At 43.2% G+C, this 114,922-nt stretch overlaps 1 protein-coding gene across 2 annotated transcripts; it reads right to left on the minus strand.

The window, feature by feature from the left end:
* Positions 1–6,957: 6,957 nt before the first annotated feature.
* SH3GL3 (SH3 domain containing GRB2 like 3, endophilin A3) lies at positions 6,958–114,199 on the minus strand. 2 transcript variants are annotated; one of them, XM_056572147.1, is made up of 9 exons: positions 114,006–114,199; positions 45,800–45,868; positions 42,774–42,846; positions 42,545–42,688; positions 37,917–38,050; positions 34,764–34,922; positions 18,975–19,078; positions 17,514–17,638; positions 6,958–8,019 (listed from the first exon to the last, which is right to left on the minus strand). In XM_056572147.1, exons 1-9 carry the CDS (start codon positions 114,048–114,050, stop codon positions 7,814–7,816), a joined length of 1,059 nt encoding a protein of 352 aa, XP_056428122.1. In that variant the 5' UTR covers positions 114,051–114,199; the 3' UTR covers positions 6,958–7,813. The 2 variants fall into 2 exon arrangements, with proteins under 2 accessions (XP_056428122.1, XP_056428123.1); XM_056572148.1 differs by lacking the exon at positions 114,006–114,199 and adding an exon at positions 60,015–60,046.
* Positions 114,200–114,922: the final 723 nt, after the last annotated feature.

Here is a 114,922-nt window from a genome sequence, read left to right on the forward strand (position 1 = left end):
TGCTGGTTTCATCCCCGGTGATGCTCTTCAGGCCTCTACTGCAACCGTCTTCAGTCCCTGCTTGTTCTTGGAGCATTTTCCCGTCAGTTTTGTCTTCAGCAAGTGAAATGCATTCTCAAATCTGATTCAGGTCAGGTGATTGACTTGGCTATTGCATAACATTAAAAAACTCTTTGGTTGCTTTTGCAGTATGCTTTGGGTCATTGTCCATCTGCACTGTGAACGCCGTCCAATGAGTTCTGAAGCATTTCGCTGAATATGAGCAGATAATATTGCCCGAAACACTTCAGAATTCATCCTGCTGCTTTTGTCAGCAGTCACATCATCAATAAATACAAGAGAAGCAGTTCGATTGGCAGCCATACATGCCCACTATGCCACGACACTACCACCACCATGCTTCACTGATGAGGTGTATGCTTAGGATCATGTTCCTTTCCTTCTCCATACTCTTCTCTTCCCATCACTCTGGTACAAGTTGATCTTGGTCTCATCTGTTTATAGGATGTTGTTCCAGAACTGTGAAGGCTTTTTAGATGATGTTTGGCAAACTCTAATCTGGCCTTCCTGTTTTTGAGGCTCACCTATGGTTTCCATCTTGTGGTGAACCCTCTGTATTCACTCTGGTGAAGTCTTCTCTTGATTGTTGACTTTGACACACATACACCTACCTCCTGGAGAGTGTTCTTCATCTGGCCAACTGTTGTGAAGGGGATTTTCTTCACCAGGGAAAGAATTCTTCGCTCATCCACCACAGTTGTTTTCCTTGGTCTTACGGGTCTTTTGGTGTTGCTGAGATCACCGATGCGTTCCTTCTTTTTAAGAATGCTCCAAACAGTTGTTTTGGCCATGCCTAATGTTTTGGCTATCTCTCTGATGGGTTTCCTTTGTTTTTTCAGCCTAATGATGGCTTGCTTCACGGATAGTGACAGCTCTTTGGATCTCATCTTGAAAGTTGACAGCAACAGATTCCAAATGCAAATAGCACACTTGAAATTAACTCTGGACCTTTTATCTGCTCATTGTAATTAGGATAATGAGGGAATAACACACACCTGGACATGGATCAGCTGAGAAGCCAATTGTCCCTTTACTTTTGTTCCCTTAACAAGTGGGAGGCACATATGCAAACTGTTGTAATTCCTACATCGTTCACCTGATTTGGATGTAAATACCCTCAAATTAAAGCTGACAATCTGCAGTTAAAGTACATCTTGTTTCATTTCAAATCCATTGTGGTGGTGTATAGAGCCAAAAATGTTAGAATTGTGTCGATGTCCCAATATTTATGGACCGGGCTGTAGGCCTTGAGGACCATGATTTATTTCAAAGAAGAGTTGTTCATTGCAATGCTAACCTCCTACGGAATGGGCTGTAGAGCACAACTTTGCACATGCTGACCTAGTTTGCAATAACATTAGTTGTATGTTGTGGGCACTTTATATAAGAGGACTACTATTACTTTTTTTCCTGTATTGCTGGTCATAGCAGGCAGGGGAGAGAGGTATAGTATGTGCTAATGCTGCCTGTAGTTACCAGGCTTAATCTAGCGGGTCGACTCACTGGACATGTTCACTGTGTGACAACAGTCCAATAGTAGAATAAAGCTCAGTTTCACAATTTGAAAACACAAAAAAATAGATTTTTTTCCTAATGTTCTAGATGAAACAAGAGATTGCTTGTTAGTTTTGCACTGGAATTTATTGCACTGAAATTGTTGCTGAAAAGTTTTTTTTTTTTTTAGTTGTGTTTTTTTATTTCAAGTTTTGATAATTTTGCATAAAACTTTATATAGATGGCAATTTTAGAAGCCAGTTACAATGCGTTGAGTGGTCTTCATTTCACCTGATATGTTGTTACATCCATATAGTGTTCAGCTTGGTAAATGGAAGTGATCTGTAAACTGGAATACAGGAAACCTTTCCATGTAATACTGGATCTGTCTAGTGCAGTGTTTCCCAGCCAGTTGCAAAACTACAACTCCTAGCATGCCTGAACAGCCTTTGGCTGTCCAGGCATGCTGGGAATTGTAGTTTTGCAACAGCTGGAGGCACCCTAGCTGGGAAACACAGGTCTAGTGACTGCCTTCTTTAGTGCCTGTATTTATAGCTGCCAGTATACCATTGTGCTGCGTATGAGCCAGGACTATTAGGAAGATTCTTAAGTCAAGGAGCTGAAGGGTCTAATGGTCTTGGTTGATTTGTGACTTTTTACATGCAGCACAATGTGTATTAAAGGGAACCGGTCAGGTTTGTTGTGCTGCTCTCACTGAGGTCAGCATAACATAGTGACAGACATATGCTGTTTTCAGTGTTCTGTTGCCGAAGTATAGCGTAGTTTAGGAGAACTAACATTTCAGAAGTACGCAGCACGCACACTGCACTGTGGGAGAAGTCACAGATATGTATTGGGGTCTGTTACTATATGCTATGCTGCCCTCAGTGGAGAACAGCATAACCCAGAGCTCTTAGAAAAGATGTTGAACTGGTATGTCTGTTGTAGTAAATACATACATTTCCCAAAATCCTGAGTTTTCTGGTCCTCTCAAATGACTTCTTGGTTCCTTTCTTGTTCAGTCAAGAAGTTCTCGTTTATCCAAGCATTTTATTCCTATTTATCCCATCCCTCCAAGCAATAAAGTACAAGCAGGAATACTTTAAAGGTGTATTCCGGCTTTATACATCTTATCCTCTATGCAAAGGATAGGGAATAAGATGTATGATCACAGGGTTCCACCACTGGGGACCTCCGCAATTTCGGTGCAGCCCCGGGCATTCTGTGCTGGGTGCAGCCTCCGAGACGGGGGTGTGACGGCCACGCCCCCTAGTGACATCATGCCTTGTCTGTGATGTCACTAGGGGGCGTGTCCACATCATGTCCCCGTCTCGTAGGCAGTGCCCGGCCCAGCGGCGAGACCCCTGCGATCATACATTTTATCCCTTATCCTTCGGGGATAAGATTTATAAAGTTGGAATACCCTTAGTACACAAGTAGTTAATGTAATGGGATAGTTTCATATTTGCATTATATTGCTGGTGTCCATTCTTCTTGCATAAAACATGATGGCTACACCTTAACACAGAGGAAGGTCCATGTAATACCAGTTGCATTATTTATAATTTTTTTTCCTTTTAGCTCCAGTTAAAATACTTAAACTGCAGCTAGCACTTTAGTAGACATTTACGGCACTGCCAGGACAGCTAGGAGTCGTAGGAGTCTAAATCATACAATTCTATGTTTTCCGGAATGCCTCTCCTATACTATGGGGATTATTTTCTTGCTGTGATGTAAAAATTTTCAAGGAATCAGACGGTACTGTAAAATGGAGGCAATGCTGGTAGAAAATATTTTAAGATGTCCTTCACATTTATGTTATAGGGTTATATTTATTGTTAATTATATATATAACGTCTAGTTTTTCAGATAAAGTTAATAAAATATTTTGCCAGTTCATGTGTCCTTTTTTTTATTGTTCCTCTCTGGACTTTGTGCAAAGAGCAATAATATTGTGACACATAATGAAAATGTGTGATATAAGGCACCCTGGGCCATACACTTAGGAGGAAAACATGGCAAAGTAGCCAAATACAAGAGTTGAAATCTGGCCTTTTTACTCTGGGAATTTTAAAGACCCTTTACTCACTTTCAGCATTTAAAAAAAAAAAATGGCATATGTCAATCATTTTTTGGTAGCCTTTTTCCATTTTATACATAGTTTTTTTCAGCAGTTTTCGAAGTCCTAAAGAGTATCCAATGAAGAAAACGACACTCCACCGAGAAACCCAAAAATATGACAGCAAAAATGATGTTTGTGGCTTTACTGTATTTTGCAATAGTCTTTCAAGAAACCTCTTTTGACATGAAATAACTTTTTTGACTTCTTCATGTGGCTGGCTCCCTGGTGATAGAGGGTGGCTCTAATCTTGCTTTGGATCATGTCATGGATAAATCGAACCCAAACATGTCTAGACTCAGGACTCCCTCTGCTAGCCTCATTGCTTCCTTTAGTCACCTATGTGAAGATAATCCCTTGCTCCTGTCTGATCCTGACATTTTATGTGTGGGCCTCAGTGACTGGTGGACGAAACCAGAGGCATTTCCGATGGTGCTTTAATGACTCCCTCTTAACTGATTCCTCTCGAGTTGAGGCGTTCTCTACGGAGTATACATTTTTTGAAGCAAACTCTTCCTAGGATGTCTCCTTTTATTGTGTGGTCGCCTCATCAAGCCGCCATTCGAGGACTGTTGATCCAACTGGCTCCCCGGTTTAAACGTGCCTACTTGACAGCATTGTCTATTGAGCCAACCGGAGTGAACCGCAGCCTCCGGTCGGCTTCGTTTTCGGCCGTATGCGGTTTCCCGACCGTAGGTAAAAACGTGGTCGACCACGTTTTTGCCTGCGGTCGGGAAACCGCATACGGCCGAAAAGGAAGCCGACCGGAGGCTGCTGTTCACTCCGGTCGGCTCATAGACATGCATTAAATATGGTTCCCGAATACAGCTGAGTGCGGGCGCAGGGATTAAGCCCCGCCCCCCCTCCTCCTAGCCGTATACGGGAACCGTAGTTAACAAAACCCCTTCGCTTTTGAGGTCGTCACACACTCCTGCAGCCCTGATCTTTTGAAAGCCAGACTTTTCTTCAGGCATAGTGACTAAAAAGGAATTTCTTTGCATAGGTGATTTCATTGATATACTGGGTATTAAATCCCCAACTTCTTTTCATACCTTCCATGCCCTACCAACAAATTTCACATTTTCCGACTGCTTTTGAGAAAACTAATGTAGATATTACATGTTGTACTTGCATGAGTCATTATGCATCAATTCCTCAGAATGTAAAGGGTTTATTTCTTCTATCTATAGTGATTTTATTATGTTCTCTACTACATCTCTGTATATGTTGTCCTGAAAATCTGACTTGGGTTGGACTTTTGAACCAAAAGAATGGTCTCAAATGGCTAATACTACCTAAACTCTCTATAATGTTAATTTGCATGAAGCAGGCTGGAAGGTTTGTCTTAAATGGTAACTAGTCCCCACCAGAGTGGCTAGGATGTTCTTTTGTGCCTCTCCCTTATGCTTTCGTAGATGTCAGATCAGAGGCACCATGCTTTACGCATAGTGGGACTGTCCCCTTGTGTGACGCGTCTGGATCTATATCTATAACTTAATTTACTGTCACGAGTTAACCATTGAAATCTGCCCTAACAAGCACTATTAAACACTGTTTTGTATCATACCTGTGTATTGCCATAATGTTACCAGGTGTTGTATTCTACTCCTGTTACACCAGTGGGTGTAATATAGCTGCACTATAGGGACTTTCTCCCCTCTATTGAAAGAAACACAATCTAAGGTACCATAATGGTCTTAAGTTTAGTAGCACTAGGTGGAGTGGTACAGATGTTATGGCCATTGTATGTTTAGGTTCTAAAATTGACCTTAAAGGGGTTCTCCGGTGCTTAGACATGTTATCCCCTATCCAAAGGATAGGGGATAAGATGCCTGATCGCGGGGGTCCTGTGATCTTGCACGCGGCACCCCGTTTATAATCAGTCCCTGGAGTGTGTTTGCTTGGGGATAAGATGTCTAAGCACCGGGAACCCCTTTAGATTATCACTGTTGCCTCTTTATCCTGTTATCAGAATACTTTCAAAATCACCCAATCTATTCAAACAAATCCCAATCTATACAAACAAATTCTGCTGACCATGCAAAACTCACTGAAGGATCAGATTACATGCTACCTGTACAGGGAGGGGGGTGTTTATAGAGCCAGAGACTAAGAGCTTTACTGTATTAGATCTCACCCCAGCTCTTGAGTTACAGTTTAGACATCTCAGTACTGCTTTATAATGTCCCCCATGCTGCTGAGGGTGTGTACAAAGATATAGTGATCCCCTGACATACAATAATTTCAACATACGATGGCCTCTCAGAGGCCATTGCATGTTAAAGGCAGCATCAACATACAATGCTTTTGTATGTCGGGGCCATCGCATAAACGGCTATCCGGCAGTGCAGTCTGCTTCAGCTGCTGCTGGATAGCTGTTTAATCTGCCCTGTGTGCTCCGGTGAATGCCACTCACCTGTCCCTGCCACTCTGGACCGTCCTCTTCAGGCTCCGCTGCATAGCCGGCGCTCTCCCCCATCATCCAATAGGAGCTGTGTGTGCAGCAATGCGATGATCCAGGGCAGCAGTGATGGTCTGGAGGGGCGGGAACGCGATGGGGAGCGACGATCCGGGGCAGCGGTGACTGTGCAGAGCGGCGGGGACTCGTGCATATAACATTCTATATTACTATTGCACGGATCCTTCAACATACGATGGTTCATTTGGAACAAATTACCATTGTATGTTGAGGGATCACTGTATAGGGGAGCAGGATCCCCTTTTCTGCATGTCAGGAAGAAAAAAAAAAAGCCCTATATCTTATATAATGGCCAAAAAGGGTGCTCCTCCTAAAAAGTTACCTAAAACAGGTATGCTTTAAAAGGAGTACTGTAGTGGAAAAGAACTTTTCCCCTAAGTTCTAGAGCGATGAGGTCTGACTGTGGAACCCCCCGCGATCTCCTGCACAGGGCTGTGGCAGTCCACAGGAAGCGCCAAGCCGTCCCTAGCAGGAAGCTGTGGCAGACATCTCTATGGGATACATGGAGTGGGCGTGTCCACAGCCACGTCATGCGGGGATGGAACGCCCCCTTACTGCGGACTTCTGTGGTCTTGGACAGGAGAGTGCAGGGGGACCACCCGCAAACTAACTTATCCCCTATCAGAAGGATAAGTTATATTCCACTACAATATTCCTTTAAGTTTAAAATAACAAACAGACCCATAAGAAGTCTTAATTGGGGACCTGTATCATAAAGGATGGATCTGTTACTGATCCCGTAAAAAATGGAAGCCATTCTTCTTTTTTTGTAATTTCTCACACTGCAATCAAGTAGAAAGTAAAATGCTGTTTTGTGATATATTTATTATATTTGGTCATATAGACATAGTCATTTATATTAAGACAACATACCACAAATTTGACACAGGTTTATAATGCAAATTGTGCAACATTCACAGTTAAGAACTGGAGTTTTAAGTCTGACCTCTCCAGACTTGTTTGTGGGTTTTAAAATACTATTAGGCCAAAGCCAAAAGTGTATTGAAAAGGAATGGGAAATATAAAGGAAGGACTTGTACTTCTCCTTCCCCACAGATCCACTTCTGACCTTGGCTCAAAAACCTCAGTAGCAGTTTTCAAAAAAATGCCAGTAAAAAAACCTGTGTGGAAACTTGGCATTAAAAGGATTTAAATGGGTTATCAAGTAGTTAAAAAAAAAAAAAAAGCAAACAGCTAATTTTTCCCAAAAACAGCACCAGTCATGTTGTGTGTGATATTACAACTTGACTCTATTCACTTCAATGGAACGGAGCTGTAAAACCACACCCAGCCTGCAGACAAATGTAGTGCATTTTTTTTCTGAATTGTTTTTTTTTTTGAATGTTGGATACCCTTTAAGAAGAGGGGGAAAAAAATCTTAAAAATAGGCAACATTCATGCAACAGGTGCCACATTTGCAACATAATGAAACAATCTCCATACAATGACAAAATAGAATCTTTTTTTTTTGCACGTCCTTGTAACAGTGTCCATGTCTTCATAAAAATAAAAATCGATACAAAATAAATACATATAAAAGAGATGACACAATAAATTTAAGTCACTCGAGTAGCAAGGCGTTCACAGAATGCCACATTCAGAAGGTTTTAAGAGTCTATTTGTAAGATGGTGGAATTGTGTCAAAGATGTCTGTGCGATCTTCACTGTGGAAGGGGAACAACAATGTCAACATAGTTGATTGGAAAGAATCCCGATTCCCCGTTGACCATTCCCTCAAACCAGTTCTCATCTATTTGATTGGTCAATGTGATAATGTCTCCTTCTTTGAAGCCAAGTTCACCTTCATTCTCAGGGTCAAAGTCATACAGTGCCCTGCAGCAAGGCTGATCCAACTGAATGGCGGAACCTGGGGAACAAAAAACAGACGTTTTCATTACAGCTTTGAAAAGTGCAATAGCTATGAGCAAGAGGAAACAGTGTCCTACATGTATCACTTTTTGGCTTAATTTGGTGTCAATAAAGCTGTATACTCTAGAAGTGTGATATATTGAGTATTTGAAAGTTCACAGCAGGAACCCTTTAAAAATTAACTAGCTCAGTTCTTTATTTAAAAACATCAATATAATATCTCCCACAGTAAGAAATATCCTTGGCACTGCTAGCGTGTATGCAAACAGACAGACTCTGGGGCTCCTATAGAACATACAAACAACCTCTTCGGTGCTCACATAATAAAGGTAAGGCAATGTCCCAGCAAAGATAAATGAAATGGTCGGTAACTTCTTAAACTGTATTCTTTAGCTCATCTGTACAAAAAACGTGCAGTGGGGGGGGGGATGGTCCATATCGCGTGTACAGCTGACGAACAGTGTACACGCAATACGGACAGTCTCCCATACACTCCCCAACTGCCCCCCACCCCTTCAGTGCTCTTGTCCGCTCCCCTGCACGTTTTTTGTACAGATGAAAAAAAGAATACAGTTTAAGAAGTTACTGACCAGGTGAGTGCTCCATTTCGTTTCTTTGCTGGGACATCAATATAATATATAAAAACCCCAATGCACAAGTCTAAGATTACACCCCGGAAGAAGCTGATATAGCGAAACGTTGGGTGTCGGAGGTCCCGGTGTGTCCCTACTAGGTGATTACTGGTTTTGCCCTGGTGCATATGGCAGTGTTTAGACTTGTTTATGTTGGTCATTCCGTTACACTCTCATTCAGGGGAACTGCAGACACCTATTTTGCTCCTGGTGTTTAACAGCCCAGTATCTAGTAGTACTCATATTGTCAGGCTTATTTTCACACTTACTAGGGGACCTCCAATCCTGCACTTGGCAGACTTATCTCTGTTTGAACTTCTACATGATTATATTTGTATTTTTTACTGTTTGTCTACTATTTATTAAACAGTGATGTTTAATAAAATGATTTGGTTTGTACCTTGATCTGTATACGCTTTGTTTCCTTTGCCACAGTGTGAGAAAGATATGTTAGTAGTGGCTTTGTGAGGGTCACATAGGGTTAAAGTGGTGGGGTAGCCATTATCTGGTGGTTAGGCTAAGTTTACATCTGCGTCGGAGCAACAGATCCTGAGAGATCTCGCAGACTTCAATGAGGTCTGGATTTCTGTCTGGTGTCCATTTTTTTTGAAGGAAACAAAAATATAACTGCTTGGAGTACTTTTGTCTGCTCAGATTTTGCTAAATAAAGGGAATCTGTGGCAGGGCTCCCCAAATAGAGCTTGAATGCAGATGTGAACTTAGCTTTACTCTGCTTAGAGGGCTAGTAGGAAGGTGAAAAGAATAGGGTTAGCCATATGTATCCCTCCTTATTACCCCCTCCAGTATTCAGGAGGGACTCATTTCCTAACCATAAAGACTGGATACTACTGGGACAGACGTCCTACAACATCTGTCAACTGTGGATACCTCTGACACCAAGGACCTAAGACAATCTCATAATCTCATATGTGACTAGGTCTAGTAGGGTAAGAACATGCTTTTTCTTTATAATTTTATCTTAAAAATAAAAGTAAAGGTTTAAAGCGTTCTGTGAGCTTTTTGGTTTGTGTCTCTTAGATATAAGCTCAGAAAGGGATATTCCATATCTGCCTCACGTTACACATTAAACATTTTATGTTATTATGTTTCAGCCTTGTGCTAAAATAAAAAAATATATATTTCCCCATAAATCTACTCTCAATAATTCATAACGAGAATGTGAAAAAAGCATTTAAAAAATAAAAAGGAAAAACCTAAAATTTCCTATTCAAGTGATACATGAAATTCAGCTCTGGCTCCTCCCATTTCACTTGATCATCTCTGAGATGTTTCTACACCTTGGGTAGAGTCACCTGTGGTAAATTCAGCTGATTGGACAAGATTTGTAAAGACACAGCTCTGTCTGATATATATTGTCAGCTGTGACACGTTTTATAGAGTAAAAACCAAGCCATGAGGTAGAAAGAACTGCCTGTAGAGCTCAGAGCCAGGATTGTGTGGAGGCACAGATCAAAAGGTATAATATAAGTTCCACAGACTGAAAGTTCCCAAGAGCACAGTGACCGCTAATTTTTAAATGGATGAAATTTAGACCAACCAGTACTCTTCCTATCCATGAACTTTCCAGAGCAGCATATGTTTGCTATGGGGATTTCCTCCTGCTCTGGACAGTTCCTAAAACGGACAGAGGTGTCAGCAGAGAGCACTAGGGTCAGACTGGAAAGAAATTCAAAAAGAAAACTTCCTGTGGAGCATACAGCAGCTGATAAGTACTGGAAGGATTAAGATTTTTAAATAGAAGTAATTTACAAATCTGTTTAACATTCTGGCACCAGTAAATAAAAAAACAAAAAAAAAACAGTACTTCTTTAACCCTTTAAGGACCAGGCCCATTTTCACCTTAAAGGAGTACTCTGGAGCAGACCACTCCTGCTCCGCCCTAACCGGGCTGCAAAAAAATGAAAATAAACCATCCCTCACCTTCCTGGGTTCCCGCGGAGCACCACTACAGCTGATCGGTCCTCCGGTCCATCTTCTTCATACTTCCGTGTGAACGGAGCGTCACATGGCGCTCAGCCTATTATGGGCCGAGGCAGAACATCGCGGCGGCCGGCGATAGGCTGAGCGCCATGTGACGCTTCGTTCACATGGAAGTATGAAGATGGACTGGAGGACCGATCAGCTGTAGTGGCGCTCCGCGGGAACCCAGGAAGGTGAGGGATGGTTTATTTTAATTTTTTTTGCAGCCCGGGCAGGACGGAGCAGGAGTATTCTGCTCCAGAGTACTCCTTTAAGGACCCGGTCATTTTTTGCACATCTGACCACTGTCACTTTTAGCATTAATAACTCTGGGATGCTTTTACCTTTCATTCTGATTCTGAGATCGTTTTTTCGTGACATATTCTACTTAATGTTAGTGGTAAAATTTCATCGATACTTACATTTTTCCATCAAATTTTTGAATTTTTCACCAAGAAATGATGCAATTTTTTTTTTACTTTAAAGCCCTCTGCTTATAAGGAAAACAGATATTCCAAATAAATTATATATTGATTCACATATACAATATGTCTACTTTATGTCTGCATCATAAAGTTGACATGTTTTTACTTTTGGAAGACACCAGAGGGCTTCAAAGTTCAGCAGAAATTTTCTAATTTTTCACAAAGTTTTCAAAATCGAAATTTTTCAGGGATCAGTTCAGGTTTGAAGTGGATTTGAAGGGCCTTCTTATTAGAAATACCACATAAATTACCCCATTATAAAAACTGCACCCCTCAAAGTATTCAAAATGACATTGAAAAAGTTTGTTAACCCCTTAGGTGTTTCACAGGATTAGCAGAAAACTGAAGGAGAAAATTCTAAATCTTCATTTTTTTACACAGGTATGTTCTTGTAGACCCAGTTTTTGAATTTGTACAAGGGGTAAAAGGAGAGAAATCTTCCTAAAATTTGTAACCCAATTTCTCTCGAGTAAGGAAATACCTCATGTGTATGTCAAGTGCTCTGTGGGTGCACTAGAGGGCTCAGAAGGGAAGGAGCAACAATGGGATTTTGGAGAGTGAGTTTTTCTGAAAAGGGTTTTGGGGGGCATGTCACATTTAAGAAGCCCCTATGGTGCCAGAACAGCAACCCCCCCCCCCCCCCCCCACATGGCATACTATTTTGGAAACTACACCCTCAAGGAACATAACAAGGGGTAAAGTGAGCCTTAACAAACCACAGGTGTTTGAAGACTTTTGTTAAAGTTGGATGTGTAAATTATTCTTTTTTCTTTCACTAAAATGCTAGTTTTCCCCCAAATTTTAAAGTTTTACAAGGGGTAATAGGAGAAAATGCCCCCAATGTTTGTAACCCCATCTCTACTGAGTATGGAAATACCCCATGTGTGGACGTCAAGTCCTCTGCAGGCGCACTACATTGGTCAGAAGAGAAGAAGTCACATTTGGCTTTTGGAAAGCAAATTTTGCTGAAATGGTTTTGGGGGGCATGTCGCATTTTGGAAGGCCCTATGGTGCCAGAACAGCAAAAAAAAAAAAAAGCACATGGCATACTATTTTGGAAACTACACCCCTCAAGGAACGAAAGGGGTACAGTGAGCCTTAACACCCCATAGATGTTTGACAAATTTCCGCTAAAGTTGGACGTGAAAATGAAAAATTAGATTTTTTCACTAAAATGCTGGTGTTACCCTAAATTTTTCATTTTCACAAGGGGTAGTAGGAGAAAAAGCCTCCCAAAATGTATATCCCCTTATGTGGATGTAAAGTGTTCTGCGGGCGAACTGCAATGCTCAGAAGAGGAGGAGCGCCATTGAGCTTTTGCAGAGAATATATGACTGGAATAGAAGTCAGGGGCCATGTTCGTTTACAAAGCCCCCCGTGGTGCCAGAACAATGGACCCCCCCCCCCCCCACATGTGACCCCATTTTGGAAACTACACCCCTCACAGAATGTAATAAGGGGTGCAGAGAGCATTTACACCCCACTGGCGTTTGACAGATCTTTGGAAAAGTGGGCTGCGCAAATGAAAAATAAAATGTTTCATTTTTACGGACCACTGTTCCAAAAATCTGTCAGACACCTGTGGGGTGTAAAGGCTTACTGTACCCCTTATAAAATTTCTGTGAGGGGTGTAGTTTCCAAAATGGGGTCACATGTGGGGGGAGGGGAGAATGTTCTGGCACTATGGAGGCTTTGTAAACACACATGGCCTTCAATTTTGGACACATTCTCTCTCCAAAATCCCAATGGCGCTCCTTCTCTTCTGAGCATTGTAGTGCACCTGCAGAGCACTTTACATCCACATATGGGGTATGTTCTTACTCAGAAGAAATGGGGTTACAAATTTTGGGGGGCTTTTTTTCTATTCTCCCTTTTGAAAATGAAAAATTTTGGGTAACACCAGCATTTTAGTGAAATTTTTTTTTTTTTTTCGTTTTCACATTCAACTTTAACGGAAATTTGTCAAACACCTGTGGGGTGTTCAGGCTCATTATACCCCTTGTTACATTCCGTGATGGGTGTAGTTTCCAAAATGGGGTCACATGTGGGTATTTATTGTTTTGCGTTTAGGTCAGAACCGCTGTAAAATCAGCCACCCCTGTGCAAATCACCAATTTAAGCTTCAAATGTACATAGTGCGCTCTCACTCCTGAGCCTTGTTGTGCACCCACAGAGCATATTACGCCCACATATGGGGTATCTCCGTACTCAGGAGAAATTGCGTTACAAATTTTTTTTTTTTTTTTAACTGCTTGTGAAAATTTAAAGTATGGGGCAACACCAGCATGTCAGTGTAAAACATATAATTCTTTTACAATAACATGCTGGAGTAGCCTCCAACTTTTCCTTTTCATAAGGGGTAAAAGGAGAAAAAGCCCCCCAAAATTTGTAGTGCAATTTCTCCCGAGTACGGAAATACCCCATATGTGGCCCTAAACTATTTCCTTGAAATACGACAGAGCTCCAAAGCGAGAGAGCGCCATGCGCATTTGAGGCCTATTTTGGGGATTTGCATCCGCCAACAAAATACCCCATGGCAGTGTTTCCCAAACACTGTGTCTCCAGCTGTTGCAAAACTCCCAGCATGCCTGGACAGTCAGTGCCTGTCCTGCAATACTGGGAGTTGTTGTTTTTCAACAGCTGGAGGTTCCGTTTTGGAAACAGTGCCGTACAAGATGTGTTTTTTTGTTTTTTGTTTTTTTTATTTGGTAGGGGGTATAGGTATATGTAGTGTTTTACTTTTTATTTTGTGTAGTGTAGTGTTTTTATGGTACATTCACACTGTTGGGTTTACAGTAAGTTTCTCGCTGGGAGTTTGAGCTTTGGTGGAAAATTTGCCGCATCTCACACTTGCAGCAGAAAACTCGGTGTAAAACACCGCCCGTGTGAATGTACTCTGTACATTCCCAAGGGGGGCGCAAACCTCCAGCTGTTGCAAAACTACAACTCCCAGCATGCACTGACAGACCATACATGCTGGGAGTTGTAGTTGTGCAACCAATGTGCCTCCAGCTGTTGCATAACACAGAGTTTGTTACTTAACTCAGTGTTTTGCAACCAGTGTGCCTCCAGCTGTTGCAAAACTAGAACTCCCAGCATGTACAGTCTCTCAGTGCATGCTGGGAGTTGTATTTTTGACACAGCTGGAGACCCATTGATTGGCGAAACACCGAGTTAGGACACAAACTCTTTTCCACAACCAATGTGTCTTTAGCTGTTGCAAAACTGCAACACTCAGCAGGCATTGACGGTAGAAGGGCATGCTGAGAGTTGTAGTTTTGCAACAGCTGGAGGCACACTGCTACAACTCCCAGCATGCCCTTTGGTAGTCTGTGCATGCTAGGAGTTGTAGTTATGCAACAGCTGGATGTACACTTTTTCATAGAAAAAATGTCTCTCCAGCTGTTGCATAACTACAACCCCCAGCATGCACAGACTGTCAAAGGGCATAACTACAACCCCCAGCATACACAGACTACCAAAGGGCATGCTGGGAGTTGTAGTTTTGCAACAGCTGGAGTTCAAACTACAACTCCCAGCATGCCCTTTGGCTGTGCATGTTGAGTTGTTGCTAAGCAACAGCAGGAGGTGAACAGGCCTCACCTCCTGCTGTATCCTGCTGCCTACCCCACCAAGACCATCGCCGCTGCTGCTCCTGAGGGGACCCCGCCAGACCAGGGAAAGGTAGGAGACCCCCGCCGGCCCCGATTACCGCCCAGCAAGGCAGTGATTGATCTGTCGTTCCGACCGATCAATCATGTGATCGTGAGGTGGCCCCCGTGAATTGACATTGGGGGGTCTCAAGACCCCCCTGGGCATTTGCACTGGATGCCTGCTGATAGATATCAGCAGTCATCCTCACGGCGGGGACCGAAATTCCCACGGGCGTTCAGCTATGCCCTGGGTCCTTAAGGGGTTAAAGGAGTACTCTGATGCAGAGTACTCCTGCTCCGTCCTGCAAAAAAATGAAAATAAACCATTATTCACCTTCCTGGGTTCCCGCGGAGCGCCACTACAGCTGATCGGTCCTCCGGTCCATCTTCTTCATACTTCCGTGTGAATGAAGCGTCACATGGTGCTCAGCCTATTATGGGCCGAGGCAGAACATCACGGCGGCCGGTGATAGGCTGAGTGCCATGTGACGCTTCGTTCACACGGAAGTATGAAGAAGATGGACCGGAGGACCGATCAGCTGTAGTGACGCTCCGCGGGAACCCAGGTAGGTGAGTGATGGTTTATTTTCATATTTTTTGCAGCCCGGGAAGGACGGAGCAGGAGTACTCTGCACCAGAGTACTCCTTTAAGGTAGTGCTAGAAAATAATGGTGGCCACACAAAATAATGACACTTTAGGCCAAATTTGGACATTTCCACTTAGGTGTGCACTCACTTTTGTTACCAAGGTTTAGACATTATTTGCAGTGTGTTGAGTTATTTTGAGGGGACACAACATTATACACTGTTATACAGGCTGTGCATTTAGTACTTTATGATGGCTCAGAGGGTCATTTCTTCAGTGTTGTCACATTAAAAGAAGTAATAAAATATATACAAAAAAAGTGAGGGGTGGGCTCACTTATGTGAGGTACTGTATAATTTATAATGACAAGCACAGTATATTCTTGCGTGGTTAAGTTTTAGTTGGCCTTTAAAAATGTACACAGTACTGTGTGTCTAACAACTCAAACAATTCACAGAATAGGTAATCTCGACAAATCTATCTACTAGTCACAGAATCATAGACTAAAATTTAAATATAACTTTTTATTATGTGCCCATAAAACCAAACAACTCACCAAAACACACCGTGAAAGAGCATACTGCTCATAAATCCTCTGACATGACTGATCAAGCACATAACACAGTACGCATCACTCCAAAAAGATAAAAACCAATGCCACAGATAAATCAGGGCGTCTATACACAACAAATTATAGTATACGTAATGAAGTTGCTATCATGCCTTAACCCAAGTGGCTCAGGGATTGATACATGGAGGGACCACTGGGAAGGCCAGGAATGGGAGCCTATCACTCCCAATAACTGATCCTGCTCTACGCACTACGCCAAGGCGGAATAGTCGTCCTAATAAGGACGGTCCCGCACCAGAACCTACCTCACACTGGCTGTCCTTACCCTATGATACACTAACTCACTTACTATTGATATATACTACCTTACTAGCCGGGCCGATCCCTACGGCTATATGTAAGTATAAAAATACAAGTAGATGCTATTAATAGATAACAGATAGATACTATTAATGGTTAGTGCCGAGGGTCCTCAGCTGTTCCCCAAATGTCCACCAGGGGTATATACTGCTCAAACAATTACAGAACCTATGGGTGGTGTAATAAAGATAAAATAATGCAATCATATGCAACATAAATAGGTTATATCCCTATGATATATTTAAGTGGAGAGCCCCTCTCTTTTTCATGAAAAGTCGCCTTGTTTTTAACTCCCTGCGCCAAATTCATGAAACGTTGCACGCCCCTTGATGAATTTGGCTCTCAGGAACATTACTGAGGATTTACCTCACACTTCTCCTACATTTCCCACCTGTTCATGCACAGTGAGTAATTCTATAATCATCTGTCCTGTCTGGGGATTGAGCGCAGAAGCCTTATGGGATCAGCTAGTCAAAAAACAGTGCACCTACTGGTGTGTGAGCGTTTAGAGTACTTTTCAGGGCTGAAGTAAATTGGTGTCGGTTAGTGTGTAAATGACGGTAGTTGCGACTTTTAGAGAAAAGTCGCACATCATGAATCGATCACCACTGCATAAAACTAGACTAAAGCACTGCACATGGTAGTTCACTTTCAGATATGATCTATAGCAAAGGTCGCAGGAGAAGTGACAGACTTTTGATGCGACAATTTTTGATAGAAAAAAACGATCTAAAAAGCTTGATGAACTCCCCTTCACGTCACTGCAAAAGGGGAGAGCTGGCTATCAGCCACAGAGAAAAGGCAGGAATATGTTATTCTTATCCCTAACTTCCTGAACACTGTATACACAGGGCTAGGCGAGTGTTGTGTACACAACTCTGGAAGAACATAAACTTAAAGGGGTACTCTGCTGCTCAGCCTTTGGAACAAACTGTTCTGAACGCTGGAGCCTGTGTCGGGAGCTTGTGACGTCATACCCCTGCCCCCTCATTATGTCACGCCCCACCCCCACAATGCAAGTCTATGGGATGGGGCGTGAAAGCCATTATGCCCCCTCCCATAGACTTGCATTGGGGGGGGGGGGCGAGGCTATGACGTCACAAGCTCCCGGCGCCGGCTCCAGCGTTCGGAACAGTTTGTTCCAAACACTGAGCAGCGGAGTACCCCTTTAATGGGTAAAGCCAGCAAAGTGTTCAATGGCAAGAACAAAGATGGTCACCTGTACCTGATAACTTGATGGATGAACTGCTGGAGATTCCATTGTGCTGTAGCCTCTCATCTGAGTCTAAGACTGACATTATGGATCTTGAGTGATGCTCCCGCCTAGGGCGACTGGATGCAGAATTCATTCTAAAAACAAAAGACATATATTTACAGATAATATTCTTAAAGCACTCTAACGCATTAATTCCTGTAACTCTCACAGAGCATTATGAAGTAGCAGCGCACATGTTTCACTGCTGACGTATACAAACTTCTGATCTCCTGCATTTTTGTTTAGTTCTATACATGTGTACACTATATAACCATTAGACCTCATGCAGAGCATGGATATTGTGAACATAGAAATATATGGGCCTATACTGCTTCTCTGATTACCTCTGATTTTATACATGGGTTTTTTTCTTACACTATATAGTGGTATTCTCCCTTCGAATAATAGAAAAGGGTGACTTAAAGGGATATCAGTAAGGCTAAGTTTCCACTTGGTTTATTTCTGGCAGTTTTTGGATATCAGCCACTGCAGTTTTTGAGCCAAAGTCAGAAGTGGATCCATAAGGGAGGAGAAGTGTAAGTCCTTCCTTTATATGTCCTATTCCTTTTGAATACACTTCTGGCTTTGGCTCAAAAACTGCAGTGGCAGATATCCAAAAATGGCCAGAAAAAAACCAAGTGGAAACTTAGCCTTAAAAAGCACTCAATACACAGGACCATACAGACCAGACACTCTGTGTAGCACCATACCGGTACATGCACATGGTGGTACTATGTGCATTTTGCCCAAAGATTTGCACCAAGATTTGCCTTTCTTCCACTCAAGTCTCTGAATCTGGTATCACATTAGTACACACAAGAACGTACAGTTTTTGATGCAATATTTTTTAGCCAAAATTAATATTGGACACTAAAAGAGTATGGATGAAGATCACAGTGAAAAAAATCCAGCTCCTGGGGAGAAGAAGGAATCCATAAAACTTAATGTTTAATAGTGCACATTAAAAGAAGAAAATGATGCCACCACAGTGGCAAGTGACATGTCACTCTAAAATAGGGAGTGAAACGCTGACGCATTTCAAGCAGTTGCTCTTAGTCATGGTGATGACTGTTCGAAACGCGTCGGCGTTTCACTCCCTATTTTAGAGTGACATGTCACTTGCCACTGTGGTGGCATCCTTTTCTTCTTTTAATGTGCACTATTAAACATTAAGTTTTATGGATCCCTTCTTCTCAACGGGAGCTGGATTTTTCCATTGCTAACAGGGAGTAGCGGCTCCCTGCATCCGTGCTCCGGGACTTATTCTTCTGAGGCGCTCTGTTAATGAAGAGTTGGTGAGCTGATCTATCTTTGCATTAAAAGAGTACACATATTAATCACCACTTATGTCCTGGTATTGGAGTCTTTTATATTGCACCAGAAATCCCAAGAAAACTGGCACTCTACCCATGATATGAAGTATCGGCTCACCTGCTGTATAACCTGTTGTGGAGGTCTTCCAGGATCTGTGCACACTGTCTATGGTAGTCTAATGCCGCCTCCGTGAATACAGCCAGCTGGCTCACTTGTTCTATCTGTAATAAGAGTGAGGACAATGATCAGTAACAAGAACAATACGGGGGTTATTTATCAGTGTTCTATTGCTTTTTTTTTTGTCTACATTTGCAAATTTATATTTTTGCGCTAATGGCGTTTTTTTCTGCATTTTTTTTCAAAGTTCTAACATCCTTCATTTTGACCTTTTGGTGTTGCTAGACAATTTATTAAAGTGACAGATGCAGTAGTCACAAATTTATTATCTGCATGTTTTTGGCGCAAATTTTGCCACAACTGGCACATAAAAAAAGACAAAATCTAGACCACCTCCTGACTAGGTCTAAAATAATTACTACTCCTGTCTGTTTGCCAAAACTAAAAAATAGAGAGAGAGAGAGAGAGAGAGAGAGAGAATAAGAACGTTTAAAGCCATAAAAAGTAAAAAATAAAAATAAAAAAAACATGCAAAGGAAAAGTAAAGCAGTTGTTCATATGAAACAATCAGATATATTTTTTAGGGTGCGTTCCCACCTGGCATATACGCAATGTATTTCAAAATCTGCGGCAGCACAGGAAATACGCTGCATATTCCTCGCTCACTATTCACACAGGGCATTCCTGCGACAGCCCTATGCGTGTAGTGAGTTTTGGAGGCGGTGCCGTGTGCCGGCGTGATTGTGACGCGCGGCTCCGCCGACATAATATCATGGGCGGGGTCTGAAGAAGCTATGAGTAGTGCAACATGGCTATTACTACACTTACCTGAGTGTGTCCAGCGTCCTGCCTCTTAGGCTGAGTTCACACCACGTTTTTGCAATACAGTTCCCGTATAAGGTTTTTGATTAAAAAAAACTATTCCTCAAAACCTGACAAAGGCTGCATTCACATCTCGTTTTTTGCGATACAGTTCCCGTATCAGTTTTTTAATAAAAAAAAACGTATATGTCTCAAAACCGGACTGAACCATATACAACTGTATATACCTCTGTACAGTTTTAAACGGATGTCCGATTGCATACGGTTTAATAAGTTTTTTGGTTAAAAAAAACGATACAGTTTTATGTTTGTCCTTAATTAAATAAAGTTCTTCTGGTTCTACTTGTGGGAAGAACTTTCAGGCATGCACTGCGCATGTGCAAACTCCAAAACCGTATTGTGCAAACCGGATAAAACCGTACGCACATACGGTTCTGTACGGTTCCCATTGACCACCAATTAAAAAAAAAAAAAAGGTATACAGGTTGTATCTGTTTTTTCACCCGGACTTAAAACTGTAGTAGACTACGGTTTTGTATACGGAAAAAAAACGGATAAAACCGTAAATGGTGCAAAACGTACACAACCGGATGCTAAGTTTGGCATACGGTTTTCAATGACATGTCTATACATACGGTTTGCAATACGGTTCCATACGGTTTTTACACTAAAACTGGATACGGGAACCGTATTGCAAAAACGAGATGTGAATGCGGCCTAAACTGTATCAAAATGTGTGTACACATTTTAATCAGTATACGGTTTGAAAAATGATGTCCAGCTACATCCGTTTAAAAAAAAATAAAAGTATACGTTTTAACTTTTCACTCCATTATGAATAAAGTTTCCCTTGTTTGATTGAAATTTCAAGAAAAAAACTGTGCAAAGTCAAAAACCGGATGGAATCGTACGCACATACAGTTCTGTACGGTTCCCATTAACACCCATGTTAAAAAAAAAACTGATACGTTTCAATACGGTTTTACACCCAGACCAAAAACAGTGGTAGGCTACGGTTTTGGGAACAGGGGAAAAAACTGACAAAACCGTACGGGATGCAAAACGGACACAACCGGATGCATCGTTTGGCATACGGTTTTCAATGGAGAGTCAATGCGTGCGGTTTTCAATATGGTTCCGTACGCTTTTCAAATTGAAAACATATACGGGAACTGTATTGCAAAAACATGGTGTGAACCCAGCCTTACTGAAGTAATGCATTGTGAATAGAGAAATCCGGCACCTGATCTACAGTAACGTGAGTGCCTCCGTTTTTCTATCTCCTGTCTACACTTGTGTTGACAACATCCTATCGTCATGGTGAATGTATCACCCAGCCACTTGTCACAGAGAGATTCTAAGAAAAGATACTCTAGAATTGTTTTTAATATTTGAATAAAAGTATCTACAGACCGGTCAGGAGAGTGAACATAACCACTTTAAAGTGTCCATTCGATGTTACTCTCCTGCCCGACCTTTCGTTTAGGCATGGAGAGATACCACCCCACACTGGGTGGTCAGGTTGTCAAGAACTGTGTCCACCCAAAAAGTCCCATAAATGAGTATATAGAAATAAGACTGAATAAATCTATACCAGATAATCCAGTTTTCTGTCATACGGTTAATGTGACATATAAAGTCCTGTTCACTACAACTGCACATCTGGTCACTATAAAAAATGTATACTGAAGCTAGAATGGTAAAAATAATAGGCATCTAAAATATCCACAAGATGCCATAGCTGTAAAAAAATGCCAAATCATATGACATAATCTTACATATATTTTATGCATTCTACAAACTACCATTAGAGGGCAGCATATGACCATAATACAATCATTTCCACATGAGACGACTGGTCTACTTATCTGACTAACTTCTCATGTAATACTGTCCATCCTCCAGGGTTCCCTACGGGCACGCACACCCCATATTAGAGTTGTTTGCATGTGTTGTATATTTAGAGCCATTGCTCTGGGAAAGTCTTTGGGATCTAAATGGATAAGATCACACCCGATGCTTGGATCTAGATGTATGGCTCCTGCAGGGTATTGCAATAAGGCCGTGTCAAAGATATCACACGTTTCACCCTGTAAAATGTTCCTGAACACGACCACATATACAGTGAAAGGTCTAGTGCTCTGCATATACATGTAGGCTTCTATTTATATCCCATGGAATTTTCTAAAAATGAATATTAATGTGTCTGCCGATTCTGGGAGATGCTTTTAATATTAATTGCAGAGAGCATTGTAAGTACTGAATTACTGATGTACTGAATTATGCATACTGATGAAATGGATCATACAGGACACAGTTCAGCGTAAAACATAACAGGCTTCTCGGAAACAGAATCAATCATATTAGCCTCATAGATTTGGGATACATGTACCTCACATTGATGTTAGGCTGCTTTCACACTAAAAAATTCATTGGTTAAAAGCCTTAATAACGGATGTTAAACATCCATTACAAAATCCCATTCAAGTCTATGGGATTTTTTGATGATCCATTATGACCTGTTATATCCCGTCATGAATAACGGACGTTAATTGTGATGGAAGAAAAAACGGAACATGCACTAATTTTTCTTCAGTCACAAGAAACAGGTAAATGAACGGACGTTATTTTTAACATTGAAGTCTATGGCTGACGGATGAGCCTTTCTGTCATCCCTTTGCACCTGGTTTATAATATCCGTTATTACTTGTGAGCATGATCAGAAGAGGTGACATCAGCAGACTCCTGCAGTGCTGAGGGACTACTACTACTCCCATCATGGAACAGACTTGTTGAACTATTCAGGGCTCCCAGAGGGGTTTTCAAATAGAAGCGCTGTGGCGGGGAAAAATATATAGAATCGCTGGGGGGTATATATCTGTCCCCCACAGCCCTTCTATATATCTTGCCCCCCCCAGCGCATTTATATATGTTCCCCCCGTAGCGCATTTATATATGTCCCCCCGCAGCGCATTTATATATGTTCCCCCCGCAGTGCATTTATATATGTTCCCCCCGCAGCGCATTTATATATGTTCCCCCTGCAGCGCATTTATATATGTTCCCCCCGCAGCGCACTTATATAAATGCGCTGCAGGGGGGACATATATAAGTGCGCTGCAGGGGGGACATATATATGTCCCCCCGCAGCGCATTTATATACATTCCCCCCCACAGCGCATTTATATATGTCCCCTCCGTAGCACATTTATATATGTTCCCCCCACAGCGCATTTATATATGTTCCCCCCGCAGCGCATTTATATATGTCCCCCCGCAGCGCATTTATATATGTTCCCCCTGCAGTGCATTTATATATGTTCCCCCCGCAGCGCATTTATATATGTTCCCCCTGCAGCGCATTTATATATGTCCCCCCCGCAGCGCATTTATATACATCCCCCCACAGCGCATTTATATATGTCCCCTCCGCAGCGCATTTATATATGTTCCCCCCCACGGCGCATTTATATGTTCCCTCCCCCGCAGCGCATTTATATATGTTCCCCCCACAGCGCTTTTATATATGTCCCCCCCACAGCGCATTTATATATGTCCCCCCCACAGCGCATTTATATATGTCCCCCCCCCCGCAGTGCATTTATATATGTTCCCCCCGCAGCGCATATATATATATATATGTTCCCCCCGCAGTGCATTTATATATGTTCCCCCCGCAGCGCATATATATATGTTCCCCCCGCATCGCTATCATAAGCCCCAGGCAGCGCAATGAATGAAAAGTATTCTACAGCAGCGCATCTGGCTGGCGCAATGTGCTGCTGAAAGAATACCTGTCATTCATAGCACTGCAGCGGCATCTGTATATAGATGCGCTGCAGGGGTCAGACATATATCCATATGTCTGGCCCCGACAGCGCTTCTATAATCAAATGCCTTGGCAGCGCTATGAATGAAAAGTATTCTACAGCAACGCATCTGGCCAGTGGGGAATTTAAAAATGAAAGTAAATACATCATACATCGCAGGGGAGCGCAGCATGCCACCCACTCCCCTGTTTAACCCCTTAAGGACACATGACGTACTGGAACGTCATGTGTCCACTCCCGATCTATAACAACGGCCGGGACCCGTGGCTAATAGCGTGCGGCATTGATTGCTGTGCCGCGCGCTATTAACCCTTTAGACGCGGCGTTCAAAGTTGAACGCCGCGTCTAAAGTGAAACCGAAAGCATGCCGGCTAGCTCAGTGGGCTGTTCGGGATAGCCGCGGTGAAATCGCGGCATCCCGAACAGCTGACAGGACAGCGGGAGGGCCCCTACCTGCCTCCTCGCTGTCCGATCGCCGAATGACTGCTCAGTGCCTGAGATCCAGGCATGAGCAGTCATGCGGCAGAATCATCGATCACTGGTTTCTTATGAGAAACCATATATCAATGTAAAAGATCAGTGTGTGCAGTGTTATAGGTCCCTATGGGACCTATAACACTGCAAAAAAAAAGTGCAAAAAAAAAGTGAATAAACATCATTTAACCCCTTCCCTATTAAAAGTTTGAATCACCCCCCTTTTCCCATAAAAGAAAAAACACAGTGTAAATAAAAATAAACATAAATGGTATCGCCGCGTGCGGAAATGTCCGAATTATAAAAATATATTGTTAATTAAACCGCACGGTCAATGGCGTGCGCGCAAAAAAATTCCAAAGTCCAAAATAGTGCATTTTTGGTCACTTTTTATATCATGAAAAAATGAATAAAAAGCGATCAATAAGTCCTATCAATGCAAAAATGGTACCGTTAAAAACTTCAGATCACGGCGCAAAAAATGAGCCCTCATACCGCCCCATACACGGAAAAATAAAAAAGTTATAGGGGTCAGAAGATGACAATTTTAAACGTATACATTTTTCTGCATGAAGTTATGATTTTTTCCAGAAGTGCGACAAATTCAAACCTGTATAAGTAGGGTATCATTTTAATCATATGGACCTACAGAATAAAGGTAAGGTGTCCTTTTTACCGAAAAATGTACTACGTAGAAACGGAAGCCCCCAAAAGTTACAAAATGGCGTTTTTTTTTTTCAATTTTGTCTCACAATGATTTTTTTTCCCGTTTCACCGTAGATTTTTGGGCACAATGACTGACGTCATTACAAAGTAGAATTGGTGGTGCAAAAAATAAGCCATCATATGGATTTTTAGGTGCAAAATTGAAAGAGTTATGATTTTTTAAAGGCAAGGAGCAAAAAACGAAAATGCAAAAACGGAAAAAACCCCGGTCCTTAAGGGGTTAATAACTTCTGATCGCATGGGGTGTCAGAAATGAGACCCAGTGCGATCAATTCCTCAGCCCCTGTACTACTACCCCCATAATGGAACAGACTCTGTTCCATGATGGGGGGTAGTAGTACAAACACTAATGTAGCCTCCCCAGCCACCGGCAGACTCCCGCAGCCAGGGAACTACTACACCCATCATGGAAAGAAGTCTGTCCCGGCTGTGGGAGTCTGTAGGCAGAGGTGTTACGGCCATACGTGAGGGATATTATAATGGGTCTTAACGGATGAATATTTATTCAGCTGTTAGCACCTGTTATTTTATCCGTTATTATACATCCGTTTTTACACATAGTGTGAAAGGAGCCTTACAATGTTGCTTAAAGGAGTACTCAACAGGATACAAGTCTGATCACGGGGGGGGGGGATGGGACCGACCGCTGGGGTCTCCTGTATGCACACGGCCTACTTACCCGTCCTCAGTGAGCTCCCACACCTACCTCACTGGATGAGGGCAAGTAACAGCCCATTCAGCCAATCACCTGCTGCGGCAGGATGTCACTGTGTCAAGTAATTGGCTGAACGGACCACTGGGATCCCTTGTGATCAGACATTTATCCTGTGGATAGGTAATAGGTGTCTGATAAATTTAGTTCCCCAGACTACCTTTAAAGGGGTTATCCCACAATCAAAAGGTATCCCCTATCCGTAGAATAGGGACACAACGACAGGGGTGAAATGTCCTCCAGTATTAATGGCGTGCACTGTGCATGTGCTGCCAGCACTCCATTTGTTATCTATGGGGAGTCTGATCATTGCAGATTAAGCACCAAAAATGTGCTAAAATTACAGCTTAGTCTTTTTGAGAAAAATATGCTAACTAGTAGTTGGTCTAAACCAGTGTTTCCCAACCAAGGTGCCTCCAGCATTTGCAAAACTACAACTCCCAGCATGCCAATCCCAGGCTGGTGTGCTATAAAGCTTACCAATGTGTAAGGTGTACCAAGTGTTTTCAGGCTAAACCAAGCATCACTGGGTACGGTAAGTCAAAAAAATATAGAATCAGCTCTAAAGCAACATCTAGTCATCCACAGCTACATTCTATAGAAAACTAGGATAAGGAACACCTCATACACGGGCAAGTTAAAGCTGCATTAGTATCATCTGTATTACTCCTGCAAGTCCCAACCTGACCTCATCTGATGATCTGCAGTCAGGCTAGGACAGTGATTCCCAACCAATGTGCCTCCAGCTGTTGCAAAACTACAACTCCCAGCATGCCCGGACAGCCGTTGGCTGTCCGGGCATGCTGGGACTTGTAGTTTTGCAACTGCTGGGGGCACATTGGTTGGGAAACACTTGGCTGTAGTAGTAATATGGACAGAAAACTGCAGATTCTTCTTTTGAAAGTTCTATGTAATGATGACTGAGAAGGCATAAGGAAATGAAGACAAAAAGTGGTTAACCCATCTTGTCACTCTTTGACATGTGTCCCCTTGTGATGTCTATCCAGCTTAATATCTATGGACGTGAACACAATAACACATGAATAGCCTTGTGTAGTATGGCTCATTCATGTAATGGCGTGTTACACCCGATGATGAATTGTGTTTTGTGCTCTGCTCATAAGGACGAGATTGTTATCACATCTGAGGAAGGAGGCAATTGTTTCCTCAACACCCACGATAGCTGTCACCTAATTCCTCTCTTCCCACCAACAGGATTTTTGCAGGATGTCATTATGTGACTGTACCAATAATGGACGGCCATGATTTATTCATTGAGCTGTTCAACCAGATGCTGCCTCTGTGTGTATATATATATATATATATATATATATATATATATATATATATATATATAAGTGCAGCAAGAACGCATGGGAACTGAGTTCCTGCACTTTTTTCACAGCAGGTACACTGTTCCCATTAGCAGCACCAGCCCTTGAGTGGAAATCTTGGATGAGTTCCCTCACCTTTTTTTTTCCAGGACTTGACTCCTATATATATATATATTATATATATATACGCATACACACACATACATACACACATACATACATACACAGATAAGTAGAAAATTGCCAAATAATTAATACAGTGGTTCCTTATTTCTTTCAGGATGACCCCAGCTTTATGGAACTGCTACTAATAACTGGTTCTAATGCCAAAATGTCAATAAAAAAAAAAAAAACATATCATTAAATAAAATGAATAGTATCAGATAAGTAAGCAAGATCGTTCTGATAAAAATCAGAAAGAGCTTCTGTGTGGTTCCCATGAATCTACTTATAATGAGCAACACTAACTTGGTGTCCAAAGGAGCAGGTCATCTTGAAATAGGTATAGCAAACAGTGCAGTATATATAGAACAGGTAAAGAGCAGTGCATGTAGTACAGGTAGAGAGCAATACATGTAGTACAGGTAGGCAGCAGTGCATGTAGTACAGGTAGAGAGCAATACATGTAGTACAGGTAGGCAGCAGTGCATGTAGTACAGGTAGGCAGCAGTGCATGTAGTATAGATAGAGAGCAATACATGAAGTACAGGTAGGCAGCAGTACATGTATTACAGATAGAGAGCAATACATGTAGTACAGGTAGGCAGCAGTACATGTATTACAGGTAGAGAGCAGTGCATGTAGTACAGGTAGGCAGCAGTGCATATAGTACAGGTAGAGAGCAATGCATGTAGTACAGGTAGAGAGCAGCACATGTAGTACAGGTAAAGAGCAGTGCATATAGTACAGGTAGAGAGCAATAAATGTAGTACAGGTAGGCAGCAGTACATGTATTACAGGTAGAGAGCAGTGCATGCAGTACAGATAAAGAGCAGTACATGTAGTACAGGTAGGCAGCAGTACATGTATTACAGGTAGAGAGCAGTGCATGCAGTACAGATAAAGAGCAGTGCATGTAGTACAGGTAGAGAGCAGTGCATTTAGTACAGGTAGGCAACAGTACATGTCGTACAGGTAGAGAGCAGGGCATGCAGTACAGATAATGAGCAGTGCATGTAGTACAGGTAGAGAGCAATGCATGTAGTACAGGTACAGAGCAGTGCATGTAGTACAGGTAGAGAGCAATACATGTAGTACAGGTAGGCAGCAGTGCATGTAGTAAAGGTAGGCAGCAGTGCATGTAGTATAGATAGAGAGCAATACATGTAGTACAGGTAGGCAGCAGTACATGTATTACAGATAGAGAGCAATACATGTAGTACAGGTAGGCAGCAGTACATGTATTACAGGTAGAGAGCAGTGCATGTAGTACAGGTAGAGAGCAATGCATGTAGTACAGGTAGAGAGCAGTGCATGTAGTACAGGTAGAGAGCAGCGCATGTAGTACAGGTAGAGAGCAGCACATGTAGTACAGGTAAAGAGCAGTGCATATAGTACAGGTAGAGAGCAATAAATGTAGTACAGGTAGGCAGCAGTACATGTATTACAGGTAGAGAGCAGTGCATGCAGTACAGATAAAGAGCAGTACATGTAGTACAGGTAGGCAGCAGTACATGTATTACAGGTAGAGAGCAGTGCATGCAGTACAGATAAAGAGCAGTGCATGTAGTACAGGTAGAGAGCAGTGCATTTAGTACAGGTAGGCAACAGTACATGTCGTACAGGTAGAGAGCAGGGCATGCAGTACAGATAATGAGCAGTGCATGTAGTACAGGTAGAGAGCAATGTATGTAGTACAGGTACAGAGCAGTGCATGTAGTACAGGTAGAGAGCAGTGCATGTAGTACAGGTAGAGAGGAGTGCATGTAGTACAGGTAGAGAGCAGTACATATAGTACAGGTAAAGAGCAGTACATATAGTACAGGTAAAGAGCAGTGCATGCAGAACAGGTAGAAAGCAGTACATGTAGTACAGGTAGAGAGCAGTGCATGTAGTACAGGTAGAGAGCAGTACATATAGTACAGGTAAAGAGCAGTGCATGCATTACAGGTAGAAAGCTGTACATGTGGTACAGGTAGAGAGCAGTGTATGTAGTACAGGTATAGAGCAGTACATGTAGTTCAGGTAGAGAGCAGTACAGGTAGTACAGGTAGGCAGCAGTACAGGTAGAAAGCAGTGCATGCAGTACAGGTAGAGAGCAGTGCATGTAGTACAGGTAGAGAGCAGTGCATGTAGTACAGGTAGAGAGCAGTACATGTAGTTCAGGTAGAGAGCAGTACAGGTAGAGAGCAGTACAGGTAGGCAGCAGTACAGGTAGAGAGCAGTGCATGTAGTACAGGTAGAGAGCAGTGCATGTAGTACAGGTAGAGAGCAGTGCATGCAGTACAGGTAGAGAGCAGTGCATGTAGAGAGCAGTGCATGTAGTACAGGTAGAGAGCAGTGCATGCAGTACAGGTAGAGAGCAGTGCATGTAGTACAGGTAGAGAGCAGTGCATGTAGTACAGGTAGAGAGCAGTGCATGCAGTACAGGTAGAGAGCAGTGCATGTAGAGAGCAGTGCATGTAGTACAGGTAGAGAGCAGTGCATGTAGTACAGGTAGAGAGCAGTACATATAGTACAGGTAAAGAGCAGTGCATGCGTTACAGGTAGAAAGCTGTACATGTGGTACAGGTAGAGAGCAGTGTATGTAGTACAGGTAGAGAGCAGTACATGTAGTACAGGTAGAGAGCAGTGCATGTAGTACAGGTAGAGAGCAGTGCATGCAGTACAGGTAGAGAGCAGTACAGGTAGAACAGGTAGAGAGCAGTACAGGTAGAGAGCAGTACAGGTAGAGAGCAGTACATATAGTACAGGTAAAGAGCAGTGCATGCAGTACAGGTAGAAAGCTGTGCATGTAGTACAGGTAGAGAGCAGTGCATGTAGTACAGGTAGAGAGCAGTACAGGTAGGCAGCACTACGGGTAGAGAGCAGTGCATGTAGTACAGGTAGAGAGCAGTGTATGCAGTACAGGTAGAAAGCAGTACATGTAGTACAGGTAGAGAGCAGTGCATGTAGTACAGGTAGAGAGCAGTACATATAGTACAGGTAAAGAGCAGTGCATGCGGTACAGGTAGAAAGCTGCACATGTGGTACAGGTAGAGAGTAGTGTATGTAGTACAGGTAGAAAGCAGTGCATGTAGTACAGGTAGAGAGCAGTGTATGCAGTACAGGTAGAAAGCAGTACATGTAGTACAGGTAGAGAGCAGTGCATGTAGTACAGGTAGAGAGCAGTACATATAGTACAGGTAAAGAGCAGTGCATGCGGTACAGGTAGAAAGCTGCACATGTGGTACAGGTAGAGAGCAGTGTATGTAGTACAGGTATAGAGCAGTACATGTAGTTCAGGTAGAGAGCAGTGCATGTAGTACAGGTAGAGAGCAGTACATATAGTACAGGTAAAGAGCAGTGCATGCGGTACAGGTAGAAAGCTGCACATGTGGTACAGGTAGAGAGCAGTGTATGTAGTACAGGTAGAAAGCAGTACATGTAGTACAGGTAGAGAGCAGTGCATGTAGTACAGGTAGAGAGCAGTGTATGCAGTACAGGTAGGCAGCAGTACATGTATTACAGGTAGAGAGCAGTGCATGTAGTACAGGTAGGCAGCAGTGCATATAGTACAGGTAGAGAGCAATGCATGTAGTACAGGTAGAGAGCAGCACATGTAGTACAGGTAAAGAGCAGTGCATATAGTACAGGTAGAGAGCAGTACATGTATTACAGGTAGAGAGCAGTGCATGCAGTACAGATAAAGAGCAGTACATGTAGTACAGGTAGGCAGCAGTACATGTATTACAGGTAGAGAGCAGTGCATGCAGTACAGATAAAGAGCAGTGCATGTAGTACAGGTAGAGAGCAGTGCATTTAGTACAGGTAGGCAACAGTACATGTCGTACAGGTAGAGAGCAGGGCATGCAGTACAGATAATGAGCAGTGCATGTAGTACAGGTAGAGAGCAATGCATGTAGTACAGGTACAGAGCAGTGCATGTAGTACAGGTAGAGAGCAATACATGTAGTACAGGTAGGCAGCAGTGCATGTAGTACAGGTAGGCAGCAGTGCATGTAGTATAGATAGAGAGCAATACATGTAGTACAGGTAGGCAGCAGTACATGTATTACAGATAGAGAGCAATACATATAGTACAGGTAGGCAGCAGTACATGTATTACAGGTAGAGAGCAGTGCATGTAGTACAGGTAGGCAGCAGTGCATATAGTACAGGTAGAGAGCAATGCATGTAGTACAGGTAGAGAGCAGTGCATGTAGTACAGGTAGAGAGCAGCGCATGTAGTACAGGTAGAGAGCAGCGCATGTAGTACAGGTAGAGAGCAGCGCATGTAGTACAGGTAGAGAGCAATAAATGTAGTACAGGTAGGCAGCAGTACATGTATTACAGGTAGAGAGCAGTGCATGCAGTACAGATAAAGAGCAGTACATGTAGTACAGGTAGGCAGCAGTACATGTATTACAGGTAGAGAGCAGTGCATGCAGTACAGATAAAGAGCAGTGCATGTAGTACAGGTAGAGAGCAGTGCATTTAGTACAGGTAAGCAACAGTACATGTCGTACAGGTAGAGAGCAGGGCATGCAGTACAGATAATGAGCAGTGCATGTAGTACAGGTAGAGAGCAATGCATGTAGTACAGGTACAGAGCAGTGCATGTAGTACAGGTAGAGAGCAGTGCATGTAGTACAGGTAGAGAGGAGTGCATGTAGTACAGGTAGAGAGCAGTACATATAGTACAGGTAAAGAGCAGTGCATGCAGTACAGGTAGAAAGCAGTACATGTAGTACAGGTAGAGAGCAGTGCATGTAGTACAGGTAGAGAGCAGTACATATAGTACAGGTAAAGAGCAGTGCATGCATTACAGGTAGAAAGCTGTACATGTGGTACAGGTAGAGAGCAGTGTATGTAGTACAGGTATAGAGCAGTACAGGTAGTACAGGTAGGCAGCAGTACAGGTAGAAAGCAGTGCATGCAGTACAGGTAGAGAGCAGTGCATGTAGTACAGGTAGAGAGCAGTACATGTAGTTCAGGTAGAGAGCAGTACAGGTAGAGAGCAGTACAGGTAGGCAGCAGTACAGGTAGAGAGCAGTGCATGTAGTACAGGTAGAGAGCAGTACATGTAGTACAGGTAGAGAGCAGTGCATGCAGTACAGGTAGAGAGCAGTGCATGTAGAGAGCAGTGCATGTAGTACAGGTAGAGAGCAGTGCATGTAGTACAGGTAGAGAGCAGTACATATAGTACAGGTAAAGAGCAGTGCATGCGTTACAGGTAGAAAGCTGTACATGTGGTACAGGTAGAGAGCAGTGTATGTAGTACAGGTAGAGAGCAGTACATGTAGTACAGGTAGAGAGCAGTGCATGTAGTACAGGTAGAGAGCAGTGCATGCAGTACAGGTAGAGAGCAGTACAGGTAGAACAGGTAGAGAGCAGTACAGGTAGTACAGGTAGAGAGCAGTACAGGTAGAGAGCAGTACATATAGTACAGGTAAAGAGCAGTGCATGCAGTACAGGTAGAAAGCTGTGCATGTAGTACAGGTAGAGAGCAGTGCATGTAGTACAGGTAGAGAGCAGTGCATGTAGTACAGGTAGAGAGCAGTACAGGTAGTACAGGTAGGCAGCACTACAGGTAGAGAGCAGTGCATGCAGTACAGGTAGAGAGCAGTGTATGCAGTACAGGTAGAAAGCAGTACATGTAGTACAGGTAGAGAGCAGTGCATGTAGTACAGGTAGAGAGCAGTACATATAGTACAGGTAAAGAGCAGTGCATGCGGTACAGGTAGAAAGCTGCACATGTGGTACAGGTAGAGAGCAGTGTATGTAGTACAGGTAGAAAGCAGTACATGTAGTACAGGTAGAGAGCAGTGCATGTAGTACAGGTAGAGAGCAGTGTATGCAGTACAGGTAGAAAGCAGTACATGTAGTACAGGTAGAGAGCAGTGCATGTAGTACAGGTAGAGAGCAGTACATATAGTACAGGTAAAGAGCAGTGCATGCGGTACAGGTAGAAAGCTGCACATGTGGTACAGGTAGAGAGCAGTGTATGTAGTACAGGTATAGAGCAGTACATGTAGTTCAGGTAGAGAGCAGTACAGGTAGTACAGGTAGAGAGCAGTACAGGTAGTACAGGTAGGCAGCAGTACAGGTAGAGAGCAGTGCATGTAGTACAGGTAGAGAGCAGTGCATGTAGTACAGGTAGAGAGCAGTGCATGTAGTACAGGTAGAGAGCAGTACAGGTAGTACAGGTAGGCAGCAGTACAGGTAGAGAGCAGTGCATGTAGTACAGGTAGAGAGCAGTGCATGTAGTACAGGTAGAGAGCAGTGCATGTAGTACAGGTAGAGAGCAGTACAGGTAGTACAGGTAGGCAGCAGTACAGGTAGAGAGCAGTGCATGTAGTACAGGTAGAGAGCAGTGCATGTAGTACAGGTAGAGAGCAGTACAGGTAGTACAGGTAGGCAGCAGTACTGGTAGAGAGCAGTGCATGCAGTACAGGTAGAGAGCAGTGCATGTAGTACAGGTAGAGAGCAGTGCATGTAGTACAGGTAGAGAGCAGTACAGGTAGTACAGGTAGGCAGCAGTACAGGTAGAGCAGTGCATGCAGTACAGGTAGAGAGCAGTGCATGTAGTACAGGTAGAGAGCAGTACATGTAGTACAGGTAGAGAGCAGTGCATGTAGTACAGGTAGAGAGCAGTACAGGTAGTACAGGTAGGCAGCAGTACAGGTAGAGAGCAGTGCATGTAGTACAGGTAGAGAGCAGTGCATGTAGTACAGGTAGAGAGCAGTGCATGTAGTACAGGTAGAGAGCAGTACAGGTAGTACAGGTAGGCAGCAGTACAGGTAGAGAGCAGTGCATGTAGTACAGGTAGAGAGCAGTACAGGTAGTACAGGTAGGCAGCAGTACAGGTAGAGAGCAGTGCATGCAGTACAGGTAGAGAGCAGTGCATGTAGTACAGGTAGAGAGCAGTGCATGTAGTACAGGTAGAGAGCAGTGCATGTAGTACAGGTAGAGAGCAGTACAGGTAGTACAGGTAGGCAGCAGTACAGGTAGAGAGCAGTGCATGCAGTACAGGTAGAGAGCAGTGCATGTAGTACAGGTAGAGAGCAGTACATGTAGTACAGGTAGAGAGCAGTACAGGTAGAGAGCAGTACAGGTAGTACAGGTAGAGCAGTGCATGCAGTACAGGTAGAGAGCAGTGCATGCAGTACAGACAGAGAGCAGTGCATGCAGTACAGGTAGAGAGCAGTGCATGTAGTACAGGTAAAGTGCAGGACATGTTGCACAGGTAAACGGTAATACACGTAATATAGGTATAGAGCAGTATATGTAGTACAGGTTAGTAGCAGGACATGTACAGATAAAGGGCAGTAATCTTAGTACAAGTAAAGGACAAAAGGTGTAGTACAGGTTAGGAGCAGGATATGCAGCACAGGTAGAGTGCAGTACATGTAGTACCAGTAAAGGGCAATACCTCTTGGTCAGTTTAGAAGTAGTGCATGTAGCCAGTTAAAGAGCAGTACATGTAATACAGGTAAATGGCACTACTAGGCAGCCCATCAGCACTTTAATAACGCAGCAACCAAAGACTGACTCTATTTGCCCCCAATATGCCCTTTTATACTATTTACCAGCGAAATGCCCATGTATAATGGTTGTATTCTCCAGTTTCAAGTAACCAGGTGCCATTATAACTAGAATGATCTTTAGCTACTGATATGTGAGGAACCTAATGCTGTATGTTGCTTTAAGAACATGTGTGTGCATCTTCCATATCACAGCTCATACTTACATCATTTTCTAGAAAATTAAACATGCTTCGTTCCGCCACTTCTTTAGATTCTTCAAATTTTTCCACTGCTTGTCGAATTTCTTCATCTGGAACCTTTCCTTGTCGTTTCTTCTTATAGTCATAATCTAAGCGGCGGCCTTCCAGCTTTTTCAAATGATACTGGAGGTCAGAAGCAAGAAAGAAATCAGAAATTCAATTCATTTAGACCATCGGTCTCCAAACTGTGGCCCTCCAGATTAGGGTACGACAGATTGTCGGTTTGGCCGATATTATCGGCTGATATTCACGATTTTGGACATTATCGTATCGGCAATTACCTTGCCGATATGCTGATAATGCCCCGCCGGCCAGAGACGACGCTGCCCCATTGCCTCCCCCATCCCCGGTTTTATAATTACCTGTTCCCGGGGTCCACGCTACTTCTGGCTCCTGCGGCGTCCTGCGCTGTTGCTGTGCGCTGCGCAATGACGAGTGACGTCCTCAACGCGACGTCACTGCGCACAGTGACAGCGCAGGATGCCACCGGAGCCAGAAGTAGTGCGGACCCCGGGAACAGGTAATTATAAAACCGGGGATGGGGGAGGCAATGGGGTGACGGTGGTCTCTGGGCAGGGTGGGGCAGCGGGGACAGGCCGGGGGAGAGAAGCGGGTGGCGGCAGCGGTCTCTGGCCAGAGGATAGGCAGGGGGGGGGGGGGGCAGCGGCGGTGGTTGGACTAGGGAGGACCACAGGACAGGCAGGGGGAGAGAAGCGGGTGGTGGCGGCGGTCGTCTCTGGCCCCGCAAAAGCCACTGCAGTTCATTGATTTAAAGCGCTCGCTTTAAATGATTGATCTGCAGCAGCTTCTGGGGGGCCGGAGGGGGGAGGGGGGGGGGAATAGCCGATAACCTATACCGGAATATCGGTATAAATTATCGGCCTGAAAGGTCACAGATTATCGGTATCGGCCCTAAAAAATCATTATCAGTCGATCCCTACTCCAGATGTTGCAAAACTACAACTCCCAGCATGCCCCGACAGCCTTTGGCTGTCCAGGCATACTGGGAGTTGTAGTTTTGCAACATCTGGAGGGCCAGAGTTTGGAGACTACTGATTTAAACTGTGCAAGATTCATGATGCCTTCATACAATAATTATATAATTATCTTTTCCCAAGATACATGTAATAGTGATTTAAACTGTGGACTAAAACATAGAAAAAACTGAAAAAGTTTTCATTTGCTGAACATTGTGTCAATTTACCAAAATTGTCTAATTTTAGACAGATGATGTATCAGTGTATTTTTGGTTTGACACATCTGGCACATCTAAAAGACATTCTAGTCTACCTTTAGACCAGCTTTTAGTCTGCACCCTTTAAACTGGAATTGTTTGAGACGTTTAGACCCCATTCCTTCAACCAAAAGTCACTACCTATTTTTCAAGTCAAACCAAATTTTTGAAGACACAACAGAAAAGTGTTTAAAACTCATAATAAGAGCAGTGCAAGTCATTTAAAGCTATGTTCACATATAGTATTTTGGTCAAGGTTATGCTCAGTATTTTTAACCACAACAAGGAGTGGAAACAACACAGGAAAATACTATGTGTTAATTCCACTAAATTTCTAAAAAGCAACTGGTGCCAGAAAGTTAAACCGATTTGTAAATTACTTCTATTAAAAAATCTTAATCCTCCCAGTACTTATTAGCTGCTGAATACTACAGAGGAAATTATTTTCTTTTTGGAACACAGAGCTCTCTTCTGACATCACGAGCACAGTGCTCTCTGCTGACATCTCTGTCCATTTTAAGAACTGTCCAGAGCAGGAGAAAATCCCCATAGCAAACATGTGCTGCTCTGGACAGTTCTTAAAATGGACAGAGATGTCAGCAGAGAGCACTGTGCTTGTGATGTCAGCAGAGAGCTCACATGTTCCAAAAAGAAAATAATTTCCTCTGTAGTATTCAACAGCTAATAAGTACTGAAAGGTTTTTTAATAGAAGTAATTTACAAATCGGTTTAACTTTCTGGCACCAGTTGATTTAAAAAAATAAATAAAAATAAAAATATTCCACCGGAGTACCCCTTTAAATATACTAAGCAAAATTCTGACCAAAACAATGGCCCTCATTTAGGGTAAACAAACAACAAAAAACGTGGTCTCAAATGGCTGGAGGTGCTCAACCCCAAATGCGGTTGTGCATATATACTGGGGGAGCAGATCCTGTCCTTGCAGTCCGTTGCTGGGGGCGATCCCCAGCATAAAAATGCATACAATGGAGGATGCCTGCAGTGGACTACAAGTGCCACAATAGAATCCTACACCAGATAAACGGTGTGGATGTGTATCAATTAGAATAATACAATACAGGAATATAGGTGCACTACTGTGGTAGATGTATACAATGACATTGGCTATCCCTCAACACTGATGTTAAAATTGAGACATTCGCCAGTGTATCCTTATATGAAGGACACACCAGAGCCCGCACACCAACGCCAAGGTTTCTCATTTAGGGTGCATGCACACCACGTTTTTACTAGTCTGGCCATAGTGCTCTCTGCTGACATCTCTGCTTGTCTCGGGAACTGCACAGGGTAGAATAGGTTTGCTATGGGGATTTGCTTCTACTTTGGACAGTTCCCGAGACACGTACCATCAGAGACCACTTTGACAGAAAAGAGCAACTCAACTTCAGCAGCTAAAAAGGACTGAAAGGATTAAGATTTTTTAATAGGAGTCATTTACAAATCTGTTTAACTTTCTGGAGCCAGTTGATATATAAATAAAAAAAGTTTTTTCCTGGATAACCTCTTTAAAGTCAATGGGGGCTTGAATTTCGGCAGAATATTGTGTTCTGAGAACACATAAATTCCGTCACAATTCCGGCAGAATCCCACAATTAGGTTGGAATCACATATAAAGCTTTGGTGCAGTTTTTGGTGCAGCAACTGATACAAAAAGTAGACAGAGACAGATAAGTCTTTCTCTAACTATTTCTTTCCATTTGGGGCTTTTATTAAATGATATGCCAAAACCTTTATGTGTAATTCCAGCCCGTTTCTAGTAGGAATACCCATTAAACTCACTGGAAATTATACTGTATACATGGTTTTAGATGCTGCTTTCCCATAGGAAACATAATAACACCTGGTAAATGATAAATACTTACCAAAATCTCTTTTAAGTCTTTGTCTTGCAAGGACTGCAGAGGATCGAGAAAGTTCTGCTTGACATTAATATCAAGAGAGTCCTTTACTTCTGACATTTGTTTCATACTTTCTCCCACATCCAGCAAGGCGCTGCCTGGTAAATGGAAAGTTATTGATGAACTGCAGATCGCTGACAGCTTTGTGAGATCAAGAGTAATGTCCTTACCAAGTACTGCAAATGTGTACTGTATATACTCGAGTATATGACGAAGGCTGCAGTGGTTTTCAACCTGCGGACCTCCAAATGTTGCAAAACTACAACTCCCAGCATGCCCGGACAGCCTTCAGCTGTCCGGGCATGCTGGGTGTTGTAGTTTTGAAACCTCTGGGAGGTCCGCAGGTTGAAAACCACTGCAGCCTTCGTCATCATCCAGCCCCAACCCCCCTTTGTTTTGTACTCACCCCCCCTCGGCAGGAAGCTAGGATGAGCTGGTCCGGGCCATCTATGCTGCAGGGACCGTCCGGTGGGGAGGGCTAGTCGTTGCGGGGGGGCTCTTCTCCGCGCTACGGGCCCGGCCCAGACTAGTGATGTTGCCTTGACGAGGACGTACAGGGACGTTCATGTGCAACGTCCCTGTGCGTCGTCATCAAGGCAACGTCACTAGTCCAGGGCCGGGCCCGTAGCGGAGAAGAGGCCCCCCGGTGAAAATGGACAGCCCACAACGACTAACCATCCCCACCGGACGGTCCCTGCAGCATAGATGGCCCAGACCAGCTCACCCTAACTTCCCGCCGAGGGAACAAAACTAAAGGGGGGGGGGGCTGGATGATGACGAAGGCCGCAGTGGTCTTTGACCTGCGGACCTCCAGAGGTTTCAAAACTACAACTGCCAGCATGCCTGGACAGCCGGGCACGCTGAGAGTTGTAGTTTTGCAACATCTAGAGGTCCGCAGGTTAAAGACCACTGATGAAGGGATTGACAGGCGGTGATGATGAGGAGGGTGTTAATGACGGGGGTCTGGATGATGACAGGGTGATGATGATGGGGGTGATTATGACGGGGGTCTGGATGATGACAGGGGGGGGATGATGACAGGGGGGGGGGATGTATTTCCCACCCTAGGCTTATAGTCGAGTCAATAATTTTTCCTGGGTTTTTGGGGTAAAATTAGGGGCCTCGGCTTATATTCGGGTCGGCTTATACTCGAGTCTATACGGTATATGAAATAGATAGAGAAGGGGACTGCAAGCCATAGTGGTAATAGAGACGATTGTGACTGAACAGATTCTCTATACAACACTGCCACATATTCTGGTGATATATACATAATAGATAACAAGTATTCTAGTGTACGGCTTTTAGCTAATACATTGAGAAATGCTGACATGTATTGGAAATATTTCATCACATCAAAACTGCCAGAGAATGCACAATGCAGGTGAAGCCTTATAGAATAATGTTACATAACAAGAATTAACACTGAATTCCACTGCAGCAGCTTGATGACAATTTTTACAATGACAGATACATTTTTTTTAAATTAGAAACCTAACATGCTGTAAAAATGTCAGCACTTTACACTCACGGGATAAGACGCAGGGGGGTATTAGACATGTAACTGCTTATTTTTTCACTCTTTTCATGGAAAAATGCCTGATATGTATCAGAGCAAAAATCTCCTCTGACAAGTCACCTGGCTCTCTAACCTTACCGGGGACTTTATACAACTTTAGCATTATTGTTTGACTTTTTTTTTTATTAACTTTTATATAAAAATATGAAAACAAGTCTGTCCCTGGCAGAGCCTAAAATGTATAACACCTCTCTAAAAAAGAAAAAGTATGCCTCTGTTAACATGCGGGTTTCAGATGCCACAAAAAATTTAAGTCACAGATTAGATAAATTGTCTGAAATGAGGCGCTGGTCATGATTAGATTTAGCAGCAAAAAAAGACCCTTTATATGGGACAATTAGAGGACAGATAGATTCCCAGATTAGTAACGGGGGCTACAACATGAACAAACTACTTTTTTTTGTGCTTCAACTCCAAAGTAGTGCTACACCAAGAATAGTTAACCATTAGGTTTGCCCTGGTATCACTTGTCGGCTAAGATCCTAGGTTTTAATATAGCATAAAATTCTAGCTCTTATATTTCAGCTATGGCAATCATGTAAGGTATTAACATATTACACATGTCCTTGGCAGTGAAAGGGTTGAAGTTACTCCAAATGAAACGCTCTTTATTCATTCAGATAGAATGGATTTTGGTAAATTGAATACACATTTCTAAACTAAAAGCGACAATCTTGAATGCGTGGCCATCATTTCTTGTGCAGCATCGTCTGCTATATGGATACAGACCGGTATATAGAGGAAAAGCTGAGAGATGCACTTAATACAAAATAAATAATAATAATAAATATATACAGTCATGGCCATAAATGTTGGCACCCCTGAAATTTTTCAAGAAAATGAAGTATTTCTCACAGAAAAGGATTGCAGTAACAAATATTTTGCTATACACATGTTTATTCCCTTTGTGTGTATAGGAATTAAACCAAAAAAGGGAGGAAAAAAAGCAAATTGGAAATAATGTCACACCAAACTCCAAAAATGGTCTGGACAAAATTATTGGCACCCTTAATTTAATATTTGGTTGCACACCCTTTGGAAAAAATAACTGAAATCAATAGCTTCCTATAACCATCAATAAGCTTCTTACACCTCTCAGCCGGAATGTTGGACAACTCTTCCTTTGCAAACTGCTCCAGGTCTCACTTATTGGAAGGGTGCCTTTTCCCAACAGCAATTTTTCAGGGGTACTCCGGTGGAAAACTTTTATTTTTTTTTTTTTTAAATCAACTGGTGCCAGAAAGTTAAACAGATTTGTAAATTACTTCTATTAAAAAATCTTAATCTTTCTACTACTTATTAGCTGCTGAATACTCCAGAGGAAATTATTTTCTTTTTGAACACAGAGATTTCTGCTGACATCATGACCACAGTGCTCTCTGCTGACATCTGTGTCCATTTTAGGAGCTGTCCAGAGCAGCATATGTTTGCTATGGGGATTTTCTTCTACTCTGGACAGTTCATAAAATGGACAGAGATGTCAGCAGAGAGCACTGTGGTCATGATGTCAGCAGAGAGCACTGTGTTCCAAAAAGAAAATAATTTCCTCTGTAGTATTCAGCAGCTAATAAGTACTAGAAGGATTAAGATTTTTTTTATAGAAGTAATTTAAAATTTGTTTTACTTTCTGGCACCAGTTGATTTAAAAAAAAAAAAAAAAAAAAAGGTTTTCCACCGGAGTACCCTTTAAGATCTCTCCACAGGTGTTCAACGAGAATTAGATCTGGACTCACTGCTGGCCACTTCAGAATTCTCCAGCGCTTTGTTGCCATCCATTTCTGGGTGCTTTTTGACATATGTTTGGGGTCATTGTCCTGCTGGAAGACCCAAGATCTCAGATGCAAACCCAGCTTTCTGACACTGGGCTGTACAGTGCAACCCAAAATCCGTTGGTAATCCTCAGATTTCATGATGCCTTGCACACATTCAAGGCACCCAGTGCCAGAGGCAGCAAAACAACCGCAAAATATCATTGAACCTCCACCATATTTCACTGTAGGTACTGTGTTATTTTCTTTGTAGGCATCATTCCGTTTTCAGTAAACAGTAGAATGATGTGCTTTACCAAAAAGCTCTATCTTGGTCTCATCTGTCCACAAGACGTTTTCCCAGAAGGATTTTGGCTTACAAAGTTCATTTTTAAATGTAGTCTTGCTTTTTTATGTCTCTGTGTCAGCAGTGGGGTCCCCCTGGGTCTCCTGCCATAGCGTTTCATTTAATTTAAATGTTGACGGATAGTTCACGCTGACACTGTTGCTCCCTGAGCCTGCCGGACAGCTTGAATATCTTTGTAACTTGTTTGGGGCTGCTTATCCACCATTCGGACTATCCTGCGTTGACAATTTTCATAAATTGTTCTCTTCTGTCCATGCCCAGGGAGATTAGCTACAGTGCCATGAGTTGCAGACTTCTTGATAATGTTGCGCACTGTGGACAAAGGCAAATCTAGATCTCTGGAGATGGACTTGTAACCTTCAGATTGTTGATATTTTTCCACAATTTTGGTTCTCAAGTCCTCAGACAGTTCTATTCTCTTTCTGTTGTCCATGCTTAGTGTGGCACACACAGACACACAATGCAAAGACTAAGTGAACTTCTCTCCTTTTTATCTGCTTTCAGGTGTGATTTTTATATTGCCCACACCTCTTACTTGCCCCAGGTGAGTTTAAAGGAGCATCACATGCTTGAAACAATCTTATTTTTCCACAATTTTGAAAGGGTGCCAATAATTTTGTCCAGCCCATTTTTGGAGTTTGGTGTGACATTATGTCCAATTAGCTTTTTTCCTCCCTTTTTTGGTTTAGTTCCAATACACACAAACAGAACAAACATGTTTATAGCAAAACATGTGTTACTTAATTTTCTTGAAAAATTTCAGGGGTGCCAACATTTACGGCCATGACTGTATAGATATACAACTGTGTGCATGGATGTTCCCGGTCACTGCCAGTCATGCCATGTGTTGCTAAATAAGTCTTATATTGTATTAATTAAGTACAACATGCCCACTCACCAAATTCCGATTCCTCCCCCAGTTCTCTGCCATAGCGCAGCATTGAATCCCCTAGTAATCCTTCTGTCTGAGGGTAACCTGTAGTTTTCACTTGTCCTCTGATTTTTGACATGGTGTTTATCATTCCTAGCCTGGCTCGATAAGCTGAAATAAGGAGAAATGGAACAATTATAATAATGTCTAGACTCCAAAGTGAGCAGAAAACACAGAGAAAATGACTGAATATTACCTGGATTCGGCTGTAAATATTCTGTGGTTTTGGAGAGCAGTTCGGCTACAACCTTATTGGTGATGTCAATTTTCTAAAAAAAAAAAAAAACACAAATGCAAAATAACAGTGTGTTTATGCTTTTCGAGCTTGCAAAAATATAAACCCTCTTAATATGCCATTAAGTTAGATGCATATGTGACATTTATGATATTTAGCCAATGCCAATACAAAAGGAATGTAAAGTATTCCTTTTCTTTTGGATTCTGCATTAAAAACTGCACATGTGAAACCTGTACAGATGAGGGTCCAGAACCCGGTAACAGCTGGGTAACTTAGTTATTATTCCTCAGTCATTTTTTTAAAGCTCTTTAAAGGGGTATTCCAGGCAAAAACTTTTTTTTATATATATATCAAGTGGCTCCGGAAAGTTAAACAGATTTGTAAATTACTTCTATTAAAAAATCTTAATCCTTCCAATAGTTATTAGCTTCTGAAGTTTTCTGTCTAACTGCTCAATGATGATGTCACGTCCCAGGAGCTGTGCATGATGGGAAAATATCCCCATAGGAGCTTCACAGCTCCCGGGACCTGAGTCATCAGAGAGCAGTTAGACAGAAAACAGCAACTCAACTTCAGAAGCTAATAACTATTGGAAGGATTAAGATTTTTTAATAGAAGTAATTTACAAATCTGTTTAACTTTCCGGAGCCAGTTGATATATAAAAACACGTTTTTGCCTGGAATACCCCTTTAAGGGGTCAGGCAATGACTTGCAGGGAAGATACCAACAATAAGTATCACCAGACAGTAGACTCTCTTCCTTCTGGAGGAGGACTACTTTGCATATATTTCCCAGTGGAGTACCTCTGGTCTATACAAGCCTTTTGGCTTTCTCCTTAAAAGTGTACTCCGCTGTCTTAGCTTTCTGAACATTTTGTTCCTAACGCTTAGAGCAGGTGGCGGGGGTCGTGACGTAACGCCACCCCCCCTTGTGACGTCACGCCCGCCCCCTCAATACAAGTCTATCTGAGGTGGTGGCCTGGTGAACGCCGGGTGTTGCACAGAAATTGCGGGGGTCCCAGCGGCGGGACCCCCGCAATCAGATATCTTATCCCCATACTTTAGATAGGGGATAAGGTGTCTAGATGTGGAGTAGCCCTTTAAGGAGAAACTTTACTCTTTCAGTCCTAAACCAGCCTACGTATCAGTAAAAAATTATTTAGTCCATTCAAATACTAACAGAATCATACACTATATTGTACTTGCAGTAAGCTGAGAGTGTTCTATCAAGTAAAGTAGGTGTATTCATGTCCATCATTCTTTTTAACTCTTACCATATAATATTCCTTACACAATATGTCATATTAGATTCCCCCAGCTAGAATTGTAGCATACTCTTCTGCATACTGCATTAAAACAGTGACATTGCTTCCATGGGATGATACAATGCACCAAGTGGTACACAAAGAGAGTGCCAGTATGGCCCCATTCACATAATGTTTTCACGCTACATCTGAAGCATATATCGGGATACCGGAATAAAGGTATTCTGAAAAGGTAGTCCAAAAATGTGTGCCACCATACAGGTTTCATTCTCCTACACATTACACAAGACTGAAATATGAATGAATCCCAAACAAGCCAGATATAGAATTTGTATGTCTTATAGTGTACCTGTCGTTAACAAAAATGTTTTATATAATGTAGATAATATCATTATATGTATATTTGTAATATCCATTAGTTAAAAAAATGTGTATATTTTTGGCCCTGCAGCTATTGACTGTGTGTCTCTGTGAGGAGTCCAAATACAGGAAGTGAGGGTGGACAAGCAGGGCTCTGTGCACTGAGGACAAGCAGGGCTCTGTGCACTGAGGACAAGCAGGGCTCTGTGCACTGAGGACAAGCAGGGCTCTGTGCACTGAGGACAAGCAGGGCTCTGTGCACTGAGGACAAGCAGGGCTCTGTGCACTGAGGACAAGCAGGGCTCTGTGCACTGAGGACAAGCAGGGCTCTGTGCACTGAGGACAAGCAGGGCTCTGTGCACTGAGGACAAGCAGGGCTCTGTGCACTGAGGACAAGCAGGGCTCTGTGCACTGAGGACAAGCAGGGCTCTGTGCACTGAGGACAAGCAGGGCTCTGTGCACTGAGGACAAGCAGGGCTCTGTGCACTGAGGACAAGCAGGGCTCTGTGCACTGAGGACAAGCAGGGCTCTGTGCACTGAGGACAAGCAGAGCTCTGCGCACTGAGGACAAGCAGGGCTCTGCGCACTGAGGACAAGCAGGGCTCTGCGCACTGAGGACAAGCAGGGCTCTGCGCACTGAGGACAAGCAGGGCTCTGCGCACTGAGGACAAGCAGGGCTCTGCCCACTGAGGACAAGCAGGGCTTTGCACACTGAGAACAAGCAGGGCTCTGCACACTGAGGACAAGCAGGGCTCTGCGCACTGAGGACAAGCAGGGCTCTGCGCACTGAGGACAAGCAGGGCTCTGCGCACTGAGGACAAGCAGGGCTCTGCGCACTGAGGACAAGCAGGGCTCTGTGCAGTGAGGACAAGCAGGGCTCTGTGCACTGAGGAAAAGCAGGGCTCTGTACACTGAGGACAAGCAGGGCTCTGTGCACTGAGGACAAGCAGGGCTCTGTGCACTGAGGACAAGCAGGGCTCTGTGCAGTGAGGAAAAGCAGGGCTCTGTGCAGTGAGGAAAAGCAGGGCTCTGTGCAGTGAGGCTCTATGAGACACCCCCAGCTCACACAGCAGGATGATTGACAAGCCAGGTCCTGCTTGTCCCGCCCTCACTTCCTGTATTTGGACTCCTCACAGAGACACACAGGCAAAAGCTGCAGACAGAGCATTTTTTCACCCAAAAATACACACATTTGTTAACCAATGTATATTACAAATATACAAAAAATGTCATTATCTACATTATATAAAAAGTTTTCGTTAATGACAGGTACATTTTAACATATAGAAAACACGAAAAGATGGGAAATTATTAGGAACCTATGTATTCGAACAAAACAAATCAAAATATGAATCTTACTCTTTCCATTTCTTGAAAATCATGATCAAGTTTTGTTCCTTCCGCTCCACTTATTTTCTCACTAAAAAGCTGAAAGTAGAAATAAATATCACACAATTATCAGACATCATTACAGTGTTATACAGTGTTATATGCTTGAATGGTTAAATTACAGAAAGTTATTTCCTGGAGGCAGATATGAGGAATCCATTGTACTGGTGCATATCTACAGCTATGAGGCGGGTTTTACAAATGAGGAGCCCCCCAATTGTTGGTGAAGCAGTCTGGTCAGAAGTGATCATGTGCCGATCAGTCCCGCCGCATTAACTTCATCTGGCTGCAGTATCTGGTTTAGCCACAGAACAGAATTCTCATGTTTATACTGTTATATTGCGTTAAAGAGACAACAGACATCATAGGCTTCTGTCCCACAGGTATCACCAAGGTCTGGCAGACAAGGCCTGAGGAGAACAACTTAGAGAAGCCGTGCTGTAGAATGATATTCTGACTAATAAAGTGCACTAGATATCAATACAATATGACCCATCATGTGGCCAAAACCAACAAAAATATATGTCAGAATATTTTATATTCCATTCTACTGCACAATAATTGTTATTGGCTTGTGTGTGCTCTAGAGAGGCCTTCTTCATGGGCTGTGCCTGAAGCAACCCTCGTTTTTATTTCCTAAAGGCTACATTCACATTTGCGTCATATGTTCCAGATGGACTCCAATAACCTATAATAGGGTTAGTTGTGGTTTTATTGTATTTTCTTCAACAGATGTGAACAAAGCTTATACAATCCCTGCAATCTAACTATGCTGTACTTGTTGGCCAAATTCATGACAGATTAAAGGGGTTGTCTATTCATAAAAAAAAGGATGGCCTCTCCAAAGGTCATCACTATAAGACTGATGGGGTGCTAACAACGGATCCCCTGCCCATCAGCTGTATACCTGAGCTGCAACCCCGGTATGCACAGAGAACTATAGTTGGACATTGACAGCTCCATCCTCTGTGTAGTGGACATGCTAGGTTACTGCAGTTCAGCTGTAATTTACTTTAACCCCTTAAGGACTCAGCCCATTTTCACCTTAAAGGGGTACTCCGGCACTTAGACATCTTATCCCCTATCCAAAGTATAGGGGATAAGATGCCTGAGTGCGGGGGTCCCGCCGCTGGGGACCCCCGTGATCTTGCACGCAGCACCCCAGTTAAAATCAGTCCCCGAGGCATGTTCGCTCCGGGTCTGATTACCGGCGACCACGGGGCAAGCAGCGTGTGACGTCACACCTCCGTCCCCGTGTGACGTCATGCTCCGCACCTCAATGCAAGCCTATGGGAGGGGGCGTGAGCTGTCACGCCCCCCTCCCATAGGCTTGCATTGAGGGGCGGAGTGTGATGTCACACGGGGGCGTGACGTCACACGCCGCCGGCCCCGTGGTCTCCGGTAATCAGACCCGGAGTACCCCTTTAAGGACTCAGCCCTTTTTTGCTAATCTGACCACTGTCACTTTATGCATTAATAACTCTGGGATGCTTCAACTTTTCATTCCGATTCTGAGATTATTCTTTCATGACATATTCCACTTTAACATATTCCACTTTGGTGAAAAATCCCCAAATTTGATGAAAATTTTGAAAATTTAGCATTTTTCTAACTTTGAAATTCTCTGCTTGTAAGGAAAATGGACATTCCGAATATATTATATATTGATTCACAAATACAATATGTCTACTTTATGTTGGCATCATAACATTGACATGTTTTTACTTTTGAGGACATTAGAGGGCTTCAAAGTATAGCAGCAATTTAAAAAATTTGCACGAAAAGTTCTAAATCTGAATTTTTTAGGGACCAGTCAAGTTTGAAGTGGATTCAAAATGACATTCAGAATGTTTGTTAACCCTTTAGGTATTTTACAAGAATAGCAGCAAAGTGTTGGAGAAAAATCAAAATCTGCATTTTTTACACTATCATGTTCTCGTAGCCCCATCCATTTCATTTTTAAAAGTGGTATAAGTAGAAAAAGCCCCCCAAAATTTGTAGCCCAATTTCTCTTGAGTATGGAAATACCTCATATGTTGAAATAAAGTGCTCTGCGGGCTCACAACATGGCTCAAGAAGGAAAGAGCAACTGTGGGATTTTGGAGAGCAAATTTTGCTGTCATGGTTTTTTGGGGGCCATGTTGCATTTAGGAAGCCCCCATGGTGCCAGAACAGAAAAAAAAAACACATGACACACTATTTGGGAAACTACACCCCTCAAGAAACATAACAAGGGGTATAGTGAGCCTTAACACCTCACAGGTATTTGACAACTTTGCATTGAAGTTGGACGTGCAAATGGAAAATTAGATTTTTTTAACACTAAAATGATGGTGTTACCCCAAATTTTCTTTTTCACAAGGGGTAATAGAAGAAAATGCCGAACAAAATTTTAAACCCCATTTCTTCTGAGCATGGAAATACCCCATGTGTGGATGTTAAGTGCTCTGCTGGTGCACTACAATGCTCAGAAGAGAAGGAGCTAAATTTGGCTTTTTTAAAGAGAATTTTGCTGAAATGGCTTTTGGGGGGGGGGGGGGGGATGTTGCATTTAGCAAGTCCCCAGGGTGCAAGAACAGCTAAAAAAAAAAAAAACTTAACAAGGGGTATAGTGAGCATTAACACCTCAAAGGTGTTTGACGGGTTTGCGTTGAACTTGGCCGAGAAAATGAAAAAAAATAATTTTTAACACTAAAATGAAGGTGCTACTCAAAATTCATTTTTACATGGTGTAATAGGAGAAAATGGACCCCAAAATTTGAAGCCCAATTTCTCCCAATTAAGAAAACGCCCCATAGGTGGATGTTAAGTGCTCTGTTGGCGCACTACAGGTCTCAGAACAGAAGGAGCACCATTGGACTTCTGGAGAGACAATTTTGCTGAACTTGAAGTTGGGGGCCATGTGCATTTACAAACCTCCTATGGAGCCAGAATAGCAGAAAACCCCCACATGTGACACCATTTTGGAAACTAGACCCCTCCAGGAACGTAACAAGGGTTACAATGAGTACTTACACCTCAAAGGTTTTTTGAAAAGTGGGCTGTAAAAGTGAAAAATTAGATTTTTCGCATTATATTGATAGTGTTACCCCAAATGTTTCATTTTCAAATGGTGTAATAGGGGAAAAGGCCTTTAACATTTGTAGTGCAATTTTGCCTGAGAAAGAAAATACCCCATATGTAGATGTAAAGTGCTCTGCGGGCGCACTGCAATGCTCAGAATAGAAGGAGCACCATTGGGCTTTTGGAGTGAAAAGTTTGTTGGAATTGAAGTCGGGGACAATGTGGGTTTACAAAGCCCCCATTGTGCAAGAACAGCAGAAACCCCACACATATGACACCATTTTGGAAACTACACCCCTCAAGGAACGTAACAAGGGTTTTAGTGAGTACTTACACCTCACGCTTTTGAACAGTGGGCCGTAAAAGTCAAAAAAATTATTTTTACTTAAAGCATAACAGAAAAATAGAAAGAAAAAAAAAAAAGAAAAAGCAATATAGGGAAAATCTAAGCCAAATAATAAGAACAAAAACAAGAAAGAGACAAAAGAAAAAGAATACCGATTTTGCAAGTGCCTACTACTGATATATGCATCTTCATGTCTGAATTTAATCGACAGTGAATGCAACATTGTTATGTATGTCATATCCCTTTTGTTTTTGTTGTTTTAATCTTACCCCTGTATTTTATACTTGAATATCTCTTGCTTTTCACTTTGTATGGAAAAAATGTAAAAAAGTTTATAAATAAACAGTTTAAAAAAAAAAAATAATAATAATTTTTAACACTGAATTGCTAGTATCAACCAACATTTTTTAGTTTCATAAGTAGTAAGGGGAAAAAAGCTCCACAAAATGTGTAGCCCAATTTCTCCAGAATAAGAAAATACCCCATATATGGTGGTAAAGCCCTATGCGGGTGCAAAACAGGGCTAAGGAGTGAGACAGCACTGATGAGATTTGAAGCCTAAAGTGGTGATTTGCTATGCAATGGTTGTGGTTCTGACCTAAAATCTTAAAAATAAAAATTAAAAAACCCGCAAGTGACCACAATTTTGAAACTACACCCTTCAAGGAAGGTAACAAGGGGTTACAGTGAGTACTTACACCTCAAAGATTTTTTGAACAATGGGGCATAAATTAAAAACTTAAGATTTTTTTTACACTAAAATGCTGGGTTTACCCAATTTTTTACATTTTCACAAGGGGTAATGGGAAAAATTGGGTTACAAATTTTGGAGGGCTTTTTCTCCTGACTATGGAAATACATCCACATATGGGGTAACGTGCTGGTCGGGCGCACAACAAGGCTCAGAAGTCAAAGTGGTCTGTTTGCATTTGCATATCAGTAGCTGACGGTTACATACATTTAGAGGAATATACAAAAATGAAACACCCACATGTGGCACCATTACAGAAAGTACCCACCCTGAGGAATGGGTATAGGGGTAAAGAGGACATTTTGAACACAGAGGAGTTTCCTAAATTTATTTTCCAGGAATGGATGAAGGGTAGATTTTGAAAAATGCAATTTTCAACCTATGCTCTGCTTCATCTTTCTGGGAACGACCAACATGTGACTCCGAATTGTCGCCTGGAAATACGATAGAGCTCAGCGAGAACTCTTCGCATTTGAGGCGGATGTTTGTTACGGACCTAACTGACAGTTACATACATTCAGAGGAAAATAGAAGAAAGGAACACCCAAATGTGAGCCTATTACAAACAGTACACCCCCTAGGGAAGGTGTATAGGGGTGAAGTGGACATTTGGAACAGACGGGTGTTCCCTAAATTTTTTTTCCAGGAATGGATGAAGTGTAGTTTGGGGAAAATAAAAATTGCAATTTTACTACTGATATGCCAATTATTTTCCCAGAATGATGACCCAGAGTATAGCCCAAAGTAAAAATGATGCCCGCCCCAAACCCTTTGCTCTGAATCATCATTCTGGAAATGTAATGTGTGTGGCCGTCCCTATTCTGTTACCTCAAATGCGCACCCCGCTCAGGTGGGGACAGAGTGCTGTGCATTTGAGGCAACTTGCAAACCCCCAATGCTGTTAACTGTGTCCCATGACCCATTTTTTTGAGGGGAAAAAAAAGATATCAGGGGTATTTGGAAAGAGGTTTTTTTTTTTTTTTTTTTGGGGGGGGGGGGGGGGGGAGTTTGGTTTTAACATTTGGAAGACTATGTACTCTGGACTGGTACATTGGAGTAGAATTCTGGGGAATTAAAATTAGGGGAAAGGATTAAAAATGAGGCCCAGATGAGGCCCAGATGATCGGCGCAAGTGTCACACTGATTGGTGGTGTCCATCCGAATCCCCCTCCTGTGACACACTCTGCATTTTTTCTGGGATCGGCCCTTCTTTCCAGTGTGGGGGACCTCACCTGGAAAGTGTTGGCTGGGGACGATCCGGGGAACCACAGTTCCGGAGGTGTTCTGACCCGCTCTTTGGCGGTCACTAAAGATGAGGGCCTTTAGAACTTCCTCTTGAAACTGCAGGAATGTCCCTGTGTTTCCAGTGCAACCTGTACCAAGTAGACCGTAACCTTTTTGTACCATGTCTGTGTCTTCCGCATGGCATCATATGGCTTGAGGACTTGATCAGAGAGATCAACTCCCCCCATATACTGATTGTAGTCCAAAATACAATCAGGCTTGAGGACCAGTCCCGTGGTACCTCACACAGGGACAGGGGTGCTGCCGTTCCCATGAATTGTGGTGAGCATAAGGACATCCCTTTTCTCCTTATACCTGTCCAGCAACAGGTTTTCATGGGAAAAGGCACGGGACTCACCCCGGGGGATAACAGCGTGTAGGGGATAGGGCGGAAGGCCTCTTTGATTCTTCCGGACTGTCCAACCAGCAACCGTGGATCTGGCGGCGAGGGATGTGAAGAGAGGGATACTAGTGTAAAAGTTATCCATGTAAACGTGGTAACCTTTATCTAGCAATGGGTGCAAAAGGCCCCAAATGATTTTCCCGCTAACGCCCAGAGTGGGGGGACATTCTGGGGGTTCAACACAGGAATCTCGTCCCTCATACACCATAAACTTGCAAGTGTACCCTGAGGTACTCTCGCAAAGTTTATACATCTTCACGCCATACCGCGCCTGCTTGGTTGGGATGTATTGCCGGAAGCTGAGTCTCCCCTTAAAGCTGATGAGAGACTCATCAATAGCGACCTCCCTTCCAGGGACATAGGCCTCACAAAAATGGGGGGGGGGGGGGCATACCGCATTATCAGCATAATGCAAACATTTCCGAATCAGCTATACTGTAGAGCGGGGTCTGGTAGAGGATGTCCCTCTGGGTTTTTTAACTAGGCCCATATGCTGCACAACGCCCCAAAAGGTTCCTCATTTCGGCTGCATTGACGGCGTACCATCCATTGGGTCTAACTAAAAATGAGCCCGGGTTTGCAGAGACGAACTGTTGGGTGTACAGGTTCGTCTGGTCAACCATCAGATTGACAAAGTAGTCACTGAAAAAACTAAAATAGTCAATTTCAGTGAATCCGACAATGTCAATCTTGTTTCCTGAGTTGGCAACAAACTCAGGAATCACGGGCTCGTGGTCTGCTGGCTGAGTCCAGACAAGTTCACCGGTATGATGCACCAGTAAACTTGGCTGGGGGGTTTGACAAGTATGAGCACCAGGAGGACTCATACTAGCATGGGGCACAGGGTAATTTCAACCCCATTTCACAACATTTATCCCTATAGACATTTCTGACTGGCTAAGACGTAGGTTCAGTTAAGAGCTAGCACCTTAGAGACCTTCAGTTAAGGGGTACTCCACTGGTCAGCGTTCGGAAGTGACATCACGGCCATGCCCCCTCAATGCAATTCTATGGGAGGGGGCGTGGTGGTCATCATGCCCCCTCCCATAGACTTGCATTGAGGGGGCATGGCCATGATGTCCTGAGGGGCGTGTTAGACCCCCCGCAGCGCAAAAACAGCATTTGGAACATTTACTGCCGAACGCTGGCCAGAGGAGTACCCCTTTAAGATCTAGCACCTTAGCAAGTTATGCAACAGTATAGCAGGCACTGGACAGGTTTTCTACTGCTTGGACGAAGTATCTATAGAAAACAGTTACTAAGCAATTCCCTTGTACACAACAGATGATACAGTGCACACATGCTGTAGTTCATTTCTTAGAAAAAGATAATGCAGAATAGGGAAAAGCTATTGTAAGAAGCAACTGATAATTCATGCTAAAAACAATAAAGCAGTAATACTGGTAAGAAAGGGTCCTGTTCAAATTTTTTAACCCTTTTGCAAGTTTATTTTGTTTGTTTTTTAAATACAAAAATACTCTGATATAATCTGCACTCTTCAATCTGCAGCAGGTGATGTACTATGATGGTGCGGTTCTGAAACAGGTGAAATGACCATAACACACTGTACGTTTTGGAGAGAAAAACAAAAGGGTAAAAACTGATGTGATCCTATCTTAGGCGTGATCCTATCTTAGGTTAGTTTTATATTTCTCTGCCAGAATTACAGCCAAATATCTCTGCTTGACCACAGGTCTAATGATTTAAACTAACAGTATCAGGGGGCGTATGATGCTGATAGGTCAACTCTGCTGGGATACAGGTAGAAGAGACACACTCAGTCCGGTAGTATAAATTAGAAGTGGGTAGGAATCCAAAAAACACATCCGGGAATAGAGCAAGAAATAATATATGATGTGCAAATGTCTATCACCAAATAAGGTCCATCGCCTCCTGTGTAATGTAGTATTACATTCTCCGCAGTCAGAGTTAATACCGTGACTCTCTGATTTATTCAGTGCTCTCATATGGCTCTTTTTATGGAAAGGGGTTTCCTAGCATGAAAATGAAAGGGATTTCTAAGGCCCTTTTACATTGGGCAATAATCGTCCAAACAGGCCACTAATAGGCCCAGTAGTCATACGACAAATACGCAAATCGCATCACCCTGTGTAATCGGGGATGTGCAGTCGACAAATCATGTGATGTCCAAATTTCTCCTAATTTCGGCTCTGCAGTGAGGAAGAACAGGGGACTCGGGATCCCAATTTGGTGATCAGTGGGGACCCCAGTGATGATGACAGTCACATGTCCATTGTGGGAAAACCCCTATAAATATTTCAGACTGAATATTAAAGGGGCAGTAAAAAAGAGAAAAATGTTGGCTTTTATCCAATAAGAGTGCCAAACCTGAAGGTCTACATGGATACTCCAACTCCAGTGCTAAGGTCATAACAGGCACAAGTAGACGCCGGTCATACATCATTTATAAGATGCAGTAGGCAAAGCGTTCGGCACAGCTCCTGTGATACTCTTGCTTCAAATGAAACAGCTCTAACGGACACTTGACACAGTTACAATCCACGGGGGTACTCAATTCGAAGAACAACCATGATATCCAGCATAAAAGAATGAAGATAGCACTAACCGGAGTGGATGAGAGAACGGTGACTCTTTATTAACAGTAATGACAACCGGCAGACAGCAGCATCGGGACAAGGGACGCCACGAGTGTGATAGCTATTTCGTGCGCCCAGCGCACAAAATAGCTATCACACTCGTGGCATCCCTCGTCCCGATGCTGCTGTCTGCCGGTTGTAATTACTGTTAAAGGGTACCTCTCATCAAAAAAACTTTTGATATATTATAGATTAATGTATGCAGAATAACTTTACAATTGCATGTTATTAAAAAAATGCTTCTTTCTATTTCATTTTCCACTTTGAAGAAATGACCACTAGGGGTCTCCCTACCAGTCCTGGCAGCAAGCATTTCAGACTCATGCTGGAGTCCTAAACACTAGGAGCTGCCAGTCTGCTTTGTTCACAAAGGAGAACACTCAGAGCTGTCAGCCTGCTTTGTTCACAGCCTGTTTGGCTGTGAACAAAGCAGGCTGGCAGCTCTGAGTGGTTAGGACTCCAGCATGAGTCAGAAATGCTTGCTGACATGACTGATTGGGAAAAATACAATAGAAAGAAGCATATTTTTCATTAACATGCTATTGGAAAGTTATTCAACATTCATTAATCTAAAATATATCAAAAGTTTATTTGATGAGAGGTACTCTTTAACCACTTAAGGACCTAGGGCGTATGGATACGCCTTGACGTCCTGGTACTTAAGGACCCAGGGCGTATCCATACGCCCGTGGGAATTTCGGTCCCCGCCGCGCGCCGGGCGGGGACCGGGCCGGGGTGACTGCTGATATCTATCAGCAGGCACCCCGTGCAAATGCCCAGGGGGGTCATCAGACCCCCCCCCCCGTCGGCGATCGGCGCAAATCGCAAGTGAATTCACACTTGCGATTTGCGCCGATTCCGGGTCATACGGGTCTATTGTGACCCGGTGACCCGGAATAGAAGGGGGATCGCGGTTGTCTAAGACACCCACGATCCCCCTGTAGGCATAGGAGTGAGGTGGCAGGGTTGCCACCCCTCCTATCCCTGCTATTGGTCTGCTATTGATCGTCAGAGGCGACGACCAATAGCAGACCGGGGGCGGGGGGGTTAACTTTCGTTTTCCCCGTCCTGACCTCCCACAATAGGCGGGGCAGAACGGGGAACTGAAGGGGAACGGGCGCCGACGTCCACTTACCCGTCCGGAGGCTGCGGCGACGTTGATCGGCGGGCGGCGTCACGTGCGTCTGAAGAGGACGGCTGCCGGTATCCTATGGAAGCCGGTAAGTAGATCTGGAGGGCTACAGTCTGAGACCGTGGTCTCTAACTGTAGCCCTCCAGATGTTGCAAAACTACAACTCCCAGCATGCCCAGACAGCTGTTTGGGCATGCTGGAATATGTAGTTTTGCAACAGCTGGAGGGCTGCAGTTTGAGACCACTATACAGTGGTCTCTAAACTATATCCCTCCAGATCTTGCAAAACTACAACTCCTAGCATGCCCACATAGCTGTTTGTTGTCTGGACATGCTGGGAGTTGTAGTTTTGCAACATCTGGAGGTCCACAGTTTGGAGATCACTGTGCAGTGGTCTAAAAACTGTAGCTCTCCAGATGTTGCAAAACTGCAATTCCCAGCATGCCCAGAAAGCAAACAGCTGTCTCGGCATGCTGGGAGTTGTAGTTGGGTACCTCCAGCTATTGCATAACTACATCTCCCAGCATGCCCTTCGGTGATTAGTACATGCTGGGAGTTGTAGTTTTGCAACAGCTGGAGGCACACTGGTTGGAAAATATTGAGTTAGGTAACAGAACCTAACTGAAGGTTTTCCAACCAGTGTGCCTCCAGCTGTTGCAAAACTACAACTCCCAGCATGCACGGTCTGTCAGTACATGCTGGGAGTTGTAGTTTTGAAACAGCTGGAGGTTTGCCCCCCCATGTGAACGTACAGGGTACATTCACACTGGTGGGTTTACAGTAAATTTCCTGCTTCAAGTTTGGGCTGCGGCAAATTCTTTGCCGCAGTGCAAACTCCTAGCGGGAAATTCACCGTAACCTGCCAGTGTGAATGTACCCTAAAAACACTACACTACACTAACACCTAATAAAGGGTAAAATACTACATATACACCCCTTACACTGCCCCCCCCCCCCCCCAATAAACAATTTAAAACGTCTTGTACGGCAGGGTTTCCAAAACGGAGCCTCCAGCTGTTGCAAAACAACAACTCCCAGCATTTCTGGACAGCCACTGACTGTCCAGGCATGCTGGGAGTTTAGCAACAGCTGGAGGCACCCTGTTTGGGAATCACTGGCGTAGAATACCCCTATGTCCACCCCTATGCAATCCCTAATTTAGTCCTCAAATGCGCATGGTGCTCTCTTACTTCGGAGCCCTGTCGTATTTCAAGGCAACAGTTTAGGGCCACATATGGGGTATCTCCGTACTCGGGAGAAATTACACTACAAATTTTGGGGGGCTTTTTTTCCTTTTACCGCTTGTGAAAAGGAAAAGTTGGGGGCTACACCAGCCTGTTAGTGTAAATTTTTGTAATTTTTTTACACTAACATGCTGGTGTTGCCCTTTACTTTTTATTTCCACAAGCGGTAAAAGGAAAAAAAGACCCCCAAAATTTGTAACGCAATTTCTCCTGAGTACAGAAATACCCCAGATGTGGGCGTAAAATGCTCTGCGGGCACACAACAAGGCTCAGGAGTGAGAGTGCACCATGTACATTTGAGGCCTAAATTGGTGATTTGCACAGGGGTGGCTGATTTTACAGCGGTTCTGACAAACGCAAAAAAAAAAAAATACCCACATGTGACCCCATTTTGGAAACTACACCCCTCACCGAACGTGACAAGGGGTATAGTGAGCCTGAACACCCCACAGGTGTTTGACGAATTTTCATTAAAGTTGGATGGGAAAATGAAAAAAATTATATTTTTTCACTAAAATTCTGGTGTTACCCTAAATTTTTCATTTTCACATCGGGAAATAGGAAAAAAGCCCCCCCAAATTTGTAAACCCATCTCTTCTGAGTAAGAACATACCCCATATGTAAATTTAAAGTGCTCTGCGGGCGAACTACAATGCTCAGAAGAGAAGGAGCGCCATTGGGATTTTGTAGAGAAAATTTGTCCGGAATTGAAGGCCACATGTGTTTACAAAGCCCCCATAGTGCCAGAACAATGGACCCCTGACACATGTGACCCCATTTTGGAAACTACACCCCTCACGTAATGTAATAAGGGGTACATTGAGAATTTACGCCCCACAGATGTCTGACAGATTTTTGGAACAGTGGTCCGTAAAAATGAAAAATAAACTTTTTCATTTGCACAGCCCACTGTTCCAAAGTTCTGTGGGGTGTAAATACTCACTGCACCCCTTATTAAATTATGTGAGGGGTGTAGTTTCCAAAATGGGGTCACATGTGGGGGGTTCCACTGTTCTGGCACCACGGGGGGCTTTGTAAACGCACATGGCCCCTGACTACCATTCCAAACTAATTCTCTTTCCAAAAGCTCAATAGCGCTCCTCCTCTTCTGAGCATTGTAGTTCGCCAGAAGAGCATTTTACGTCCTAACATGGGGTATTTCCATACTCAGAAGAAATGGGGTTACACATTTTGGGGGTCATTTTCTCCTATTACCCCTTGTAAAAATGTAAAATTTTGGGGAAAAACTGCATTTTAGTAAAAAAAAAAAAATTTTTCATTTACACATCCAACTTTAACGAAAAGTCGTCAAACACCTGTGGGGTGTTAAGGCTCAGCGGACCCCTTGTTACGTTCCTTGAGGGGTGTAGTTTCCAAAATAGTATGCCATGTGGGTATTTTTTGCTGTTCTGGCACCACAGGGGCTTCCTAAATGCGACATGCCCCCAAAAAACCATTTCAGCAAAAGTTGCTTTCAAAAAGCCAAATGTGACTCCTTCTCTTCTGAGCATTGTAGTTTGCCCGCAAAGCATTTTACATCCTAACATGGGGTATTTCCATACTCAGAAGAGATGGGGTTACAAATTTGGGGGGGGGCATTTTCTCCCATTACCCTTTGTAAAAATGGTAAATTTGGGGGAAAAACTGCACTTTAGTGAAAAAATTTTTTTTTTCATTTACACATCCGACTTTAACGAAAAGTCGTCAAACACCTGTGGGGTGTTAAGGCTCACTGGACCCCTTGTTACGTGCCTTGAGGGGTCTAGTTTCCAAAATGGTATGCCATGTTGGGGTTTTCTGCTGTTCTGGCACCATAGGGGCTTCCTAAATGTGACATGCCCCCCAAAAACCATTTCAGCAAAATTCCCTCTCCAAAATCCTATTGTCGCTCCTTCCCTTCTGAGCCCTCTACTGCGCCCGCCGAACACTTGACATACACATATGAGCTATTTCCTTACTCGAGAGAAATTGGGTTACAAATTTTGGGGGGATTTTTCATCTATTGCCCCTTGTAAAAATTCAAAAACTGGGTCTACAAGAACATGCGAGTGTAAAAAATGAAGATTTTGAATTTTCTCCTTCACTTTGCTGCTATTCCTGTGAAACACCTAAAGGGTTAACACACTTACTGAATGTCATTTTGAATACTTTGAGGGGTGCAGTTTTTATAATGGGGTCATTTGTGGGGTATTTCTAATATGAAGGCCCTTCAAATCCACTTCAAAACTGAACTGGTCCCTGAAAAATTCCGATTTTGAAAATTTTGTGAAAAATTGGAAAATTGCTGCTGAACTTTGAAGCCCTCTGATGTCTTCCAAAAGTAAAAACATGTCAATTTTATGATGCAAACATAAAGTAGACATATTGCATATGTGAATCAATGTATAATTTATTTGGAATATCCATTTTCCTTACAAGCAGAGAGCTTCAAAGTTAAAAAAATGCTAAATTTTCCATTTTTTCATCAAATTTTGGAATTTTTCACCAAGAAATGATGCAAGTATCAACAAAATTTTACCACTAACATAAAGTAGAATATGTCACGAAAAAACAATCTCGGAATCAGAATGAAAGGTAAAAGCATTCCAGAGTTATTAATGTTTAAAGTGACAGTGGTCAGATGTTCAAAAAATGGCCGGGTCCTTAAGGTATATTTGGGCTGGGTCCTTAAGGGGTTAATAGTCACCATCAAGGGTCCAGTCCTGGGAAAAAAAAGTGTGGGAACTTACCCAAGATTTCCACTCAAGGGCTGGTCCTGCAGGACTCTTGCTAATGGGAACAGTGTTCCTGCTGTGGGAAAACTGCAGGAACTCAGTTCCCACACGTTCCTGCAGGACTTGAGCTCTGGTCACCATTCTTTCATCCACACCGGTGAGTGCCATCTTCATTCTTTAACACTGGATATATCATTTATATTTGCATCTTATCTGAGATAAAAGATACTGCGATAAAGCAAAGACTCCTTTGTTAGCTTATAAATGAGGCCAGGCATGGACATAGCATATCTGCTGCTGAGTGAGTCAGTGTGCACCAGGCAGAGCCACGCCGCGCAAATATGTCCCTGCTGACAACAGTCCGAAGGACAAAAGATCCCAGCATCTCCAAGCTAGAGCACATAGACTTCAATAACCACTTTGTTTCCATGTACATCTTCATACCGCTGCCTGGTGAAAAATGGTCTATATTTAACAATGTTACCATGCGCTTAGAAAACAACATAAACATAATACAACACAATAAAACATAAAGAGTATGAGAAATTTAGAATGTGTTGCAAAACACGAAGCAACCACGTAAAGAAGTTTTTACAACTACTAAGTACAAAGGGGGAGATTTATCAAAACCTGTGAAGAGGAAAAGTTGCCGAGTTGCCCATAGCAACCAATCAGCTCGCTTCTTTCATTTTGCAGAGGCCTTGTTAAAAATGAAAGTAGCGATCTGATTGGTTGCTATGGGCAACTCAGCAACTTTTCCTCTGCACAGGTTTTGATAAATCTCCCCCTTAAAGTCTTCCAGAGAAATTTTAACCCAGATTATATAATCCAACACCCTGTGACAGTGTTTCCCAACCAGGGTGCCTCCAGCTGTGGCCAAACTACAACTCTGCCAAAGGGCATGCTGGGAGTTGTAGTTTGGCCACAGCTGGAGGCACCCTGGTTGGGAAACACTGCCCTATGAATTCTGTATACCTACTTCCCCCGCCTGCCTCACCTTTACCACAGTTTCATAGCGTGGTAGTAAATGCAGTCATATCTGGCAGAGTGCACCATTGTTTTATTTATTACATTCAGAATATCGCAATGTAAAGAAGATAATATTTTTTTGATACTTTCTAACTATACCTCTATATGTGAAATCACATGTAGAACACCCATATTGTACGGAAAAAAAAATCTGAGTTGTCCAAATAAGTAGAAGTAGCACAAGGGATTTATATGGGTGTGTGTACTCCATGCATCTCTGGAATTCATTGGCTGCCATTCCTGGCTGGTTTGGACCTGCAATGACTATTTACACGCCGAGTTGGGAATTGATTCTATGAGCCATTTATCTTGGACTGCTCCGAGCTGCGAGCATTGTAACAGGTGCAGATAGATAACAATGAGCAGAGCAAGACAAATCCCAGGATACAGGGGCGTCAACATGACCAAAACATTACCGATACTGCACCAACCCCAAGTGCTGTTCCTTTAAGAAAGGTCATCGCCAGATTTAGCCATTAGTGTTGACGGTCACTGGCAACCTATATTATATGTATGGGGCAGTATTTCCTAACCAGGTTGCCTCCAGCTGTTGCAAAACTACAAATCCCAGCATGCCCAGACAGCCGAAGGCTGTCTGGGCATGCTGGGAGTTGTAGTTTTGCAACAGCTGAAGGCATCCTGGTTGGGAAACACTGGTATGGGGCCTATAGACTACCAATGAACAGATGATGGCAGGGGGACGATTGATCAGTCATGGTGAACTTTAATACCAGATCCTTTTGTTTCCTTGACATCATCTCTGGTAAGAGACAACAGGCCACCATACACATTAAAAGAAAATGGTCAGCTTTCTCCCCCCACACTAACCAGCAGTACTGGCTGGTAGTGCGGGGGATGCTGGTCAGTTTCATGCTTACCGTGCCCGGATCCGTTCTGCTGTAATCTTTTATTTTCGGTATATGCTAATGAGTTGCTAACTGGCACCGGCCGGGCTAACTGGCACTCTGACGTCAGTGTCGCAGGCCGCAGCGCCACCCAGCTCATCAATATTCCTCCCCTCCCTCTTCATTACAGAGCAGGGAGAAGAGGGAGAGGCGGAGGGAGGGGAGGAATATTGATGAGCTGGGCGGCGCTGGGGCCGGCGGCACTGACGTCAGAGTGCCAGTAAGCAACTCATTAGCATATACCGAAAATAGAAGATTACGGCAGATCCGGGCACGGTAAGCATGAAACTGATCAGCGTCCCCTGCACTACCAGACAGTACCGCTGGTTAGTGCAGGGAGGAGAAAGCTGACAGTTTTCCTTTTAAATAAGCAGATCTGGCTAATTTTACCCATTTCCTTGTTAGAAACACGTACACACTCCTCGGAGCCGAGCATGCGTATGTATGGATTAGTCAAGAGATATTAAAGGGGTACTCCACTGGAAAACATTTTTTAGCAACTGGTGCCAGAAAGTCAAACAGATTTGTAAATTAATTCTATTTAAAAATCTTAATACTTCCAGTACTTAGCTGCTGTATGCTACAGAGGAAGTTCTTTTCTTTTTGAGTTTCTTTTCTGTCTGATCACAGTGCTCTCTGCTGACACCTCTGTCCTTGTCAGGAACTGTCCAGAGAAGGATAGCTTTTCTACGGGGATTTGCTCCTACTCTGGACAGTTCCTGACATGGACAGAGGTGTCAGCAGAGAGCACTGTGGTCAGGCAGAAAGGAAATTCAAAAAGAAAAGAACTTCATGTGGAACATAAAGCATTTGATAAGTACTGGAAGGATTAAGATTTTTAATATAAGTGATTTACAAATCTGTTTAACTTTCTAGCACCAGTTGATTTAAAACATTTTTTTCCAGTGGAGTACCCCTTTAATGTTCAACCAACAAGTACTGAAGCTGTAAAGGCCTCTTTAAATGTCCATAATATAGACCTATAACCAATCCATGTGCCTTATAGACAGGGGTCAAGTCCTGGGAATAAAAAGTGCAGGAACTCACCCAAGATTTCCACTCATGGGCCGGGCCTGCAGAACTACTGCTAATGGGAATGGTGTTCCTGCTGTGGAAAAAGTGCAGGAACTCAGTTCCCATGCGTTCCTGCAGGACTTGAGCCCTGCTTATAGAGTATGTACACACATACCACTGCCGTTCATTAGCCCCATCTGTAATGCGTTACAATGGGTTTTAATTCTGTGAGTAATCCCAGGTTTTTCACAATAACTTAGCAGCTCATGTTCAGGAACAATAAAGTGTTAAACAATGGTGTGAAACAACTGTGCAAACAAGGCGCTACCTCCCATCACATGCTGCATTCTACCTGTACAGCGCCAGAGAAGAAATGTCACCTGGCATTACAGCCAAGATGCCAAGTTATGAATAGCTTTACTTTCCGTCTCTGGAGAACCCATGGTGGACAAGCCTTAACTTGCTATATTGTGTGCATTCTCTATATTCACTGGCAACAATCTAACCATCGGGTTCCATGGCAGGCAGCCAGGGACACAGCTTTCAGTAGAAGCATGACAAGACAGCGATTGGCGAGGTCACCAGCAATGTGCTTATTCCGTACATCTCTCCCGGAGGTGTCCCTACTGAGAGATTCTGGGAAATCAAACAAGGGAAAGGAAGCCATGTTCGAAATATGTCCTAGTCCATATCCTGTTTTCCAGGTCTTTTCATGAAAAAATATTGTATAAAGTGCAGAATCGTGTTCCTGGGATCCCTGTTTATACCTGCTCTACAAAGCTGCTATAGGATTTATCAGAATTCAGCTTTGAGAATGACACCAATGCTAAGCAGAGCTGGTTAAGTAAAATATACATAGAGATCCAGGATTCAGAGGTAAAGAAAGGCTACATAACTCTCTAAAATACTTTCTATGGACCATTTCAAAGATCTCAGTTTACTGTCAGTGAATGAAAACATTCTTGACAACAACTTAAAGGAGCACTCCAGAATAAAAAAATTGGCCCCCAAACTGCCGGCAGTAAAAAAAAATAAAAGATGTACATACCTTTGCTCCCCCGGGGCCTCCAGTAACTGGCTCCAGTCTCCGCCGCGATCCTCTTTCTGGTTGCCGGTGGTTGGCGAGTCATACTTGCTCAGCCAATCAGTGAAGTGCGGCCGGCAATAGGCTGAGCGGCAGTGTGAGAACGCTTCAAGACACACAATTCTTCACTACACCGGCACCTGCTGCCGGGGCCGAAAACATCACACTGCCGCTCAGCTTATCGCCGGCCAAACCGGGACTTCGCTGCGGCCGGTGATTGGCTGAGTGCAGTATGACTCGCCGACCACCGGCAACCAGGAAGAGGATTGCGGCGGAGGAAGGTTCCCGGAGGCACCGGGGGAGTGAAGGAAGGTATGTACCTGTTAATTATTTTTTTTTACTGCCGGCAGTATGGGGGACAATTTTTATATTCTGGAGTTATCCTTTAAAGGGGTACTCCACCCCTAGACATCTTCTCCCCTATTCAAAGGATACAGGGACCACCGCGATCTCCCTGCTGCACCTGGCGTTCGGTAGGAGCACCGGGAACATCACAGCCACACCCCTTCAATGCAAGTCTATGGGAGGGGGCGTCACGCCCCCTCCCATAGACTTGCATTGAGGGGGCGTGTCTGTGACATCACGATCAGGGCATGATCATGACGTCACGAGCCTCCGCCCTGCATCGCCAGTCATCCGGCACGGAGCAAAGTTTGGGGTGCCGCAGCCGAAATTGCAGGGGCTCTAGTGGCGGGACCCCCATGATCAGACATCTTATCCCCTTAACTTTGGAAAGGGGGTAAGATGTCTAGGGGTGGAGTGCCCCTTTAAGACGCTCTCATTACTAAAAGTACAGAGCCCTGCCTGTTAAACAAGATGCTAACTGGAACGTGTGGTTCTTCAATTACTTGATCGGCGAGCTGCATGATGATCTGGGTGACAACCCCTATAGCCACAGTAATGGCAACAATTGGTTGTCACTTTATATCTAGTTAGCTATAGCTTTAATATGCATACATTCTACATGGATTGCTGTTGGCTCCCCCCAAATTGTTCCATATTATAGAGCTCTTGTAAAAGAAGTTGTTGATAAACTATAAAAGATTTATGGAAGGACAAGTCAATAAACAATATAAGCAGCAGCCTCAAAGAGCACATCTCTTATCTGTCAAAGGAAAAAGGAGGAGAAAACACAACGGGGCGCTCCCTGTGTAGTATGTCTTAGAAAAAGATACCCGCCACCAATACCCAAGGTGACGTACTGACCTTGAGACGTTGCGCACAGAGGTGTAGGGGGCCTCTGAGGTATGGTGGGGGGTAGGAAGAGAGGAAGATGGTTACAGTCTGCTGCTCTCACCCCTTGTTTTCCGTATTGCCGAGGGAGACTGACAATAATGTGAATGTGGAGAGTGAAAAAATGGGGTTTGTTGAGAGCGCTCCTGTGTGACGACGGCGGTCAATTAAAGCAGAGGTCTGAGCCAGCACTTACGCAGGACTAACTTTTATTGCAAAAAGAAGTCAAACAGGTAAAACACGACAACGCGTTTCGGCGCTCACTGGCGCCTTCCTCAAGTCCACAATAGTAGCTACAGAAGGAACATATACATACACATAAATGTCAAAATAAATGAATAGAAATACAGAGACTTAAAAAGCACACATTAAAAAAGGTAAATAATGGGGATGACAAGAAGGGTCATAAAACAAGTGGTCATCCCCATTATTTACCTTTTTTAATGGGTGCTTTTTAAGTCTCTGTATTTCTATTCATTTATTTTGACATTTATGTATATGTTCCTTCTGTAGCTACTATTGTGGACCTGAGGAAGGCGCCAGTGAGCGCCGAAACGCTTTGTCGTATTTTACCTGTTTGACTTCTTTTTGCAATAAAAGTTGGTCCTGCGTAAGTGCTGGCTCAGACCTCTGCTTTAACCCCTTAAGGACCATGGACGTACCGGTACGTCCTTGGTCCTGCTCCCGTGATATAATGCGGGGTTACACGGTAACCCTGCATCATATCACGGCGGGCCCGGCGTCATAGTGAAGCCGGGACCCACCGCTAATAGCGCACGGCAGCGATCGCGACACCGCGCGCTATTAACCCTTTAGCCGCGCGCTCAGAGCTGAGCCACGCGGCTAAAAGTGAAAGTAAAAACTGCCGGTTAGCTCAGTGGGCTGTTCGGGATAGCCGCGGCGAAATCGCGGCATCCTGAACAGCTTGCAGGACAGCGGGAGGGCCCCTACCTGCCTCCTCGCTGTCCGATCACCGAATGACTGCTCAGTGCCTGAGATCCATGCATGAGCAGTCAAGTGGCAGAATCATCAATCACTGGTTTCCTATGAGAAACCAGTGATCAATGATAAAGATCAGTGTGTGCAGTGTTATAGGTCCCTATGGGAGCTATAACACTGCAAAAAAAAAAAAAAATATGAAAAAAAAGTGAAGATCATTTAACCCCTCCCCTATTAAAAGTTTGAATCACCCCCCTTTTCCCATAAAAAAAAAAAACACAGTGTAAATAAAAATAAACATATATGGTATCACCGCGTGCGGAAATGTCCGAATTATAAAAATATATCGTTAATTAAACCGCTCGGTCAATGGCGTGTGCGCAAAAGAATTCCAAAGTCCAAAATAGTGCATTTTTGTCAACTTTTTATATCATTTAAAAATGATTAATAAGTCCATCAATGCAAAAACGATCAATAAGTCCTATCAATGCAAAAATGGTACCGTTAAAAACTTCAGATCACAGCGCAAAAAATGAGCCCTCATACTGCCCCATACATGGAAAAATAAAAAAGTTATAGGGGTCAGAAGATGACAATTTTAAACGTATTAATTTTCCTGCATGTAGTTATGATTTTTTCCAGAAGTGCGACAAAATCAAACCGATATAAGTAGGGTATCATTTTAAGCGTATGGGCCTACAAAATAAAGATAAGGTGTCATTTTTACCGAAAATGGAAGCCCCCAAAAGTAACAAAACTGCGTTTTATTTTTTTATTTTGTCGCACAATGATTTTTTTTCCCGTTTCACCATAGATTTTTGGGTAAACTGACTGACATCATTACAAAGTAGAATTGGTGGTGCAAAAATAAGCAATCATATGGATTTGTAGGTGAAAAATTTAAAGAGTTATGATTTTTTAAAGGCAAGGAGTAAAAAACGAAAATGCAAAAATGGAAAACCCCCTGGTCCTTAAGGGGTTAATTTACCGCCGTCGTCACACAGGAGCGCTCTCAACAAACCCCATTTTTTCACTCTCCACATTCTCATTATCTGTCAAAGAGTACACAATATAGTCTGAATATACTGCTGGTATGAATGGACAGGGACTACAAAACAGTGCCCTATAAGCAAAGTCAAGAAAAAAGTTAGAGGCCTTAAAGTGTACCTGTCGTCAACAAAAACTTTTTAAATAATGTAGATAATACCATTACATGTATATTTGTAATATACATTGGTAAAAAAAAAAATGCGTATATTTTTGTCCCTGCAGCTATTGCATTTGTGTCTCTATGAGGAGTTCAAATACAGGAAGTGAGGGTGGACAAGCAGGGCTCTGTGCACTGAGGACAAGCAGGACAGTGTGCACTGAGGCTCTATAACATCCTTCTGCCTCATACATCAGGATGATTGACAAGCCAGTAGTCTGCACAGAGCCCTGCTTGTCCCGCCCTCACTTCCTGTTTTTGGTTTCCTCATAGAGACACACAGGTAATAGCTGCAGAGACAGCATTTTTCACCCAAAAATATACACAATTTTTTACTAATGTATATTACAAATATACATATAATGGTATTATCTACATTATATAAAACGTTTTTGTTGACGACAGGTACACTTTCAACATTCATAGATCATCAAAATAGAGTATCTATAGAAACTACATCCAGCCTAGTATTTAAGAAGTGTGTAAGGTTGAGACTGGAGAACAGGCACCAGTGCTATACCCCAGGACCCATTCTGCTAGTCCAGAGCAGTGCGATGGCTAAAAGTGAACATCTTCAGCTTCATGACTAGCCTAGATTTTAGAGAAGTCCACCTTATATCTCTTGGGCTGTTCTACAGAGAGAATGCTTTCTTTTAATGCATTTACCTATATGTATTGATATAACTGGATGGAAGCAAGTTGTACTAACTAAGCTCAATTACAATGCTTTGAGACTATACAAATCATGATACACAGCAATCCTAAACCCATTCCTCAACTCCAAGTCTTCAGGTACCTTGCTGCTTCTGCTAAATTCCCCATTTCCTTACAGTGAACACAACAAATATAGATTAGAAAAAGAAGCTGTTTTGTGTGTATGTATATATATATATATATATATATATATATATATATATATATAATTGTGATACAGTGGCAGGAATGGTCGTTAGGGAACACTACATTTCCCCAAGGTGCATGTCATATGTAGACACTAGTTTTCAGGAACTATGCCCTAGTGCTGTACTCTTGTATCGTCAGAGCTTCCATAGACGTTCTGCTATGTGGCTTCCTCTGAGCCGCAGACAGAGCAAGGAGGCCTGCCCTGGACCTCCCACTCATTTCAATGGAAGCTTTAGAGCATAAAGGGGTACTCCGGCCCAAATACATCTGGAAATTTCGGCGTGTGCACATAATTATCAGCTGCTGAAGTTGAGTTGTTCTTTTCTGTCAAGCAACAGTGCCCTCTGAGGACACCTCTGCTTGTCTCGGGAACTGCACACAGTAGAAGAGGTTTGCTATGGGGATTTGCTTCTACTCTAGACAGTTCCCAAGACAGGTGTTATCAGAGAGCACTTAGACAGAAAAGAACAACTCAACTTCAGCAGCTCATAAATACCGAAAGTATTAAGATTTTTTAATAGAAGTAATTTACAAATCTGTTTAACTTTCTGGAGCCAGTTGATATATAAAAAAATTGTTTTCCTGGATAACCCCTTTAAGTCAAACATGAAAATAGGATTTAGGAACAGACTGTTTCCTAATCCTTAAAGAGGTATAAAAAAAATAATTAAAGAAATGCTGCAGAAGCATATAGCATTTAGAATGCTCTGCTTTCCCCAGCTCTTTATCACAGCCCTCCCACCCTACCTACTTCCCTCCCACAGCATTGCTGACAGTTTCCTGTCCACAGCTGTGGCAGAACATTGCTCCACAGAGCAGAATAGTCTGCAGCAGCTTCTGTACTCATTCCCTGTCTGCTCCTCTGCCTGTGGCTATATTCAGGAGAAAGCAGCATGCTATAAACATTCACTCATCTCATTCATCCCTAAATGTCCCAATAAAGGTATGTATGTGTATATGACAGGGAGATGTTGATGTATAGTGGAGGGGCTGGTCAATGGTAGGTACATCACTTAGAGCAGTGTTTCCCAACCAGGGTGCCTCCAGCTGTTGTAAAACTACAACTTCCAGCATTAAGTTTTCCACCAGAGTACCCCTTTAAGAGCACTTTCCCAGTACTTTGGTATACTTTTTGAATATATACTAGGATTTAGTTTATGGGGAAATATAATACCGCAGACCCTCTAAGTCAGTGTTTCCCAACCAGGGTGCCTCCAACTGTTGCAAAACTACAACTCCCAGCATGCTGGGAGTTGTAGTTCTGCAACAGCTTGAGGCACCCTGGTTGGGAAACACTGACTTAGAGGGTAGGGCTTGAGCTCAGAGACAAGATCCAACCAAGCCTCCTGTCCTGAGACAGCAAATAATGTGTTGCCTAAGAAGAGAGGAAGGGGAGCTGCTGAGACAACACTACACTGAAAATAAAAGGACTACACAACTTCCTGCCAGGGGTGTTTCAAGCAAAAACATGCCCCTTCCCCAGTACAATTTACGATAACACGATATTAGTAAGTTATATATCTTAGTGTGATCATTTTGTTTAAATACAATGTTTTGATATCAGAATACCCTTTTAACACTCTTTTGTAAAAGATAAAACAAAAAGGTACTCCTTCCGATGCAGTGGATGTGTCCAGATTCTAAACATAAAAAATGGCAGAATGAAGGCATGGACCCACACAGCCTGCGCAGATGCAAGTCATGGGCAAAGGGAAACAAAGTACCTGACTAGAGAGGAAAAGACATGTGCAGGAAACAGGCCAGAAGAGAAAGTTCACATCCAGGAAGGGCAGAAGGTTGAATGAATGACACAAACAGGAACTACATGATCATCAGCTGAGAACACAGAAGCAACAGCAGCAATTTTACATATCCTCACATCCATTTATTATGATTTATTAGATACTAATTCTCCAGGTATAATAAACTAGCTAAATATTATATTCTTTACTGTCATCATCCATACTGATGCAACAGAGAAAGCCCCTAAGTCAGAACCCCCTCGCCATAGTGAAGAAACCGCTGCAGTCTCTACATTATGCCGATTGCCCATTGCTGTATTTTCTAACCAGGGTGTCTCCAATTGTTGCAAAACTACAACTCCCAGCATGCCCGGACAGCCAAAGGCTGTCCGGGCATGCTAGGAGTTGTAGTTTTGCAACAGCTGGAGGCACCCAAGTTGGAAAACACTGGCCTATTGATTTCAATACATGGCATGTCATTCTTAGACCTCCTTTACATTTGTCCGGCATCTTTCCCCTCCGGTGCATTTTCTACAGCGGACACCGATACTGATCCCATTCATTTGAATGGAACACTTCACATTCATCCGGCGTCTCAGTTTGGATGCCGGATGATTGGACTTGCCGGACCGGCAGCGGACAGGGGAGCGCATCTTGCTGTGTTCCCCCGTCCGGCATTCAGAAACACTGGAAGCACGTTGTCATCAGTTGTGTCAAAATTTAGGCTGGATTTATGTATGCCAGACACTAGGGATCGACCGCTTATCGGTTTGGCCGATATTCACGATTTTGGACGGTATCGGCAATTACCTTGCCGATAATGTCACGTTTCCCCGCCCCACCTCGCCTCCCTGGCCAGAGACCACCGCCGCCCAATTGCCTTCCCCTTCCCCGGTTTTATAATTACCTGTTCCTGGGGTCCGCGCTACTTCTGGCTCCTGCGACGTCCTGCGCTGTTGCTGTGCGCTGCGCAATGACGAGTGACATCCTCAACGTGACGTCACCATCAGTGCGCACAGTGACAGATCAGGACGCCGGCGGAGCCAGAAGTAGCGCGGACCCCGGGAACAGGTAATTATAAAACCGGGGATGGGGGAGGCTGGGAGTTGTAGTTTTGCAACAGCTGGAGGCACCCTGGTTGGGAAACACTGCCATAACATATAGCTGCAGAGTCCGATGACATCGCCTCATTATGGAAACATATACAGAATATAAAGCTTTACCTGGTTACGTACGTACCTCCCATGTGACTGATGTCTCATCCTAATATACACATCATCCTACACTTAGCAAGTATTAAGTAAGATTAATCCAGAGGATCATGTAACGTATGATGATTTGGTACTACAATGCAAAACATAAAAAATTCTTTTGGGAAGAGTAGTTGTTTTGAAGAAATGAACACTTATAGCAAGGTCCACAGTCAACAAGCAGCAGTCACGTGGCCTCTTTCCTCGTTTCTTCATAACATTATTCATCCTCATTACCACATGTTCTGAATTGCACAAGCGCTTATTTTCTGGTTTTTCTAATACCGACTTTGCATGAATCAGCATTAGGCATTGCATATGATTTTCTATGACACTTATGTATCACACCGATTATAGCAATACAATGGAGCACAGTTATATTAAAGGGGGTACTCTGGTGGAAAAAAATCATTTTTAAATCAACTGGTGCCAGAAAGTTAAACAGATTGTAAATTACTTAAACATTTAAATTAAAAATTTACTTAAAAATGTAAAAATCTATTTAAAAATTGTAATCCTTCCAGTACTTATAAGCTTCTGTATGCTCCACAGGAAGTTCTTTTCTTTTTTAATTTATTTTCTGTCTGACCACAATGATCTCTGCTGACACCTCTGTCCATTTCAAGAACTGTCCAGAGTAGGAGCAAATCCCCATAGCAAATCTATCCTGCTCTGGACAGTTCCTGACATGAACAGAGGTGTCAGCAGAGAGCACTGTGGTCAGACAGAAAAGAAATTCAAAAAGTAAAGAACTTCCAAGTACTGGAAGGATTAAGACTTTTAAATAAAAGTTATTTACAAATCTGTTTAATTTTCTGGCACCAGTTATTTTCCAATAGAGTAACCCTTTAAAGGGGTTATCCAGGAAAAAACATTTTTTTTATACATATCAACTGGCACCAGAAAGTTAAACAGATTTGTATTTACTTCTATAAAAAAAAAAAAAATCTTAATCCATTCAGTAGTTATGAGCTTCTGAAGCTGAGTTGTTCTTTTCTGTCTAAATCCTCTCTGATGACACCTGTCTCGGGAAACGCCCAGTTTAGAAGAGGTTTGCTATGGGGATTTTCTTCTAAACTGGGCGGTTCCCGAGACAGGTGTCATCAGAGAGCACTTAGACAGAAAAGAACAACTCAACTTCAGAAGCTCATAAGTACTGAAAGGATTAAGATTTTTTTAATATAAGTAATTTACAAATCTGTTTAACTTTATGGAGCCAGTTGATATATAAAAAAAAGTTTTTCCTGGATAACCCCTTTAAGTGCTGTTTGGGTATCGTTCTTCTTGACAAGTGCTATAGTCTTGAAAAATCGTAACTGATGACACAGATGTGATTGCAGCCTTATTCTGATCTGGGGTCTGTATATATAGGGATTCTGTATATATATATATGTTGATCCTTGTCTGGGGGTCTGTAATGTTTAGAGCAATGATCTTCAAACTGCGGACCACCAGATGTTGAAAAACTACAACTGCCAGCATGCCCGGACAGCCATTGTCTGGTCCACAGTTTGAAGACCACTAGTTTAGGGGGCCTGATCTGGGTTTTGTATATATGGTGGCATTTTTATACAGTCATGGCTGTAAATGTTGGCACCCCTGAAATTTTTCAAGAAAATGAAGTATTTCTCACAGAAAAGGATTGCAGTAAGGCTGCTTTCACACTATAAAAATACCTCCGTTATAAACGCCCAAAAATCGGCCATTAAACTGCCATTAGAAAATCCCATTATAGTCTATGGGATTTTTCCAATAGCCTTTTTAACCCGTTATCGCCCGTTATTAATAACGGCCATTATTTTGTGACGGGCGAATGAACGGATGATCAACAATCTCAAGGTTACAAGTCCATCTCCAGAGATCTAGATTTGCCTTTCTCTACAGTGCGCAACATTATCAAGAAGTTTGCAACCCATGGCACTGTAGCTAATCTCCCTGGGCGTGGACGGAAGAGAAAAATTGATGAAAGGTGTCAACGCAGGATAGTCCGGATAGTGGATAAGCAGCCCGAAACAAGTTCCAAAGATATTCAAGCTGTCCTGCAGGCTCAGGGAGCATCAGTGTCAGCGCAAACTATCCGTCGACATTTAAATAAAAAAAAGAAAGACTACATTTTGCCAAAATGAACTTGAATAAGCCAAAATCCTTCTGGGAAAACGTCTTGTGGACAGATGAGACCAAGATAGAGCTTTTTGGTAAAGCACATCATTCTACTGTTTACCGGAAACGGAATGAGGCCTACAAAGTAAAGAACACAGTACCTGCAGTGAAATATGGTGGAGGTGGATGTTTTAGGGTTACTTTGCAAACTCTGGCACTGGGTGCCTTGAATGTGTACAAGGCATCATGAAATCTGAGGATTACCAATGGATTTTGGGTTGCACTGTACAGCCCGGTGTCAGAAAGCAGGACAATGACCCCAAACATACATCAAAAAGCACCCAGAAAGGATGACAACAAAGCGCTGGAGAGTTCTGAAGTGTCCAGCAATGAGTCCAGATCTAAATCCCATTGAACACCTGTCGAGAGATCTTAAAATTGCTGTTGGGAAAAGGCGCCTTCCAATAAGAGAGACTTGGAGCAGTTTGCAAAGGAAGAGAGTGGTCCAACATTCCGGCTGAGAGGTGTAAGAAGCTTATTGATGGTTATAGGAAGCGACTGATTTCAGTTATTTTTCCCAAAGGGTGTGCAACCAAATATTAAGTTAAGGGTGCCAATTATTTTGTCCAGCCCATTTTTGGAGTTTGGTGTGACATTATGTCCAGTTTGCTTTTTTCTCCCTCTTTTTTTGGTTTAGTTCCAACACACACAAAGGAAATAAACATGTGTATAGCAAAATATGTGTTACTGCAATCCTTTTCTGTGAGAAATACTTCATTTTCTAGAAAAAAATTCAGGGGTGCCAAAATGTACAGCCATGACTGTATAACAGTTTGTTTCTTTGGGGGTAATCGACTGGAACATGGGCTACTTCCCTTGAAGGTTAAGAAGCACTACACCAGAATATACATTCTAGACATAACGCACAGCTGATGTAGTGTAGAATGAAGTGTACTCTAAAGAAATTCCATATGCCTGGCTCATACGCTCAGTGTGTAAATGCTTATACAAGGCACAGACAAGATGGATCTTCTTTTAGCTTGCTTCTATGAGCAGCCAGCACATCTGTTCAGAGATACCCTATGGCTACCAGAGTCAGCAAGAAGATAAGCGGCTTCACGTGCTGCTAATCAATAAGAATAATAGAAGGCACCAGTCTTCATTATACGCCGGCACACAATGAGCGCTATCAGATGCTGAATAAACGCTTCGCTTCATGAGCCGAAAGACAGCAATTTATAAAGGACGATGAAAGCCATTACTCCCGGTTAACAAACACCATTTCCTCCGACAATAATATTAAGTCACCAGTAAAATGAACTGCTTATGCTTTCTTCTAAGGATATCTGTTTTTTGAAAAAGATGGGTTACTACCAATATGACAATCATCCAGCTTTTCCAGACTCCTGAAATGGAAGTCTGCCTAGTTATTGTGTACACACACAAGGTGTTATTTTACCCCACAGACAAATCAACCACAAAATGTGCATGTATTACATACGGATATCGATGGGGATTCAGATGCAGATTTTGCAGCATAATGTGCATGAAATGAGGATTTTGTGGAATACCTATGCCACATGTGAATCCGCCCTCATGGTATTTTCACTCTCAGCAAATTTGATTTGCGGATATTTTGGCACCAGCCCCATCACCATGTAGGAAACAGAATTTTAATTACATAAAGCTTTTCAACAAATATGCTGAATTTGAGTATATCCTGATACAGCAATGGTGAACTGTTTTACTGTATGAGCAGGCATTTAAGTGGCTAAGTCATAACTTATGCTGCAGAAATTTTTGCCGGAAATCCCGTGGGTGGCGTATCTGCTCAGAAATGCATTGCCATCTATGGAGACAGCAATGCAGTCCGCTTGGTCCTAGCCCTGCCGGCAGGATAAACAGCAGAAATTCTGTCCGGAGATTCCGCAGTGTGAACCTGGTCTAAGGGTACGTTTACAGAAATTTTGCTCAGAAACTCTGAAGCAGCAGCCTCCCATTGTTTTCAATAGGAGTCTGCTGCACCGTTCACACTGCAGAAATGTCCCTGTGAAAATTCCAGAGTCAGCGAAAAAATGAACATGTTCATTCTTTGGACGCAAACTGCATTGCCGTCACTGGCGGTCATAGCATCGAAGGATCTCGGCAGCACCCACAGCAGGCAAAATCTCTACCCCTGGTTATCTCTGGGCAGAGATTATGTAGTCTGAATGTAGCCTAAGGGTGTACTATGTAGAGATATTGTGAATGGGATCCCATTGTGTGTGTGCAGTGTATCGGCGCCATCTTAGAGGCTAGGCCTTACCCACTATCTAAGGAAAAATTGAACATTAGAGATGGAGATTTCAGAGGAGAAAACTGGTGAAATATGCTAAATACTAGTTATATAATGGTCATAAACAGTGCTACACACAGGGCAACTTATCTGCAAAGTTATCTGAAAGTTCACGTACACGTTAGGGTATGTTCACATATGGTTAAGATTATTGGCATATTTTCTTTTTCGTGCACATTTTTGTCTGTCATGGACAAAATGCAACCACAAAGAAAATTTTGGCAGAATTTTGGCCAAAAATTTATGAGTAAAATAAAATATATCAGTAATTTTTTAAACTGTTTGAACAACCCCTTACAGTGTTTTTCATATGAGTAGAAATTAACTTTAAGGGTATTTGCAGTGCTGTGGAGTCGGAGTCAGAGTCGAGGAGTCGGAGGAAATTTTGGGTACCTGGAGTCGGAGTCGGCAAGCAATGCACCGACTCCGACTCCTACTAAATTTAGATTGGAATTTAAAAAAAAGCAAGTTTAAATGTCCCAATTCACAAAAAGTTATAGTTAATGACTTCTCTGCTGTAAGAATAAAGACCAATGCATGCCGTGCCTCACGTAACCGCAAAACAAACACGTTAAGTGACCGTGAAGAAGCATGCTTTTCATTTGCTTCACTGTATGGTGCGCAACGCACAATTAGGAACGGCAATACTTATACTTTCCATAGTGTTGTGTTCTGCTGTTACAGGGAACCCATGGGTAACCTAGCCTCTTACTGATAAGGGATTAAGTAAATATGTTTTTTGCAGGACTAGAGACACTTGAAGGGAATGGAGGGTCAATAGTTCAAGACTGAAGCTGTAAACCATTGGAAAAACTGCTGCCATTCAGCTAAGGCTATAAAAACTTGTAAACTCTGATTGTTAGCTTAAACTTTCAACATGACTATGGGATTCTACTAGGGAAATCATGTTTTATAATAAATGCCCCATCCTGGATCCTCCCACTGCCCTATCTTCAGCTGCAGATCAGCACACAAAAAGGAGAAGGCAGCAGCTTCTACCCAACTACCTCTCTCTGCTAGAAGAGCTTAGAAGAACTTGGTGGAACAGCTTCTTGGATTCAACTGTAAGTATTTATAAATACATTTGCATATTAATACAGAGGAGTCGGAGTCGGAAGTACAAAAAACTGAGGAGTCGGAACATTTATCTACCGACTCCACAGCCCTGGGTACTTGACAGTCTTAGGCTATGTGCACACATGTTTTCCCATAGAGCTCAGAAGAATTCAGTGGTAAAAAGAAACCTTTTTTTTTTTTTGTCAATTTCTTGAGCCAAAAAAACTGCCATTTTTGGGCCATTTTACAGACCAAAATTAATAGTGTGCACATAGCCTTAGAGTGGTCTTATATATAGTGTATGTATGCCAGTGTTTCCCATCCAGTGTGCCTCCAGCTGTTGCAAAACTACAACTCCCAGCATGCCCAGACAGCCAAAGGCTGGGCATGCTGGAAGTTGTAGTTTTGCAACAGCTGGAGAACTCCCCCCCCCCCCCCCCCCCCCCCCCGATTGGGTAAGGTGATCTAAGGCAGCAAACAGAGGTATACATTATTTTTATTTACAATGGATGTCAGTGGGCAGGCAAATCCATCTCTATGACATCCAGCTTCACATATTTAAAAAAAAATATATATATATATCTGGCAGGAAACAACTACATAAAAACATGGTGTGAACAGAGCCTAAGAATTCGTTCCTCCACTAGTCTCTTAGATTCTTCTATCTCACAAGGGTTCTGGTTTGTTTCAAAGAACCCCCTTCCGTGTAATGTCACGTACCTCCAGGAGAACCAATCCCTGCAGACTGTCTCCATTTACACTGCCAAATCCGTCCACCCAACACATGTAGCAAGACATACCTAACATATTTCATAGTTCACACAGTGTTTCCAGTTCACCTGAGTTAAATGGAGTTTTCTATAGAGCTAATATTAGCTGTAGATAAAGGTGATTTCATGTATTTCTAGTTTTTGTACTACTATTATACTAAAATATATTTATTTAGAAGAAAAGATATAATAATAAAGGGGGGCACATGACATGAAAACTAGATAGAAAATGTCATTTAATAGGGGGGGTGAGGAATATTAAACTGCACTAGATTTGGTTAAAAAAAAAAAAAAAAGTAGCACAATTCTTTAAAATAATTTTTACCTTGTTTGCGCCAAGTAAGACATTAAAAAAATAGGGGGAGGGGGTGTCTATAGGAAAAGGGCTTGGTTAAAATGATAGCGAATTTTCAAAAGCCTGCAACCAAAAACAGTCTTTAACTAAAACACCACAAAAGTGGTGTAGCCGGAGACACTTAAAAATCTCGAACATTCTTAGACTGTCTAGTCTTAATAAAACTAAGCATTAATATTTGAATATTTTCCCTTATCTACGTTCAATGGAACTAGTTTATTAGATAGGGAAAGAATTGCCCTGTGGCAGACATTTTATCCCCTCCAATAAACTATTAGGAAAACACAGATCCCAAAAAGATGGATGAAAGGAAGAAAAATATAGGGTAATGACGGGATATACAATCCTCACCAATAACAGCCCACCCATATACAGAAAATGCTATTTAGCTCCCATAATTAAATGGTACAAACAGGAAAACGGAGCCATTGTTGAAAATATACAAAATAAGCTTTATTCAAAGAAAAAAAAAATACATAAAAAGTGCAGGACTCCCACCCAAGGGTGGGAGTCCTGCACTTTTTATGTATTTTTTGTTTCTTTGAATAAAGCTTATTTTGTATATTTTCTACAATGGCTCCATTTTCCTGTTTATACCCTCCAATAAACTATGTAGCGTATATTGGACAAGGAGAATTGGCCAAAATAAAAAGTTTTAGTCAAGCCAGAAAGAAGAATTCATGTCCAAATTTTAGCGAGAAGATTTTCCCCCCCACCCCCCCCAAATTTTAGCTGTCATGAGTTTTTAGCTCTCCAGACTACTACAATGTTGTTACAGATGTCCATAATGTGAGTGTAATCATACCTTTATGGGTTTTCCTCCCTCTTTTATAACTTATAAAATACATTTATCCAGCGGTCAGGCACAGTCGGATAGGCATGGCTTGGGGGTCGCAAAGCCCCGCCGCCGCCACGCCTATCCTCTCCTTTCAGCGCTGGGACCGCTGTGTAGTAAGACGCAGCGCATGTGCCCCTCCCTTCCTCTAGTACTGCACCTGCGCAGTGAGCGCATAGACAGCAGGAGCGAGTGCTAGCTCTGTCAATGCAGGATGGTGGTGCGTGCACGTCAGGAGGGGCGCATGCGCTGTGGATGAGCTGTGTCCTAGTACACAGCGATCCCAGCGCTGAAAGGAGAGGATAGGCGTGGCGGCGGCGGGGCTTTGCGAGCCCCAAGCCCGCCTATCAGACTGTGCCTGACCGCTGGATAAATGTATTTTATAAGTTATAAAAGAAGGAGGAAAACCCATAAAGGTATGGTTACACTCACATTATGGACATCTGTAACAACATTGTAGTAGTCTGGAGAGCTAAAATCTCATGAAAGTTGTGCTTTAAATTGTTATCAATACCGGGAGCATATGCCCTTTGCCTATCTCTCCTGACATTCACAGTTAGATAAGCTGAGCATACAGGGTTGCTGTGAGAAGAGCGGAATAGTAAAAGAAATAAGCAGTTCCCTCCAATACCCATGGATCAGGCAGAGATTTACCTAATGTGTATGGCCAGCTTACAATTGGACACCTGCCATTTGTCCACTCCTGTTGAGTACACTATAGGAACAACATTCAAGCAACAAAACAAGTTTTTATCTCTACTCAAATAACTTCCATAAAGTCTGGGGGAGAAAGAAATCAGCTTGTACTATAATAGCGGGATAACAAGAACTCCCAAAAGGACTGAACGGTTTATTTTACAGATATCTGAAGTGTAAATCAGAGATCAGGACACTTTCCATACACAGATCTGTTCTGACGCACATATACACAAATACTTTCTGTACCACACAGCAAATCCTATACACCTACACTATTATTGTTGTCAGCTTAGTGAAACACAGACTTAAATGGTCACTGTTATTAGTAAAAACTTTTGATATGTACTAGCGGACATGCCAACCTCCGCCGATCAGGAGAACGAGCCGGGAGAAATTGGCACTCATCGCTTTCTTTCTCAGTTCCGTGTCACATGATTGAGAAAAACTCACCATGTAAGTCTTTGAGCATGTTTCGATCATGTGACACGGAGCTGTGAGAGGAGCCGGTGGTAGGGCAAACTTCTTCCGACTCATTCTTCTGATTGGCGGAGGTCTGAACCCTCACAACACCACTGATCAAAACTTTTGACATGTCACTAAGACATGTTAAAAGTTTTTACAAATGGCCATGTACTCTTTAAATGGGCACTCTCATTAAAACAAATTTTTGCTATTCTACTCCTTATGGTAAATAAGTACATTAAAAAGATTTTTTATGTTTTATTTGTGTTTAAAAAAGCTGCCACTAGGTGTCTCCCTACTTGCCCAGAGCACATTTCCCCACATCTCTTGCACAGACTTTGGACTCCTGCTGGCCTGGCAGAAGTCCAAAATCAGAAAATGCAGTCTGAAGTGCTGAGGATAGGGGGGGGGGGGGGTGCAGCCTTAGTAAATCATAGCTCATCTCACACACTGAACTGCTCTGGGCTGTGTGTAATTGATATTTGGCTTCGGGAGAAACCGTCTCACAGCGCTGATTGACCAGACAGGTAGGTTGACTAAAACAGGATTTATTGACCAGAATGCAATGTGTTTCGCTGCGTATGCACAGTTTCCTCAGGCAGAGGAGGATGCCTGAGGAAGTTGCGCATGCGCAGCGAAACACGTGCATTCTGGTTAATAAATCCTCTTTTAGTCAACCTACCTGTCTGGTCGACCAGCGCCGTGAGCTGGTTTCTCCCGAAGCTAAATATATATTGCTCTACATGTTCCGGAGGGCAGCAGACAACCTATTTCATGCACCTTTTACATTGTTGTGTATGTGACTACACAACCACCCAGGGTGAGAAGTTAATTTATATGCCCATCTCATTCTTTGGGTTTAAAACTATATTATTCTATGGCGCGCTTACTTCCTCATCTCCTGGGCTGTGTGTAGCAGAGTAAGGGAGGAAGTTCTCCTCTGTATGGCTTCAGATGATGTCACGCCTGCTGGGTAACGCCCCTTCCCAGTCTGTGAACCTAACTGAGACCGAGCAGAAAATACAGAGCAATGCCAAGGTAGAAAACAAAACAAAATAATAAAAAATAAAGGCAGGGGGTGGTTTATCATGATGGGGGCAGTGAACTGGGAGGATTATAAAATATAACAAGATCATGAGAGGTACTCTTTAAGTTGACCATGTTGAAAATCTATCATCCAAACCTGCTGAACTTAGCGGGACTGGCCACATATCGCAATGTATATATATGGCAGCCTCCTGACTATCCCCCAGCAGTAGAAGTTGGGATAGAGAAGGGTCGGCATGTTGAATTTCATATGCTTTTGTTATCCAGGAGATAAGCACCATCAGAGGAGTGTGGCAGAGGCTTACCTGCCCTCTCTCCATTCAGACCACATGAATGCTCAGCAAAGCCAAGTGTTCAGAGGAAAACAGAAGGGATGGCAGTCAGACAAACAAGCTTGTTCAGCTTACAGCCATCATATGTCCAGCTTGATGGGGCTGTCCAGGGATGAAAAATATATATAACTCAATAAAAAAAAAAAAAAAATATATATATATATATATATATATATATATATATATATATATATATATATACACACATACACACATACACACCTGGGTGTTGTATAAGAATTAAAAAAGAAGTCATACTCACCTCTGCTGTCCCCCCACAGCTGCCGTCCTATGCTTGTTACCACTTCTTCCTGATCGCTGTGACATGTCGGCCCCACAGAAACTAACTCATTATAACAATTAGAGCCTTGGGCGATTGGTGTGAGGGAGGAGGCGGGACCATGTTTTGCTCAATGGGGGACGGAATTGCGGCTGACGACTGACGGACATTGGCCTGAGGGAGGAGGCGGGACGCTGTTTTACCTGACGTGGGACATGGCTATGGCTGACGACTGACGATGACCTAAAATGCACGCCGTACATACATAACATTGTTAGAGTGATCTGGGCAAAATGTATGAAAAGGCACCTGGCATGAAGTGAATTGGATGTATTTGAGACTGTCTAAACGTCACAAAGAGAAATCTACCTGGCAAGGAGCAGCATACATTTGCACCAGAATTTGTATAATTTACTGGCACAATTTGTCACAATTAAGTGATAATTATTAGCAGAAAATGGTCAAGACTTGACAAACTGTATAATAGGTGTGGTCCATAAAATGTATTTCTGAGACTAAATTGGGTGAACATTCCCTCACACTACCGATCCTGGAGGGATAGTCTAGGGTGTGCAAGGCAGTGATATGCGAGACTTGGAGGGAAATGCAATACCGCATAATGCACCACGCAACATATGGATTCTCTTTCCCACGTACACAGGATCATCCTGACAGAATTGACCACTGCCCTAAATGTGGAGAATACAAGACGGACCTGCTCCACGGATTTCTGACTTGCCCACGCTCACAAGATTTCTGGAGGGACTTGATTACATTGTTAAACAGAAAATTACATTTGTCACTGACACTGGACGCTAAACTCCTAGTCCTACATATAGCTCCTGACAATATGACCATTCCGCTATTGATACATATGCTATTGTTGGTGGCGAAAAGATGTCTACTGTCGCATTGGTTGGCGCAAGTCATGCCCACGATTTCGGAGGTTTTCTTACAGGCTAAGACGTATTTATTTTTTGACGTGACGGAGTTAGGGAGGACTAAGGACAAATCGGCCAAGGGCTTCTTTAAAAAGTGGCGGGCGTTCATGACAGCCTTCCTCACTGACGAAGAGATAGGACGGGTTATGGCGGTGTTTCGTGACACTACATGGTACCTCCGTAGGAAAATAGCAGGCGCTTTGGGGAGGCTCTACGTCCCATGATGTTGGGGTATGAGATAGGATGTGGACACCTTATGATGCTCTGGAGTGAGGGATACATGTCTTTTGAGATCATGCTTCGTACTGGGGGGAGGGTGTGGCTTATAGAGTCTTAGTACTTCATCTATAGTACGCTTCTATATTGATGGGGGACACTATGTTGTTCTGGGGGTGGGTTGGGATTGTTATATGCCTCTTGACTCTTGTTATCTTACCAATGTTTTGTTTATCTCGGATGTCGTCCGAGTGTTGTAAAAACTTTTGGAAATTTAATAAATATATGTTTAAAAAAAATGTATTTCTGCAAAAAAAAAAAAAAAAACCTGGCATAAAATGAAAAGTGTAAATGTCATTGATCTACACCCACATTATGAAAACATAATCCTCAAAAGACTTGGCATACTATACAGAACCCATCCTTTATGACATAATGCTCTATATTAAAGGGAAGTTAAATCCCTTCTCTAATCATCATATAAAGCATTGGTCTCAAACTGTTGCCCTCCAGATGTTGCAAAACCTCAACTCCCAGCATGCCCGGACAGCCAACGGCTGTCCGGGCATGCTGGGAGTTTAGGTTTTGCAACATCTGGGGGGGGGGGGGGCACCGTTTGATACCACTGATATAAAGCAAATGCAGGCTTTAGCTCGGCACCCAGTACACTGCTGGTGGTGCCAATAAGTTCTGTTCACATTAGAGTAGACCTGTCAGCAGGAAAACAGTGGTGTAAATGAGCCCATGGCTAGATATCGCTAGTTATCAGAATTCTGGGCCTACCTTTTTTATCTTCATAGTCCTTTCCAGCACCAAGATATAAGCCTTTTTGTTATTATGTAAATGAGGCTCAAGTGCCCAAGGGGTGTTCACCAACATTACAAGAATCCAGGCAAGTCCAGTCCATGTCTCTTTATATAGTGTCAAATGGAGTGGCAAGATGCAAGTGGGTAAAGAGGTGATTAATAGGATGACATGGGCTGGACTTACCATGGCACTTGCTGTGCTGGGGAACACCTCCTGGACTCTTGAGTTTTTTTTTTGCTTGTTAACAAAAAGGCTTATATCTCATTAATGGAGAGGACTATGAAGATAAAAGAAAGTATGCATGGAATCATAATAAGAAGCTCAGTCTAGATATAGGCTTATTTGTACCCCAGTTTGCCAGCTGACAGGTCCGCTTTAATATCATGGCTTCCATTATCTAAAATTGATGGATCCTATTAACTTTCATGGGGGGGGAGATTTATCAAAACCTGTCCAGAGAAAAAGTTTCTGAGTTGCCCATAGCAACCAATCAGATCGTTTTTTTTTTTTCATTTTTAACAAGGCCTTTGCAAAATGAAAGAAGGGATCTGATTGGTTGCTATGGGCAACCAGTCAACTTAGTTTTGATAAATCTCCACCATGGTGTCTATTCTAGTGTGTAACGCTTCCATGAACTGCACTGGAAAAATACAGCAGTAGACTATGCTATTCTATGCATGATGCACAACAGTCATTTCCAGAATTAATAAATACGGTAACACAAGATAGAGGGCACTGCTGAGGAGAAAGGCTGACCCCTGTAGTACCGCTGTATGTCAGCATATACTGTGGAGACTAGCGTATAGTCACTGTGGCAGCACGGGGTCCTGGTGCCTATGAGTCCGGAGGTGCTGGGAACCAAGAAACCCAAAGTCCCTAAACAGCATACAAGAGAAGACAAAAAGGTACCCGCACTCACCGCGAGGAAACAACAGACCAACTCCTATGGCATCTCGGACGGATCCGGCATCAGGCTAGTAGCAGGGCGCTCAGAGTGGAGGCAACTGCCGGCAAAGTTTTGCGCAGATCGCGCTTCTTCCGTCCGAGATGCCATAGGAGTTGGTCTGCTGTTTCCTCGCGGTGAGTGCGGGTACCTTTTTGTCTTCTCTTGTATGCGGATTTCCAGGATTAATGCCATGTAGTCCTAATATTTACTAATGTTAATACTGGAAGTTTGGGCCATGCATACTTAGCTTGGCTATCTGTGGCAGTGCCATAGACAGTGACTGCACGTGTGACCACCACTTTATTTAGAAGGGAGACACCGGATACCTGTTCTTGAACTTCCTATTCTAACTGGTAGCAATACAGAAGGTTTTGACAATGTTTTGCCACAAACATGGTATCATTTCTTCTTTGGCCTACTGAAGAAACATGAAAAAAAGCCACTGACCCTGGTGAGTTCTCACTTGTCGGACAGGCAGTCAGTGACTCCGGTCGGCTCATTTTTGCCCCATATCCAGTTTTGTGACCGGACATAAAACCGTGGTATACTACGGTTTTAGGTCCGGTCACAAGACCAGATATGGGGCAAAAGTGAGCTGACCGGAGTCACAGTCTGACTCCGGTCAGCTCATTAAAGTGAAAGGGTTTCCATTGCTTCCGTCACGTTTATTTGTCGTGATGCTGGAAGCAGACATATACTGTAGAGGAGAGCAGCAGATGACATTCATTATATTGGCCTGCTAAAAATAGTATCTACAGCCCAAACAGAATCTCTAGGTGACTCTATTCGGGTCATATAAGTTATTTTCAGTGAACTCAAAATTGTGGTCTGCTGTGCTGTCCAGTCTGTTTAAAATAGCGCCCCATTCACGCCCCTGAAATAAATGGCATCCGCTGTTCTCCACTATAGTATACGTTGTCATCCTGATCTCAGCAGGATGGCGATAGATACATGCGATGGACGCCCTTAAAGGGGTACTCCGCCCCTAGACATTTTATCCCCTATCCAAAGTATAGGGGATAAGATGTCTGATCGCGGGGGTCCTGCCACTGGGAACCCCTGTGATCTCCCTGCTGCACCCGGCGTTCATTTAAAGGGTTGGGTGCAGCGCCGGAGGCTTGTGCCGTCACACCCCCTCCCATAGGCTTGCATTGAGGGGGCGTGGTCGTGACATCACGAGCCTCCACCCTGCATTCGCCCGACATCGCCATTAATCCAGCACAGAGCGAAGTTCACTCCGAGCACCAAATGTATGGGGGGCCGCAGTCGAGATTGCGGGGATCCCCATTGGTGGGACCCCTGCGATCAGAAATTTTATCCCCTATCCTTCGGATAGGGGATAAGATGTCTATGGGCGGAGTACCCCTTAAATGCAGTAAGAACCTAGCCTCACCTATGAATTGCTTTCTCTGACTGACAAAGGATAACCCTCCAGTGTAAACCTTCATTGAATGTTTAACCCTATATACTATTTTATTAGAAGGTCATCTCTTTGTCCATGTCCCAGAAAGCCACGTCTATACATAAAGTTGCTTTCCAGTGGGAGAATGATAACAAATAAATCCCTATATCTCAGTTTCCTGCACTTATGTGAATGTGACATGAGTGAGCAGGCATTTTCTGCAGAGCCAGCACTTTTAGGTCCTCCATGCAGATACAGTTTCAGCCCAGATAACCCTGAAGTAACACATTCTCTTACATAATCTGCTATGCTTTTGGTGTTTCCACAGTTAACTTTCAGTTTACATAGGATGCAGAACTCCCACATGCACGTTCCTCAAATGCTTTGGGTGGATAAAAGAAGCGTATTTGTCTTAGGCCAGAGATCTGGCTTTGTGTGCTGTAACATTAAGTAAGTGCCTCCCTCGGTGCACATAAGCTTGTTTTGTTTCCTTGTATTTCAGCTTTTAGCAATGGCATTTACCAAAAACATAAGTAAAACAATGCTAAAGTGAATCCCCATTGCTTGTGATAATCCTCATGCTGATGTGACTCTCAGGATACTACAGTCACTACTACAGTTATTATAGCCTGTGCCTAGAGCAGATCATTTAGCAAATTTTCACCAATCTGCCCAGTACCCGCAAAGCGACTCGAGCTAAGCACAGGGGGCCTGGTTAAGCATGAAGAGGGAGTGGCTGCCCGCTTGCCAAATTTACTACAATTCACACCTGGCAGAAGTGACAGGCAGTGTGATCAGGGACATGTGTTACTCTATAACTTTGCATTCATCAGTGAATGGGCTCACCTACTACCATATATCCTGGTCCCATAAAGATAGCAGTAGCATTGTATAGATGGAATCACATGCAGATACTACCGGGAAAGAGCTGATATTTCATGATCTCATCCTGTAGTTCACAAAAAGTCAGCTGACAAAGAACAGATCACTTGCACATAAATCCAAGTAATTTTCAGGTCAGGAACAGTGGTGCTGAGTTTGCATTATATTGGGGAAAAAAACAGAGTGCTTCATTAAAGGGGTATTCCAGGGAAAAAACTTATATATATATATATATATATATATATATATATATATATATATATATCAACTGGTTCCAGAAAGTTAAACAGATTTGTAAATTACTTCTATTAAAAAATCTTAATCCTTTCAATAATTATCAGCTGCTGAAGTTGAGTTTCTCTACTTGTAAGAGAAATACCGTATTTATCGGGGTATACCACGCACCGGCCTAGAACACGCACCCTCATTTTACCAAGGATATTTGGGGAAAAAAAGTTTTTCACCCAAATATCCATAGTAAAATGAGGGTGCGTGTGTGCGCGTGTATACCCCGATACACCCCCAGGAAAGGCATGACGTCATGCGCCGCGCCGTGCAGCGCATAGAAATGACGCAGGGGACGCACACCGGAGGCCTGAAGCAGCGCGGACCCGACCCCGGCAACAGGTAATTATACAACCGGGGATGGGGGGAGGCAACGGGGCAGCGGTGCCGGCAATGGGTGCCGCTGCCCCTTCTCTCCCCCTGGCTGTCGGCGCCGCTTCTCTCCCCATGGATATCGGCGCCAGCACCGATAGTCAGGGGGACAGAACGGGCAGCGGCGCCGATAGCCAGGGGGAGAGAAGGGCTGGCAGCAGGGCTCTAGACCCCAGGAAAGGCAGGGGGAGAGAAGCGGGCAGCGACGGCCTCTCTCCCCCTGCCTTTCCTGGGGGTGTATCGGCGTATAACACGCACATAGACTTTAGGCTAAAAATTTTAGCCTAAAAAGAGCGTGTTATACGCCGATAAATACGGTAGCCATTCCAAATAAATTTAGTTATTAATTCACATCCACAACATGTCTACTTTATGTTGGCATCATTTGTTAAACATTATTTTACGACATTAGAAGGCTTGTATTATTATGAGCATTTTTTCGAACTTTCTACAAAAGCTTAAAATCACATACATATATATACAAACACACTATATATATATATATATATATATACACACACACACACACATACACGTATATATACATACACACACACTTATATATATGTGTATTTTTTCATTTAATTTTTTTACTTTTGTACAACAGCTCCCCCCTAGTGTCTAGCGCACAAAACATGCAGTAACACGTTTAGGACACTAGGGAGTACAACAAAACAGCTCCTTTACAAAAAAAAAAAGGGAAAGTGAAACTAAGACATGCCGGTGGGCACAGCCTCGGCAGCTTGGGACGGGTAAGGGACACCGGGGGAAGGGGGGGGGGGACAGGTAAGGGACACTGGGGTCTACTAGCAGAGCAGTGTGTCCCAATCCCCATGATCGGGACACACACTCTGCGCTGCTCAAAATTTTTCTGTGCGAAACGCTGCAATCAGCTAGTCATAGGTCGGGAAAACCTTCCCGGTCATGATGTACATGTATGTCATGGGTCGGGAAGGGGTAAAAGGGGTACGTTGAAAAACATTTTTTTTTTTTTTTTTTAAATCAACTGGTGCCAGAAAGTTAAACAGATTTGTAAATTACTACTATTTAAAAATCTTAATCCTTCCAGTACTTATCAGCTGCTGTATGCTCCACAGGAAGTTGATTTTCTTTCCGGAATTCTTTTCAGTGTGACCACAGTGCTCTCTGATGACACCTCTGTCCATGTCAGGAACTGTTCTGAGTATAAGCAAATACCCATAGCAAACATCTCCTGCTCTGGACAGTTCCTGATATGGACAGAGGTGTCAACAGAGAGCACTGTGGTCAGACTGACAGGAACTTCACAACTTTCTCTGTAGCACCTCTGTAGTATACAGCAGTTGATAAGTACTGGAAGGATTAAGATTTTTAAATAGAAGTAATTTGCAAATCTGTTTAACTTTGTGGCACCAGTTGATTTAAAAAAAAAAAAAAATAAAAAAAAAGAAAGGTTTCTACCGGAGTACCCTTTTAAGGGGAAAACCACATGGAGCAGTTATCCACATGTACCTGAATCTTCAACATATACAGTGGGCATAACGGCAAGAGGCCATATAGTTGAAGGCAACATAGAAACATAGAATGTGGCGGCAGATAAGAACCATTTGGCACATCTAGTCTGCCCAATAATCTGAATCCTATGAATAGTCCCTGGTCGTTTTGACAGAGGGAGGAGGCTCCCTCTGTCTCTCTCCTGTAGCACCCCGCAACTATAGCGGGGTGCTGCTGCTTACCTGGACAGCTGGGGGTCTTTACTAGGACCCCCAGGTCTGCCCCGGTTATTACCTGTGAGGACTCAACAATATGGGAATCAAAGCTCAATGACTGCAGTTTGATAAGTCTTCTATGTGGGACAGTGTCAAAAGCCTTACTAAAATCGAGATATGCGCTGTCTACTGCCCCTTCGCCATCTATTATTTTAGTCACCCAATCAAAAAAATCAATAAGATTTGTTTGACATGATCTCCCTGAAGTAAACCCATCTTGTTTTTCATCTTGCAGTCCATGGGATTTTAGATGTTCCACAATCCTATCCTTTAGTAGGGTTTCCATTAATTTCACCACTATTGATGTCAGACTTACTGGCCTATAGTTGCTTGATTCCTCCCTACTACCTTTCTTGTGAATGGGCACAACATTTGCTAATTTCCAATATTTCAGGATGATTCCTGTTACCAGTGATTTTTTAAATAAATCTGCATGTGTGCGTGGATTCATTCATTTGCGTCTGGCTTCTCTGTGTGGTTCTACCATGAAAGACAAAAATCTCAAATACTTTATGAGTTAAATACCAAACCTGGATTGGGGCCTACACGCATTTGCCCTAAATTTTCTGCAACAGGCTTAATATACTATACCTCTATATGAGGAGATTATTTTCTGTGGTTAGTCTGTGCAGTGCCCGTAAAGCTTCGGCCTCAAACGCAATTGTCCATTTTCTAAAGCAACCAGAAGAAGCATTTTTCCCATAAAGGTTGCTCCTCCTTGGCCCAAATCCTGTTTTAGATTAGTAATAGTAAGTAGGCCATATTTCCCCTGACAGCTAGCATTTCCAGGCTTGTATTCATGTTTCAGATTCACAGCTGTTATGTGACAAGCTGCAAGAACAAGAGTGAAATACAACACACAAACAGGGAAAGCACAGCTAAATAGTGAAGGCTTCCAACAATTATCCTAAGAAGGATTAAAGGCTATAAACACATATGGGGAACTTGCCTATTTAATTGCTTTGAATTTATGATAATAATCATTTTTATACCGTATTATGAACCGTTATATCACTGTACATAAACTGCAAGGCCCATCACAATGAAATCCGTCATCTGATGGTCTCAGCCACTCATGTCTTCTCCTCAGCAATCACAGGCAATTGTTTGATTATTCATATTTTTTTCCATTCAACAAAAAAATCTAATAAAACTTTGTAGCCACATGAAAATCTATACTGAAATATGCTTGACAAAGGCTAACCTATAGCCGAAACATTGCACCGCTGGGAACCATTAAAAGACCACAGCTTTCTTTACACATTGATGTCCGCTGTCTCTGTGCTGTGACCAATATTTGCTTGGATATACTGAAATATTAGTTACACTACACAAAAGGTGCTGCTTCTTGTTTTAGGGAGTTTTTTTGGATGACGGTAGCATATAGCTCTCTAGGTCTCTTTTACTTTCTCCCTCTTCTTTTTCTTCCTCCTCTCTCCATGGACATCTATGGTCAGCACCTATAACCTGATCTCTCAGTGTATTCAGAAGGAGTGACCAATGACTCAGTGGATTCAGGGGGAGTGGCCAGTGCAGAATGCATGTGAAGAAAAAGTCAAATTTTTCTATGATGAAATATAATACAAAGTTGCTTATCTTCGCTTTATTTATGAAAAAAAATCATAAAAGTATAGTTACACGTTAAAGGGGTACTCCACTGGCCAGTGTTCGGAAGTAAATGTTCCAAACACTGTTTTCAGGCTGCGGGGGTCGGCCAGTGGAGTACCCCTTTAAGAAAAACCTTGGAAAGCTGCTGTTTTTTTTCCCTTAAAAAACTTTACAACCTAACATTTTGAGAACTTTGTACAGGTTCAATAAAACAGAGGATATGAGGAGCCAATGATTTACACAGATAACACCCAGTACAGATATTCCATTTACATTATCATGCTTTGCAGTGAAAGGAATGTTAAACACTCCAGTCAACCCAGAGGGATTACATCAGACCTTTAACTATTTAGTATTTTTTTTTTAAACACATAGTCACCAATGCCTCCATATAGCGAAGAAGACTGTTCTGCTTCAATCTATGTTATTGGAAATGATGACAATAATTTACATTTCAATGTATTATAATATTTACTTTCATTGACTAATCCCTGTTCTGCCAATGTCCAGATTTTGTGTTAACTAAGGCCACGTTCACACGGCAGTTTTCCCCCATCCCGATTTTTTGTTCCATCACTGCCTCCTGAATGGAGCATACTACTAACGGATGTAAACTGATGCAAAGGGATGCCATTTAGTAGCATCCTTTTGCATCAGCTTTTCATCCGTTAGTATGAAAAGTCAGCTGCATACAAACTCCCGCAGCCAGGACTACTATTACTCTCATCATGGAACAGACCTGTTTCCATGATGGGAGTAGTAGTAGTCCTGGCTGAGGGAGTCTGTAGGCAGCTGGGGAGACTAGTGTAGTGTTTGTACTACTACCCCCATTATGGAACAGAGCCTATTCCATGTTGGGGGTTGTAGTACAGGGGCTGAGGGATTGATCGCACTAGGTCTCACTTCTGAGATCCAATGCAATCAAAAGTTATTAACCAGGGGAGCGGGCGGCATGCTCTGCTCCCCTGCCATGTATCGTGTGTCTTTTACTTTGATTTTCAAATACCCCGCCGGGAGCCCTGAATGGCCGGTACCAAGTGTCCATTCAGGGCTCCTGGCAGGGTTTTTAAACTTGTACTGTGAATAATAAAATGTTATTCCCCTGACTCCAAAATCGAAAATTCCCCTGGCCACCCCCTAGTACAAATTATTCCCCCTGCCCCTGTACCACCAATAATTCCCCCTGCCCCCCGTACCACCAATTATTCCAATTATTGGAAGTACGGGGGGGCAGGGGAAATAATTGGTAAAACGGGGGCAGGAGGAATAATTGATAGAATGGAGGGCAGCGGGAATAATTGGTGGTACGGGGGCAGGGGGAATAATTGGTAGTGGGACAAGCAGGGGAATTTTGGAGTCTGGGGAATGAAACTTAATTATTCACAGTACAAGTTTAAAAACCCCGTCGGGAGTCCTGAATGGACACTTGGTGCTGGCCATTCAGGGCTCCTGGCGGGGTATTTGAAAATGAAAGTAAAAGACATCGCCCGCTCCCCTGGTTAATAACTTTTGATCGCACTGAGTTTCAGAAGTGAGACCCAGTGCAATCAATTCCTCAGCCCCTGTACTACTACCCCCAACATGGAACAGACACTGTGCCATGATGGGAGTAGTAGTACAAGCCCTAATGTAGTATCCCCAGCTACCCACAGACTCCCAGATCCAGGGGAACTACTACTCCCATCATGGAAAAAGACTGTTCCAAGATGGGAGTAGTAGTCCCCTAGCGCTGCGGGAGACCACTCTTCGGAGCATGCTCAGAAGTAATAACGGTTCAAAAACAGATATGAAAAAAACGGATGCAAACAGATGACATTAAAGGCTCATCCATTTGCCATAGACTTCAATGTTAAATTTATTATATTTGTTTCTGTTCCGTTTTTCTTGACAGAGAAAATTACACTGCATGCAACGTCTTTTCTCTGGCACAAAATACGGAACAGAAAGCAAAGGGGTGCAAATGGGTGACAAAGGACTGTAAAAAAAAATCCCATTGACATCAATAGGATCCTTTTACAGCCATTTGGAACCCATTTGTAACAGATTGCAGAACGGGCATGAAATAACAGGGGGGGGTTGACGTTAATGTGAACAAGCCCTAAGAGGGTACCATTGACAACTTGACATGTTTTGAGCCTTTGAACGTAGATTAGAAGGTTTCCATCCACTGATCACAAAAATAAATATTTAAAAGGACAGGAAATTGAGACACATTGGGGTACAAACAACAATGCAATTGACTTTTTATGTAATATGATGAAAAGGTTGGCATTCAAACTTGTATCCCTATTTATCACATTTTCTGCCAATTTCTGACAATATTCAACTGTGTTTAACCTGGCATAAGTCAGTAACTGGAGGGATGTGACTTCAAACAATACATATTTATATATATCATTTAAGGTCTTCTGAAACCTGGGTATTAACCCAAAGGGCAGCATCTATCCTGTTGTGTAAGGGATAAATATAGCTTTTTTGGGAGGTTGTAACCAGGAAGGACATATAAAACTAAGTCACCACCAGTATTTCTGCTAGGGCTGGGCGGTATGACCAAATCTGCATATCATGGTATTTTTGTAACTTTTGGCGGTTCCATGGTATGTAACAGTATTTCCTCCCCCCCCCCCCCCCAATAAATTATCAGCACAGCGCTACGCTATTCTGCCCCCCCCCCCCAACAAAAATTAATCATCAGCCCAGTGCTGCCCCCATCAGGGGAAAATACTCACATGTCACCCGCTGCCCTCCTCGTGCTGTTTGTTGCCGCTGCCGGCGCAGACACAAGGTAAACAAAATAAACTCACGCATGTTCCGACGTCGGCCTTACGCTAGGGACGGGAACGTCGGACAGCCGTCATCCTATCACCGGCTGCAGCGATGTTCCGCCTCGGCCACTGATAGGCTGAGCCCACTGTCATGTAAGGAGCTCTCGGCGGCTTTTTACATGACAGTGGGCTCAGCCTATCAGCAGCCGAGGCGGAACATCGCTGCGGCCGGTGATAGGCTGACAGCTGTCTGACGTTCCATTCACTAGGAAGCAGATGAGGCCGGTACCGGACCAACGGGAGGTGAGTTAAAGTTTATTTTGTTTATTTTTTGCAGCCCGGGCATAGGGATACGGCACAGTATAGAGCAGTGGTCTTCAACCTGCGGACCTCCAGATGTTGCAAAACTACAAATCCCAGCATGCCCGGACAGCCGTTGGCTACGAGAGTTGTAGCTTTGCAACATCTGGAGGCCCGCAGGTTGAAGACCACTGGTATAAAGTGTCAGCGCCGGCGGCCGCAACAAACATGAGGATGAGGAGGGCAGCGCATGCGGGTGACATATCAGTATTTACCCAGATGGGGACAGCGCTGGGCTGATAATAAATTGGGGGGCAGAACAGTGCTCGCGGGTGACTTGTGATTAGTTCCCCAATGTGGAGACAACGCAGCACTGGGCTCATTCATTCATTCCCAAGGGGGAGGGGCCCAACCGGTATTGCGGTATGGGTTAAAATTCATATCGTGCAGCACAAAAATGTCGGTATTCGGTATGAACCGGTATACCGCCCAGCCCTAATTTCTACAGACTTATTTGTTTCATCCTAGTTCAGCTGCATCCATATATTTCATTATTACAGCTGGTCATCCCCTCTCAGACCACCAAAGCCAGGGGAATCATAGAGGATGTATTATATCAGAAGAGAAGAAGAAATCAAGCATGCAGACAAAAATAAATAAATATGGTACATCTAAATGAAAATAGGTATAAGGCCTAATGTGCACTGTATAGGGAAAAAAATTTAAAAATCTTTAAAGGAAATCTGTCATTAGTTTCATCAGAACAGACAGTGGAGGTGACACTGGTGAAAACCATACTAACCTGGTCCCGTTCCGTGCTCTGGTTTTTCCACAATCTTCCGCCTTATCTTCTTTTCTAGGGCCGACTTGGAGCATAGGTGGAGCTTTGTGACATCACGGTGATGTCATGAATCTCCGCTCATGTGTCAAATCCTCCCCGGAACAGAAGATGCGGCAGAAGATTGCGGAAGAACCTGAGCACGGAACGGGACCAGGTTAGTATGGTTTTCACCAGTGTCACCTCCACTGTCTGTTCTGGTGAAACTGATGACTGATTTTCTTTAAAGAGATTTCCTTTCCTTGCTAGGGAGCTGGGTACGCTTCCATGTTTTCCCTGAAACAACATGGTCTCCGCATATGTGGCAGCCACTAAAGATGAAAAATCCCTTTAACAAAATATGAGATTATTCACGACCTAAAATGCACCCTTGGGATTGATACGCTATGGTATTTCTTTATTTTATAGGAAAATGTTGTAAATATAATACTTAAAATGGAACGTAGACCCTATGAATTTGTAATAACTACTTGACATGAAGCTGACTACACAATCCGCTTATTATGTAATTATTGCGCCTATGAGCACTTCGCTATGATGCAGGAAATAACCTGCTTCCTGTAATTGGGAGGCAAATAATTGTTTGTCAGCTATAAAAATACTCCGAGATCCGTTGTGTTCTCATAAGTTATTACCTGAAGGGATTTCACCAAAATAACCCAATATATAAGGGTTCTGCAGAGCAACACATCGGTATTTATGAAGCCTTTTACTCAGGTTTTCCTGGTTTTCGCAATATTTTGGCTTAGTGCAATTTTTGCGACTTTTCATTTGCATGCTTTTTTGTTTATTTTCTGTGATAGACGTGTTTTGAGTTGTTTTTATGCAGTGGTCAGGAATTTATGAAACTGCGACTTAAAAAAAAAGGTCAAATTCTTTGGTGCAAAGCCCCCAAAAGGCCGCTGATCACCACCAAATAAAAAAGAGTTTACAACTGTGGGCAGCGTTATTAAAGCGGTTATCCAGGAAAAAAAACTTTTTTTTTTTAAAATATCAACTGGCTCCAGAAAGTTAAACAGATTTGTAAATTACTTCTATTAAAAAAATCTTAATCCTTTCAGTACTTATGAGCTTCTGAAGTTGAGTTGTTCTTTTCTGTCTAAGTGCTCTCTGATGACACCTTTCTCGGGAACCGCCCAGTTTAGAAGCAAATCCCCATAGCAAACCTCTTCTAAACTGGGCGTTTCCCAAGACACATGTCATCAGAGAGAACATAGACAGAAAAGAACAACTCAACTTCAGAAGCTCATCAGTACTGAAAGGATTAAGATTTTTTAATAGAAGTAATTTACAAATCTGCTTTCTGGAGCCAGTTGATATATATATATATATATATATATAAAAAAAAAGTTTTTTTCCTGGATAACCCTTTTAAAAAGTCGAGCATACACAGTGGAGTACTGATGTAAGAAATGAATAACACCAGATGTATCCCATTCCCTGCACCTTGTAATACACAGTTTCCACTACATAAATTAATGGAGTAAAAAGACATTCACCACTTTTCATAAATACCCCCATCATCTTCCCAAACCTGGGAGAGAACTGCAGAGGGGACCAATTCCACTTAAATGATTTTATTATGATGAACAAGTATGATTAGTGCACAAGTATTCTGAACTGTCTCTTACGTTTCAATATGAGAACGTTGCAGGCTCACATTCATCATAAGACTGATGGAAGATATATTCCCCACAACCTTACAAAATAAGAAATTAGCAAAAGCTGCAACTAAAGAAATAAAGAAAATAAATGGGTAATCCAGGAATCAAAACAGAGCTATTTTCTTCCAAAAACAGCACCACACCTGTCCTCAGGTTGTGTGTGGTATTACAACATCACAACTCAGCTCTATTTACTTCAAGGCAATTGAGCTGCAGTACCACATATATCCTGAGGACAAGGGTGGTGCTGTTTATTTTTTTTTTATTTTTTTATTTTTTTTTAAATAAATCAGCTCAGTTTTTCTAATCCTGGATAAACCCTTTAATACTTAGTGTATTGCACCATAATAATTGCTTCTTATCTGACAATGCAAACAGTTTGACACATGCCTTGTACATGTAATCCCATATTTTCTACAGAGAGCAAACGTTCCTTTAATCCCGGCACTTCCTGGAAGTACCGTATATACTCGAGTATAAGCCGAGTTTTTCAGCGCGATTTTTCGTGCTGAAAACGCCCCCTCGGCTTATACTCGAGTGAACGACTCCGGGTTAGTCGTTCTGGGCTGTCCATCTTCACCGGGAGGCCCTCTTCTATGCTCCAAGCCGGCCCCAGACTAGTGACTTTGGCTTGACGACGACGCACAGGGACGTCCGTCCCTGCGCATGAACGTCCCTGTGTGACGTCGTCAAGGCAACGTCACTAGTCCGGGGCGGAGAAGGAGAAGAGGGCCTCCCAGTGAAGATGGACAGCCCGGAACGACTAACCCTCCCCACCAGACGGTCCCTGCAGAATAGATGGCCCAGACCAGCTCACCCTTCCTTCCCACCGAGGGGAGGTGAGTAGAAAACGAAAGGGGGGTCTGGATGATGACGAAGGCCGCAGTGGTCTTCAACCTGCGGACCTCCAGATGTTTCAAAACTACAACTCCGGGCATGCTGGGAGTTGTAGTTTTGCAACATCTGGAGGTCCGCAGGTTGAAGACCACTGATGAAGGGATTGACAAGTGATGGGGATGATGTATTTCCCACCCTAGGCTTATAGTCGAGTCAATAACTTTTCCTGGGTTTTTGGGGTGAAATTAGGGGCCTCGGCTTATATTCGGGTCGGCTTATACTCTAGTATATACGGTAGCTGTCTGCACGGAGAGGCCATATGTTTAAAATGCAATCTCCACAGACGGGACTGGGTGGGGGTTACTAGGGCCAACACTGATACATTTTGTTCGAAGAGATGTAGTCAGTCCACGTCTTCTCAGGAATTAACAAGTGATGGCATTAATGCCAGTGACACTTGACAATTTTTTAAGCTCTACCAGCACCTAGTCCCCAAAATATCCATAGAAACACAAGGAAAGCAGAAGGAGGAAGTAAAATCCAAGGAACTCGTATCATCACAATATAATATACTCTGTTATATTATGAGAGGTGAACTGGGATTTATCAACACGACTGATATTAATTCTCTGAATACAACACTGCTCAACAATGGCGACAATGTTCACACGGAATTCTGCATGACAATTCAGCATGCATTTATAGCCAATTATTGCCCATTCACACAACAAAGTTTGGGCTGCAGAATTTCCGCTACAGGAATTCCTTTCATGTGAACTGGCTATAAATTCATGCAGAATTCCGTGCAGAAATTCTGCCCAGCCTCACACTTCTGGGGTAAGTATGGTAGGGTTCACGTTCGTCTGCCACAACTAATGACAAAAATGCGTCAGTTGGCATCAGCGTTTTAGGATTCTGCAGCAAGCTGTCCAGCGCCCATGCTGCGTGTTCCACTTTCCGACATTTATCTTGAGACGCAAAATGAATGTGAACTGTCCCATTCAAATGAATGGGATCAGTTCTACAATCAGAATTGTTGGGCTTATAAGGTGTGTACATGAACAGCCAATCACAAGTCCATTATGAGGATCTTACTATCTAGCCCTATAGGGGACAAATGAAGTTGCATCTCAGCTAAGGTTGCTTTCACACTATAAAATTCATCCGTTTTAAAGATCCGTTTGATGATCCGTTATGAAAACCCTGAAAATCGGCCATTAAACGTCCGTTAGAAAATCCCATACGTCCGTTAGAAAATCCCATTATAGGATTTATACATTATCCGTTTTAATCTGTTATAGTCCGTTATTAATAACAGACATTATTTTGTGACGGAAGATAGTAACGCAAGAAATAGTGCATGTACCGTTTATTTTTCCGTCACAGATAACGGCCGTTAGTTCAAACGGATGATTACGGGTGCTAACGGAACATTTAAAAATCCCATTTACTTTAATGGGATTTTTAAACGTCCGTTAAACATCCGTAAACAGCCGTATTTTAACGGGCGTTCATAACGGAAAAACAAACGGAACAATTTCATAGTGTGAAAGGGGCCTAAGATTTAAAGTTTAACCCCTTAAGGACACATGACGTTCTCATACGTCTCCATTTCCGAGTCCTTAAGGACACATGACGTATGAGAACGTCATGTGTTTTACCGGCCTCCCGCAACCATCTGGAGCGGAGCCGGTCCCCGATGCCTGCTGAAATCGTTCAGCAGGCATCGGGGCATATCGCCCAGGGGGGTCATGATGACCCCCCATGTCGGCGATGGCCGCAGATCGCTGGACAATTCAGTCCAGCGATCTGCGGCGGATTCCGGGTCAATCGGGTCTCCAATGACCCGGAATTATTGGCTGATCGGGGCCGTCAGAGACGGCCCCGAACAGCCAGACCCAGCAGGGGTTAGGTGGCACTGGTGCCACCTCACGATCGCCCTGATTCGTCGGCCGGATTACCGGCCGACCAATCAGGGCGCCTGCTGCGGGTGTCACTCCCGCAACCCGCTCCGCCCCTCTTCCGGAGGACATGAGCGGGTGCGGGACGTGCACCCCGGGTGCTGGGGACCCCGATCCCAACAGGGGCCCCAGGAGCAGCGGCAGCGGCGGAGACGACGAGGGACTGACCTGTGCGGCGAGGATCGTTGGAGGTGAGTGACAGCCTCCTGCTGTTGCTTAGCAACAGCTCCCAGCATGCAAAAAGGGCATGCTGGGAGCTGTAGTTATGCAACAGCAGGAGGCAGACCACTACAACTCCCAGCATTCCCTTATGGGCATGCTGGGACTTGTAGTTTTGCAACAGCTGGAGGCACATTCTTTCTATGGAAAAGTGTACCTTCAGCTGTTGTGTAACTACAACTCCCAGCTTGCACAATTAGCTAAAGTGCATGCTGGGAGTTGTAGTGGTGCATCTGGTGGTTGCATAACTACAACTCCCAGCATGCCCGTTGGCTGTCGGTGACTGCTGAGAGTTGTAGTTTTGCAACAGCTGAAGGCACACTGAGTTAAGTAGCAAACCAGTGTGTCTCCAGCTGTTGCATAACTACAATCCCCAGAATCCCCAGCCAAAGTAGTATGCCTCCAGCTGTTGCATAACTACAAGACCCAGCATGCCCTTCCGCTGTCCGTACATGCTGGGGGTTGTAGCTTTTGCAACAGCTGAAGGCACACTGGTTGCAAAACACTGAGTTTGTTACCAAACTCGGTGTTTCACAACCAGTGTGCCTCCAGCTGTTGCAAAACTACAACTCCCAGCATGCACTGATAGACCGTACATGCTGGGAGTTGTAGTTTTGCAACAGCTGCATGTTCCCCCCCCCCCCAATGTGAATGTACAGGGTACACTCACATGGGCGGAGGATTACAGTAAGTATCGGGCTGCAAGTTTGAGGTGCGGCAAAATTTCTGCCGCAGCTCAAACTGCCAGCGAGAAACTACTGTGAACCCCCCGCCCGTGCGACTGTACCCTAAAAACACTACACTACACTAACACAAAATAAAATAAAAAGTAAAAAACACTACATATACACATACCCCTACACAGCCCCCCTCCCCAATAAAAATGAAAAACGTCTGGTACGCCACTGTTTCCAAAACGGAGCCTCCAGCTGTTGCAAAACAACTACTCCCAGTATTGCCAGATAGCCGTTGACTGTCTAGGCATGCTGGGAGTTTTACAACAGCTGGAGGCACCCTGTTTGGGAATCACTGGCGTAGAATACCCCTATGTCCACCCCTATGCAAGTCCCTAATTTAGGCCTCAAATGCGCATGGCGCTCTCACTTTGGAGCCCTGTCGTATTTCAAGGCAACAGTTTAGGGTCACATATGGGGTATCGCCGTACTCGGGAGAAATTGCCTAAAAAATTTGGGGGGTATTTTCTGCTATTACCCTTTTTAAAAATGTAAAATTTTTGGGAAAACAAGCATTTTAGGTAAAAAAAAAAATATATTTTTTACATAATCAAAAGTCGTGAAACACCTGTGGGGTATAAAGGTTCAAACTACCCCTTGTTACGTTCCCCGAGGGGTCTAGTTTCCAAAATGGTATGCCATGTGTTTTTTTTTTGCTGTTCTGGCACCATAGGGGCTTCCTAAATGCGGCATGCCCCCAGAGCAAAATTTCCTTCAAAAAAGCCAAATGTGACTCCTTCCCTTCTGAGACCTGTAGTGCGCCAGCAGAGCCCTTTTCACCCCCATATGGGGTGTTTTCTGTATCGGGAGAAATTGGGCTTCAAATTTTGGGGGGTATTTTCTGCTATTACCCTTTTTAAAAATGTAAAATTTTTGGGAAACCAAGCATTTTAGGTAAAAAATATATATATTTTTTTTACATATGCAAAAGTCGTGAATCACCTGTAGGGTATTAAGGTTCACTTTACCCCTTGTTACGTTCCCTGAGGGGTCTAGTTTCCAAAATGGTATGCCATGTGTTTTTTTTTTGCTGTCCTGGCACCATAGGGGCTTCCTAAATGCGGCATGCCCCCCAAAAACCATTTGTCGCTCCTTCCCTTCTGAGCCCTCTACTGCGCCCGCCGAACAATTAACAGACATATGAGGTATGTCCTTACTCGAGAGAAATTGGGTTTCAAATACAAGTAAACAATTTCTCCTTTTTATCCCTTGCAAAAATTCAAAAATTGGGTCTACAAGATCATACGAGTGTAAAAAATGAAGATTGTGAATTTTCTCCTTCACTTTGCTGTTATTCCTGTGAAACACCTAAAAGGTTAAAACACTTATTGAATGTCATTTTGAATACTTTGGGGGGTGTAGTTTTTATAATGGGGTCTTTTATGGGGTATTTGTAATATGAAGACCCTTCAAATCCACTTCAAACCTGAACTGGTCCCTGAAAAATAGCGAGTTTGAAAATATTGTGAAAAATCGGAAAATTGCTGCTGAACTTTGAAGCCCTCTGGTGTCTTCCAAAAGTAAAAACTCATAAATTTTATGATGCAAACATAAAGTAGACATATTGTATATGTGAACCCCAAAAAAATATATTTGGAATATCCATTTTCCTTACAAGCAGAGAGCTTCAAAGTTAGAAAAATGCAAAATTTTCATTTTTTTCATCAAATTTTGGGATTTTTCACCAAGAAAGGATGCAAGTTACCATAAAATTTTACCACTAAGTTAAAGTAGAATATGTCACGAAAAAACAATCTCGGAATCAGAATGATAACTAAAAGCATTCCAGATTTATTAATGTTTAAAGTGATAGTGGTCAGAATTGCAAAAAACGCTCCGGTCCTTAAGGTGTAAAATGGCCTGGTCCTTAAGGGGTTAAATTGAATTTTTTTTTCAAATCAACTGGTGCCAGAAAGTTAAACAAATTTGTGAATTACTTCTATAAAAAAAATCTTACTCCTAACATTATGTGGTATAGTAGATAGCTATGGTAAAGATATTTACTAAGCTGCCTTTCGTTGTGAATGTGCTCAGCCAGATCATGCTATTTAATGTCATGGCTTACAATTACATCATTTTTATTTTCCTTTTTCTTCTTATTTTCTATTTTTCCCTTTTTTAGTTTCTTTTATTTTATTTTTTATTTTTTTTTGTATATTATTGTCATTTCACTTTACATATGCTTTTCTTTGAAATGTACTAATGTTTGACCTGAATTTTTGTTTCCTCTTTGGAACGCTGTTAAAAAAATTAAATACCCATAAATACACAGTTATATAAAAATAAAATCTTAATCCTTCCAGTACTTATTAGCTGCTGAGTACTACAGAGGAAATTCTTTTCTTTTTGAATTTATTTTCTGTCTGTCCACAGTGCTCTCTGCTGACACCTCTGTCCATGTCATGAACTGTCCAGAGGAGGAAAGGTTTGCTGTGGAGATTTGCTCCTACTCTGGACAGTTCCTAACATGGACAGAGACGTCAGCAGAGAGCATTGTGGTCAGACTGAAAAGAAATTCAAAAATAAAAGAACTTTCTCTGTATTATACAGCAGCTGATAAGTACTGGAAGGATCAAGATTTTTAAACAGAAGTAATTTACAAATCTGTTTAAATTTCTGGCACCAGTTGATTTAAATAAAAAAAATTCCACTGGAGTACCCCTTTAATTGTTTAATTGTTCCTGCTTTTTCATACTCTTAGGGTTACTCCGGTGGGAAAAAAAATGTTTTTAAATCAACTGGTGCCAGAAAGTTAATCCTTCCAGTACTTATCAGCTGCTGTATAATACAGAAGAAGTTCTTTTATTTTTGAATTTCTTTTCTGTCTGACCACAGTGCTCTCTGCTGACACCTCTGTCCATATCAGGAACTGTCCAAAGCAGGAGAGGTTTGCTATGGGGATTTGCTTCTACTCTGGACAGTTCCTAACATGGACAGAGGTGTCAGCAGAGAGCATTGTGGTCAGACTGAAAAGAAATTCAAAAATAAAAGAACTTCCTCTGTATTATACAGCAGCTGATAAGTACTGGAAGGATCAAGATTTTTAAACAGAAGCCATTTACAAATCTGTTTAACTTTCTGGCACCAGTTGATTTAAATAATAAAAAAAAAAATTCCACTGGAGTACCCCTTTAAGCAGTGTTTCCCAACCAGTGTACCTCCAGCTATTGCAAAACTACTTTATATCGACTCCTTTTTCCCAGTAGTATTATGGCCCCCATTCAGGTAGGTTACATATGGTTTTATGTTTATTTGCAATATAAAATAACATAGACTGCAATGCTAGGAGTGCCGAGAGTCCACCATCCACTGGTCTGATATGGACGGATTATCCTAAATGAGTAAGAGAAGTGCGAATCCATCCACGAGACAGCCGCAGGTATTGTCTGCTGACATGTTTCTGTTATTAGGTGTGTCAATTTATGGTGTGCTGTTCCTGAAAGATCAGCCATTAAGGCATCGTCTATTATTAGTTGACACGTTTCATTGCTGAGCGCCACATTCTTCCCATAGGTACCTGTTCCCAATTATATGCACCATCATCCCCCAGCTATGTACTGTGATCAGGACAGCAGACATAGCAGAGATGAGTTTATTATCTGCGCCTTATTACAACTTTAACAGTTATGAATGTTTACATGCAGTCCTATGTAAAAAAATTAAAAAAAAACACTGACAACACAACATTTGCCAAATCACAAACTCTGCTGCACTAGACAATCCCAGCTCTGCTATATCTGTCAGTGGTTCCAAACAGCGTCAGCCACAGGCACCAGGGAACACTCCAGCGAACGAGCTTGTGCCATAACCATTGGCCCCCCGTTATTTCTCTCTGCTATCAGCCCCGGTGTAATTACTGTCATCTATCATGTGACACCCGATTAAATGGATATGCATTATTGATCACGATGTGACCCTCGGCATTCACATCCCTATAATAACAGAGAATACAATCCATGAAATGATGAATAAAGGCAGCCATACACTGGACGAATGCCACAACACTGACTAGTGATGTGTTGAGTCAGGACACAATTTTATTTTTATATTTTTTTGTATTTAAAGTGTACCCGTCGTCAACAAAAACTTTTTAAATAATGTAGATTTGTAGATATGTATATTTGTAATATACATTGGTTAAAAAATAAGTATATTTTTTGTCTCTGCAGCTATTACGTGTGTCTCTATAAGGAGTCCAAATACAGGAGGTGTGGGTGGACAAGCAGGGGGCTCTGTGTGCCGAGGACAAGCAGGGCTCTGTGCGCCGAGGACAAGCAGGGTTCTGTGCGCCGAGGACAAGCAGGGTGCTCTGTGCGCCGAGGACAAGCAGGGTGCTCTGTGCGCCGAGGACAAGCAGGGGGCTCTGTGCGCCGAGGACAAGCAGGGGGCTCTGTGCGCCGAGGACAAGCAGGGGGCTCTGTGCGCCGAGGACAAGCAGGGGGCTCTGTGCGCCGAGGACAAGCAGGGGGCTCTGTGCGCCGAGGACAAGCAGGGTGCTCTGTGCGCCGAGGACAAGCAGGGGGCTCTGTGCGCCGAGGACAAGCAGGGGGCTCTGTGCGCCGAGGACAAGCAGGGGGCTCTGTGCGCCGAGGACAAGCAGGGGGCTCTGTGCGCCGAGGACAAGCAGGGGGCTCTGTGCGCCGAGGACAAGCAGGGGGCTCTGTGCGCCGAGGACAAGCAGGGGGCTCTGTGCGCCGAGGACAAGCAGGGGGCTCTGTGCGCCGAGGACAAGCAGGGGGCTCTGTGCGCCGCGGACAAGCAGGGGGCTCTGTGTGCCGCGGACAAGCAGGGGGCTCTGTGCGCCGCGGACAAGCAGGGGGCTCTGTGCGCCGCGGACAAGCAGGGGGCTCTGTGCGCCGAGGACAAGCAGGGGGCTCTGTGCGCCGAGGACAAGCAGGGGGCTCTGTGCGCCGAGGACAAGCAGGTCTCTGTGCACCGAGGACAAGCAGGGCTCTGTGCACCGAGGACAAGCAGGGCTCTGTGCGCCGAGGACAAGCAGGGCTCTGTGCGCCGAGGACAAGCAGGGCTCTGTGCGCCGAGGACAAGCAGGGCTCTGTACGCCGAGGACAAGCAGGGCTCTGTACGCCGAGGACAAGCAGGGCTCTGTACGCCGAGGACAAGCAGGGCTCTGTACAATGAGGACAAGCAGGGCTCTGTACACTGAGGACAAGCAGGGCTCTGTACACTGAGGACAAGCAGGGCTCTGTACACTGAGGACAAGCAGGGCTCTGTACACTGAGGACAAGCAGGGCTCTGTACACTGAGGACAAGCAGGGCTCTGTACACTGAGGACAAGCAGGGCTCTGTACACTGAGGACAAGCAGGGCTCTGTACACTGAGGACAAGCAGGGCTCTGTACACTGAGGACAAGCAGGGCTCTGTACACTGAGGACAAGCAGGGCTCTGAACACTGAGGACAAGCAGGGCTCTGTGCAGTGAGGACAAGCAGGGCTCTGTGCAGTGAGGACAAGCAGGGCTCTGTACACTGAGGACAAGCAGGGCTCTGTACACTGAGGACAAGCAGGGCTCTGTGCAGTGAGGACAAGCAGGGCTCTGTGCAGTGAGGACAAGCAGGGCACTGTACACTGAGGACAAGCAGGGCTCTGTACACTGAGGACAAGCAGGGCTCTGTACACTGAGGACAAGCAGGGCTCTGTACACTGAGGACAAGCAGGGCTCTGTACACTGAGGACAAGCAGGGGGCTCTGTGCGCTGAGGACAAGCAGGACTCTGTGCGCTGAGGACAAGCAGGGCTCTGTGCACTGAGGCTCTATGACATGATACAAGCTAACACATCAGGATGATTGACAAGCCAGTAGTCTGCACAGAGCCCTGCTTTTCCCGCCCTCATTTCCTATATTTGGACTCCTCATAGAGACACACATGCAATAGCTGCAGAGACAGCATTCCCCCCCCCCCCCCAAAATATACACAATTTTTAACCAATGTATATTACAAATATACATAAAATATTATTATCTACATTATATAAAAACTTTTTGTTGACAGGTACACTTTAAATTGTCGCACATTTCTAAGCAATGCGAGTTTGTGTGCTGCTTTTGTTGGAGTTTTTGGCACCGCCTGTTTCAGAAATGTGTTCTGTAGAAGCCAAGTTCACTTAGGCAGATGTAGTAGACACAAATTTTCAGAAAAAGTTTCTACATTTTTAAGCAAGGTCATATAAAAAGTCTCATCCTCCCACCACCACTGACATGGTGTAAGAAAAGGTTGTCAACAATGCATATGAAGCAAGTATGCTAACATTACTCATTCATTTTTTTATTACACATCATTTTATAGAAACGGAAGCCTTATGTTGGTGGGAAGGTTTATTTTAAACACACTGCTCAAAAAAATAAAGGGAACACTAAGATAACACATCCTAGATCTGAATGAATGAACTAATCGTATGAAATACTTTCATCTTTACATAGTTGAATGTGCTGACAACAAAATCACACAAAAATTATCAATGGAAATCAAATTTATCAACCCATGGAGGTCTGGATATGGAGTCACACTCAAAATCATAGTGAACAACCACACTACAGGCTGATCCAACTTTGATGTAATGTCCTTAAAGGACAACTGCAGCGGCATTACACTTATCCCCTATCCACAGGATAGGGGATAAGTGTTTGATCGCAGGGGGTCTGACCGCTGGGACCCCCCCCCCCCCCAATCTCCCTAACGGGCGCCGCCATAAGCGCTCATGGTGAGCACTAAGGCACGTAGCTTCGACCTAGAGGTCGACAGTGATGCCCCGTCTCCTCCCCGTCCCCATACAGTTCTGTGGGGGATGCGGGGAGGTACGAATGCTGCCTCTCCCATAGAGATGTATGGAGGAGGCGTGCCGGCCGTAACGTCATGCTGCGGCTGGCACGCCCCCCTGCACGGGAGAGCCGCAGCCCCGTACAGGAGATCGTGGGGGCTGCAGCGTTCGAACCCCCGTGATCAAACACTTATCCCCTATCTTAGGGATAGGGGATAACTGTTTGTAACGCTGCAGATGTCCTTTAAAACAAGTCAAAATGAGGCACAGTAGTGTGTGTGGCCTCCACGTGCCCGTATGACCTCCCTACAATGCCTGGGCATGCTCCTGATGAGGTGGTGGATGGTCTCCTGAGGGATGTCCTCCCAGACCTGGACTAAAGCATCCGCCAACTACTGGACAGTCTGTGGTGCAACGTGGCATTGGTGGATTGGTTATGTCCCAGATGTGCTTAATCGGATTCAGGTCTGGGGAACGGGCGGGCCAGTCCATAGCATCAATGCCTTCCTCTTGCAGGAACTGCTGACACACTCCAGCCACATGAGGTCTAGCATTGTCTTGCATTAGGAGGAACCCAGGGCCAACCGCACCAGCATACGGTCTCACAAGGGGTCTGAGAATCTCATCTAGGTACCTAATGGCAGTCAGGCTACCTCTGGCAAGCACATGGAGGGCTGTGCGGGCCCCCCAAAGAAATGCCACCCCAAACCATTACTGACCCACCGCCAAACCGGTCATGCTGGAGGATGTTGCAGGCAGCAGAACGTTCTCCACGGCATCTCCAGACTTTGTCACACGTGTCTATTTTTATTATATATATATATATATATATATATATATATATATATATTATTAAATACTGTTGCAAATATGTATCAATGCACCTGTGATAATGTTATTTTTGTTTTTAGCTGTTTTTTTCATGGTGTTAGCACATAAATGTCACAGAAAGTACAAAGTTGCCAACAAAATCCCATCACTGTCCATGTAAAAGTCTCTACTCTGTATGTATAATGTCACTCTCCAATGTCACAACAAAATAGTCTTAACTAAAAAGTAGCAAAAAAAACAACACACGAGCAAAAATTATCTACCAAAAGCCACCAGTTAAACAGAAAAGCCTATATCAAACAGTGTGTCTACATTTGATGCAAAACTACAATTCCTAGCATGCCCGGACAGCCAAAGGCTGTCCGGATATGCTAGGAGTTGTAGTTTTGCAACAGCTGAAGACACGCTGTTTGGAAAACACTGGCCTACAGAAACACCATTTAACAAAGCAATGTGACCCTATGATAAATAAGACAACCAAAAATGATCGTGTAATAAAAGGGTTCAGCCACCTCAATATTGATAAATCTCCCCAAATGTTCCTTCTGTGCATGTTGTATATGGAACAAAGTGTCAACCTTGTATCGTGTCACTTTTACTGATCAGATAAAGCATGAGATCACTGAGATCATCAGAAGTGACTGTGTGTACCATAGAGTACTATCACTGTCCATCCACCATTATAAGTGACTGTGTGCACCATAGAGTACTATCATTGTACATCCACAATTAGAAGTGACTGTGTGTACCATAGAGTACTATCACTGTCCATTCACCATTAGAAGTGACTGTGTGCACCATAGAGTACTATCATTGTACATCCACAATTAGAAGTGACTGTGTGTACCATAAAGCACTATCACTGTCCATCCACCATCAGAAGTGACTGTGTGTACTATAGAGTACTATCACTTCCATCCACCATCAGAAGTGACTGTGTGTACTATAGAGTACTATCACTGTCCATCCACCATCAGAAGTGACTGTGTGTACTATAGAGTACTATCACTTCCATACACCATCAGAAGTGACTGTGTGTACTATAGAGTACTATCATTGTACATCCACCATCAGAAGTGACTGTGTGTACCATAGAGTACTTTCACTGTCCATCCACCATTAGAAGTGACTGTGTGTACCATAGAATACTATCACTGTACATCCACCATTAGAAGTGACTGTGTGTACCATAGAATACTACCGTATCACTGTCCTTCCACCATCAGAAGTGACTGTGTGTACCATAGAGTACTATCACTGTCCATCCACCATCAGAAGTGACTGTGTGTACCATAGAGTACTATCACTTCCATCCACCATCAGAAGTGACTGTGTGTACTATAGAGTACTATCACTGTCCATCCACCATCAGAAGTGACTGTGTGCACTATAGAGTACTATCACTTCCATACACCATCAGAAGTGACTGTGTGTACTATAGAGTACTATCATTGTACATCCACCATCAGAAGTGACTGTGTGTACCATAGAGTACTTTCACTGTCCATCCACCATTAGAAGTGACTGTGTGTACCATAGAATACTATCACTGTACATCCACCATTAGAAGTGACTGTGTGTACCATAGAGTACTTTCACTGTCCATCCACCATTAGAAGTGACTGTGTGTACCATAGAGTACTTTCACTGTCCATCCACCATTAGAAGTGACTGTGTGTACCATTGAATACTATCACTGTACATCCACCATTAGAAGTGACTGTGTGTACCATAGAATACTACCGTATCACTGTCCTTCCACCATCAGAAGTGACTGTGTGTACTATAGAGTACTATCACTGTCCATCCACCATTAGAAGTGACTGTGTGTACCATAGAGTACTATCACTGTCCATCCTCCATTAGAAGTGACTGTGTGTACCATAAAGTACTATCACTGTACACCCACCATCCGAAGTGACTGTGTGTACCATAGAGTACTATCACTGTCCATCCACCATCAGAAGTGACTGTATGTACCATAGAGCACTATCACTGTCCATCCACCATTAGAAGTGACTGTGTGCACCATAGAGTACTATCACTGTCCATCCACCATCAGAAGTGACTGTGTGTACTATAGAGTACTATCACTTCCATCCACCATCAGAAGTGACTGTGTGTACTATAGAGTACTATCACTTCCATCCACCATCAGAAGTGACTGTGTGTACCATAGAGTACTATCACTGTCCATCCACCATTAGAAGTGACTGTGTGTACCATAGAGTACTATCACTGTCCATCCACCATCAGAAGTGACTGTGTGTACCATAGAGCACTATCACTGTCCATCCACCATTAGAAGTGACTGTGTGTACCATAGAGTACTATCACTGTACACCCACCATCAGAAGTGACTGTGTGTACCATAGAGTACTATCACTGTCCATCCACCATCAGAAGTGACTGTGTGCACCATAGAGTACTATCACTGTCAATCCACCATCAGAAGTGACTGTGTGTACCATAGAGTACTATCACTTCCATCCACCATCAGAAGTGACTGTGTGTACCATAGAGTACTATCACTTCCATCCACCATCAGAAGTGACTGTGTGTACCATAGAGTACTATCACTGTCCATCCACCATTAGAAGTGACTGTGTGTACCATAGAGCACTATCACTGTACACCCACCATCAAAAGTGACTGTGTGTACCATAGAGTACTATCACTGTACACCCACCATCAGAAGTGACTGTGTGTACCATAGAGTACTATCACTGTTCATCCACCATCAGAAGTGACTGTGTGTACCATAGAGCACTATCACTGTCCATCCACCATTAGAAGTGACTGTGTGTACCATAGAGTACTATCACTGTACACCCACCATCATAAGTGACTGTGTGTACCATAGAGTACTATCACTGTCCATCCACCATCAGAAGTGACTGTGTGCACCATAGAGTACTATCACTGTCCATCCACCATCAGAAGTGACTGTGTGTACTATAGAGTACGATCACTTCCATCCACCATCAGAAGTGACTGTGTGTACTATAGAGTACTATCACTTCCATCCACCATCAGAAGTGACTGTGTGTACCATAGAGTACTATCACTGTCCATCCACCATCAGAAGTGACTGTGTGTACCATAGAGTACTATCACTGTCCATCCACCATCAGAAGTGACTGTGTGTACCATAGAGTACTATCATTATACATCCACCATTAGAAGTGACTGTGTGTACCATAGAGTACTATCACTGTACATCCACCATTAGAAGTGACTGTGTGTACCATAGAGTACTATCACTGTCCATCCACCATTAGAAGTGACTGTGTGCACCATAGAGTACTATCACTGCACATCCACCATTAGAAGTGACTGTGTGTACTATAGAGTACTATCACTGTACATCCACCATTAGAAGTGACTGTGTGTACCATAGAGTAATATCACTGTCTATCCACCATTAGAAGTGACTGTGTGTACCATAGAGTACTATCACTGTCTATCCACCATTAGAAGTGACTGTGTGTACCATAGAGTACTATCATTGTACATCCACCATCAGAAGTGATTGTGTGTACCATAGAATACTATCATTGTACATCCACCATCAGAAGTGACTGTGTGCACCATAGAGTACTATCACTGCACATCCACCATTAGAAGTGACTGTGTGTACCATAGAGTACTATCACTGTACACCCACCATCAGAAGTGACTGTGTGTACCATAGAGTACTATCACTGTACACCCACCATCCGAAGTGACTGTGTGTACCATAGAGTACTATCACTGTCCATCCTCCATTAGAAGTGACTGTGTGTACCATAAAGTACTATCACTGTACACCCACCATCCGAAGTGACTGTGTGTACCATAGAGTACTATCACTGTCCATCCACCATCAGAAGTGACTGTATGTACCATAGAGCACTATCACTGTCCATCCACCATTAGAAGTGACTGTGTGCACCATAGAGTACTATCACTGTCCATCCACCATCAGAAGTGACTGTGTGTACTATAGAGTACTATCACTTCCATCCACCATCAGAAGTGACTGTGTGTACTATAGAGTACTATCACTTCCATCCACCATCAGAAGTGACTGTGTGTACCATAGAGTACTATCACTGTCCATCCACCATTAGAAGTGACTGTGTGTACCATAGAGTACTATCACTGTCCATCCACCATCAGAAGTGACTGTGTGTACCATAGAGCACTATCACTGTCCATCCACCATTAGAAGTGACTGTGTGTACCATAGAGTACTATCACTGTACACCCACCATCAGAAGTGACTGTGTGTACCATAGAGTACTATCACTGTCCATCCACCATCAGAAGTGACTGTGTGCACCATAGAGTACTATCACTGTCAATCCACCATCAGAAGTGACTGTGTGTACCATAGAGTACTATCACTTCCATCCACCATCAGAAGTGACTGTGTGTACCATAGAGTACTATCACTTCCATCCACCATCAGAAGTGACTGTGTGTACCATAGAGTACTATCACTGTCCATCCACCATTAGAAGTGACTGTGTGTACCATAGAGCACTATCACTGTACACCCACCATCAAAAGTGACTGTGTGTACCATAGAGTACTATCACTGTACACCCACCATCAGAAGTGACTGTGTGTACCATAGAGTACTATCACTGTTCATCCACCATCAGAAGTGACTGTGTGTACCATAGAGCACTATCACTGTCCATCCACCATTAGAAGTGACTGTGTGTACCATAGAGTACTATCACTGTACACCCACCATCAGAAGTGACTGTGTGTACCATAGAGTACTATCACTGTCCATCCACCATCAGAAGTGACTGTGTGCACCATAGAGTACTATCACTGTCCATCCACCATCAGAAGTGACTGTGTGTACTATAGAGTACGATCACTTCCATCCACCATCAGAAGTGACTGTGTGTACTATAGAGTACTATCACTTCCATCCACCATCAGAAGTGACTGTGTGTACCATAGAGTACTATCACTGTCCATCCACCATCAGAAGTGACTGTGTGTACCATAGAGTACTATCACTGTCCATCCACCATCAGAAGTGACTGTGTGTACCATAGAGTACTATCATTATACATCCACCATTAGAAGTGACTGTGTGTACCATAGAGTACTATCACTGTACATCCACCATTAGAAGTGACTGTGTGTACCATAGAGTACTATCACTGTCCATCCACCATTAGAAGTGACTGTGTGCACCATAGAGTACTATCACTGCACATCCACCATTAGAAGTGACTGTGTGTACTATAGAGTACTATCACTGTACATCCACCATTAGAAGTGACTGTGTGTACCATAGAGTAATATCACTGTCTATCCACCATTAGAAGTGACTGTGTGTACCATAGAGTACTATCACTGTCTATCCACCATTAGAAGTGACTGTGTGTACCATAGAGTACTATCATTGTACATCCACCATCAGAAGTGATTGTGTGTACCATAGAATACTATCATTGTACATCCACCATCAGAAGTGACTGTGTGCACCATAGAGTACTATCACTGCACATCCACCATTAGAAGTGACTGTGTGTACCATAGAGTACTATCACTGTACACCCACCATCAGAAGTGACTGTGTGTACCATAGAGTACTATCACTGTACACCCACCATCAGAAGTGACTGTGTGTACCATAGAGTACTATCACTGTCCATCCACCATTAGAAGTGACTGTGTGCACCATAGAGTACTATCACTGCACATCCACCATTAGAAGTGACTGTGTGTACTATAGAGTACTATCACTGTACATCCACCATTAGAAGTGACTGTGTGTACCATAGAGTAATATCACTGTCTATCCACCATTAGAAGTGACTGTGTGTACCATAGAGTACTATCACTGTCTATCCACCATTAGAAGTGACTGTGTGTACCATAGAGTACTATCATTGTACATCCACCATCAGAAGTGATTGTGTGTACCATAGAATACTATCATTGTACATCCACCATCAGAAGTGACTGTGTGCACCATAGAGTACTATCACTGCACATCCACCATTAGAAGTGACTGTGTGTACCATAGAGTACTATCACTGTACACCCACCATCAGAAGTGACTGTGTGTACCATAGAGTACTATCACTGTACACCCACCATCAGAAGTGACTGTGTGTACCATAGAGTACTATCACTGTCCATCCACCATCAGAAGTGACTGTGTGCACCATAGAGTACCATCACTGTCCATCCACCATCAGAAGTGACTGTGTGTACTATAGAGTACTATCACTTCCATCCACCATCAGAAGTGACTGTGTGTACTATAGAGTACCATCACTGTCCATCCACCATCAGAAGTGACTGTGTGTACTATAGAGTACTATCACTTCCATCCACCATCAGAAGTGACTGTGTGCACCATAGAGTACTATCACTGTCCATCCACCATCAGAAGTGACTGTGTGTACTATAGAGTACTATCACTGTCCATCCACCATCAGAAGTGACTGTGTGCACCATAGAGTACTATCATTGTACATCCACCATCAGAAGTGACTGTGTGCACCATAGAGTACTATCATTGTACATCCACCATTAGAAGTGACTGTGTGTACCATAGAGTAATATCACTGTCTATCCACCATCAGAAGTGACTGTGTGTACCATAGAGTACTATCATTGTACATCCACCATCAGAAGTGACTGTGTGTACCATAGAGCACTATAACATACATGACAATTGTCCTCCATGATGGTAAGAGATGTCCTCAGACATGGCATGCTTTAGAATACCCATCAGTGACAGCACAGTGTATAGTGACAGCCCATTGTATCCCACCTGTCAGCCTCCAGCAGATGTGATGCCCAGCGCTCCCTGGTGACAGCGTGGACACCTCCTTGTGTACATCCAGAGAACACAGCCCATACATGTACAGTCCACTCTTCTCCCGCTTACCTGACTTGCTTTATGGAACTGCTTCTTCAGCCCCGCCACTGACATGGTGCCAGCAGCCTGTGGATCAGCAGCCGTCACTATAACAATAGTGGAGCGGTGTACGCGGCTCTTAGCACACAAGATCCCCGCCGCTGACGGACAACTGAGACGAGCAGCGGCAGCAGACGCCTTGTCCTCGGGGGAGACGCCCCTCTGCTGTGATTGGACGAGGTGGGGCATGCAGATGAGGTGGGCGTGGTCTGCTTAGTATTGAGTGGTGTAGTCATGGTTGTAGAGATGGTATTGTGAGAGCGGAGCGTGCGGCGGCGACGTCACCTGTGTACAGTGTGTCATATATACATATACAGTGCCAGGCTGTGTGTCATGTATACATATACAGTGCCAGGCTGTGTGTCATGTATACATATACAGTGCCAGGCTGTGTGTCATGTATACATATACAGTGCCAGGCTGTGTGTCATGTATATATATATATATATATATATATATATATACACAGTGCCAGGCTGTGTGTCATGTCTACATATACAGTGCCAGGCTGTGTGTCATGTCTACATATACAGTGCCAGGCTGTGTGTCATGTCTACATATACAGTGCCAGGCTGTGTGTCATGTATACATATACAGTGCCAGGCTGTCATGTATACATATACAGTGCCAGGCTGTGTGTCATGTATACATATACAGTGCCAGACTGTGTGTCATGTATACATATACAGTGCCAGGCTGTGTGTTATGTATATATATACAGTGCCAGGCTGTGTGTCATGTATACATATACAGTGCCAGACTGTGTGTCATGTATACATATACAGTGCCAGGCTGTGTGTCATGTATATATATATATATATATATATATATATATATATATATACATACAGTGCCAGGCTGTGTGTCATGTATACATATACAGTGCC

Source organism: Hyla sarda, chromosome 4 (assembly GCF_029499605.1).
Source record: "Hyla sarda isolate aHylSar1 chromosome 4, aHylSar1.hap1, whole genome shotgun sequence".
Classification (NCBI taxonomy): Eukaryota; Metazoa; Chordata; class Amphibia; order Anura; family Hylidae; genus Hyla; species Hyla sarda.

What these genes read in the sequence shown, in the direction of transcription:
- SH3GL3 (XM_056572147.1), bottom strand. Translation starts at nt 114,050, where the DNA reads ATGTCAGTGGCGGGGCTGAAGAAGCAGTTCCATAAAGCAAGTCAG. An exon ending in AGTTCCATAAAGCAAGTCAG is followed by an intron (nt 45,869 to 114,005) that starts GTAAGCGGGAGA and finishes TTCTACTTTCAG; the next exon opens with CTTTTTAGTGAGAAAATAAG. An exon ending in TTAATTTTCTAGAAAATGAT is followed by an intron (nt 19,079 to 34,763) that starts GTAAGTATGAGC and finishes CTCTTATTACAG; the next exon opens with ATAGAACAAGTGAGCCAGCT.